General features: G+C 37.4%; 6 protein-coding genes across 22 annotated transcripts; 4 read left to right on the top strand and 2 right to left on the bottom strand.

Moving 5' to 3' along the window:
- Window positions 1–13,397: 13,397 nt before the first annotated feature.
- On the top strand, window positions 13,398–20,149 carry LOC134528316 (uncharacterized). Its single transcript, XM_063361836.1, has 5 exons — window positions 13,398–13,656; window positions 16,445–16,529; window positions 17,616–17,758; window positions 18,081–18,284; window positions 19,298–20,149. The coding sequence occupies exons 2-5, from the start codon at window positions 16,461–16,463 to the stop codon at window positions 19,641–19,643; spliced, it is 762 nt and encodes a 253-aa protein (XP_063217906.1). The 5' UTR covers window positions 13,398–13,656; window positions 16,445–16,460; the 3' UTR covers window positions 19,644–20,149.
- A 5,091-nt stretch (window positions 20,150–25,240) lies between these two features.
- LOC134528317 (GPI transamidase component PIG-S) lies at window positions 25,241–30,087 on the bottom strand. 5 transcript variants are annotated; one of them, XM_063361841.1, is made up of 2 exons: window positions 29,970–30,087; window positions 25,241–27,539 (listed from the first exon to the last, which is right to left on the bottom strand). In XM_063361841.1, the coding sequence occupies exon 2, from the start codon at window positions 27,514–27,516 to the stop codon at window positions 25,825–25,827; it is 1,692 nt and encodes a 563-aa protein (XP_063217911.1). In that variant the 5' UTR covers window positions 27,517–27,539; window positions 29,970–30,087; the 3' UTR covers window positions 25,241–25,824. The 5 variants fall into 5 exon arrangements, with proteins under 5 accessions (XP_063217911.1, XP_063217908.1, XP_063217909.1 ...); XM_063361838.1 differs by lacking the exon at window positions 29,970–30,087 and adding an exon at window positions 29,749–29,838; XM_063361839.1 differs by lacking the exon at window positions 29,970–30,087 and adding an exon at window positions 29,753–29,834.
- Window positions 30,088–30,419: 332 nt separating this feature from the next.
- On the top strand, window positions 30,420–36,268 carry LOC134528315 (proteasome subunit beta type-3). The gene is made up of 5 exons (XM_063361835.1): window positions 30,420–30,533; window positions 32,595–32,711; window positions 33,394–33,569; window positions 34,697–34,969; window positions 35,498–36,268. Exons 1-5 carry the CDS (start codon window positions 30,531–30,533, stop codon window positions 35,544–35,546), a joined length of 618 nt encoding a protein of 205 aa, XP_063217905.1. The 5' UTR covers window positions 30,420–30,530; the 3' UTR covers window positions 35,547–36,268.
- Window positions 36,269–40,620: 4,352 nt separating this feature from the next.
- LOC134528313 (ciliogenesis-associated TTC17-interacting protein-like) lies at window positions 40,621–50,788 on the bottom strand. Of its 10 annotated transcripts, none has more exons than XR_010074382.1 (8): window positions 50,701–50,788; window positions 45,751–45,950; window positions 44,748–45,026; window positions 43,854–44,000; window positions 42,664–42,836; window positions 41,459–41,714; window positions 40,988–41,126; window positions 40,621–40,816 (listed from the first exon to the last, which is right to left on the bottom strand). XR_010074382.1 is itself a non-coding variant. In XM_063361832.1 (7 exons), the coding sequence occupies exons 3-7, from the start codon at window positions 45,916–45,918 to the stop codon at window positions 41,510–41,512; spliced, it is 972 nt and encodes a 323-aa protein (XP_063217902.1). In that variant the 5' UTR covers window positions 45,919–45,950; window positions 49,364–49,482; window positions 50,701–50,776; the 3' UTR covers window positions 41,256–41,509. The 10 variants fall into 10 exon arrangements, 5 of the variants coding, with proteins under 5 accessions (XP_063217902.1, XP_063217901.1, XP_063217899.1 ...); XR_010074378.1 differs by lacking the exon at window positions 40,988–41,126 and adding an exon at window positions 49,364–49,482 and having other exon boundaries at window positions 50,690–50,746; XR_010074381.1 differs by having other exon boundaries at window positions 50,690–50,746.
- Window positions 50,789–50,942: 154 nt separating this feature from the next.
- On the top strand, window positions 50,943–62,322 carry LOC134528312 (ceramide synthase 5-like). 2 transcript variants are annotated; one of them, XM_063361827.1, is made up of 3 exons: window positions 50,943–51,162; window positions 56,119–56,504; window positions 57,274–62,322. In XM_063361827.1, exons 2-3 carry the CDS (start codon window positions 56,130–56,132, stop codon window positions 57,991–57,993), a joined length of 1,095 nt encoding a protein of 364 aa, XP_063217897.1. In that variant the 5' UTR covers window positions 50,943–51,162; window positions 56,119–56,129; the 3' UTR covers window positions 57,994–62,322. The 2 variants fall into 2 exon arrangements, with proteins under 2 accessions (XP_063217897.1, XP_063217898.1); XM_063361828.1 differs by lacking the exon at window positions 50,943–51,162 and adding an exon at window positions 53,159–56,023.
- Window positions 62,323–65,406: 3,084 nt separating this feature from the next.
- Window positions 65,407–113,770, top strand: LOC134528311 (protein germ cell-less). 3 transcript variants are annotated; one of them, XM_063361825.1, is made up of 10 exons: window positions 65,407–65,782; window positions 67,302–67,425; window positions 67,919–68,015; window positions 76,210–76,361; window positions 79,042–79,190; window positions 81,581–81,744; window positions 90,760–90,961; window positions 91,426–91,659; window positions 97,109–97,205; window positions 111,791–113,770. In XM_063361825.1, exons 1-10 carry the CDS (start codon window positions 65,613–65,615, stop codon window positions 111,908–111,910), a joined length of 1,509 nt encoding a protein of 502 aa, XP_063217895.1. In that variant the 5' UTR covers window positions 65,407–65,612; the 3' UTR covers window positions 111,911–113,770. The 3 variants fall into 3 exon arrangements, with proteins under 3 accessions (XP_063217895.1, XP_063217894.1, XP_063217896.1); XM_063361824.1 differs by lacking the exon at window positions 111,791–113,770 and adding an exon at window positions 108,983–111,784; XM_063361826.1 differs by lacking the exons at window positions 67,302–67,425; window positions 111,791–113,770 and adding an exon at window positions 108,983–111,784 and having other exon boundaries at window positions 65,695–65,782.
- Window positions 113,771–117,200: the final 3,430 nt, after the last annotated feature.

Here is a 117,200-nt window from a genome sequence, read left to right as displayed (position 1 = left end):
TTTACAGCTCTCAAGCACACGTGGAGGACAGGCAAATTGCAAAACTGAGCTTTTGAACTGAGCAAAAGAAAGATTCTGAGTAATTGCGTCAGTAAGTAAATGCAAAAATGCGGCTCCACAAAGACTCAGCAGGGCCTTTAACAATTCTGCCTCACTAACTAATTTCAGCCCTTCAAGACGTGATGCCGCACTTAAAAAATCCAAAACAGCTCGTGGCTCGCAGCTATCAAGCCGAGGAAGAAGCTTAAGGTTAGAAAAAAATATTTTTGTATTAAATTTTGAGTTCAAGGCGGGGCCAGAAGGGGGTGGGAACTGCCGAGACGGTACCTCATCAGCTGATTCCCAGGAGTAACGAACATGCTGGACGAGTAGGCTCCTCAAAACAGCAACAGTAGCGCCCTCCTCGAAGGAAACGCCCTCCTCGGAGAGGATTTGAACCAGCTCGTCACGGCGTAGACGATACACCCATCCCGTGACCGGTGACCCCATGGTGCATGCAAGACAAAAGAGAAAAACAAAAACGTTAATAGTCAGCATAACATAGCAGAGTAGCGCAGTTGAAGGCTTCCATGAGCTTCATGGGACAGTGTAAACAGGTGAAGTACATTCACGTGAACCTTCAACTGCGTGTAACACTATCCTAAAAATACTGAATAAATTATGCTGAATAAAAGGTTTTCAAAGAGGTAATCTAACAATTATAGCCAAGGATGGATGCAAAGGTTGAAGTAGCAAATAGTTACATTAACTTAGTTCGTTTAATCATGGGCAAAGGCCTCACGTGGTTATCATACAAATACATCATTCTTTCACATATAATTAATACTTGCTTAATACTGATAGAGCTAGTACACATGCCACGGCAAAATACGTGAACGCATATCTATATTTTCTTTAGGATTAAATGCTTGATAGAATACATAATATTAACTTGATAAATACTTGAAAGATAGAAATATTACAATTAAGTATTAACGCTTACACAATGTCGTGAACACAGACATGCCTCATTAGAGAATACAAAAAAAACGTCAAATGAACATGCAGGCGACCGCGGCCTAACCTACACTAGGCGGTATAAGCTTACTGTAAAGCATGATAAAGCATGATATAAAAGGAAAATTCACAAATTAATACATTACATACATTACGTAAAAACAAGTCCTAACGAAGACTGTAGACCAGACGGGGAGAGACGTCAAACAAACTATGCATGGTACTAATACAAAAAAATGATCAAAGAAAGCAATAAATGCCAAATAGAATTTAGACGGTGACGGCCGAAATGGAATTTATAGTAGAGCTATTACCAAGTACCGTTTACATTACTGTAAGGGTCACCACCTTACAACACTTACGTGCATTCTCCCCGCTGTCACACACTCTCTCTAAAGCAAGTATCAGACTACATGCTTAATTCACGACCAGCACCGACTGACTGCTAACGAACAAGAGCCTTCAAGGCATTACACCTAGTTTTAATTAAGCAAGAGGGCGCCACGCGCATGCGCGGACACCTCACGAGGGGAAGACAAAACACAGCACTGGACGCAGATAGGAGGGGGAAAGTAGGAAGGGAAGGAGCGCCGAAGTCCGCCGCGCGGCGCGAAATTCAAGTGACGCGCACCGACCACTTCAGCACAACCTTAAAAATTTTGAAAAATTGCTGGATTGCATCTAGTGAAATTTACCATGTAAGACGCAATCTCGGCACACTGATGCAGGGGCGGATCAAGAGATTAGGAGGGGGTGGAAAGGGGGGGGGGGGAGTGACAGTCTGCCGTGGTCTCTGGTTAGAGAGGGCACGGAATGGCCGGACAGATTTGTAGATACAAGCATTGTGAAATAGGCAAATTTAAAATTAAATATACAATGTATAATACCATTTTGATTTTACTCATTACTAAAAATTTTACATATAATCACAGATGCAAAATAAATTAATCCTTGTACTTTTATTGCTGTTTGGGGGATGAAGGTGTGCTAATCACAATTTCTGCCCCAGGCGAAGGAAGGCCTGGATCTGTCTCTGTAGGGAAAGAACTCTCCACCCTTACAGAGCGTATAAAGACTTTAATTATCTACATAGTTGTTAGCTGCTTTGCCATGGTTCTTGTAGATTCATGTGCGAAAATATTAGAATACTGAATTTTAGTTCGAGGTCAGCACGTCCTAACCACATGACAACCTCAGTTGTTTGCCTCCAGTAGCAGATGAGATGCTGGTACGATAAAATGCCTATTATTCAGGCTCAATGGATTTTTACTCTGGCAAGTCGTCCCCCCTGCCCTCCTGAATCTTGGCCGTATGAGCAAGGACTGATGAAGTTCTTGCTGAGTCTTAAGGCTAGATTTCGCACGCCAAGATTATTTCATTATCTTGTCATTACAATTAAGGGATTTTACTGTCATTTTATCACAATTTTTCTCTTGCAATTAATGTTTTATTTAAAATTTTGCCAACCAATGTTTATTAAATATTATTTAATAATATGTAAAAAGTCACACATGGTTATGATTATGTTCCTTTGCATTATCTTTTACAGCTCATAAATTACATTTATTAAATATCTGGTGAAAACATTCCGATACAACTTAAAATGCAAAAGAGCTATTGTTAGAGCCAAGATTTAATATTTTTACCAAAATGCAAAATTCGTCATTAAAAATAGTGGATTTTGTTTTTATCAATCATATGTACATATCAAGCACGATAACAGTGATTAACTACTATAAAAATTTGTGGTAAGATGCTTAAAATGTGTACATAAAACAATGCTACATATATTGATAACATTAATTCTAACAAAATGCTGCAATCCATATTATTCTAAAATGGTTTTTTTAGTTCACAAGAAATATTTTTATATTTAAATTTTACTTTTTTCTCTGTCTTATTAATTCAATACTGTTAATATGAATTTTAAAAAATGTTAAAAACTCAAAATCACATGTTTATATGCAGGCCTTTAGCCATGTCTGTATCAGCTATAGACTGCATTCATAAAAAGGTCAAAACTTGAAGTATCGTGAAGGGGAAGGGGAAATCCACCTCACTTTACCTCAATGACGTTAACAATAAGAAACATAAAAAAAAAACTATGGCCCTTGTAAAGGGACAGGCAGAGTGCCAGACGTGTTGTGTAACCCCTAAAGAAATAAGCGTAAATATCAGATATACAAAAATACACAATTTTATTATCCTTTAAATCAAGCCCCATATGAATATAGAGGGGCAACATATAACAAGAATTACGAAAGAAAGAATTACGTAAACAGGTACTGATGAGCAATACAAATAGCCAATATACAAATGTTAAGTGCTAACGTTATTTAAATCATGGTAATAGCAAGTAGAATGCTGTCTGTCCGGACGTGAGAGGTGCGGCGGAGAAAAACGACAAACGCCCCGATGGAAAATGGGTCGAAAGCAAGAAACAAATTCAAAGAAATGCACAAGGTGAAACACACTGGCAATGCAAACCAGGAATTACGAAACAAATTCGGTGTCCAGCAAACATTACTTTATGAGGCCAAAAAGGAGGCAAGCCAAACATGACGCAGAAGGCAAATTACATAATTATCAAAACGTAAGACACCGACCAGAAAACACCTCGTAGCCATGCGTAACACGGCGTGACGCCGAAGCACCCCTCACGGCGATCGCTCCCGGAACAGAACAGAACGAGCAAAATAATTACACCCCTATATATAAAAAATCCAGATGGCGCTAGTGTCGCATTCAGTAGGCCTGGAAGGAGGCGCCTACGTCACGCGGACGTCACAAGGGAGTGCGGGAGGGGGTTATAAGGGGAACGAGGGAAGGGGAGGAGCCGGCGGGCCTCTGAATGCCGAAGCGCACGTTGCAAATTCCCACCCCCTGGCGAAGCCTTCCGCAGGACGATGAAGCAGATGAATGCGACAATACGAGGAGCGACGAGTAGAGTATCTTGTATGTGGTTTCTTCGAAGTAGAGTGAAAACTCAGCGACGTCACTAGGCAGCTGGAGTACAGATGGCTCACACGCACCAAGTCCAGTCCGCAGACGGGGGAAGTTTCGAGCAGGACTGCAGCGCCCGGAGCACCCCAGCAGCGCGGGACGGCGATAAGCAGGAAGAAGTATCTAAAGCACAATCCATGAAGAAGCCGCCACACGACACACAGCGCAAGCGCCCGCCCCCAAAACACCACAAGGGCTGGTGGCAGGCGAACTAGAAGAGGGGGCGGCGGTAACGGAGAATAAGAGCAGGTACATATCACAGCTTCCGATCCAGCCCGAAACTGCAAGTCTCACAGGGCATCACCGCCTGGCGCAGCAGTGCACGGAGGGGAGGCGGCTCGCAGCGGTGCTCGAAGAGGGGCGCCAGCGTGCTGCCACATCACAAACACTCCGACGAAGCGCGCCACAGCAGGAATCACTGCTCGACGAATCTCTGGGCTAGGCAGGGGCTGCGTAAACAGTACACGGAAGTCTCTAACACTACGAGAGGGCCCACCTCGTAGGAGACAACCAGCAGGAGCGGCGGGCACACCGACGAGAAGAGATGGCGCAGTCACTGTCGAGGCTTACGTCCATAACAGGTAGGAAGCAGGAGCCGCCCGAAGAGCGTGACGCAGGCAGTGAAGAGTGGACGTCTCCTCTCTTTGCTGGGTGATGACTGAAGAAAGGCGGCGAAGACGGCTCGCCAGCAGCAGGATAATGGAGTGGCGGAGAGGAAATTACAAAGAAAAACATACAACACACTGCGCCACCCACAAATACTAAAAATATAGCTTCCCAATCACACAACTTACTTTCCAGTGCACTGGAAAGATTCACATAGTTTAGTAGGGAATAAATATACAATAAAACATAAAATACATTGTAAAAAAAAAAAATAGCACCCCACTCAGCCAACAACCCTTTTATAGAGCTGGGTTGCCATACTAGTTGCGTACTGTAAACACTTATTCAAAGATTATTAGGACATAAATAATAAATCATAATATGGCTATAACTGTTAAAATACAAGTCTTAAACTATCCCTAGAAAATAATTCCAAACTTCCATGGGAAAATTTTAACAATAAGGCTAGGCCAGAGCAAACAGCTCCAGATGAATATTCATAAATGACATGCAGGTAAAATCAATAAAAATACAACGGGAGAGAAAACCTGCTAATACTTACTAACAAAACAACTTACACGTTAAGACACATAACCTTTCAGCTGGCTTACATGGCACTTTTTATACCTGGATGTTTTCTTACAATCCTGGAGAAGTACAGTATTACTGCCCAAAAAACGCACGATAGTGAACGGGCCCTCATAAGGGGGAAGCAACTTAACATTGATCTGTGCCGCTAAAGAAGGGAGAACATATGAATGCACCAGTACAATATAGCCAACCTTAAAACCATGGGGCTGCCTAGTTTTGTTGTACTGCGTCTCGACAATGTGGCGGGCCTTCTGGAGATTACAAGGAACAAGATCAAGAATTTTCTCGAGGTCAGCCTCAGTTAGGGCGGAGCTTAGAGACGGCAGTCCCCAGAGATTCAGGAGAGGGTGAGTGAGCTCGCGGCCCAGAAAAGGAATGGAAGGAGGAAAACCGGTGGCGGAGTGCACAGCAGAGTTAAGACCCATGTTAATGTAGTCCAGATCGGAATCCCAAAGTGTCTGATCTGAACGATAAAAGGAAGTGAGAACCCCCTTGAGCACCTTGTTGACACGCTCTGATTGGTTGCCCTGAGGGAAATATGCCGAACTATAGATAGGTTTAATTGCCCATTCAAAGCACATATCCTTGTAGATGTTAGACTGGAAGTATCTGGCATTATCAGACACGAGCATGGCAGGGGCTCCAAAGAGCTTCCACACTTGTTCCCGAAGGGCTTTGACAATCGAAACTGCTTTCATGTTTTTTAGAGGTAGAAGTATGACAAATTTAGTGAAAATATCGACCAAGACAAGCAAGCATATATTACCCTTACGCGAGCGCGTCAATGGTCCAAAGATATCTAGATGGACAACATGCCAGGGTGCCACTGGTGGGTCTGCACAGTACAGGCCCACCCTAGTGTTTTGGGGTGGCTTCGAAATCTGGCAATCATGACAGGATCTGACAAAGGCACGAACGTCGTTGCGAAGATCCGGCCAGTATAAATGCGCAGAAATGCGACGGAAGGTTTTATCCATACCAAGATGGCCTCCGATCAGGGACGAATGGTAGTATTTAAGTACCATAGGCCTTAATATTAATGGCACAACTGCCTTACGAGCTCGACCCGAGCTGCCAGTAAAATAAATCAGACCCTGTTCCTCCACAAATGGGACCACTTTCTTGTCTCGCAAGTCCTTACGGATTTTCTGACAAACGACGTCGTCAAGCTGACACACGAACATTAAGGTAGGACTGCGGGAAAACCTTGCACACACACAGGAGTTCATCGGGACTAGGTGACTCGTTCTCTTCAACTAAAAACTCCTCGGGACAAAACATCCGCGAAAGCGTGTCGGCCACTACATTGTCGGCTCCTCGAACATGATGGATAACAAAGTTAAAACGAGAAAGACGAAGTATCCAACGTCCCAGCTTTCCCAGTTGTTGAGGATGGTTACAGAGCCAGCTCAAAGCCTGATTATCTGTAAAAAGATCGAATTCCCTACAGTCGAGATAACATTCGAACTTTTCCAAGCCGAACAGGCAGGCAAGAGCCTCCTTCTCGTAAGTACCTAACTTTCGTTCAGACTCCAGTAACGAGCGGCTGGCGAAGGCTATTGGCCGGAGTTTGCCCTCTTCCAGGTGGCCGAGAACAGCTCCTAGAGCAATGGACGAGGCATCAACAAACAGGGCAAAACGCTTGCTGAAATCAGGCAGGACCAGAACGGGAGGAGAGCCCAATCGAGACTTCAGGGTAGCGAACGCCTTTTCCTGTTCCGGGCCCCAAACAAAGGGAACGTCCTTTTTACGAAGGGCATTTAAGGGGGCACAAAGGGCAGCAAAATTCTTGATGAAGCGGGAATAATACCCAAGCATGCCCAAAAAACGTTGCACACCCTTGATATTCTTAGGTCTGGGGAAGGCGACAATGGGGGCAACCTTATCCGGGTCCATGAGCAAGGAGCCCTCGGAAATAACATAGCCCAGAAACTTCACGAACTTTCGGCCAAGGGAAATTTTCTTAGGATTGACCGTAAGTTTGGCAGCACGAAGGCGAAGGAAGACCTCCCTTAGGTGGTCAAGGTGCTCCTCAAAAGAATTGCTATACACAATAATGTCGTCGATGTAGTTGAAAACAAAACGAAATTTGAAATCACTTAACACGTGATCAAGCACGCGGCTCAAGGCCTGGCTGCCAAAACTGACGCCCATAGGAATTCTGTTAAACTGGTAATGACCGAAAGGGGTTGAAAAGGCAGTATATTTACGGCAACTTGGGTCCAACAGACATTGGTGGAAACTATGATTAAGGTCGATAACAGAAAATATACGAGCCTTGCCCAAGTGCTGTAGAGCACTCTCCACTGTAGGTAATGGCCATCTGTCATCAATAATCTTCTGATTCAATTCCTGGAAATTGTGAACTAATCGCCATTCCGTACTGTCCTTCTTGGGTACCAAGAAGGTTGGGGTACTGAAATCGGATGTAGATGGGGTAATAACATCGGCAGCCAACAATTTTTGAATAATTTCTCTCATGAACTGAAGTTTCGGGGGTGACACTTTTATATATCTGCTGCGAACGGGTACCTCATCCCTCACATAGAAGCGATAAGGCAGTACATCACACCTGCCAATCTTGCGGGTTATCACATCCGGAAACTCGCTTACTAAGTCAGCGATAGCCTGGTCAGATTCGTGACTCGTCAGTTCCTTACAGGACATGACAATGGGCACGCGTTTTTCGTGCCGCAGCTGAATTTTTATAGATGGCGAAAAACCAAAAGACAACTCGTGTCTATGCAAATCCAACACGCAACGCGTGTTACTAAGGAAATTGAGACCCAAAACAAAATTAGACGCAAGTCCAGAAACCACAATAAACTCCCAACTCCAAGAAAATCTGTGAACCTTAAAGTGTAAAATCACCGAGCGACGGGCGCGCACGATGTCGCCATTGGCCACGGAAATGATTACATCAGGCTCATTGACAACGAAACGCTTCAAATGACGATGCTGGCTAAGGAAACTGTCAAAACATGCTTCACTGATGCACGAACAAGTGGCTCCTGTATCGACGAGGGCGGGGTAAAAATTACCCAGTACAAGAAAGGGAAGAAAATGTAAAAATGCTTGAGGAAAGGATTTGCGCATAACACGACGACTACGACCCTTCCTGCGTGTCATCAATGCCGGTTTCCCGGACATTGTACTCGGTAATGGCCCGCCTGACCGCAGCGGAAACACCGCCTATCGCCAGCATTAACTCGAGAACTAGTGCACTCGGCCGTAACGTGTCCGAAAACACAACAATTAGCACATCGGCCACGGCCGCGAGTATCAATCCTAGCGGGGAGCGCGGCTGCGTTATTCACGGCCAAGTTCAAGATCGCGGCAAGGGGCGGCTCGCTTACACGAGCAAGCGCCGCGCCGCTCGACACACCGCGGGGGCTAGCAAGCGCGCCAGGCGGCTCGCTTACACAAGCCTGGATACCGCCGGTTGGGCGGCCACGCGGACGGGCCGGCCCGCCGGGAGACTCGTTCACATGAGCGCGCACCCCGGCGCGCGTGGCGACATGCGGGAACAACTCTTCGAACGAATGACGTAACACGTCACTCACTGGGGCGCGTCTCTCGAAAACAGGCGCGGCGTCGCCGTAACATGCACTTCCGTCAGGTGGTCGCGCATAAGTAGCAGGCCGACAGTCAGTCATGCCGACATGCCTGGGGGGAAAATATTCTCTACTGAAAGGTGGCGACTTAGAGTCAGCGCCGCGCGTAGACACGGGAAATTCAGAGCGGTATTTGCTTGCCGCAGCGATACGGCTTTCTACCTCACCGCCCCAATCACGTAAGGCATTCAGGGTAGATGGAGGTGTCAACATAGCGCAGTTCTGAAGCACCACCGGCGCAAGATTACCTAGGATCAACTGCACAAATTCCCCTTCAGGAATTCCCAAACTCAAAGCATCGGCATAATCACTAACAGAATTTACAAACTGAGTGACAGATTCATCGGGCTTTTGAAAGCGAAAAACCAGCTCTCGTTTACACACGTCGAGAACACGGGGCGGACAAACAGTGTGAACCAACTGTTTTTTAAACGCCGCGAAATCGTCTCCATGTGAAATAGCCTGCGTAAGAAGTTGCACATAAGTGCCAGTTCACTTACTCAGTAGGGCTTTCATGAAAGCCTCAGCAGGAACCAAATTCAATTTAAACAATCGCTCCGCGGCGATCACAAAATCCAAAGCGGCACGCGGCTCGCTTCCGCCCAACACGGGGAGCGGCTTTAAGGCTACAAAGAAGAGCTTCTGATTAAAGGAAGCGCCCGTGGGCGGACTCACGTCAAGAGGGGACTGCCGTGTCCGGGGCTCAGGAATGGCTGCACACGAGTCACGCACGAACTGAGCGAGGCGCGCGCGAAGCACCGCCACGGTGTCCGTCGCCGAAGCCTCTAATTGATTTTCATCGCAATGTTGGATGAGTTCCTCCTTGTGCAGCTTATATAACCAGGCAACCCCCGGCGAAGACATGGCTCTGAAACAGTAAACACAACAGCAAAAACACTCCGCAAGCAGAGTTGCGCAGAATTTGGAGTATGGAGAAGGGGAAGGGGAAATCCACCTCACTTTACCTCAATGACGTTAACAATAAGAAACACAAAAAAAAAAAAAACTATGGCCCTTGTAAAGGGACAGGCAGAGTGCCAGACGTGTTGTGTAACCCCTAAAGAAATAAGCGTAAATATCAGATATACAAAAATACACAATTTTATTATCCTTTAAATCAAGCCCCATATGAATATAGAGGGGCAACATATAACAAGAATTACGAAAGAAAGAATTACGTAAACAGGTACTGATGAGCAATACAAATAGCCAATATACAAATGTTAAGTGCTAACGTTATTTAAATCATGGTAATAGCAGGTAGAATGCTGTCTGTCCGGACGTGAGAGGTGCGGCGGAGAAAAACGACAAACGCCCCGACGGAAAATGGGTCGAAAGCAAGAAACAAATTCAAAGAAATGCACAAGGTGAAACACACTGGCAATGCAAACCAGGAATTACGAAACAAATTCGGTGTCCAGCAAACATTACTTTATGAGGCCAAAAAGGAGGCAAGCCAAACATGACGCAGAAGGCAAATTACATAATTATCAAAATGTAAGACACCGACCAGAAAACACCTCGTAGCCATGCGTAACATGGCGCGACGCCGAAGCACCCCTCACGGCGATCGCTCCTGGAACAGAACAGAACGAGCAAAATAATTACACCCCTATATATAAAAAATCCAGATGGCGCTAGTGTCACATTCAGTAGGCCTGGAAGGAGGCGCCTACGTCACGCGGACGTCACAAGGGAGTGCGGGAGGGGGTTATAAGGGGAACGAGGGAAGGGGAGGAGCCGTCGGGCCTCTGAATGCCGAAGCGCACGTTGCAAACTAATGATTTATGAAATCAATTCTAAATTTTAACAGTCATAGTGAGGTAATTGACATGAATTTTGCTGCATTTTGTGTTCAGCTTTGCATTTTGGTGTTACGCATGTATTTGCTTCCATTTTGGTGTTTAGCTGTGTAGAAACTTCAATTTGGCTATTATTTCAGTTTTATCGCTCTAGCAGGAAAATTCTTTAATTAAGAGTAATGACAAAATTATTAAAAATAAAACACAGTGTGTAAGACAGAGCATTAATTCTAGAGTCAATTATGTATTTCAATAAACCCTGATAAGGAGTTTTTCCATGTGACTTTTTACGCTTACCAAGCACGAAATATTTGTAAGGGTCAGCTTCACTAGAATCTTCAGATTTTCAGAATTTTATGATTCCAATTTTTTTATGACAAAATATTTTGAAAATGTTAGTACAGAAGTAAATTTGCACAAAATACTCAGCTGTGGAAAAACAGAAAATTAACTTCTACTGTGTGAACATGATGCTACTAGTCAAACAAAAATTATTGGTTATGAATACTTGTCTTTTATCAATTAACAAATAACTCATAAAGTCATAACATTAAACTGGCCACAATAGGCAAAATGCCTGTAGAGTAGCGATTTTCTCAGATCCATATTTTTAATTCAAATCACAAAGAGTACATCGAATCTGCCCCTACATCGAATCATTGTCTCAAGGGCCAAAAATGAAATAATGTACAATATATAAAATACCTACATTAACAATGATGTTCACAGGATTTAACATGATGTCCACATTCTAGAAAGTCAGGGAAAATCATGGAAGAGTTAGGGAAGTTGGAATTGGTCATGGAATTTACTTCGAATCCAGGAAAAGGAACGTAAAATTCCTAGAGATAGTAATTTGAGGGGGAAAATCAATGTCCAGACCACCATCATCCAGACTGTTGAAAACATATTTTTCTTTCAGACAGTGTTATATATAGTGCATGGTCATACACACTATTAAATGGTGCATGCAAGGTTCTGTTTGAACTAGGCCAGCTATGGGGATGGTGGAGGGTGAATTTTATTTATTTATTTCAGGAAATTGTGAAATAGATGAATTAATAAAACAAAAAAAAATAGTGAGGAAAATTTGAATTTTTTGTCATGGAAAGTCAGGGAAAATTCAGAGAAAAATTATTACAGAGTTGGACTCTGTGTTTAACCCTTCAAATGTTAATAACCCTTAACTAAGTTTTCAGAATCAATTACACATAATTTTAAACAAAATTAATTACCTCAATTAAAAAAATATATATGTATTGAAGAATGATAATATGACTTAGAAGTTGTCAGTTTTGAATTTACATAATAAGTAGAACCTCGTTAATTCGTGATGGTCGGGACCGAGATAATCACGGATTACTGAACTTCACGGACTAGCGATTAAAAGCCCGGAAGGTCTTGTCAAGCTTCTCAGACACCGGCGTGCAGCTGGGTTAAGGCCAAGGTTATGTGATGTAACATCTCCCGAGGCTTACTGCACCTTGGCAGCAGATGGATAAAAAATAGTAAACTCCCCATTATTTGTGTTAATTGGGACCCGCCGATGCCCGGATAATTTAAATCCTGTAAAAAAATAAAAATAAACCCCGATAATCCGTTCACGGTAACGGCCGTCTTAGAATTAGTGTCTCGACTTAAAAAAAACGGCACTGCCTAGCCATTAGTTCACGGTCATTTACAACAGCCGAAGAGAGAAAGATAAGATCGTGCTGACCTTGCACATAGAGTAAATAAAGTACCTTGCACACAAATAATTTTTGGTAGCCCCCCCCCCCCCTCCCCGGCCACCTACGTCCAGCCGAATGCCAGCCAGATACGGCGAAAGTAACTCAGCAGCACGTGAAACAACATTCAAACAAACGGGAGACGGGAAGCAATAGTCAGGACATCCCCCTCAAGTTTAAAGAGTGACAAATGTGACAGCTGGAAGGGGGACCACCGGCCCGCGTGACGTTAATTTTAAATGCTGACAATTTTTACTTCTCTTTTTTTTCTGCACTTTTAAATCGTCCCGGATTATCCAATTCCCGAATTAGCGTGTCACGGATTAACGAAGTTCTACTGTACATTTACTCAAATATTTTTTCCTTGAGTATAACATTTTTTTTATTATCTGAGTTTTGATGGTTTTGGAGGATTTGATATAGCCCATCCACACTTAAAAAAGTGGAACATTTATAAAAATTTCTTAGATAAAAATAATGGCATTAAAATGTAGTAACCTGGCATTGTGACTGAGGGCATCAGTTTCAAGAAACACAGCTTGGGCACTCTTCAGTCTTAACGATAAACAAGAACCCGTTGAGGAAATGGAGTCTGTCAGTGTTGGTGAGTTAGTTTGTTAGGTAAAATACATTTTTGCTGTTCTAGATGTTTTGTCATAAATTAAGTTAATTTGAGCTGGCAATGGATACACGAACATCCAAATTTCAGGACATACCTATGGTTCCCAGAACCTTAATAAGTTTATCTGGGACCTAAAGTTACAGATTTAAAAAAAAATTGGTTGTTAACACATTTTTGTTGTGTAAGATATTGGGTAAAAAATTCAAAGTGAATTTACCATTCATATCAATTGTGTGGGTTGTTTTTGTACAAAACTCTGAGTGGCTTACAATAAACAGAAAGTGATGTGTGTTAAACTTTTATTTGTCTACTAATATAAGTTTTATGTAACATTTATCATATTAATTGCCAATGCACATTTTGAGAAAAAGCAAAAATACTGCAGAAGTTTAGAATGAGTAATTCAAGTATTGGTAGTCATTGTCATGGCAACAAAATATTTTAGCAATTTATTTATGCAACAATAGTTAAAATTTCAAGGCCTGACAGTAAGCAATGACTCGGTATAGCATTATTGCAAACAGTCCTTAGGGTGTTTCTAAGCAATTTATGTTGACAAAAATTTTGGATTCTAACTTTGCCAGTATTTTTTTAAATACAGTTTCATTTGAGGTACGAGAATAATTGGAAATATTTTTGACTGGCAGTTACAAATGTCGAGAAAAGAGAGTCGTAGTTCCCAGCTATTATGAGAGGTATGAATTTCATTTTTATTTTATTGACATTTAAGAGCCTTGCCTATCCGGGCACACATACTACGTCCAGAACTTGAAGAAGAAGAAAAAAAATCAATTTAAAAACTGCTTAAGATAACTTGAGTGGGATCTGCTCGAAAAGCATTTAAGAATATGCTGAGGGTGGATGATTGTATTTTTAAAAGCGTGAAAATGGCTAATACATGTGTTTTCAGAATAGTTTTTAGACATGAAACATCCGGTAGAGATTCTTGAAAGCACTCGAGGGACTTGCATTACATTTTTATAATTTCTCCGCCATACAATGTTATGGTTACCGCTCAGATCTCATAGTTGCTCCATGCACGACGAGACAACTGCGCGCCAGTGCAGAGGAGACACCGCGCTAGAAGCACCAGCTAGCGTCGCCTCACCAACACAGATACACCACACTACTGATCAGGCGGGCCTCTAAATTTATCGCCGACATGGTCAGTTGAGACAGTAACACAGAGCCATGTGGAACGGGGTCATTGTCTGTAGTTAAGTAATCATGGGGGTTAAAACCCGTGTCCTCTGGCATGTGTCTAGTGTCTTGCCACTGCACCTCATGGCACATATAGATGTACGTATCTGTTGTCGGTAAGTACTCAATGGATAAAGCAATTATTTAGAATTTTTTTTTTAACTTATTTAAACATTGATAAGTTTATCAAAGAAAATATTTATGAATTCTGAGCATATACAGAAAATGTTCCATATCAAACGACACTGTTGGAAGAATACACAATTATGTAATGTATAGCATAAAAATAACTTGAATTCTTATCATTATCCTCACTGCATCATTAATTGTATTTCATCAGAAAAAGTTTGTACCTGAACTGGTAAATATTACACTAATTTCAGTGAAAAGTTTTTTCTCTTAAATGGAATTTAAATCCAAATTCCTAAAAATGTTCTTAAAATAATTTTGAACCATTAACTTAGTTGCTGTAATAAACGCTTGAAATACATCTGCTTTTAAGTTTTGTGTTAATTTACCAGCAACACAATTTATTAATAGGTATATACTGAATAACTTCAGTGTGTAATTTACTGGTCAGTCCTATTTACTGTTTATGATTTGGCAGTCTACTCATGTGTTTGATTCTAGAAGTATCTATAAATACTTTTTTTTTTGCTTCAGCAACACAAAATGGTGTTAAATCTTCCAATGAGCACAGAATTTTTTTTTATCTTGATGTGTTTCTGGAAGTACAAAGAATTGGATGGCATGTCTAGATGGAAGTAGAATAGCAGCTATTCAGGAATAAAATACTTACTGGTTTTGAATCTAATAATGTATAAGACTTCAATTTGAGACTGTACTATAATATCTAAAATATTTAATCACTCATTGTTAGTGGGTCTCCTTCAGCTAAAAGGCAAAAGACTTATTCACATAAAAAATTGTGTGTGGCTCCAAAGCAAATTCCATTCTCATTAGGGAAATAATTACGTGAAACAATTTTGCTACCATTAGCATTGCATGTTCAGGCATAATACTTGCACTACTTTATTTGTTTCTTAGTGGAAACTTGCCGAAGAGAGCTGTCATGATTATGAATTCCCACGTCAAGGTTTCTCAAGCTACAGTTGTGATGCTTTGTTGAATTACCACTCGAGGCAAACATTCTTGAAACACTGATTCCACTAAACCAATTAGTTACTGCTTCATTTATTGTTTAACGTGTTAGTGGTCTTTCAGATTGCATTTGCACGCAGCTCAATTTTTTGAGTATTAAATTGTTGTAGTTCAACTTGTTGCAGCTCTGAATGAAATTTGTTTTTTACAGCTCCTTGATGTTTGAGATGCTCTTTCTAACAGAATCGGGTATGCGAGGTAGTGGAACCAGGTCTATTTTTCTGTGAGCCGAAGTATCTTGCTTGTGTGAAAAGGGACTTACCAATTATTTCCACTCAATCCTGGACACCCCAGTGGCACATATTCTAGGAGGTCCAAGTGTTACGCTCCCTCCTGTAATCTCAATAATTTGCCATAAAATAAAAACCAATACACCTTGATCCTAGGCCTGTGCAAAGCATCGACTAAGCGAATCAATCAAATCTCCTTTTAGAATTTGATTTGAATTCGCCAGGAAATTTGCTATTTGTTTCGTTTGAAGCTTTGATTGTGAAGCAAAGCTTTGCGTGTGATGTGAAGCTTTGCATTTGTTGCAGAGGTTTAAAAAATTTTAAGCCTAAAATTCACCCTTGAAAATATTGTTTTTTATTTGCATTGTATGTTTTGGTTGAATATAGTTGGTTACTTCGAACAAAATCAAAAAGTGGCACTTTATTTGCTTTAATATTATGCATGGTTATTTTATAAATTTTATTGAATCATGTTATACATAGGGCTCAAATGATAAATAAATTAATTAGTTCAAACATTACAAATGTTTAACAAATTTTTTTAAATTTTACTCCTGTATTTTATATGACAAATTAATACAGCTTCGCCAAGAACAATATTCACAATTTAACTCGACTTTTAAAATTTGATTTGAAATTTTCCATGCATAACAAGACTTAAAATCCTTTTCAGAGGAGAGAACAGCATGCAGGAAATTAATACCAAAAATAACTATGTCCTGAAATCATTTTTAAATACAAGCCATTATTTTTTTTATTCAAAGCCATACAGAAGAAGTATTAAAAAAAATCCAGCTGGTAACAGACAAAATTAACATTAATGGTAACTACTTTTCAGGATAACAATTTGCGTATACTTAAAAATAATTTGATTTCTAAATTTTTTTTACAGTGTGGACCGACCATTTATGTTAATTTTGAGAAGTATGGATACATTCACGTCGAAAAGCTGCACTTACTGTAAGGACAATAAACAGGTAAGTATTTTCTAATATTTAGACTACAGTATGTTTAATAGCATTCCCTATTTTGCACTTTATTTCTTGATAAAAATTATGGAAAAAAAAAAAAAAACTTTTTCACAGCAAGTTGTAGATTTTTATTTATTTAAACCACCATGTGGAATTTAACTTTATTAAATGTGGTTTTGCTATGCCAACATGTAAACATTTTCTTTTTGGAGATGGGAAAGTGCAAAAGTTGCACAAATATTCTTAACACACAGAAATTTATGCATTATAATTTTAGTGTGGTATAACATGAGAGTTTGTGACATCCGCCAGTCAATACAGATTTTAGATTTTGCATAATTGTTTTTGATACTCTTGGTTTTACTCACAGTTTTTCGAAACAAAAATATAAATATGAGTGAATATATTTTAGAACTCACCAGAGATGTGTAACATGTGACCTTGGTAATGAGCAATTGAATGTGTTCGCGTGTTGCAACTACGCTTATAATATGAAAATCTGACCCAAATTTTGACGAATTCTGTAAAATAATGGCGAGCATGATACATAAATATGAAAATTGGTTTTTCAACTACATTTCTTGATGCAAATCACGCGTAGTTTTTGCACCCACTGCAAGAATTTGTTGCCAGAGCAGGTAAGTCAACTAGTGAATCATTTGTTTTGCAGAGCAAAATTTTAAACTATATATTGTAATGGCTCCAATTAAAAAAAAAAAAGACTTGGGAAAGTACTGAACCCCGGCTTTAGACGTGTTTATTGACAATTAATTTTGTTAAAATACTGCCCATCATACTAAAATTTGTTATACACTTAATACTATAACATTTCCTTCTGGATTTGTGAACTTTGGTTCGCGTAATCCGCCACAGATGGCAGCACTGTAGTTACACATTTCCGTTCCATTCACTAAATTACTCCTATTAAATGCCGTATACCGACAGCTAAGCTGTTACACATCAAAAATAAATTATACTATTTCATATTTTATGCATGTACAAACTCCAGGAAGATGTTAAGGAAACTGATATTCTGCGACCATTAGCCGGAAGGGGAGGAAACTGGGTGTATTGGGTGAAGTTTTGTTCTAGAAACGCGCAGATGTGTGCAGAAGTCCCTCGGCACCTGCGCAGAGAGTGGACGCGAGCACGTTGACCGGCGACGACAGACCGATAAACACCAAAAACCAAAGGCTATTAGCGGGAAACAAAACGGAAGAAGAAATATCCAAAAGGTGAGCACTGGCATGTGTAGAGTTATTTGTGTTTGTTTGCTTTAAAAAAAAAATCATTTGAAACACGATCCACTGAACTTTGCGTCAAACTCTAATGACCTCGTTGTCGACATGTTAAACCTCGCTACCTTCCCAGAAGTGGCGGGATGTAAAACCAAATAAAATGTTCCCACACTTCAAAGATGTGGGTTATTGTCTTTCGTTCCTGCCATTTGAGTTTGTTATTGGAGGTGCACTATGTTAAGACAGTCCAAATGTTAAAAAGGCTTGCCTTGGAAAAACATGAGTCTTTACTGGAACAATTTTTTTTTTCCATTTCCAGGCCAGTGAAATGCTTGTTCCATAAGTGTTCGAAGTACGTCGCCATAACCGACATCATGTCGCACTTCTGGTGCGACCATGACGATGTCTCCATGATCGTGGGAGACGGGGACAACTTCCACATATGGGTGGCTCCGGATGACATACCCGCCGACTCCAGCACGTGCATCGCGCTGATCCTACTGGTCGACAGCCAAAACAACAGGTGCGTGCACAAAGAGCGAGGATCGCGTCGACGTCAGGTTTGTTGTTGGAGACGATGCGGGGCGATTAGGCGAGGATGAGCTTCGACGAATCGAACGGCTGGGGCACCCTGAGAAATCTCACCGGCTCACTGCAGAATTCGCCACGTAGTGAAAAATCCAGGTTCGAACCAATCATGAATCAAACCCGGATCGGATTTTCTCGGTGGGAGCCAAGCTATCTGTCCACTCAACCACAGTGGCCCCTAATCAATTCATTGGATTCAACATATCCACCATTTCATGGTTCGTAACCTCGCGAGCAATCAAAAATTAAGGAATTTTAAGGACCCCTTTACTTTGCCTTCACCACTATGAGGTAGAAAAACATTTTTAGTATCACATCATCCTGCAAGTAAATAGTTAATGCAAAAAATTATGAATTCCTTGGGTGGCATAAAATACACCAATTTTAATGTGCATGCACCAATTTTTTTTCCTGCTAAGTTATAAATAAAAGCACATCAAGTTTCCAGCATTTATCCATTACTTGCAAGCTGTCAGTCTTTATTAAGATGTTTTTAAGTATTCTTGGTAAAATTTGAGGACTTTTAAGAGTCCTTATTCAATTAAATATAAATTAATTACTTATTAAGGATATTATACAGTAGAGTCCCAATAACTTGGACCCTGCTCATCCAGACATCTGGTTACTCTAGGTGGAATTTAAAAAAAAAAAAAAAAAAAAGCAGGATTTACTAATTTTTGTAGGTTAAAAACTTAGGTCTACATTAAAACTAAAATTAAGTAGTAGGAAAACTTGTATTTACTAAAACAAACATCAATTTTTATAACTTTACCCATCTAAATCTTGTATATATGCTGCATATTGCATTTATTGGTTATTCAACAGAACAAAACAAAATTAAAAAAAATTTCTGTAGACATTTAAATTACTCTGGCCCCCAGATTAGTTTGAAGAATGATATCTGGCTCTGTATAAGAGTGAAGTTGCACTGTACTACCTCCTCGGCAGCCAGGACAAGACGCGCAAGAGCGACGTGACGCCCGAGCACCTGCGCGAGAGCCGGCCGGCGCTGGTGATGGCGGGCCGGACGCGGCTGGGCACGGCCGAGCCCGCCGTGCTGTTCTGGGTGTCGGAGGCCGAGGCGCGCCTCAGCTGCAGCGTCCGCGTGACCCAGTTCTCGGAGCCGGGCACGAGCGTGGCCTACAGCGGGCCCACCAACAACCTGCGGCTGGACCGAGACCTGCGCGGCGTGCTGGAGCGCGGCCACTGCGCGGTCGTGCTGCCCGGCCTGGCCCGGTCCCTCGCGCGCCTCACCCGGGGGTTCGACGTCTCCGTGCGCGTCAAGGCCGCGTAGCGGCCGCCGACGCCGCCTCTTCACCAGACCACGTGCACTTCTGTTCCGAATATGACAGTGTCTCGCTAACATCGTGGAATACCTACTTTCTTCCTGAACACTTGCGGGGTTGTCGACAAAAAGTCCTTTTTTTTTTATGTAAAAGCTTCAAATACAGATTATAACACACATCTACTGATGCAATGAGCAAATACAGAAGGTTTTTCAATCTTGTTGCTTTGTCTGTAAGCTACATATTTACAAATTTTTAAAGTTTTACAAAGTTCATAGATTTGCTTCACGATTTTTTTGATGTGCGAACAAACATCTCAGCTCTCGGTACGCTGCCACTTGGCAGGAGTAATTAAGAGCATGGAATGGAAATGTGTTAATACGGTGCTGCGATCTGTGAAAGTCTTAGAAATCTTGAAAAGATGGCGTGCGATTCATCTGTCCGTATTATTGTTTGCAATCATCGGGGGATGTACTAAGCGAATTGGTGTACCAAAATAAACTTTATAATAGTATAACTGCTTTTACTTTATGTTATAATTTATAGTTATAAAAAGAAATAATGAAAACTTAAAAAAATATGTTAAAATTACAATTTTGACAACTGAAATGTGGAGATAGCACACTGTTCATCATACTGCAGACACACGTCAAATTGTTAGCCTAAATATATTTGACGCCATGAGGAATTTTTACTGTTAAATCTTAAATGTAGAATCAGCAAAAATAAGGTTAGGGATCGTCCATTAATCACGTGAGGCTCGAAAGGGTGGGGGGGGGGGGGGGGGGTCGGGAAAAATCACGAAATATCACAAGGGGGAGGGGGGGGTGTAGAGAGATATCACGTGTATTTATTTTTTCGCGCGATTTCTACTAAACCGAAAAGCGACGCGTGACTTTGACTCGCCGTAGCCAGGCAACAATATCCCCGCCTGCCGCAACATGAACCACCCGGCTCGGCTTGCCAGTCACCAGTAAGACTGTGATTTTGGCGCTGAATACATGCGTAAATCACATATAAGCCTTTCCTTTATTATTTTTATGCCAGTGAGAATAAACCTGCAACCTTAATGTGTATCAACATTTTTATCACTGTGCTTAATTTTCCAGAATTGAATTAGATTATACCTATATTTAAAGATAATATTCTGAAATTTTTAAAAATATTTTGTACCAAAAAAATACACGTGATTTATTGGGTAGGGGGGGGGGGGGGGGGGGGTAGTCTGAAACCTCACCACAAATCACTAGGGGGGAGGGGGGGTTAAAAATTTGCTAAAAAAACATCACGTGATTAATGGACAACCCCTTAAGGTTATATATGTAGTGTTATAATGGGTGTTTTAAAATGTTTCAGGTTAATTTTGTTTTGATGTAGGCCTACCGTATCTATTGGACTGCGACTTTTAGTTTCAAAAGTACTTAGAAGATGGAGTAACGTTCCGAATGATTTAGAAAATCAACAGAATGTTAAACATCTTTGACACCATGTTTGTTCCAACACAATTTTCCTGGGCAATAAATTATAGGTATTTTTCAAGTTGCGGTATTACCTTGTATGACTATTCCAGTTTACAAAATGCATTCCAGGATAGTTTCACTACCATAAAATTTACTTTAGCACACCTATAAGCTTAGTACATTTCCCGATGTTCTCAAAATTTAATATACAGGAGTGCAGGTTTTCACACGTGAGTCAGCCATATTGACAACTTTGACTAATGGCTATAGCAATTTCTGCATGTGCATTGGACTTACAACCTTTAAAATTTCAGTTGTGTAATGTGCACTTATTTCAATGCATTTGTGGTGCTTACCAAATTTCACTCTCAGTGTACCTAAAGAAATATAACCTCAAAAATGCAGGCAATGATAATTTTGATTTAGGAGGAAATGTAGGTAACAGGTTCAGTATTGAGGCATTTACATGCAACACGTTTGGTATTATTGTTATTTGGATAGCCCTAACGTATCAATAGTACCTACAATTTTTCTAACAGAATTATAGTTCAATTTTAAAATGAAGAAAAATTTTTTTACAGTTTTTTTTTTTCTAAACTGAAATTTTCACATATTTTTCATACTTAGCATTATTTTAAAGAATTCTAGGTTAAATTCTGGTCCAAGTTTTGTATTATAAGTTTATTTGCAATATGACAACACATGAATTACCTCGTTACCAAGTTTAGATGATTATGCATAACTGGCGAGTACTGAAAGCTACACACATTTTTTTTATCAACAAATATCATTTAAATATTATTTAATGTTTGACCAGATGAGTACCTAACTAATTATATTTTCATTTTGTTAAAAATCCAAGGCATCCTTATTTCTCTACTTTAATCACACTCACAGGCAATTTTTTTTTCCTGATTTGGTTGTTGAGCAAACTTGAGAGCAAGCACTTATAAGACAAAGAAAATAACCGGCTTCGTAGTGAGCTCTTAAATCGTAGTTACTACATATATCTGTGCTTTTAATAAACGACACACAATTTGTGCCAGAAGCCAGGCAGGTTAAGAAATAGAATTTTTACATCAACTAAAGGAAAAAACTTTAGAAAACTATACATCAATTTTTTATGTGAATGTACATATTGTTTAATAAACAGAACTGGGAACTACGGATAAATACAGACACACATAATACGCTAATAAATGAATATACTATATTCAGGGTGTCTACCAGATCTAGTAAATTAAATTCCCTGATTTTTCCAGGTTTTCCAGGTCTAAAACTGAATTTTTCCAGGTTTTCTTTAACACAATTACGACATTGCAAGAAACTGAAAAACTGCATAATATTACATTGACGGGATTCAAAGTACCTATTTCAACTTACTTAAATTAGTAAAAAAAATAACCTTCTTCAAGACGTGGCCAAAGTGACTCAATTGATGGAAAATAAAACATGCTGCTACAAATATTTTACACACTTCCTTTTGCAAAAAACATTAGCCTTACATAGGTGTGCCCAGACATTTCCATGGGGGGGGGGGGGGGGGGGGCTGCTAAATTTTTAAATCAGAAGCCGAATTTAGAATGTTAAATAGCCTAAATGCATTCACTCATTATTCACTCATTCACTTGTTTATATTTTTGTGCAGTATCAACGAGATATGTTTACTAGTTAATATTTATATCCGTATAATTTTAACAATCTTGAAAATATGTTTTTTTTTCCATAGACAATGTTTGAAGTGTACTTACACATTTCCCCCCCTCGAATTTCCAATAGCTTGGTCCAGATCTACCTTGAAATGAACTTCTTTTTAGTGAATGCAAACACAGCAATTCAGACAACAGAACTTTAACAAACCTCTTTTTTTTTTCTTTGCCATTTTAAGGGACCTCATGTTTTAAATAAACTAAGGCGGCTGTATTTCCAGACCGATAAAATGTTTAAAAATATTGTTAATTAGCATGCTGCAACACTGAAACACAGTTTGGGTGTCACAGTACCAGGAATATACGAATATTAACGAACGCATTAGAGAAAATGCTGATCTGAGTGATTACATGGGGGGGGGGGGGGGGGCATGGCCCACCTGGTCCCCCCTGTAGGCACGCCTATGGTAAAAGGAAGCTTCCATCAATTTCGCAATGACTCAACTTTTGCGTCTATTGCACTTACTTCAGAACGAGCCAAATCCAACATTCGAGCCTTCTTCAACTGCAATGCCTTGATCTCCTCTTCAACTCTTCTTTTTTCTGCCTTCTTCTTGTCTGTAGCTTCCTTTTCTTTTTGTTTTGTTTGTAGGGCTTCCTTACGCCTACAACTAGCATTTATTACATACTGTAACATGGGCTTGGTGATATCAACATGCTCTACACCTCCAGAACGTTAACAAAGTCATACATCTGTCTTTGTGCGATCAGTATTTCTTCCTGGAAGTTTTCAGTCAGCAGATTAGAATTCACTGAAAATCCTCTTTCCAATGATGCATTTCCATGGGAAAGTACCAACACCATCCTCACAAACTTTAGAAAGCCTGTTTTGTCAGCTACTGTATGTGCCTTAAGAATGAGCATCCACAAGTGATCAAGGCGCCCGTCTTCTCAAGAAAAAGACGAGAACAGTGCTGCAGAATCTTGCGAGGAACATACCAACTGATATGATCACTCAATGTTATCAGCTTCTTGTCCTGATAGCCACCTGTTTTGAAGACAACATTCTAAACTGTACTTCACACGCTGTTTCCTCACACCCGAATTTAAAGCCACATACGGACATAAGCAGGAAATTCCCTTGGTAAGATTGTACTTCAGGGGACTTTTGTTTTGAAGTTTTTTTACCATAACCTTTAGACAAGTCCTATCATTTTTCTGTAACAGGACAGACTTTTCTGGTACTTTCTCTTTCTTGATGGCATGGCGTACTGCATAACCCAACTTGATATTGTTAGCAGTCAATAGATTTTCCTGGTTATCTACATCCAATCAAGATACATTGCGTTTCTCCCTAAAGCTCTTCAGTACCTCTGGTTTCAAAAACTTTCCTGCTAAAGCTAATAAAATGTCTACCAGTAAATCATAGAGAAAAGGTGCCATGGGTGCTTCACTTTGGAACATTGTGAGAAACAATTCCAGCTCTGATGCCAAAAAGTGGAAGAATGTCAATTTTACTTCTAGAAAATTATCTTCAAGAGCACTTTTCACTACACTGAAAGAGAAAGATGAAATAGAAAGTTCACTAACAAATTTCATTAGGTGGGGTAACGTTTTCATGGCACGCTCAACAACTGCAGTATTCCATCTGATTGCACAACATTTCTTGGGAAAAAGCTCTGATCCAGTTATTCTAATGTAATCTGCCCTCCTTGCAGGTACGTGTTTAAACAAATAGTAACTGTGCCTCAAAAAACTAACAACGTCCCATTGTGTAGCAGAAATTCCAGTTTTGAAAGCACCATGGACCGTATGAAGCCCACAGCTACCAATTTCTAGCAACGATGGCGAATCTTCACCAAAGTGTCTGTGATATGTATTTTCAAAGCTAACAAAAATGTCCAGTTTACGTTGAAGGCATCCATAGATACTTAAAATTAAATGCACCTGTCGGTATAACCTGAACGTGGGAAGCACATGCTGCAGCACGTCACGTCAGCAGAATAATAGACCAGCTTGAACCAGTTTGAATCAAGTGATTTGTTGCCACTTCCGAAACATGATAAATAAAAGAAAATTGACGTGGGAACTGTTCATTATTTGCCGTTCAATAATAAAAATGGGAGGGGATACACATGATGCTACGTCAATGCAAGCTGATCAATAAACAAAAAACGTATTGCCAACTACAACCTACGAAACAAAAATTCCCTGATTTTTCCCTGACTACAATATTCCCTGATATTTCCAGGTTGTCCAGGGTCGGTAGACACCCAGTATATTTGTCACTCTATAAATGGTAGAATTTAATAATGGTTTAGTACTTCATAATTACACATTGTGTAATTTGTTAATAGAAAAAGACTGGAGTGACCATCTTCAATGTCAGTCTTTACATGTCTTCTCGATATTGTCATGCAAAATTTGGCTTTAAGATTTTATTAGGTATTTAAATCACTGCATATTTTAAACCATTTATTATTGGAACAGATGGTATTTTTTTTAAAAATCTCAAAACATTTATTCAATTATTTTTCATCCTAATAGTGCAGTATTCAAAACATAATAATTTAAAATATAAAAGACTAAATGTTAACATTGACATGTTAGCCGTAACACATTTTGTATCTGCCGTGTAACCTAAATATGTTGGCGTGGCATCCAGATATTGCTTTCGACATGTTGGCATGGAAATGTCAAACAAAATTCCAAAATAATGTAAGACCCATCCATAACATACATGCCTTAAATGTCAGTGTCCACTTTGACATGTGACACAGTCCTAACTGGAACCCACAAACACCAAGAGCATCAAAAGGTGTCAAGGAATGAGGCCTTTCATAATAGCAGTGATGGAATGCTTTGGAGGGGTACAATAGAGAACCTCAAATAACTCCAAATGTCACCGTCAGCCATGTTAATCTGTTGCCAAAATCCAAGGGATGAACCAATGAGTGTTATACAATAATCACTCTTAGAGGCTGGCATACTAACCATCAAGGCCTCTAGAGTGTCTTTATATTTGTAGTAGCCATCTAAAATTCAGCAAACACTGTCCAACATACTATTTCTTATTGTGTTCAGTCATCTTTCACTTTTACAGTCTTACTGTTTTTGAAGAATCTGTAAATATTCTTGAGAGACATAAACACTGGAATCATCACTGGTAAGAAAAGTGGAATGTACACGGCATACTTCTGGTCATCGGGGAAGTACAACAATGCCAGCAATGAAGGATCCGTAAATGCGGACTCTGAGGAAAGGAAAGCTTTCTTAGAGGCGTTGAACGCATCTTCTAAATAGCCAAGTTGTAATAACTCTGCAACATTCTCCACTTGATCAACTGCGTCGTAAATAGATTCACCAACATCATCATTTATTACGATGTTGCTGATCTCGCCTAGTAGCTGGGATAACGATAGCAAAGTGATCTTGGCAGACGTAAACTGTTCCAGCGTCCTGACCCGAAGCAGGAAGTCCAACTCCCATTCCGACAGGTGATGGCTTGTACCGGCCACGACGTTAACAGACCGGATCTTCTCCCGTTTAGGAACACCCAATAAGAGTCTGAGCTGCTCCAATATAATGCTCATGATGGCAGGAGAGTCTGGCGACACCACTACCGGCTCTACAACATCACTCTCCTGACAAATGTTGTTTGGTGGGTTGTGAATCATGATTCCACCCCATCTTGGCGAGAGGAATGCATCCAATGTCGTCGCAGCACGCGTTCCTTGTTTCCTGTAGATGTGCAGAGGGGCAGCGCTGCACGGTGGAATGTAGACCACAAAGTTGAGACATCGATTCTGAGAAACGTGCGATGCTAGCTTTTTCTCCAAGGGAGTTATTATGTGCGGCAACAACTCTTCAGCCAGGGCATAATGCTGGCCCATTGTTGCAGTCTGTGTCACGAGCTTTGGGTGGACTTCCAGCGACACGTAGTACAACCACTGAGATTTAACTTTAAATGTTGCTAGTGAAGACAACTTAGACAAAAATGGTTCCAAGTAATCTTGGACAGTTTTCGCCAGATTCCATTTGAGATGGAGCTTCTCCGGGTCATTATTTATGGCTGTTATTAAAATGTCATATTCTTTAGCTGCCGGGACCCTCCGTCGACCAGCGGCATCTTGGTCAACTTCTGTCGGTGTTATCATGGCATTCATCATCCTGGTGAGAGACGCTTCTCTAAGCCACCATCGCTGAAGAACTTCGTACAGCTCCGATGCTTCAGTGTTAGGAGAAAAATACACTGTCCGCTTCGTCCCCACCAATATTTTGTTGTGTGTTAATTTGGGAGAATTTTTTACCTCCAACAAGCAAATTTCTCCTACACCAGTATGTTTCACGGTTACACTGTCAAAATCTTCTGAAATAGCCACATTATCTACACCACGCACATTAGTTTCCACAGATATATTAGCTCTAAATAGAAGAGAGTCATTAAACAACTTGTGTAAGTCATCTGCTAACTTAGTACCCCTGACTTCATCTGACCCCACTACAAATATTCTCAGCTCGATACGAACGTCTAAAGTTTTCAGGGCCTCTATCCTGGAGTACGGCAACCACACCCGATACACTTCCGTGGTCTTCCACCACAGCGGGAGACCAACCACAATCATGATGGCCACAAAGGCAATTGCTGCTGCAATGCGGTGCTTCTCAGTTTCTTCAGGATCATAGCGCTCTGGCCTCTGTTTGCAGGAAGGTGGTTGGGAGTAACTGCCCTCCACCACTTCAGTGCCAACATCTGGTGTACTTTTTGCCATTTTACTCACATATATGAAGTGTTCTGGAACAAAGCAAACACACCAAAACTTGTTTTCATGATAACTTAAGCATCGCAAACTGATCATCATCATCATCATCATCATCATCATCACCATGTCACCGCAACCCGCTAGGCTGATATATGTTAGGGGCCTATATAGAAATCTACCAGTTATACTTAAGAACTAAATTCACACTTGCAGAATGGGAAATTATTTAGGTTGGATAAATGTTTAAATTATATGGGTTTACAATAGTGTTGTAAAAAATATATATAAAATTTTTTATTTATAAATGTAATATTGCATCTAGTTTAGTCTCAATTGAATTAAGTGTTTTCAGGTTATTGCTTGGCTGGTAGTAATCAATTTACGAGAAAGGCTAAACTTATTCAACCTATTTAACTATGAAAATTTGTTAGTTTTCTAATCCAAACTTGCCCCATCACCTGACAACACCAACTCCTCTGCAGAGCACAAAATTAAGTTCTAACACGGCAGAAGAAATACGAAAAGAATTTATTTTTGGTGGCATCACCAAATTTAATTTATCCACTTTCTAAACTCTATACAAATTCTAACAAAATACATACGTTAAGTGAGAAATTACTCTATACGCCACCACGGCACAAAGCGAGGTAGGGTGGGTGCAAGCCCAACCAGAACAGGGTATCATCAAAGAAAATCAAGCTGAACTCACAATGATCTGCTCGTCTGCCTGTCAATCACATAACCTGCAGCCAATCAGATGGCCCAGAAAATTTCATCCGTCTGTTCTCAAAACCTTACCAAGCTTTAACTTCGGATGGACAAAAAGATAAAAAAAACATCCAAAATGTTAGCAAGATACCTATTGCCAGCAAACTTTACTAAATTAAATAAAATTTTTAAGTTTATTTATTTGTTTAGCTGCTTCCATTAAATGGTTTTAACTTATATTTGAACACATCTTTAGGTTTGATGTTTCGTACAAAAATTTCCTGATTTGTAAAAGTGTAATAAATTACGTATGTAAATCTGACAATACATTAGTAATATCTGAGCAAAAAAAATTTAAAATTTATAAGTGCTTAACTTTAATGATCGTCAACTTAAATACACAATTTTTTTTGGCCAAAAAATAACTGGAAAGTGGACTCACAATGATTCGTCCGTCGACAAGACGAGCGATTCACAATAATCCGCACGTCTATCAAATACTGTGGGAGGTCCATATCCTTATCCTAATGTGAATGACATTACACTGTCACACGGAAAACTGCCCTGTCTACAATTGTGATAGGCGATCCGATGTTCAAATCCACTGATTGAGTGATTGGAAGGTAGTCACCAGAGTGCAGAAAATATATAGCACCAAAATAAATTTTTTGGATTGTTTTTAGTATTTTGATACATTGTAAATTAGTATACAGCTAAGTTTTAAATATTCATTTAGCTAGCAAAGTTGTGGGAATTCAATAATATTTATTTAGCCTGTAAGGGCAAAGTAAATACTAATAATGAATTTTAAAAATGCCACTAATATGAATTTGTATTTAGGCCTTTAACAAGCACCGACTGCAAACGAGTAAGCTCTGAACAATATTTTGTTTTGGTCTTGTTGGCTTCCTACCACACCGTCCGTAATTTTATGTTTACCTCCTTGAAACCTGGAAATGAAAACAGCAAATTTTTTTTTTTTTTTTTTTAGTTGATAGTGGCCTACAGCCTAAAGCCCACGGCCATAGGGTAATGTGTCCTTATTCGAAACTTGTATCATATCTTAGCAATCAAATCTCTGTATGTAAATTAATACCCATGCCTTACCCGGGACTCGAACCCAGAACCCCTGGCACCGCAAGCCGGTGCGCATCCGACTGCGCTACGGAGGTCGGCTAGCAATTATCACGAGAATTGTTCTATGGAACCAAAGGGCACAGATTGGGTTAAAAAGTTCAAGTTGACCAATGTATTCGGACCATCACTCACACCACCCATGACGTCGGAGGGGTCACATGGACCAATCAGCCAAACAGCAATCAGTGTCCGTCGGACACAATGTGTCACTGGAATTTTAGATGGGCCTTAACTGTCTTAACAACTTTCTGACAGATGCTTATGCTAGACTACCTTGCATGTGATCCACTGGTAACCACAAATAATAAATATTTTTTAACCTTAGAATTTGACTTACGTCCAGGAGCAAGAATCCTTAACTAAAGACTAAAATATATTAGAATTAATTAAGTTTACCTACAAATTATATTTGAATAATAATTTAGAACACTACTGCAAAGTATTAGGTTAGGAACCGTTGCCAACTTTCCTTGATAAACAAGAAACAACCTTTTTTTTTTTTTTTTTTTGGATGAGGTAGTAGCCTACGGCGCAAAGCCCACGACAGAAGATTAATTTTTGTCGCATGCGATCTCTATATTATTTATTTAGCAATCAAATACCACATAAACACATACCTTACCCGGGACTAGAACCCAGGACCCCTCGTACCATAAGACAGTGCGCATCCAACTGTTCTACGAAAGTTGGCTCATTAAACAACTTAAATAACAATACCTCTGAAAAAAATTAGATTCGTAACATTTAGGGTTCTTTCCTTAGTTACTTTATGGCGTTCACGCCTTAAAAAATAAAAATATATACATAATACGTTACATTATTACATATTAATAAACTAGTAATGAAAAATAAAAAATTATAAATCACGTAGCAAAACAAAAAAATATATAATCATTAGGTTAACATTTTTTTAAAACTTCAAATGGCAATGGCAAAATTTAGGACCTCAATTTTGTGACAGCGGGGCTTTCAAATTTGTTATTATTTTGAAATAAAATCCTTCAATAACCATCAGATATTGCTAATTTTTAAATTTTTCAATGTTACTGGTTTAAGTTTTAACTTTGGGCTGTTGGCTGCGATGTCGTTTATGAATGGTGAAATGTAAATGACAATGCACATGTTTGCTGTTTCATCGTGGAAGTAAACAGCAATTTTCAAGGAACATTTCCAGGAAGATGGTAACGTTTACTAAACATTTAGTTATTATAAGGAATTTTACTTTATTCTGGTTCTTAGTTTTTATGCTAATTTACACAGAAAAGGGAATATTACCTATATATTAAATGCTTAAAACTTTCCAATAAATAACCTTAAATTCGATTTATTATATCTTTTTAAGTATGTCTTACGTTCAATAAGAATTGAAAGCAGCCAATTTTTTTTGGTGATACTTGTGGAAATCACATTTTAAGGGTTTTAAGTAATCTGCTGTTAATATATAGGTATGTCAAAAGTGGATGCCGGTCGTGATATATCTCCCTACCCCCAAATTCGTAAAAAAAAAAAAAAAAAAAAAAAAAGGAGTGGGAAACAGTTTTGACCCCGGTTGTTACGTACTTACATAATAAATCCCTGTCTTTCAGAAATGTCTGGGCTATGCTGTATTCGTAAGGATCTCTGGAAAACCACAGGATTATGTTGCAGCAAGTGTCATGTAAACAATAGGTCGGTGATAATATTTACAGATAATATTTACAATAATTTTACACCATCCTTTATCTCGAAAATTGTTTTTTTTTGCACGTGGCTGGACTCAACCATGGCAACGGTTGCGATACCACCCAGGTAAACGTAAAATGGTTAATTACATGTAAATTTCTTAAAAATATCTGAATGTGCTCCAGTATTTTTTTAGAAATAAAATAAGTAACTGATAAATCCTATTTTGGTTTTTTTTTTTTTAGATTGGTACCCCTTCAGAAAATAATTACCTCTTTGGCTTGTGATAAACGATAGAATTATATTTGGGCCTAAAATTGAATTGTTTGTATATTGTTTTTATGGAAAATTTACTTGGATTTTACCAGTTTCCATAACATGATTTGGGTAATACCAATGGCATGCAATAGGTGTCAAAGTACTATCACTATTAATTATTTACTTAATTATCTTGGAGTATAGTTATAGCATTGCATTAACTAATTTTTAGAAATAATTTGTGGTTTTATTTATATCACCTCAGTGACAAGTTTCATTGGAGTTATGCCTGGATGGTGTGAGTTTGTAACTTGTTTTCGATTAGGTAAATTGTTATATCTATATTTAGAGAATTTTAATTTTATGTTCATAGACTTATTACAGTAATTTAATCTAATATTATTAACAACTACTTATGTCTACTGCTGAGCCCTGCCAAACTACTGTAGGTCAACAGTTATGTGACAGGCAGTCTAGCCAATCAGATGCCAGGGTGTTTACCTTGTGAAACTGATCACAGAGCTTTTGATTTTTAATTCACTCAATTTTTTGACCCACTTGATGCAATCTGTGATGAGGTTATGCATATGGGGGCTAAATATAAATACAAATGTGTGGGTAAATCACACAAGATTGATTTTTTATCAAATTTTGAAATTGCATTATTTCCTTGGTTTTCTTTCAAATCATTTGAACATTCTGTTTATACTATCAGCTATAGTACCTATCATGTGCAATCCCTTGAGTGCCATCTTTTGGAACCTTAGTTTGTGCACGTTGCAATTGCTTCGAGGTAATTCCATTTAACCAACACCACTATATTTTGAAAAATGATACCAACGATCACATTTCTCGCAGTGCCTGTAATATATTAACACTTCAGTTGGCCTAATGATTATCTTACACTAGACACAATACATTTATTTATATGCCTGTGCCTTGCTTCTTAACACATTTATATTTTATCATTTCAGACTTGACTGTAGTTCAGAAACAATATTAGAATTGGTCCATATAATTACATGTAATTAAAATATTAGCCTGTAGCGATTATGTATAGTCGCAAGTCACATTTATTTAAGTTTACTTATTGTGCTTAAATGAAAGCCACTTAAAAAAAAAAAAAAAAAAAAGCCCACTTTTGTTACAAGGTGGTACTATTTATTGCAGATATTCAGGAATTTTACCATGGGTTTCATTGTAAATGGAACACAAGGTACCAAGTGGAAAACTACATGCAAGGGTATTTCGGTCTTGTGGTTTGCAGTTCTGATTGGCGTAGTCAGGTCTGTAGACCTGACACTAGGTTTTTGTTTGTTTAGTCGATCCTGTCATACAATGGAGGAGCCATGGTGGCCATGAAGGGCAAGGAATGTGTCGCCATTGCAGCGGACAAGAGATTCGGTATTCAGGCCCAGACATTATCTACTGATTTTGAGGTAAAGTTAGAAATTCACTAGTACTAGTACTATAAAACTAATTATTAATTTTTTCTAAGCTTGGTGTTATGTTGCTTGGGTAGTTGGAGTGGTTTGTTGTTGTTGTTGTTGTTGTTGTTGTTGTTGTTGTTGGTTTATTTATTTATTTTTTTTTTTTTAAATGTACAAGAGTTGATTGAAAATTAATGCCTCAATTGCCATAACATATTTATTTACCAGATTTTCACAATTTTTTTTTTACAGACTACAGACACCTTGGAGGAAAAGAAATTAGAGCATTGCTTAAAGGACACATTAGGTTTTCAGAATCAAGAATTTGAAAAAGTATTCGGTTGGTGAGGGGGAGAGCTTTGGTCATGGAGGCTTTATTTTTCAATCGAGCTTCATATAAACTAACTGAGAAAATTTATTTTTTTCTTTTAAGCGCTGTGTTTATACTTGTAATGAAGTTATGGTTTTGTAGCATAAATTCTGTATTTGTTTATCAACAGTAGTGACCCTGTACCACCATGCTTCAATCGCAATGTTTCATTTTCGTGCATGTACAAAAAACATATTTTTGATATATCCACCATTACTACCACCCTTTGGTAATAATCATTATTCATTTCACCTGTCTGTCATTTAGTTCCAGATATTGTGAGACCACTGTGATTGAGGTATTATTTTTTTTAATCTCTAGAAAATGTTTCCAATGGGACCGCGCATGTACCTCGGTCTCCCGGGACTGGCCACGGACACGCAGACCTGCCACAGCAAGCTGCGATTCCGCTTGAACTTGTACGAGCTCAAAGAAAACCGACACATACATCCCAAAACTTTCGCAGCAATGGTGTCCAACTTCCTCTACGAAAGACGGTAAGCAAAGTTGTAGCATTACTCTGTCATAATAGAAAATTTACTTAGAAGGTTTTCTGTTTGTGCTCATTGAGTTCTATATCTTTTGTGATGTTATCTAAGTAATGCAGTTAGTGTAATTTCAAGATGTTTACTATTCATTCTATAATTTATTAATTGTAAATAATTCTTCTTTAAGGTAACTCCCTGTCAAATAGAGTACCTAATATGTGTATAGGGAATAGAATTGTACTTATTGAATTCTCCAATCCTAGAATACCTAGAATAGAATAATCATCACTCAAAAGAATTGGTGTTTGAGAGGAGAGGAAAATTTAGAAATTCAAACACTAACATTTCTGTGGTTTACTTTTTCTGTATTATTTTGCTGCACAGAAAACTATCTAAAAATGTTTTGTTTTTTGCAACTAGCTTCATAAAAATAAAAATGGAATGATTTGGCTCCTGAATTGTTTTTGCTGAAAAAGATTTTATATATATAAAGAGGTTTAAAATTTTTTCTCAAAACAGGTTTTTAAGTTTAACTCATTTATAATTTTATTTATTTATTTATTTATTTATTTAATATTGTAACATGCCCACCAACAGCCGAGGGCTTTAGCGGTGGGCACAACACATATATACAAGGACAACATATAAACAATACAAACAAAATACAAACAAACAAGTAAAGTTAAAATAAGTATAACTATTAAAAATAAGCATCAAAATATAAAATGCATAAAAAGAAATACAAAACATAGACATTACAGTATTAACTAGCCACACTTTCACAGATTAAGATGATCAATTTTATTGAAATTAGAAATGAGTCGAAAAATTATATCATTCTTTTTATGGTATGTACATAAGGTAGAAGTTAAACTGCTGTTAAATTGGGGAATTCTAATGCCAGTATTATCAAGAATGGACTTACAATTTAATTTTGAACAGTAACAGTTTTTAATAAATACATAATCCAGATAGATGCGGCGGCTTGATAATTTAAAATTAAGATTTGTATTTGAGGCACTCTTCAAGAATCTAATTTCAGATTCTGAATCGACAGAAATGGGAATAGACCTATCACTTTATACTTGTAGAGAGTTACCATTTAGAAACTGGATGCTGGACGTGTTTACTGCAAGGTTTGGACCGTACTTCGTGGAGCCGGTGATAGCGGGGCTGGACCCGGTGGACTTCACGCCCTACGTGTGCAACATGGACCTGATTGGCTGCATCAACGAGCCGGAGGACTTTGTGGTGGGGGGAACGTGCTCGGAGCAGCTGTACGGGATGTGCGAGGTGCTGTGGGAGCCAGACCTCAGCCCCGACGACCTGTTCGAGAAGATCTCGCAGGCGCTGGTCAATGCATGCGACCGCGACGCCATCTCGGGCTGGGGTGCCGTCGTGCACATCATGTGAGTCCTCTCAACGTCCCTGCATCAACCTGTCTTAAAACATACTCCCAGTAGCCTACATCCATTGACAAACTCAGCATCGCCTTGTGCTTAGTGACTTATGTGTAGAGACACCTGTATTTCGCGAATACATTTCGTGTGAAGGTATTTCACAAAATACTGTAGCTTTCTCCTGTGGTTATTGGCTGAGGTCGGTGAGAGGTGTCGTCCCGCTCTTGACGGGGCCAATGAGAATGTGGTTACCGTACTACTGCACCCTCACAATTTGCCATGAGCCATGACTCTTAGGAAAAGCTACAGTGTTTTGTGAAATACCTTGACATGAAATGAAATCGCGAAATACAGGTGTCCCTACTTACATGCATGCACCAATCAAGTGGAAACGTCGCATTCCCACTTTCTTCATTCTCCCTCATGCTAACAGCTCATTTCCACCAACATTGTTTATTGGTATTGTCCTTAAAGCACATTTTATAAATGAACCATACATCATTACTAATTTATTGTGAAAATATGTGTTTGTTACAGAGAAAAAGACAAGATTACAACCAGGCATCTGAAGACAAGGATGGACTAACAGCATTGAAAAGAGTATTAGGTGGTGCTAACCAAGTGTTTCATTTTTTATTCACAAAAAATTGAGAATTGTCCTCGTAAGTTTTGATTGCCACTACACATTTTTTTTTTTTTCAAATGTGAAAATTAATGTTCAAATGCCTGTTGGGTAAAACATCATTTTTATTGCAGACATGTCAAAATAAATATCAACAAAATTGCTTCAGCTAAATAGTGCTGCATGTTATATTGCATTACTTATTGCTTGCCACAAGTATAAACAAATAATTGCACCATACTTTTCTTTACAGTTTTTTTAATTGAAACCCTCAACACATACGTAAGTATAATATAGTTCTTGGAACATATTGGATTCACCTTACCAAAGCTATTTATCAATATATTAAGTAAAACAAAATAATAAAACCATTTTAGGATGGACACTTCATCTGCCTAATAGTGATTGGTGGAATCAGTTTTTAAAAATTAATGCATTGATTCATAATATGAAATTGATGCAATGTTTTTTGAAAGATAGAAAAAATATATCTACCTTAACCATGTTTTGCAAATGTATAATGTTGACGTAACTAAAAACGTAACTGCTTGGCTGAATGTTCAACCACTGTATCAAGGTTAAATTGTGCAGGCATTTTGAAGGTGAATGTATTGTCTATATTTCAAATGACACAAAGGTGCATGCCGCATATTGAGTTGACACATAAAACTGAAGTCAAAGATGAATTTTCAGTATTTTTATTTCCCCTTTTTTTAATAAATCAATTTCTTTTTAGGCAACAGAAAGTGATTTATTTTAAGCATAAAGTCATGTTTTATACAAGAAAAAAAAATAGTTTATAATGTTTCATGTGGAGCAAGTGAGTACAGTAGAATCCAGATATTGATATTTATCACTGGTTTTAAAAATTGTTGCTCAAAATTTATTTCTTCACACTTAGAAATAAACAATTCTGTCTTGTAGACTTTCAGTAAATTGATTCATCTTATTTTCACAATTTGCAGTTTGTCTGGGACACACGCACATTTATAATTAAATTATTTTTAATGAATGTTTGTCACTTAAACCTCCGTTAGTTGCAGCCCTAAAACGTGTCGGATTGGTCATAGCGATCTAACAAATCACATTCATGAAAACTTGCATTTTTGTTGAAATATGACGTTTACTTACTAACACTAAGTATTTAGAGGATTTTAGAAATAGAAAATCCACCAAAATAACATTCACAATTATTTAAACAAAAATTCAAGTGCAAGATTTATATAAACTGTATCTTTGCTTTCTTCTTGGATATATATATATTTTTATTTAATACAGTAAAACCTTTTTGTTGCGACCCCATTTATTGCGACCACCTCTCTATTACAACCCGATTTCGAGGAACCGTGAAAAAATTGCCGAAAATCCGAAGATAAACAGACAGAAAATAAGTTTCTTGTGGTGAGTAACGTGTTGCTGCGTTTCTCTTGCCGAGTGCTTCCTGTCGACCGCTGTCAGCGCTTAACAACCCCCATTCCACGTCCCTTTGTCGGCAGGGTGCAGATAAAGGTTTTTGTGGCAACGTGTTTACGTTTAGCTTATTGCGAGTGTCTAGTGTGGTACGCAATTAAGGCAAAGCTACCTGCTGGATTTCTCTTGATTTTGATTACTATCGGTTGACAATACACAGCGACCGACTGGATGCACGCCCGCCTCGACTTGTTTTAACTGCCGCAGCGATGTTTATTTTGACAGCTCAAGCAATTAATTTTTCCCGTGGGTTGATAGAAAAAGGTCGCTTCACCCAGCATAAAAAAAAAGGCTACGCCACTTATTCCCCGCGCAGGAAACACACTGGCTGCCGTCTGTCTACCCCGCATTTATCTTTCTTCTAACATTCCACGTTCTCCTCTCGCGCGAGCAATAACTAGGGCCACGATTATATGGTGAATCGCGAAATCGCGAAATTTTCCGCGGATTTATATGGAAAATGCGAAAAAAGCGATTTTTAAGAAAAACCGCTAAATAACACCGAAATTACACAATACAAGTCTCTTATATTTTAATGTGAAAAGCTTAATAGTCAAGACTTGCCCGGGTCCTGGTTGATAAGCTGGAAAAATTTCCTGCCTTGCATTTCTACATGCTTCCTCTAATCAGCTTTAGGGCGCCGTCTGGTCAGCGTGTGTGTTAGTGAAGCGGGATGATAAGATCGACGCTCAATGGTAGTTCTAGCGCGGTAAAACCTCTAAGTGCAAGGCTTCTGAACTGGCGCGCAGTCATCTCGTTCCCGTCAGATAACAGTGAAATTTGAGCGGTGACCATAACATTATATGGCGGAAAAATAAAGATAAAGGTGTAATGCATTTCCCTATGATACTTTCAAGAAATTTGTAACGGGTTTTTTACACCTAAAACTTCGAAAACATGTCTTTTAGCCATTTTATCTCAAAAGAACCATTAACAAATTCTTAAATGCTTTTCGTAAACAGACTCCAGTCGGATATATAGTATAGTTTGGAAATTGCATAGGTTTTTCGTGGCTGTGCGCGGCACACGACTGTAGTTGCCATGCGTCACGCGCCGAGAATGTTGTCCGGCAGGAAGGGCGAGTATAGTTCATTTGCGGCAAAAATGAATACTTTTACGGCCCTGCTAAATTTTTCCATTAAATAAATTTTGAAGTTTCAGTGATTTTCCTTCAGAAATAATGTTGTGTAACTAACAAACAATTTGTATCAAAACAATTAACGGTAAATGGCTGTCGCGGGGGCCCTTAAAAATTTTTCATTTTACCAGAACTGGACTATACAAACCTGGCTTTAGTCGCACACAGTTTGGTGAAGGTGAGGAAGGATGTTGACAGTTTCACATGCCAAAGGACGTTGAAGTAGGAGGGGGAGAGAGACACGATGGTTTGTATGCCTGGGAGGGATGAACCTTGAAGTCTAGACAAGGGAAGGAGAGGTAAGCCGTATGACGTCATGCATCCGCCGCCTGTGCTGCCGCCAGCCTGTCTAGACGATATTCCCGCGCTCCCACTTACGTTGCACAAGCTACTGCTGCCGTATTTTTAAAGGAAATGTCCCATTATTTTTTTGTTATTCTCACATGAACATTATTGGAAATATTAAAGCCGACACAAAAAATACGCTGTGTGTTAAAGTTAACAGATTTTAATAATCTTTCATTTTGTTTTGTTTTAAATTTTTTTTCTTCTGATTTTCACATTTTGGTCAAAATGTCCAATTTTTTGACGGTTCTCGAGAATGTATTCGTAAAATCACTGCTTCGTTAAATCCGGGGTTCGTGACATCGGGGTTCTAGTGTATTTAACTACGGCAAGCAAGAAATCGTACATGTAATCTAACCAGTAAAAATAAACTGTCTATTGACATATTTTCTTTAGAGGTGGCCTGTAGGGCGACGGACTTGTCATGAAGGTTTAAAGCACAGCCGTCTAGCATTGTGAGTGACAGCATCCTGCCATTGTATGGCTGGTTTCTTAGCGAGTAGCGGTTTGGGAAAAGGGGTTGGGGGGGGGGGGGGGTTGAAATCAACTGAAAATTTCGGAAAACATCTATTACGACCCCCCCTCTATTCCGACCCTATTCCTGGGAACCGTGAGGGGTCGTTTCAGAGAGGTTTGACTGTAGTAACCTTCATAATGGAGGTTCATCAAAACATAATAAAAAGAACATAAACATTTTAGTACATTTCAGAAAGTGGGTAAATATACATATTTTGCAGGGGGAAAAAAATTTGGCAGTAACAAATTCAAAATTCAAAAATGAGCAAAATAAAATCAAGCAATAAATCAGCTATAAAAATTCTAATAATAAAGTGTACTTTGGTATTTTATCAGTCTCTTTACATTCAGACTGGCATCTCATCCTTGCATGTTGGAGGCAAAGTGCGGCTTCACAGATGTGGCAGTTGTTTGTATTTGGTAAGATGCCTTCTCTTTTCAAATTGGCATTTGGAACATGGTCTTAGCAGATTCTCTAATTTTGGATGTACTCGCAATGTTCTGAGTGAAGTCTTTTCAAACCAAATGACATACTAATCAATGGAGTCCAGTATTGGTCACCCTTCTCTCCAGTTCCTGAATTAGTGATACTGCAAGTTGTCATTGAAAAGCCCTCCTGCACCTCACTTCTTTTTGTTGCCAGTAAATAAAATTTGACTATTTATTCCTCCTGTGTTCAACGTCAAAAAAAAAAAAAAAAAAAAAAGATGACCATAGGCCAGCGTTTAGTACTTCAGCAACATCATACATATCGCACATTCTGTCCACTGTATCGACCCCAACCTTCGTTTCATTATAGAAGGTTATGATTTCAGGTTTTTTTTTTCTTCAGTTTCCTCGTCAATTTTAGTATCAGAGTGCAAGCTAGATGTGAGAAAGATGCTGTTGTTGGTGTTGGGGGCATGTGAAAAAGTTTTGCTTCTTTCTTTGATTTGAAAGCTAATGGAATTTGGGGTTTATTCTTTCTGTGCATCCCAACCATAGACAACCTCATAGCTGTAAAATCATTAAGAAGACAGTAGCTGCTAAACCAATTGTCAGTGGTTATATTTCTTCCAGAACCACATATAGGACGAACTTAACATTTCACTACATCAGCTGATGGGTTATTCTCAACAAAAGGGTCTTCAAGCTGAGTTCCTACATAAAATTCCAAATTGACGGTGTATCAGATCCTGTCATCAGCTAGATTGAAAATTTTAATTCCATAATGAGCAGGTTTCTTTGGATTATACTGGCAGTAAATGCCCTTACCCCTAAAAGCAACCAGCATTTCATCTAGCGTGAGATTTTTCCCGGGTAGTTTTCAACATAGCATTCAAAACACGCTCTAATTGTTGCAAGGCGGTCGACTGATTTTCTTCATTGTCTTGTTTCCCAGTTGTCAAAATTAAGAAAACGCATGATGAAATGAAAAGCCTGAAAAGCTCAACCCCTTCATCAGCACTCGAGAGCTCTTCTAAATTTAGGTGGCTTGCTCTGTAAACTACGGCGAGATACAAAAACCCTATAAAAGCTTTCAGTTCAGCCATATCTATGACCTTCACATCCCTTTGTCTAGAAAATCTGTTTTGAATTTTGAAAATATATTTATTGGTACATTACAGAATCGCAATATCTTCCAAATGGACATCTTCATCTGTATCTATCTCTTCATCAAATGAGTCTCCATTATCGTCATTATCATGATCTTGAAGCATACAAAGTATTTATTCAACATTTTTCACATTATCAAGGAAATGCCTCTTCTGATGGTCCATGTTGTCTGAAAAAAAGAAAATGCTTACGTTAGTCGCAGTGATCTGAGAGATCCTAGACGTTTATTCCACCAGTACCGTCACGTATACACAAAAAGTATGCAATGAAATCGCTACAGCTATTGTAATAATATAAATTTAAAAAAAGCTAAGGTTTATATAAAGTAGGTAAAACTTACGATCTTGGTCGCGGCGATCTGTCAGAATGAATGCATCATTTTGTACATTTCGAGAGGTAGCATGGAGGTTGTAGAGGCACTAAACTCTCCTGTGTCAAATGTCTGATAGATACTGGGATCATGGTAGCAGAGTCACCAACTGTGAGGGAGGAGGAACAAAAAATATCCCTATACGATCTGTCAGATCGCCTGCGACTAACGGAGGGTTAAAGAGGTTGATTCAAGTATGGTTGAATTACCAATTTAAGTTCAATTACTTCCAAAATAATTTAGGTGGTTACGTATTTAATTTACAACATTGTTGTTACAAGAAAGGATATTGATGATGATTTCAACCAAAAGAAAAATTCAAATAAAAAATAGTCATATCAGTTGTGTTCTTTAAAAACAAATACACAGCCATAAATTTAAACAATTTTGTTTTTGGTTACGTTACTGTGATGTGTGTAAAAAATTACATTTAAAACTTACAATTTTTTAAGACAAAATTGATGTAGGTTACTGAATGACTCAACAACACTGTTATTGTTCAACATCTTGGTTTTTGTCTTGTTCGTCCAATTGGTTGCCTGGAGTCACATCTGTAATCACAGCTGGTTGCTTCCTTCCCAGCGCACACAGTTGTTCTCTCATGAATGTTGCAACGTCAGGCGGTTGTAGCATTACTGCTTTGGTCATGATATCTGCTAGGATGGCTCGAATTTCTGGATTGCGAGTCAGATATGATCTGCACATGACACAGACACAAAACTACCAATATATAGGTACTACTTAGCATTTGGTAGACAACTTTACATCATAGAGCACAATGTCAGCACCCACATATTTAGAGTCAACAATAATCTTTTATGTTAATGCAGTTGGCTGTAAAACTCTTCCTTTACATTTTTTATTCACACCTTGTTTTTTTAGCTAGACTTCAAGTTTCACTTTTTTTTAATTTATGTATAGAAATTATTTATTTAATTATTCAGGAAGGAGCTAATCAAATCTTCAAATCCTGAAAATACCGTAAAATCCTTAGTATTCAAAGGATTTGATATAAAGGAAAAATATTAGAGGAAATAAAGTAAATTAAAAATTTTAACTCTGATAACCTCTGATATTTACTAGATCAATTTTTTCTTCATATATATACTATTTCCATTTTCCAAGATAGTTTACTTTTTTTAACATGCAAATATATAAATAAAATTGCAATGTGTATTATTTTTAGAAACATTTTTTGATACAAACATTTAATGGGTTCAATGTTTCAGTACCATAGTTAATATTTTTCATTTCTTGAACATTATTATATTTTTGAACCCTGAGACTTAGATTCAGATTCGAGGGGTACATTAAAGATACTCTTTGGGATTTGACACATCATTAATTATTTATTCACAAATCCTTGAAGTACTTGTTAGGTCCTTTTCGACTGACCCCATCCTTCCTAAAACCCACCGACTGCTGGATATAAAAGTTTGATAGTTTCTGTACCTAAGACCAGTTATAAGGTTATAACATGACTATGGCCGACTTCATAGTTGGCTTGCTTTGGGGTTGTTGCTTGTTCTACGGAACACGATGTTTGCTTTAAATCCCAGAGTAAGATCAATTTATTCTTGCTTTCATTCCTTTCACAAGTTCACATTATGAGAGAATACATACTTGAAAAATTGCAGCAAGCATACCTGATATCGAATCGTTTTCGATTTAGGTGGTCCAGGTACAGCGACATCATTTGTTCATCTTCTTGCCAAGCATCAACAGTTTTTGATTTAGGACTTGGCTTGATTTTATAGGGTGTAGAAACCCACTTGTGTTCCATTAATCTGCCTTTCATATTCAGTGTTGTTACTGTCACCTAAAATACAAAATGTCTAATTATTAAGCAAATTATATCCGTTTTTATGTTTATTGGTTTAGTTTTAGTATATGACAGTTACAGTGTTAGCTCATGGGCTAACATACCGTACAAGCCCGCAAGTGCATGGAAAATCTAGGCAGTAGTGCGGGACGACCTTTGGTGGTACCGGAAGTCTCCACTGAGGTTCCCTCTACCACGCTCTGGCGAGGAAACACACTGGCAGCTGGTGGCTTTGATTGGATAAACCACGTCCAGAGTAGTCTCCACTTTGCTCGTGGGCGGACGCAGTGAGGAGCGAAACAGCTCCGGTGCTGGCCTAGCAAGAAGGTACTAGTAGAAGCTGGATTTTCATCGGCCAGGCTCTCTGGGTTTTCAGAGGAGTCCCAAAAATGTTAAAGACTTGGATACCTAAATACCTTGTGATAATTCTTAGGATGGAGATTCCTTTGAGTCAGCCAATAGTTAGCAGAAAAGGGTAATGTGGAATGGGTAGCAATCAGTGGTGGGGATACTGAATTATCCCCCCCCCCCCCCACACACACACACAAAAAAAAAGTTATGTAATTAATGAAGGCTTTGGGCAGTCAGTTACTTTATCATTCTCATCTGTCATCAATGCATTTGTGGTTTGTGATTTAACGCCATGTGTAACAGCTTACGCCCTTCACCGAGATCTCGTACAGTTTTCGTAACTTAAGGGTGGGGTAGATTTCCCCCCACCTCCTCTTCATCAACTACTGGTAACAATGCTGGGATGAGTTGCCTCATTCTCTCATTGTAGCTCTTCTCCAAAAACCTCTGAGTCGCAATGAAATGACGTATCCGTTTCCCTATGGCTACTAGGGGGCCATATTGGCGGTGTTTCAGCCCTAACAGCAGTAGCTCACCATTAAATCTGGCACATTCTTAAGTATGTGCACAGTTGTTTGCTGAACAACTTGTGTTGGTGACTGTAACCATCACTTAATAGTGCAGTTGTGAACAGGTTTATTACTTTTTTATGTCCGTTATTACCTGTTCTTTCTCATCGATGACAGCCTTACAGACAACCACAGCAACAGGAATGTTCTTCCCATTAATGAGTACATCTTGTTCTTTAGCAGTGTACTGACAAGAAACCTTTTGTCCATTCAATGTAATCATTGAAGTTTTAATATCTCCCTGTAAAATGTACAGAAGTATTTTACTGAATTAATCACACATCACTGATTTTAACCTGTGTGTTTCCTAACACACAAGAAGTAAATAACACAAATTGCCCTCTTTATTTCTTCCATATAGGTATTTGTGGTTCTTCAAAAAATACTTAGCAAAATGTTTTGTTTCATTTGTTGTATTAGGAGAAACATAAAACAAATTAATAAATAAATGAGCAACATAAAAATTGTCATGGTTACAAAATCGGTTAAAATTAATTTTTTTCTTGTGGTCGGAATAGATAAGTTTCATATTGTGGTACAGGAAGAGACTGTATTTCATAGATAAATATACATAGCCATACTTCTCATCTGAAATACCATACACCATTTAAGTGCTACTAGTAATGGAATTTTAAATATATAACTGTGTAGTAGCAACACTCGGTGTTATTTTTTATTACAAACTGAGGCTATGAAATGTGTTCAACTTTCTTTATTTTCTCAATCTCTCTAAAAGTGTCATGAAAGGAGTTCTCAGTTACCACTGTCAGGCCCATTTACACAATTAGGGTGAATAATACAAATTGACAATATCAGCAAAATAGGACAGCAGGAAATTGTGGTTTCAATGAATTATTTTATGTGAGGGCTTTGGCTCAGAGAGTATCTGTAGTTGTGTCCTAAAGGAAAGGTTATATTTTAAATATATTATACTAAATGGATTTAAAATGTTAAATTATTGATTCATCACAGCAGTGTATTGCCTTACTTGGAAACCTTCTAGCACAATGAACCGCAGCATCACAATGTAAGCACCGTCTCCCAACAAGTCCGGGACATCTGCCACGGGATAGCTGGTGGCTTGTCGCACATCGTCGACAGTAGCCGCACAGTGCAGCGTCTCCCCGCAGCGTCCCAAATACAGGCTCTGGTTCCTGACCAGCTTCCGGCACCTCACTCTGCTCACTCGCTTCTCGTCCCACGTGGCCAGGTTGAAGTCCACGATGCTTGTGCTCGACGTCTTGCTTTCCGTTTCCTTAGTTCTCATCTGGCAACAACCCATTTGCATCGTAAAGTTTTCCCTTTCACAGTGCATTCTAATGTTCTTGCATGGACCAAACCATTAATTTACTTGTACCTAAATACATCCAATCTAACGTAACGTACCTAAATACATCCAAACTAACATAACGTACATCTGCATTGTTCTCAGTCAATTTCCTAGTATATATAAATAAAAAGAACAACATGCATTTGGTTGGATAATTCATTGAACTGCACTTGAAATGACGTAATTCAACTTTTTTTTTTTTAATAGAATTCAACCAGAATTATTTGGCATGGCAAAGAGTTTTCAAAAAGTCGCGAAAATGTTTCTAATAATGAATAACGGCATTTTTTTGGTTTAACAAATTGACCACATATGTCTTTTCCTCCCATTTCATTCCCCAGTGCTCTAGAAATTAGAATACTTTATGTTATTTATACATTAGGGCATGTGTGATTGCATGGAAATTTTATTCTGAAACACTTCTCCATATTTTAATTAATTGGTTTTTTGGTTCCAAGTTGAGGAATTCACACAACCTGCAAGTCATCTTGGATTTCTTTTCTGCGATTCTGAGACTGTCTTGCCACATAAGAATTTGGCTTATACAGTGTGCACCTGTAAAACTTTTGGAAGTTTTTTTTTAGATACTCTTGGCCATTTTAGAGCATGCTATCGACCAGTAGCTGTGTTTTTTCGAGTATGAAGATTTGTTACTACTGACCTCGGAAGATATATGAACCAGCAGCCTGTCGGGTACATCCATTTCCTCCACACTGAGACGGAATGATCCCACGACAAGCAACTCTTCTTCCTCCGATACTATTTGCAATTCTTCGTTGAAGCATAGCTGCTGTGCATCAGTCTTACTCACTAGGGTTTCACATTCCATCTGGTATCGTTTTTAATATGCAAGAAGAGTCACTGTAAATAAATAATACCTACTTACTTTATTTGCACTTTTTAAATTATGGAACAAGCAGTAGAAAGGAATGACCTACAGATTTCCCCATTCCTCGGCTGGCATGTGTTTGACATGGGAGCCATGATACAATTGTTATTGATCAATATTATAGGTTTCAGTACCTTAAAAATCTTGTTTAAAAACTTGTGTGTGTTGGTATTGAAGCCATCGAGGGCCCCATCCCTATTACTTAATACACAATCATCAAAACCCTCACTATTAAAAAAAATATATAACCTTATCGGCACTGCTGGAACATTTTAAAAACCTAATGTACATAACATTCTTTATGTTCGACATTATTCAAAAAAAGATTGAACATTTTCTCATCCAGGCAGTGAAAATAATTTGAATGTCATAATGAATTTCATATTATGCCTACTAAGTTAGTTATCTATGGAATTATTTTTGACCTTCAAACACTATTTTTAACCCCTGATGCAGAGGGGTGTTATAAGTTGTATCTGTGTATCTGTGTGGCATTGTAGCTCCCAAATGAACGAACTGATTTTGATTTAGTTAATTTTTGTTTGAAGGTGACTTGATCGAGAGTGTTCTTAGCTAATATTCAAGAAAATATGTTCAGTTTGAAGATCATCAGCTCTTTTCTAGTTGATGAAGGGATGTGAGCAACTTCCACAGGTCTGATCAATTAAAAATCTGGTATCCTGTTATTTCAGTGATATTGCAAGAACATGGTAACCTTGACTTGATGCAGTAAGGTATGGATGGTGTAGTACGGTACAGACTACAAAAACCAAACAATGGTAAAATATGATGATAGTGTTTAATGCATTTTAATTAGTCTGTTCAAGTGAGAACTCAAAGTCAAGGGTATTTTTAATTTTTTCCATCAATCCCACTAATGTTTGTCATAAAAAAAAAAATTTTGGACAAAGGTTTAAGGTAATATTAAGATGGTTATAAGTAAATTACGTAAAATGTAATACTTCGGAAGTTATCATTTTTTTTATTTCAGCCAAAACGTTTCAAAGTTTTACAATAAATTATAATGGATTTGATAGGATATCTAGTTAAAAAAGTAATGACTTTATCTAGCTTTGTTATTTCCACCCCTTTTGCAGTAGTGATTTGTTAAATAAAATTTAATTTAGACAACAATTTAAAAAATATTTAAAATGTTAAATACAAATAAAAAATAATTTGTTAGAGTACATTGCAGGAAAGTATTATTTTTTTATTTCAACCCCAGTTACTGCCAATGGCTGGGGAGGACAAGCTCAAACCTTCCCACGCATTACAGACGACACGCCATCCCCCAACCGTCAACGGTGCATAGACGGAAAAAATTGGCCAAGGCACGCCTAACCTGCACCACCGGACTAACCAACAATGCCTGGTGCCATTGGCCAGGCAGGACAGTCTCAAACCTTCCTGCAAGATACAGATGACACACCCTCCCCTCCCTCTCTGGTCAAAGCCATATAAGTCTTGAGGGTCTCTCCAGGGTGCCAAGAGCGTTCCTTCCCGAAACATCCCACCCCCCTGGGGACGACTGATGAAACAACAACGCAACCTAATATACGACATACGACATACGACACAAACCACACAGCCCGGTGACCAAAGTTGACCACAAACCCACCTTTGCAGACAACCACATAACGGAATGACCCTTCCCCTTCTCCGTTGATAAAACCTCCCTGAACCGCCTGTGTTGAGCGGGACTGTGTCCTGGGTTGGCCTTCCACCTCATCACATGTCTCTCACCTCAAAAGCCACAAACATACACTTCACCCCCTTTCCCCAACTCAATGGCCATGTGGTTTCCCAATACCCCCATCATCACCCCTAGACACGTTTTCTCTACCTCGCCAAACACGAAAGTTAAACCCAATAATAGAGGTTGCTGTCATCCGGGTACCAATTAATTTTACTATGAACCCATTAACTCTCCACTTTGAAACTTTGTAGACAATTTAATATTTGTACAAAAAAATTTATAGAATTTTTTGAAAAAAATTAAAAATGCCTTTTTTTCCAAAATTTTAAATTTAATTTTTAAAAATTATTTTGAAAATTATTTTTTTTTCTAGACATTACTGTGTTACATTCACACACGAAAGGCCATACCAAATGCTGCAAAATAACACCTGTCTCACCTTTCAAACTTAATTTGGAGAAGAGTTATGGTAATTTTAAAGTATGCCTGTCGTGCGATTTTGAGTGTTTTTTTTCTAAAATTTACAAAGCAATATTTTCAGAACGGATGGATATATTATTCTAAAATTTTATATTTTTGTTAGTCTGTATGGAGGTAACATCTGTGCGAAATTTCATCAAAACCTAAGATGGTGAGGTAAAATGGGTGGGTTGATTTTACATGGAATGACCCTATGTAATTAAATATCTAAATGTCTAGCAAGTCCTAAACAACTATTTACACAGGTTGACAATTAAAGAGTAAAGTTTACGACATTAGTTAACTATGTATAATAAAAGTTTTAAAAGGCTTGTGAGTCTTTGTCCATTTACATTAATGGAATGAGTAACTACATAGCTAAGTTGAATCATAAAGTTAACAGTGCTAAAAAAAAAAAAGTGAATGTAAGTTAATGAGAAGGCAATTGCTTTGAGTTTCTAGAGTAACTTGACGGACAACTCTTAAAGACAATGTTGAAGTAAGTTGCCGTCGTCCGGGTTCTCATGTTCGAGATCCGGCGTGGTTCCTTGCGGAAAGGCTGGTTTTTTGGTGAATTGTGTGCCGGAGGGCGCCAGGCTAGTTCTGTGGCTAACCAAGAGTTGGGTCTTTGGGTGCGTATGCCCCTGCGTGGTCCGCTAGAACCGTCGGCGGTGGTCGTGGTTGGAGGGGGCCCTTGATATTGATACGTTACTGTCCCTACACAGCATAGCACGCTGATCCCTAGCTGGGTTCGGGGAGTTCACAAAAAAATATACACTGGTTCGGTTTTGCACTGTCGTAACACACGTCGCGCACGGAGTGTGCGGAGTGGACGTTTAATTGAAATCAACAGTTACACTTGTAGTTACAGTTACACGATGCACATTGATTTTCCCTACACAAATTACACTAAGTTGACACTGGGCGCTCTGAGGCGCCGTCACTATTATTAAAATCCTCACGCCAGTCGTGGTTGAGGGGGGAAGTTCGATTGGAGGCGGCCAGTCCCGAAAATTGCAAACGGCGACGCCCGGGCCCACCTTTGTGGACCGCGGCTCGCTATGAAATTCGTTAAAAGTCTTTAAGTCGTTGCTGGTGCCTGTGCACTCGGCGATTATCCAAAAGTCTTTAGTTGCGGGAGTCGGCCCATGCTGTATGCTGCACTGTCCCACGTAATGCCTTGTGCGGGGAGTTAATTACGAAAAAGGTTTAGAGAGTGACTATAATTACCAGTAGTGAATTCAGTGAAGACGAAAGTTGAGGACTCCCCGTGGGACGCACATCCACCCCGGTCCACGAGTCGCTCGGTACTAGCGTTTTCCCTCGGCGCGAGGGGAGGCCTCAGCGTCCTGTCGCGCAAAAGTTTTTAAAGTTTCGTTATTCGGAAATTATTAAATTAATAAGAGATTGAAAGTGGCTCTAAATTCACACATTAAATAATAAAAATTAACCTAATACACAGATACTTTTTAGGAATTGGATTTCACAAGTTTACATTAATTAAATTTGAATAATGTGAGTCACACTGTAGACTGTTCGTCACTTGTTGACTGCTCCAGTGGCGAGTGATACACAAAAATTGGGGAGGTCATAATTACGTCACACACTACTTTATTTAATTTAGGCTGAAGGCCGCAAGGGGAGCACTCACAAATGTATTAATAAAAATTCACACGTGAGTGACCTGGGCACTCCTACGTCGCAATTCCCTTGTGCGGGGTTTTTAATTAAAAGTGATGTTATAATTAAATTATGCTTAATTTATAATGTACAGGGATCACGGTGGCTGGTTTATTAGGGCATGGTCTTTAATTCTACCTTTTGTTCCGGTGCGTGCCTGACTTGGATGGGCCATGGCTAGGGGTGCGTTCCATTAGCGGGGTTGGATACTGGCGGTTGCAGGTCGGGCTTTAGGGTGGCCTTCGGTCGGACGACGTCAGAGTTGTTAATCTGCATTGCACTTCGTAGTTGATGAATAACCTAACAGTGGTCTCCACACAAATTAATTTCAAAATGAAAAGTTTCCATTTGAATCCATGCACGAACACATACCAGAGCTTATACAAAGTCCAAACATATTTTTCCAATGCTGAAAATAGTAGGCGTAATGTTATAAGTGTTGCACTTATTAGTAGGAAACATCAGCTTGACATAAATGATAAGGGTGTAGGCCTACATATTCTACTCCACATTTGTAGAGGAAGATAAAGAAAGTGAAATCTAGAAATTTGGGTTTTGGTGGTAGCTGGCATCACAGCATTGTTTAAACATGTTTGGATTTTATTTGGAGAGCCTTTTCGATATTCGGGTGCAGTATGGATGTAATGGGATTCGAATATTATTCACAGAAAAAACAAATTGATTTAGAAATAATCATGTCTAATAAATTGCACAAAAAAAGTAATGCTAGTGGTCGTATAATTAAACTTAAATGTAGAAATTATAATAATTTTTAATATTAATTTTTTTGATTAACATTTAATGTTGAAGTTTTTTGAAAACATTAATTATTTGCAAGACAATAAATCATTTTGAATGACTGGAAACAATACTTACTAAAAACTTACTTCTTATAAATTATGTGACAAACTTTGTAAAAACAAATACATAATTATTTTTTTGGCCTTTTGTTTTTGCAAATACAAAGATAAAATCTTGTTAATGTGTAATAAAATGTGGAAATATATATGTTGGTCCCGATTGAGTTATGTTTCGTATATTTACAAAAATTGCTTAATACGCTAATTTGATAACTTAGCATTAATCAAGGAGTGTGCATTAATCTTCATAGTAGTATCTTTGAGCTTTGCTCGAATATTTACAATTCAAAAATTTAACATTCAAATTTTTGTTGTTTGGTTTCTGCTATTATTGTGAATGTTTTAATGGTTAATTAAAATTGTCAACGCAAGAGAATGACTGACAAAGGCTGTTATTGTGTATAGCTGCACAGTTACTTTCTTTCGTAACTTTTAACATTCATCATAAGTAGTTAGAGAGTGCCCATTTGCTCAGAGACCAGCGTTCAGGTAAATGTTTTTATGTAATAAAATTACAAAGAAAATAATAAACGCGTATTGTTATAAAATATATCTTCAAACATTGTACAGCAGCGAGTGCAGAGTGCTTAATATATTTGAGGTTCGTGTAGTTATTTTTTGGTGTTTAGTTGTTTAAGTTTAGTTCTAAAGGAAAGCGTTTTCCGAAAAAAAAATCAGAATACTTAATTAAAATATATTTCCTGACATTTATTTGGAATCATGATTAAAAGAGAAAAAAATGTACTATTTACAATTACAAGTTTGTAATTAAGAAGATTTATTATGATTCAAATATTCACTTAGAGAATATAAATTATGACCAATTAGGAAGTCTTTAACTTTTTTCTTTAAAGAATTTAGTTACAGAAGGGATGACTGAAGTTACTGCAGATAAACCCCATTAAAAAAATGAACCAATATTATCAACTTCTCTAGATTTTTTTTGGCTATGTTTATTTATTAAAGCCCATCCATTTTTATTAGGTTTATGTTAGTTTTATATAATGTGAAGAAACAATGAGTTGATAGTGTGCCGTGCTGACCAGGTGTCAATGTTCATGTGGATAAATTTGTAATGTCGCTGGTATTCCGCAAATAATATATATTTTTTTAAACGCTACAAGTTTTCTATTATTTACTCTTTAAAGAGTGTTTCAAAATTCGTACTAGTTTCTGAGAAATTACAGTTATGAGATTCTTTAGGTAGCCTGTGCAACAACTTAGCTGTTGCCATATTGTACTTTATTTGTTATTAGCTTAGATGAAACTGTTTTCCATGAGAGATTGGCCTGATTGCTTGTGCTTTCCACAGTGATATAAATTTATTTTGTCCTTTAATAGTGCAGCCGTGATTGTTTCAACAAAAGCTGTACCTGATCTTGTTTTCGCCACCCTACTGATTACTTTATACTAGCGGAAACTTGATCCTGTGTTTCTCCTAAGATCCTTGGGTGGAAAACCATTTAGGGTGAAAAACAATCTTGACCCCGGTCATAACGTACTGACATTAAACATTTTTATCTTCTAGAAAACAGTTTCAACTCTGCTGTATTCTTAAGGATCTCTGGAGAAACACATGATCAAGTTGCAATGAGTATCAAGTAAACATTAGGGCGGCGACAACAATCAGTCCAATCTCTCGTGGAAAACAGTCTTGGTTACGCTTTAAAAGCACATAATAAAGGCATGTCACTATAGAAAGCACAGGTGATCAGGCCAATATCTTGTTGAAAACAGTCTCAAGTATGCTAATAACAATTAAAGCACTACATAGTGATGGCCGCAGTATTGTACATGCAACCTGATGTAACCTATAAACGGCAGTTTCTTAGAAACAAGTAGGAATTTTTAAATACTTTTTTAAGGATAAATTGAGGAATGTGGAGTGTTCAAAAAAATAAACATTCAAAATTTTATATATTTTTATGGAAAAGTATCTATGTTAGAAATTACCTTTATTTGTGCATCTGATTGGCCAAGCTGCCTGTCATGTTTCCAATTTATCTGCAGAAGATCAGCAATGTCGTTGTAATGGAATTTGTGAAATTTTATTGGTGCTGGAATGTGATTGGCTCTGTGCTTGCATCCGGCCATTACGAATGTGACAAATTAGTCGAAGGTGGGGGCAGATGTGCGCAGTATCAATTGGAAAGCAGACATTATTTTGTAATTAAATAAAGGTTTTGATAGTTCTAATACAATAAAATAACCAGATACCTCCACGAGTGACATAAAATATAAAGTTCTGTACAATATTCAACAATGACTAATAATGCTCATAATAAGGGAATTACACCTGTTGTATGCCAATTGTACGTAGCTTGTCGCAGGGCATCAGCTGTTTTCATCGTGGCATGGAAAGCAGTGCGTGTCAGCATTTTGCTCCCAGACGCATTGGCTAATTGTGTCAGGGGTTTAAAATTTTATTTTGTGTTTCTTTTGGCAGCTAAAGAATTATAATTGTAAGATTTTTATAAATGTTCTAAAACTTTCATTAATAGATTAATTTATTTGTTATGACACAGTTTGAATGTAAAACTTATTTTTAGTTGAGTTACAATTTATTGTTGATTCAAAGAGAAGAAAGGATATTTGAAACTCAAGTCAACAGCACCAATCGAGCAATTAAATATTTCAATTGTGTACATACATGCAAAACAAGATGCCAACCCCCGTAGTCAGGGGATTATCTGTGTTAGTGAGGCGGGATGATAAGTGTGATACTCGCTGGTGCTTCTAGTGTGGTGTCGCCTCTAAGCGCAAGACTCTGAACTGGTGCGCATTGAAGATAAAAGTGTAATGTGTAATGTAAGGCCTTTGAGTGCTTTCAAGAATCTGTACAGGTTTTTTATGCCTAAAAATTATTCTGAAAAAAAACATGCTTTACCCATTTAGAGTCTTTTAAAAAGAAAGTTTGAAAACAAAATACAGAAACAAGTACTTAATTTGTCCCCAGCTTATTCATATCTGCTTTTTGTAAACAGACAGCAAGCATTCTGATATATTTAGCATTTTCAAATTGCGTGGTTTTTTTCTGAAACACTGCACACTGTATGTCTGCCCAGGTTTGTGAGGTCCATAATAGGTTATAAGACACAGTGTTACCCATGAACCAATTCACAAGGCAGTCAGATTTTACCACCAGAAATGGTGTTAGCAAGATTTTGGTTGCATTCATTATTTCTTACTACATGGTACAAGAACTTAAGATTTAGCTGTGTAATGACCTAGAAAATCATTAGCCCACAAAAAAAACAACGAAAAAATAGAAAATAACATTATTAAATATTCCCTTGTGTCTGTAGGGATGTGTATCAAGTGGATAAGGATTGCTTTGTTCAGAACTAACCAAAAAAAAAATTTTAAGCCTCCATAACTTAATTTTTTTTTTTCTAATTTTTTGCCAGTGGTAACTTTGAATTGGGGGAGTACTATAAACATTGAGTTGGATATAGATTTTAAAAATTCTAATTTGTGCTTTGCATTTTGTCCAATTAGCATATTGTTAGAAACTAGCCAGAATAGGTCTGAAGTGATTTCAGGAAATTATTGAAAAGCGAACTGGGATTTGAACCTGGGTCTTCGGGACTGAAAGTCCAGCAGGGGGTCAACATTCTGGAAGTTCAGGGAAAACACAGGGAAGTTGGAATTGGTCAGGGAAAATTAGGGATTTTTACTTTAAATCCTGAAAAAATTATGGAAATTCCCCAGTGATAGTAATTTCTGAGGAAACAAATGTCATGTTCCAGTCTGACATCACCCAAACTGTGAAATCATTTTTTCTTCAGATGGTTTTTTTAGTGCATAGTCATACACATTGTAAAATGGTGTCTCTGAGGTTCTGTTTGAAATTAAGAAGTAGAGAGAGAACTGGGTCCAGTGGTGGACACAGGGAGTGTGAAGTTATGAAGAAATTTGCAAAATATCAGTGAAGACAGTATGATACTGTGTGAGAAGCCAAAATCGCCTACAGCTATTACTATAGGCCAACATTTATGTGTGTTAGTGTCAATAGTAATGTAAGTTTTTTGAATACACATTTTCAAATGTTATTTTTTTTTCTATTTTTTTTATTATCTCACCCCTTTTAACCCACCTCCCCCAAAGGAATAAAATTCCTGTATCTGCAGTGGGGATGATGGAGGCAGGACTTTCTGTATTTCTTTGAGAAAATTGAAACACACAAAATTTTTTAAACATTAGTTGGGGAAATTTGAAATTTTGGCCAGGAGAAAGTCATTGGTATTTTATATGATTATTGTGGCCACCCTGATCAGTGTCTCACCACCTTGCTTCAAGTTGCGTGGGTAAACAATAAATGGCGGCGGCAGTGGCATTGCAGATATTGAAATGTGAGCTCAGAACTCGGATTTATCATAAACTAGCAGGAGTTTATTAACACTGTTTTCAGGGTAAATACAGGAACGTCTCTAGTGTTGGAAAATGGTATTTTCATAATTTTATTTTTACTTTGCGGAAAAGCCGTGACCTAAGACATTAACGAAATACCCTTTCTGTGGTTGTTCCAGTTAGATGTGCAGATAAGCAGGACTTCAGTTCATTGATGTTACAACTTTTCTGGTTCAAAATGAGTGGCCGAAAGCGGGATGTTGTATGGCTTTCATTTGAACATGCTTAGAACCTATATAATTAATGTAATAACTTTTTTTTTTCCAACGCTGGTTTTGGAAGGTGTTTGTAGATGTAGACACCCTGACTACAGCTGGTCAGTGATCCAGCTCGTCCATCCGCCATCCGACTGTCCGTCAACATGCCGAGCAATTCACTATGTTCTGCATGTCCGTCATGATATTTTTCTACATGGATGCTGCCCACTGACAAGAAGACTTAAATTTTTGAGAAAATTTCTTTTTCTAAGGTTTATTAGTTGGACGACCACGTATGCTAAGGAGTCGGGTTCGAATCCCTGTCCTTTCATCCTAATCTTGGTTTTCCGAAACCACTCCAGGCAAATGATTGAATAGATCCTCACGGCTATTTTCCTACCCAATCTCAAGTGTTTGTCTCTATTGACAAGATGTTAAATTAAGTAAAAAAAAATGTTTCCCCCCCCCCCCCCTCCCCTTCTATGTTTTGAGCAGAGAGAGCACCATACACCTTGCACACGCTGAATGTTCATTCTAAAACTAAGTAAATTAAAAATCTATTTTATAATGAGTGTCAAAAATTATGAAACCTTCATGTTTATTACTGTAGATGCCCAACAACAGTTGAGGTACTTTAGAGATGGGCACACCATAAAGATAACAAACAAGTGCATATACATATAGACAGCACAAGTACACTACAAGCAGGTGGACACTGCAAACAGGGAACGCACCGCTTGCAGGTAGGCATCACGTACAGGCAAGCACACTGTCGGGCTCAAGTAATTTTTTAACCGAGTAATTTTCTTTAGATTATCGTGTGTTGATAAATTTTCAGGCGTGGACAGGATGATGGGAGTGCAGTCTTTCTTGGACAAATTCTGGAGCCCCGCGGTGTGGCTCCCTCCGAACGTCACCTGGGAGGACCTGGAGCCCACCGCGGACCGGCCCTACGCCGACTACAGGCACCTCGTGTTTCCTCTGCCGATGGCAGTCGCGATGTGGCTGCTGAGGTGTCTGCTGGAGAAACACGTCTTCTCCCACATCGGGACACGCCTGGGGATAAGGCGCCAGAACAGCAGAGTGCCAGAGCCAAACGCTGCCTTGGAGAAAGTGTACTCCGTGACGAAAAGGCCCAGCAGCAAGGAAATGAACGGACTGTGCAAACAGCTCGATATGACGGAAAGAAAGATAGATAGGTGGTTCCGTCTACGTAACGCACAGGTAGGGTAGAAAGAATTTTTTGTAGACTACATATATAAATTCCTTATTAAAACCTTTTTGTTTTATGTTGTTTCTCTGACGTAATATGGTACACTTAACACTCATGATGCAGGGTAATTTGCTCTAAATTTTAATAAAATTACCTACAATGATTTTCTTAAAATGTTTTTTTCAAATCTAGATTTGTTGGCAGAACCTTTTAATGATTTAGTTTGCAGCAAATTTAATATGAGAGCAAGTCTTTTTAAAGGTATAGTGAAAATTATATTGGTTTAACATAGCTTACTATTCTAATTTAAATATTAAGCTGGTTGATGAACCTGAATATAATATAATTACAGTCAATGGTTAAATCCCAGTTCACATTAAGCTTGTACTCTAGTTTTTGAAGTCATAGAAGTCCATGTTGCGATAGTCTTAGTTTTGATTCCGAGTTCTAAAATCACTTGGTATGAGCAAAAAGGTTGCAACTTAGTTGTGGCAATGTGCCATAAATTTTTCTTCTTCTAAAATTATTGCTTTGGACCCGAAATCGTAAAAAAAAAAATTGTTTTTTCCCACTAACAAATGGAAATAATTTGAAAGCAAACAGTAGGCAAAGTGTTTCTAGAAACAGCAACCTACACCCCTTCTAAAATGAAACAAAATGAAATTCTTCTTACGCGCCTGGCAAAGGTGTCTCACTGCATAATGTATATATTGTGAAGCAGTTCAAAAGTAATTTTGTCGCTGTGATTATAAATTGTTTGCTTGTAACTGTTACTTCCAGGATCGACCGTCCACCCTGGTGAAGTTCTGTGAGAGTGCGTGGCGCTGCCTCTACTACTCCTCGTCGTTCCTGTTCGGACTGTGCTGTCTGTGGGACAAGCCTTGGCTGGCGGACATCGACGACTGCTGGCGGGACTACCCCTTCCAGCCGGTGACCGGGGACTGCTGGTGGTACTACATGGTCTCCCTGGCGTTCTACTGGTCGCTCACCATATCGCAGTTCACCGACGTGCACCGCAAGGACTTCTGGCAGATGTTCGTGCACCACCTCACCACCATCAGCCTGCTGTCCCTGTCGTGGGTGTGCAACGCGCACCGCATCGGCACGCTGGTCCTGCTCGTGCACGACTGCGCAGACATCCTGCTTGAGCTGACCAAGATGGCCAAGTACGCCGGCCGCCAGCTGGCCTGCAACCTCCTGTTCGTGCTGTTCGCGCTGCTGTGGGTCGCCACCCGCGTCGGCGTCTACCCCTTCTGGATCCTGCACAGCACCACCATCGGCGCGGAGGAGTTCGTGCACATGTTCCCCGCCTACTACATCTTCAACTCCCTGCTGTTCGTGCTGCTCTTCCTGCACGTCATATGGACGTGCATCATCCTGAAGCTGGCGTGCAAGTTCGCGTTTGCGGGTCAGGTGGAGCGGGACCTGCGCAGCTCCAGCGAGGGCACGGGGGAGGAGGAGGATTTCAACTCCGAAAACTGCACCAAAAATAGTTCCTAGGCATTTCGCACACACTTAGCATTTTATCTTAAAAGCTACAGAATCGCTTATTTAAGGCTTGTTTGTGAGAGTGAATGATGGTTTTTATTTCCAGACATTGTTGCTGCATTTGTATATTTGAATGGTGATTAATGGTTCTGGAATTTCACTAGTGTCTCAACTTTGAAATAATTTTTTTTCTTTAGTTTGACTATTTTTTCTTTTCATTTTTTTAAAATGCATTGACTCCAATATGTTCATAAATAACTCCTCAACTATTTACATTATATTTTGTACAAAATTTTGACCATTCTGCTCTTAAATAGTTATTTTAAATATCTTACTTCATCATTTTTTTTGGTATTTTGGCAAATCTGCTCCCAGTCCCCAGTAAATTTCAGCTTTTAAAGATGCTTTTTGTGCAATTGGTCTTGTCATGGTTGATTTCAGAATCAATAATCACATTTTAAAGTTTACTTAAGTCCTGAAAGACTGATTACGTGTATGTTTCTTTCTCAGGTAAAAGTGCTTGTAGTTTCTTAAGTCTGATTGTAGTCATGTCGGTCTATTTGCATGAATTTTGAATATTGTGCGTTAGGCAGTTTAGTAGCGTTGTTATTAGTTTCAGTGTTCTGTACCCCAATGGCCCACGAGCCGGCTGTCACTAGCCTCCTGCTGCGCCTGGGGATGTTTCTTATCGGAAGGGAATTCTCACGCGGGTGTAGAGGCGACCACTGCCGTGGTGTGGAGGGTTTCTCCTCGGGGCTTTCCCGTGCCCTCCCACTTTCCCTCAGCCACTGCCCCGCTCGCCCGTTCGCGCAGGCTGGCTATAGCCTCGTCTGGCAAACTGTGTTTCATTCCATCACACCAAATTTTGACACTTCAAGGAGCAAAGTAAAGCATCCACTGTGCGACATTCGACCAACAACCTTTTGGTGGTAGCGCCATTGCGTGCCCGGGTGTTTGCCTCCTCCAGAATCATTTCGGCATGAGAATAAACAAATAACCCTCCCCGGGGGTGCTTGATATATTTTACTTTGCTTGTAAAATGATTTTAACCAAAAGATTGTGCTTGTGGCCTGCTGTGGTTTCAGATAGTTAAAAATTTTGATGCTTATCTTCCATTGAATACTGAAATGTTGATTTGATCCACATTATAAAACTACTAAGAAATATGGATAACATCGTGTTGTTGGTTAAATAATGTGTCAAAATCATATTGTGTTTATTTTCTGAAGTATTGCATAATTTATTAATTAAAACTGTAAGACTTCATTCCATTCCTTTTTTAATAAGTACCTGCTGTTTTGGAATAATTTCGACCAGTAGCTGCTAGTCTGTTGTCAGATGAATGGAACAGCCCTTTGGTTGAGTGCTTGTGCTCCTGCAACCTGGGAATATACTTTCAAAGTGAAAAGTATTTTTTTTTTTTTTAAATTGTGGAGTATGAATGATTTTTTTTGATAACAACTACAAAATACTTAAAACAAGAAGTATTTGCAAAACAAAATATAAAAATGTGTGGAAAATATGTATTTCATATTGTTGCATTTTCAGTACTGCCTATCTCTGCTAATTGCCAACCTAACTAACAACATTCATCCGGCAACGACTCATTATCAGAAAGAATATTTTTTTTTAAAAGAATGTTCACAAATTTTTCATTGGTCACAATGCCTGTCAAAATTTGGTTATCTTAGATGAAATTTAGCTATTTTCTCTTAAGCCCTCCTTCATGTTGAAACTAAATTTAGCTATTTTCTCTTAAGCCCTCCTTCATATTTAAACTGCCCGAGGCAGAGATAACAGGCAGGTCTTATGTTATTCAGTATAGATCTTAGAAATGTAAGTATTTCTGTATTTTATGTAGAAATTTCTAGTTTTTAAAGAATGGTTGGCAGATCTTAGAATGGAATCAAAGGAAAGGTTTAAGCTGGTTTTCATGTACATGTGCTAAAATGTGAAATGCAGCTTGAACTGAGGACTTTAGTTTCAGACAGATGGCCAAAAGAATGATCCAAATTCTTTTGGGATCTAGAAATCGCACCAACGCTTGTTTGCGAGCAACTGCTGTATTGACCCTTGCATTACAGTAACGTATATACACACACGTATGGGTCGCCTATTTTAGGCAGATTTTTAGTGTAAAAAGATGTACTGCGACCCATATGTGAATTTTGGGTTACAAAAAAATATTTAACTGTGTGGTGTAATATGTGCATACATAACAGACCTATGTTGGTTTTTAATAAATATAACTTCATGAGTAAGTGTAAATTGTTTAATCAAAATATCTCAGCGTGAAGTTCTGTGAACAGTGCAGTTATTGTACGTGTGGCGTGTCTGCCGTCCTACCAGTCGCAGCGTCTGCTGAGCTATAAGGGCGTGGAAAGGGGAGGAAAATCTAAAAATAAACCAGCAAGAGAGAGAGAGCAAGAGTCTGTGCATATGGCAGGGTTGATGGCTTTCCCTCCCTTTCTTTGTAAATGTCCGTGAACTGGCACCCACGTGTCTATCTTGACGGATGTTCATGATGCAACTCAGTCCAATCATTATTGTTTTTGAATGAGATTTCCCACCTTAACAAAACTGGCAGCCATCGCTGGTGTTTATAAGAGCACCTTTTATATTCCTCCAGCCTCGCGTGCTACTGACAAAGAGTAGCTTGATGCCTCTTCTCTCTGTGGCAAAGGAATGGGTTGAAAAAATAATAAAATAAAATAGGGGAAAAGGAAACAAGGGTATAATAAATAGCAGTCTTCTCCTTTGTCTTGTTAGGAAGTGCGGGAATTGGTGGGATCATAAATATATTCCATAGTAAACAAAGAAGAGCGGAGGGTCAATGCCAGTGTTGTATTTCTTACGCACCAGTAAACTGAGAAAAAAGAACAATTACTTCACTTGTATCTATGGAACTATAGTGAAGACAGATGCATGGGCGACCCTTACAATGAAAATGTTAGATTTTTTTGCCCAAAGTTAAGGGTGCGACCCATACAAACCCATGACCCTTCTGCGGGTAAATACGGAAGGTGCTTGCATCCACGTTGTTACGATGGAGTGTGTATTTAAAATGATTGTACTGCAGATGTTATTGTGAACCACAAATGCAGTCTGAATAAAACAGGTGCTCTGGCAAATTATGACTTCACGTTAATGTTGGTAATACGTCTTAGGTTGTACAGTTATACAGCTTGTATGCATTTATATTATTTCTATAAACTATAGTAAAATTAAGAGTTGTATTTGTGGCTTGACTTTTTGTACTCATTTTAGATAGTGAGTTTATCAATAATTCTTCCTGCGAAAGCTTTAGTAGCATGCTTTTATGAATTTGCTGGCTGCTTGAATAAGTAATTAACTTTCATTATTCTATATCATCTATTTAATACTCTTAATCTATTTTCATCTCTCAAACTACGTAGTCTTTTTAGGTACATTTTAATATTTAATACTATTGATACAAGTTGATCAGCAAGAAAATATATACCTAAATTTTTGCACTTGGTTTGCTTCAAAATTTTTGCAGGTAATAAATAACACTAGCTTGAATAAAGTGTCATTAAAAACACATTCAGCACGTAACTGAATGAATGTGATAACATGTTAAAAATGACCAGTCCAAAAATTACGATATTGAGTACATGTAGTTTAATAAAAAAATTAAATAAGTATATTGATATATATTTTTTTTTAATTTTTGAAGTTATTTTTGGTTTTGTGTGTTCAACATTGGAAGAAAATATATTCAGTAATACGTGATACTGAATTTAACCAAATATATCTTATCTACTGCTGTTCTGGTAGTGGTTCACTATGTTCAAAGCTTCAGTTGGAATTTCATATTATTGGGTAAAATTAGAAAGATGTTTACTTGTCTAACATATTGATTTCATTTGGGACATTGATCACATTTAGTATATATTTAAACAGGCCTGAAATACTTTTTATTGGTTCCTGGTATTTATCTTCTAGTGAGTTAAACTAAATACATTGATTCAAAGTGCTTTAAGACTATTCAGGGAAGTTGATAATTTTGCAAGACTTGTTTAAAAGTAAACAAGTTTTCTAATGTAACTATTGTACACTGTGATCAGCTAAGAAAAAGTTACTTGTAAATTTGGAACTTACTGTGTAGTATTTAATTTATTTTACTATAAATATGTAAAAAAATTGTGTCTGTGCAGTATAGTTATGCAAAAGTATTAAGGATTTGTTACCATGTGAAGTACTGTATGTGCTTTGTAGTAGGTATGTTATTTTGTTAATGTCGTAAATCCAGTACCTGTGATGGGTATGGGCTTGTGAACATCAAGGTGTTTATAAAAATTATTTTCTCCAAAAGCAGAACTTGTGTTTCATTACTTAAACAAAATTCTTTATTGCATTGAGGTAGTGTTTGTTAACACTTTTATGTCTGTTACCAACAGAATTTCTGCTCGAGCCTGTATTTTGGCAGCAATGGAGGTTTCTATGAGAACCTAGCATATGATAGTTCACACACAGCTGCTACAATATTATTTAATTTGCATTGCCAGCCTGTTTACCTATTCTTTTAATCATATAAAAATTTATTTATGATAATATTGGTTTGAGGACACAAATCATATAACAGTTTTCAATATTAGAAAATTTACTGATTAATAACATCTGACATTCTCAGCTGCTAAAATTTTTGTAATATCAGAAAATCTTCCCCATAAAATTGTACACATACAGAAAACTTTAACCTTCCAATAGTAAGTAAAAAATTAAAATTTGTCAGCAGAACATTCTGTACCAGGAGTCATGAAAGTTAGCATTATGTCCTTAATATGTGAATTTTGCTGCTTAATATTGAGCCATTGGTCTAATTCAAAGTTCTAGTTCATAATGGCCAACTTATTGCTGCTTGCTGGTGCAGATGCTCTCTCTCAGAGATCCCCAGCAATCATTTTGTAGCAAAAGATCTAGTGCCATAACTACTTAATTCTTTTCTTTCAACCTTATTTACGTCTGGGGCTGTGCACGTATCTCGCTAGATGTTTGTTTTAGCAGTATCAGCTGCGCACCATTGTGACACGAGCAGCACTACATCTTATGGGACTGGCTCTGTCTGAAGTTTTCTATTTAATTTTCTGGGCAGGAGCACATGCCGTAAAATCTCTGTCTGACTGAAACAAGTGTTACGGCAATCTTTTAAATTCACGCTAAACAAATAGAGAGAGAGAGAGGTGAATTGCGGTTCTTGTTTATACATGTGGGCGCTGCAATAAATCTTAATCTACGAAGACCTAATAGTTAAAACTTTTCAATAATGGAAAATTTCCTTCCTGACTGATAGAGTTGTGTTGTCCTTTATTCTGTGAAAGGTAAAGGTAAACCATTGCAGGATCAACCTTCCATCAGAACATCGTGTGGTCTGTGGCTTCCTCACCACGCCACTACATGGCGTCACCATGTATGAAACTGAGCTGTAAGGGTTGATCATCAAGGTGACGACAGGTTTGCTCAGTAGATGTATTTCATAATATTGAAAATATTTTATATTAAAATAGTATTTTATATTTAAAACTTGCCCAATTGCTTTCCAAAATTGTAAACGTAGATCTACCGGATGTATCATTAAACAATAAATATATATAATTTTTTTTAAAAAGCAAATGAATTCTTTATTAAGTAGGAGATAACTTGATTTTTGAAGAGAGAGAGAGAGAAAAAAAACTTTAAAGGTACCTGAACCACCAAGGCACCAATTGAGTTTCCACAATTTGAGTTATGCTGGGGTTATTATAAAACCTGTTATTGCCCAATTACTGTGAAGTATTAGTGGGCACTACCACTAAGGATCCCTTTTGGAGCATAGAAATGAATTAATAAACGGTACATCCAGTGATGGATCCAATATTTTGGTTTGGGAGTGGCTTTACCAACTGAGGGCCTTTTTATAGAAATTAAAAATTTTAAAACATGCTATAACTACTTAAAATTGATTAAGTATGTATAATTTATAATACTTGTACTGTTGGTAGTTTAGTACTAAGGAAGGATAATATTAAATATAATTTTGTCAGGGAATGACCCAGTTGCTTGGGAGAGAGGGGCCCCTTGAGCCAACCCAACCCCCTGGATCCACCACTGGGTACCTACATCACCATCACTTAAAAAAGTATGAGGGACCATTCAGTGTGATTGCTGACAATAGACTATTGCATTAAGTAATCATCTAGCTTGAAAATTTTTGATTAGAGAGTCATTTTAGAAGCAGGGCTCTATTTATTACTAGCAACAAACTAAGATGCTAAACCTATTAAGAGTAATTTGTTTTCAAAGTGGTGTATTATTTAACTCAGTAATTTTTGCTTAAAAATATGGACTTATCTGATATGATATACCATAGATGTGCAAATGAAGAGTTTTTTGTATCCAGTAGGCCTACATGCTAACATATCAATGCAGGTATTTTTAATATTTTTAATTTTTGCATATCTTTAGACTATTGCAAGTAGTGAAACAAATTAGTGTGGGTAATTCACATTTTTAACCTAAAAGTTGCAGCATAATTGTAATTATTCTAAGATAATGCTTAAAACTAAACAAGTAAACATCGACATATCTATTACAGCTATGTGGCTATATTAAAGGCTATGTTCGTTAAGAAATACGTTGCAAACATCAATAATGATGATTGTTAGGCCTATAACTTAACTAACGGCAAAGAGACTATTGTTTATAAAATAGTTAGCAATAAAACCGAAATACATCTAAAAGCTTTATCTTTAAAATAAATTTATTGTGTTTATTTGTTAAGTATATACAAACTATTTCTCAACTATTAACATGTGATGACGTTTACCATTGTTCAAATATTATTTTATCTTTACGTTTACATGCATGTACTCAAATTTGAGCTAGATCCTCATTTTTGGGGAAACTATAAAACTTTATTTCGTTCCCTTTTGATCTTCTATTGTGATTCGGGCAACTATATACAGTGCAATTTGGCATTTTTACTTTTAAATATTCAAATTTCCTGAGATACTATGATAATCCAGCGCCAATTCGTCTGCAGTATATCCAACGCGACATGTGTGCAGAACGAGTAAAAAATGTCCGCGGATCTGGCAGATATAAAGTATTTTTAATGCAACTAACTCACAGACCGTTCTCACGATATCACAAATTTATAATATTTACGATAAACCAGGAAATGTCAAACTACTTTCATTTTTGAATTTTTAATTTCAGAAATAATATTTTCTTTACTTCAGAATCATTAATGTTTTAACCAATCAGCATAAAGTTTCTAACCAAATACACAATAAACGAATTAAAAATTTAAATCCTAAACGTGATAATATAACACACAGATAAAAAAAAAATGTAGATAAGAAAAACCGAACATGCATGAACCATGGAGGTAATAGTCTATTACCTCCATGGCATGAACATGGTATTGGAAAGAACTTCTGTGTATCTTCGGTTTCCCATAGTGGACTTGTTTATATTTATACTTTTTATTCTATGTATTTATGTTTGGAGGGTGTTGGTAAGGAATTAGAATGAATGTTTATTCTTCGATAAAAATGCGATTGCCTGACTATATTAGTAGTTTTATATAATAAAGTGTGTTATTTTATGTACGCTACATTATTTCCGTCATGGGCAATCCTTTTAGTAAATTTGTTCATTTATACCATCCAATTGTAAATAACATTCATTCGGGTATTAAAACGTTCAATTTGGCTATCGGTAGAAAAAGAAAACGCCGAGAAGATAGTGATAGTGATTTGTCCGACAGCGAAGTGATAGAAATACCCTCAACAAAAAAGTGAGTTTTCATGTGTGTATTCACTAATTTTGAAAATGCTTTTTGTGTGATTACGGTTCAATAATTTTTTAATACATTGTTACGCGTGCGCTAATCTATCTTTTACTTTAACTTCTGTATAGTTAGAAAATATCTTTGTTTTCGGTTTCTGAAGTTGATCTATCTCACCTCCCTCGTTGGCTTCAGTTCGATATGTTATCCCATCTAGCATGCCACTGAAGTTGTGATAGAGAGTGTGAGTTTAGATGTGTAGTGTATCCCTGCATAAAGTTCCTGTCAGATCTATATGGTCCAATTAATATTCATTAAAATAGAATTGATTAACAAATACTAAGTTTATTAATTGGCAGTGTCTGTATAATTCTAGAGCGAATAATGTAAATATAATTTCACTTAGGTATTTCAATTAGACCTTAAAACACAGGAGAACAAAACAATTAAAATGAGATTTTAATTTCATTTTGTTATAAAACTGAATTGTTGTAACTTGGAAATATGATAGGGCAAGAGGGTACACAATAAAATTTTCGGAACTACCTATATGGAGTCGGGAGCAATCTTTTTGTATCTCTCAGACCTCCAGGTAGTACTCAGCTACACTGGAAATTATACGGTTTTTCAGAAAATAAACTACGGCGATGACGATACCATCAGGAACTGGATCGAAGATCGGCGTCCCTCTAGGTCCTGAAAAGTTTATAGTCAAATTGGATCTCCCCAAACGTCAGAAATGTTCGTGGTAAAGAGCTGCAAACGTCATCTTGAAGCACAATATGACCAAAAGCAACAGATGCGGAAGTGGTTCACCAATGTGTCGTAACTCCCTATCTTCTTACGTACAAAGTGAGAAAATGCTAGCTCGAAACTTTCAGAAGATGGACCTCTAATTCAATAATGGGTGACGCGCATCTTCTGCTACTCGAGCGGGCAACCAGCCCGAGCTACGTCTTCACCAAGCAATCCCGAAGGCTTCTCTCTTAATTCTTCCTTGCAGAAATATTCTGTTGGTTTGGTTGCTCACAGCAACCAAAGTGCTGTAAGATTTTACCAGTCATTCCTCAATGGCAAGGCAGTTGGGAGGTAAAAAGAATAATAATAATAAAATATCAATGTATGTGTAAATCTATGGCAAAATGAATAACACTCCAAGGAATAATAATTCAGAAGACCCTGAAACTAAATAGGTATGATAAAATGTATTGTTATATGACTGTCAAATGGTTGTCGTCCTAACATACAAAAATTATTATATTAATTATAATTCATCACAAAATGATGCAAAATAGTTTAAAACAATATTGAAGATTATAAAACAAAAACTGTAAACAGTCTGACTGATTACATTATAAACGTGTTTATTTTCTCTTCCTACATTTTAAACCAAGAATGCCACTTGAAGCATAATGGGAAGTACTACTAAAAAGCAGGCATAACTATTTTAGAATGAAAGTTAAGTAATTTAAATTGTTATTTTACTTGTTAAGTTAATGCTTTCTGTGGTATGTGGCACTTGTTTCAGATTCAAGCTGGATGGTACTCTTAATTACGTGTACAAAACACTATACCTTGAAGGAAAGGATAGTGACATATTAGTTATTGCTTTGGATAAGCTTTGGAAGCTGCATAAGGTTTACCTATGTCAGGTGAGATTGTATTCTCTTCATAAACACTCGTGTATATATATATATATATATATATAATATATATAATATATATATATATATATATATATATATATATATATATATATATATATATAACATAAATAATGCAAAGTTACAAACCAAAAAGGTACATTTTATGCAGTTTTGCTGAATGATTAAGAATTTACTCTCTAATAATTGGTATCTTATTGAAAGAACATGTTGTGAAAATTCTTTTGTGATCTCTTTACAAAGTAACCATAAAAGGCTTTTCTTTCTAATCAAAATATTGCTATTTCTAACTTTAAAACTATACAGTGTATAGTTACATTTTACTGCATGTACTGGTGGCTTAGTAGTATGAAAATTTAGGGGGTGAGTATTTTTTTTTATAGAAAATTGTATAGTTGACATAGTAAATCTTCTGTATTCTTGTTGGTTTTAGCCAGAAGTTTATTTCTGCATTATAATGAGCAATGGAAATAATTTTCAGAGCCCGTACTTCGAGAGCATGTTTAGTGGGTCATGGAGGGAGTCTAACGACAGGGTCGTGCGGATAGAGATATGTGATCCAAATATAACTCAGAACTGTGAGTAAAATTATGTTCTATTCATACCATGTAGTCATAAGCATGTCAAAACTTTTTATAGCATTTATTTTTGCCCATACAGATTAATAAATTTGTAGAGCTATAATGTACATAAACATTTTGTGCTTGTGTGTGAGTATTAACCCTTCAGAATTCGCACTGTATGAAATGACACCATAGGTCGCACTGGGTCTGACAGACCCCAACTTAAGTTATTGGGCCTTGTAATAATTCAAATAAGTCTGATGTGTCTTTATATATATTTTTTACTAACTACAATACAAATAAAAGGGAAAAAAATGTAGTTTACACAATTTAAAATTATGTTTTAAATGATTTCTTTATAAATAAGTCAAATATGATAGGTGTCATTCATTTGTTAATTGTATATTTTTAAAAAATATAAATAAAAGTTGACTATACAAATTTTTCAGCTCTACCTAGAAAAATAATTTTCTTTGCATGCACATACACATAAAATAAAGTCCACAAAACAATCTTTTTTTTTTTTTTTTTTTGTAATTTTCAGTTCCTAGCACACAGTGTAATGGGTAAAAATTATGTGATATCTGTCTATTTTGTTACAAGGATTTGCCACTATCTGCATTTAAAGTGAAAAAAAAATATGAAAAAAAACCTTTACATATTGGTTTTCACAGATATAAGTATCTCAGAAGAACATTTGCCACACATGTTAAGTGTATGTTGTAAGTATACATAGTCATTACAACGTGCACAAGTAAATATTGTTTTTCTGTCTTTTCCGGGTCATCGTACACAGCATCCTCTTTTATTTCCTCGTGGTTGAGTGACTTCCTCTTGTGTTCCTTTATTGTTCTTCTGCATACTTATTTTCTGAACTCTTTCCTTCAGAAGTTTCGGCATGTTGGAGATATTTTCCCGAGAATGAAGGTGTTCATCTACAAGCCCAAACACTAGCTCTCTCAAGAACAACCTTCTCTTCTGTTCACAGTTGTTGTTTGCAATGCGAATTATGTTGGCGTTTATTCCCGCACTATTCAACAAACTGTAGAATACTGTCATGGGCCATCTTCTAGAGTTTCTGATGGTATTGTATGTTGCGCACAACTTGTCTACCACATCTACACCTCCTTTTGTGGAGTTATAATATGTGACGATCTCCGGTTTGTTAGAATTTTCTGTATGGTCATCAATTGCTGCATCATGATGCATAGTTGATATCAGCAGCAAATTTTTATTTTTTGTGGGAGCATAGGATACAAGGGTGCAATTCTCTTGGAATCCAAAAAAACTAGAGCATTCTGACCTTTGTTTTGTTTTGAGGAACTCTGTTGATATCTCTCGCTTATTCTTTCTTACCGTTCCAACTGAAGGGTACTTGTTGCAGATCAGCAAATAACCTCCAACCCACGCATGGATAAACTATAAAAAAGTACCCTCACAAAATATGTACCTGAAAACAAATAACAATGTCCTAAGCTGGATTAGGAATGGCTACTAGAGGTGTGTTATTGTAGGTATAAGCAAAGTTAAATTTTATCTTGACGTCATCTTTACTATCCTTTCAACTGCAAATAGGTACATTATAAACAGGTACAAAATAGTTTCTTTCACAAAATACATAGTTAAATAATTCTGATATAATACTGATAATACTGTATAATACTGATCCCTGTTACTGTAACAACCATAACTTGCACAAATTTATAAGCATAACATTAAACTATAATAGTTTACAGTATAAAGTCCCGCAATCGGACTCTCGCAAATCAAAGCTAGCTAGCAGTGAATGTCAAAAAGAGAAAGAGTCAAATAGATACAGCACATTATGCCACAAACGGCCTAACTTGTTAACGTAGACCAGACTAATATAGAACTGGCACAGCATGATACAGTTACTACAAAAAAAAAAGAGAAAAGAATTGAAAAATTATTTAACTACAAAACCGTATGTACCACGAGACTACTCGACATGGTTACCCTACTGCAGAATGCCAAACGTAATTTCCAAGTGGCAAGCCGAAACAAATAATTTAGAAGAAATATGATTAAGCTACATTACGATCACCTTACGTTAAGAACAGGGCCACAACCTGTTGGTGCCCAAGCACACAAACCCAAGTTCTGTGAAGAAGCTTACCATGTCGAGAGCTCGCCAGCACCGTACCCCTAACTGACTTAAAAAGTTACAAAAGGAACTACATGCTGCTCAAATGCAAAGTGACCCGACACTGTCGGTGGCTACAGCTGAAAAGGCCACGAGACCTAGCACCTAAAATCCTCGAAAGCAGCATCCCAGAAGGGGAACCGCGCAAGCGCAGTAAACCAGAAGGGTGGGGGATCAATTACCAATTGGCCGGAGAAGGAATCGTGACGTATTTAAAGGGGAAAGGAGGGGGAATGGGTAGGAGGGGTGACAACTACGCCGCGCCGAAGTCGAAGTACATGACGTTGTCATTACACAACCATCGTTGTCATTACACAACCATGGTGATATTTTTAGCCAGCGAGTGTTTGGCTAGGTCACAACTTGTGAACCAGTTGTCCATGGTGATGTTACGACCAGTTCCAAAAATTTTTTCACTTAGTCGTTCAACAATGGCATTTGGACTGTTGCTGCAAGCATAGGGCCCCTCTGGCTGTTTCCCTACATAAACTTCTAAATTCCATGTATAGAACATTCGGGCATCTACCAAAGCAAATATCTTTATACCATACTTGTTGGGGATGTATTGCCTAAAGCTACATCGTCCCCGGAATGATTCGAGCTTCTCGTCAGTTGTTACATACTCTGACATTGAATATGCTTTCTGGCAGTTATCAACAAATTTCTCAAATATTTCTTGTATTGGTGCCAACTTATCTACTTGCTTTCTTTGTTCTCGGGTTTCTTTGTCATCAAACCGTATATGATGGAGAAGAAATCGAAACCTGCCTTGTGACATAACTAATTGAAAAATATCAACTCCCATGCCGGTTGCTGTTGACCACAACTCGTCCGTATTTACCCTATTACAATGGTAAATCCCGGCTACATAAAGCAACCCAAATAATGCTCTCAATTCTGGAACCGACGTAGCTTTTGCATTCCTTTCTCTCAAGTAACAGTCTTTTACAGAATCAATATATTTGTTGTTATCTTTAAAAGATTTGTGCAAGGGAGTGCATGACTTGATGTAAGTTTTTGGACATACGCCATTGCTAAGAACTTTTTCTGTTGAAGAAAAACTAAAATAAAGAAATAAATAAATAAAAATACCCAAAAAAAAGAAGACAAAAAAAACACAAAATTAAGCAAACAATTGCTGTTGTCAACAAGAATATGAACACCACAAAATATTCCGTAACAGGAATATGGTCAACAAACAAAGAAAACAAAGAAAAATGTACTAAGAGAACGAAAAAAAAACCACAAATGATAACACAAAAATATTGAACCCAAAATAATTCAGCACAACAGTTGAAACGAGACAAAAACACGACAAAACGAAAAGACCTACGAACACAATAGTTTTACCAAAACAGAAACAAGCGACGTTTCAGGAACTGCTATCTGCTCCCGTCCTCAGGCAGAGACGCACATGGTATGGAAACACAGGTGCAACTGAGAAGGGGCTGGAAAATGAGGGTATTTATCAGAGAAAGGGCTACATCTTGCTCAGCCAATGGCAGACGAGCTGTCTCCCCATTGGCTGTGCACCATGGAGTTAAAGGGGATTGGTTATGGTAGGTTGAGTATTGGCTATTGTTTTGTGCTGCAGGGATGTTTCTCTCTTTATCAAAGGGATCCACATATTTTTTAATTCAATGCTCTGCTGGCTGAAAATATATATTTTTTTATTGCTAATAATGAAGGCTGATTCTTTGATTTTCCTTTTTATTTTATCGGATTCCTGTATGAGTGGTGTGGAGTCTTCCCAGAGAATTTTGTGGCTATTTTCCCATGTATGTTCAGCAAGTCTGGATTTTAGGGTTTCACCCTTCTTGCAGTTGTTTTTGTGTTCTTTGATTTGGGTGGATAGAGCTCTGCCAGTTTCACCTATGTACATGTGGCCACATTCACAGGGGATCTGATACACACAGTTGTGATTTTGTAATTTTTCTGTGGCTGGTTTCACCTTCGTAACAATACTTTTAATAGTAGATTTAGAACGGAATGCTGTTTGAAGTCCATATTTGTTTCCCAGGCGTCTTATTTTTTTCTGAAAGCCCTTGAACATACGGAATGACTAGGGTTCCTGCACGTTTCTCAGTTTCTGTGGATTTGAGTGTTTTGTTGGATTTCATATGCTGTTTGATGGTGTTGACAGGGTAACCATTGGCTATGAGTTCTTTTTTTATATGATTGTGTTCAACTGCAATAGATTTCTCATCAGAACAAATAATCTCAGCTCGGTTGGTTAGTGTGTGAATTATGCCAGTTTTTGTTGTTTTTGGATGGTTGGATGCAAAATTAAGGTATTGGCCTGTGTGCGTAGGTTTCCTGTATACTTTAGTTTCCAGGCTGTTGTTTTTTTCAGCCCCTTCTCAGTCGCACCTGTGTTTCCATACCATGTGCGTCTCTGCCTGAGGACGGGAGCAGATAGCAGTTCCTGAAACGTCGCTTGTTTCTGTTTTGGTAAAACTATTGTGTTCGTAGGTCTTTTCGTTTTGTCGTGTTTTTGTCTCGTTTCAACTGTTGTGCTGAATTATTTTGGGTTCAATATTTTTGTGTTGTCATCATTTGTGGGGGTTTTTTCGTTCTCTTAGTACATTTTTCTTTGTTTTCTTTGTTTGTTGACCATATTCCTGTTACGGAATATTTTGTGGTGTTAATATTCTTGTTGACAACAGCAATTGTTTGCTTAATTTTGTGTTTTTTTTTGTCTTTTTTTTTGGGTATTTTTATTTATTTATTTCTTTATTTTAGTTTTTAGTTTTTCTTCAACAGAAAAAGTTCTTAGCAATGGCGTATGTCCAAAAACTTACATCAAGTCAATATATTTGTTGGTGCTGTCAACAATATCACCCAAAATATTTTCATCAAAAAATAACTGCCAGCACTGTAATGGTGTTTTGGCTTCTTTAGCACTGCCTATAACTCCAGGAAGACGTGTCACTATCTTATGAGATCTAGTACGAATACTTTTTGGAGGACATGTTTTTTTCCATTTAGTAACCTTATCTTTTCCAACAAAAAAATTAATGTTATTACTCACATTTTCTTCGTACATTGAAGTAATGTCTTCTTCTGTGTCAGTAACAGCTTCTTGTTCATCGATCTTGTCTGACACATCATCATCCTCGGAATGATCACATTCGTAGTCTTCATCAGACAAAGGTTCTGCTTACAGTTTATATGTGCGAATATACAAAAGTTGGGTAACTTTTCGGGATATTTTGTTTATAATAGTTTTTTTAATCTAATTCCTTAAAATTCACCTTATAAGATAGCTTATCTAATTAATATATTGCTCATGATAGGGCCAGTCACTTTTTAAAGTAGATGCGGAGATATTTAGATTTTTCCAAATTTGACTTCCAGGGTATGACGAGGGTGACATAGTACTGATAAAACGCACAACTTCATAAGATATGTAAGAAATTTATTAAGATTTAAAAGAAATTTCTTAGAAACTAATAATGGCACATCTTTTGAGTCTCATTTTTAATCTTAATTCACTTAAGTGACAATTGAAACAAAAATTATTTACGTAATACTGTGAGGAACAACTTCCTCCACCTTTAAAGCAGCTTCTTATTAATTTTATTTTACTTAACTTAACTACTTTGAGGTAGTAGTTTAATTTAACAATATACATTTTCTAAGCAATCAACAAACAATTGAAACAAAAATATAACTCTCTCTGCCTTAAAAATACCAATTAACGTAATAACAGTTACCAAGTAATACTATCTCAGTCTTCAAAACAGCCTTCTGATATGTCTAATATCGTTATATTGCTTACAAATATAAATCTATGCCTTGTAGGTCAGTCTGGTTTTCGGAGTTTTTTCCACAGATTGTACAACTTTCTTCAACTGCTTTTTAACTCTTCTATATTTTTGACGCTGATTGTTCAGTTTAGTTTTTAGTTTTGAAACCATTGCTTTCATCTATTTTAATTGCTTATTTCTAAACTTTCTCTGTCTTTCACTTCTACTTTTTGCTTCATTTGCTCTTCGATCTTCGTTCACAATGGACCGTGTTAGTTCACCAACTATTGGTTGTGCTTCATCGTCAGTAGTTGAAGGAGTATTTTGGCGTACAAAATTATCAGTATTATTTTTCAAAAGTTGTTTTTGTTGTCTGTACTTTGATGAATATTTTTTCCATTCTTTTCTAGTGAATCGTTGCTCTCGTGGCGTCATGTCTTTAATATTTTTTCTTAGTCCCTTTTCTTTCTTTTTTAAGTATTGCAACCTTTGTTTCTCTTTGTATTCAGCTAATTTAATGGGGTCGTTTTTTATTCTAGCTAAGCGAGCCTTTTCGACTTCTCTTTTCTTTTTCTATATATCTTCTCTATCCTTAGACATGTTTTGTTTTTCTTTCGGAGCCCTGATGTTTTAAACTGAAATAAGTAAAAAAAAATGCTTAGACACGCTCAAAACGTCAGTACCCTGGAAACACGTCAGTCCTTTGGCGCAATATGAGACAACGGACTGACGAAACAAACATGAATTTGAGGTTATCTTTAGGACTAACATTTATTTTGATGTTTTCGAATATCAAGAAGCTACATTTTAACAAATCAAAGTTAACTATGTATAAATTAAAATATAACACAGATTTACAAGGAAATAGCAACTCACCATAAGACTGATATTTTGTCTGGATCGACACGTCTTCACGAGACAAACACAACTCTAGCTCTGGCACAGTAATGGCGGCCGAACAATGGCGCGGTCTGCAGCTAACTTTAGTACCAACCTTGACCTTTAACACGGTTTGAATTTGAGTCGCCGGTATTTAGCGGGAAATTCAAAATCGAAGAACACACAACGGACTGACGAATAAAACTGAACACAAAGTTTCTTATTATTTTTACAACAACGGTGAGAATAAAAATTATGAAAGTTCTGATTATATAATATTAAATATATTACAGATTATAGTGAAATATTAAGTTTTATTGTATTAAAGGTAATATTTAATACACAGCTATTTGATTGCGTGCTTTTCAGGTTGTGACATGCCAAAGTACTGACTTTTCGAGAATATATTGTGAAGTTTTACAAATTTGTATTAAAAATAAATAGCTGAAATTGGGTGACCAAATAAAAGGCTTTTAATTCTTTTAAAATTAATCATAAAATATAAACAACATATAATTATACATCGTTTTATTGACTGATGACATTGAGTTACCCATTTTTTGTGGAAACACCCATATACCTTTTCAAGATCACGTGGGTTTCTCAAGTCATATCTCTTTTCTCTCAAAGCCATCTTCGTTCCTGTAGCAACAAAGAAAAAAATGGACATAGACTTTTGTAGTTTCTGTTATGTGTGCAAAAATATATAACAAGAAATAAATCTCTCCAAAATAATTTCCAAGTAAAAATGTACAATGGCAGATATGCGAAAAACCAGGTTTCGACATAAAACTATCAAATTAATTATTTATACATTGTTTTGAAAATTGATATCTGCACCCGAATAATATATAACAGTGTTTTGTAAAACTTAATTTTCTTTTATACAATAACAATTAAAATGTAGGTGAATAAAATACAAACTTACCAGTACAACAATATTCAAGCAATGTGATGGATCAATAGTCGCATAGATCTTTACAGAACCATAAAAATGTTACGTGAATGGTCGCAGTGGGTCTCACAGACCCTAATGTAAAATATTTCCCTTGAACGACAAGTTTCAACTAAATGTAATGGCGTCAACATGTAGCTTATATAAGTGGAAGAAGGTACTGGAATGGTTGTTGACACATCTATGAGCAAAAGCGCGAACTAACATGATGTGTGGTTTGCCAGACCCGTGCGACTTTTAAAGGGTTAATGGTTGTTGGAATAAATTATTTTGTTACATAAATATTTAATTTAAGTAACTTATGTTTTAAGAATGCATAGTGCAGTTTTTAGAAGACAAAAGAGAGTCAAGCGGTAAGTATTAAGTGGAAAGGGCTGCAGTAAGGCTCGGCTGTAATAGACTGGAATTGTAACCTGTGAGGCATGCCGCGCCTCAGCCGAGTGTGCCGCGGGTGGTTTTCAGCGCTCCACGTGGTGTTCGGCTGCCTGTATCTGCACGAGATGACCTTCGAGGCCGTGTCACCCATTGAGGTGTTGGCGACGGCCTCTCACTTCCAGTTGGAGTACCTGATCGATCAGTGTGCCAGTTACATGATTGAAACAATATCCATCAAGGTGGGAGGCTTATTAAATGTGAAATATTGTGTATTCCAGACGAATGATTTGCTGGCATAGAAAAAAAACTTAAGATCTGTAATATTATTACATGCGACCTATGTGACAAGTTTCCAAGTTTTTCGACAAGGTCCCATTGGTTTTCTTCTTTGCTTGTTGAAAGTTTTTTTTTTTTTATTTTTTTTTGTACAAACACCATTGCTATTTACACTGTATGCCATAGAGAAACCTCAGTAACAGACAAAAAAAGGTAAATACGCAAAAACACAGGAAACAAGCCCAAATCAGCTAATGTGAAAATGAATGCATGAATGCACAGAGAATGCCATGAAAATAATTAGTCAGACTGAGTTGTATTTCAGGTGACAAAATTTACAAGGATGAAATATTAGCTTCACACCTCGAATAATCTATTTTCCATTTCTTGTTTTTGTAGTATATTTGCATTGATTTGAATTTGAAATCAACCTTTAAAAAAATTACCTGTCATCTCCATGTGATATAAAGTGTCTTATCTTTTTTTATCAAGTTGGCAATGAATCAGAAAAATAATTTAACTAGACACTAATAGTGCTAAGTGGTAGCATAATATTTTGGGTTAGTTACACTGTCTCACTCTTACATTGCAGTACAGATTTGCCAAGTTGATACCAACCGGCATAACATAAAAATTTTTTTTGCATATCATTGTTAATAACATAATTTTTTTTTGCATATCATTGTTAATTCTAAAAAGTTACAATATATATATATTTTTTTTCTAAGACAATTAATTAGTGTTTATTGATAGTATTATTGCAGTGAAATCTCATTATAAAGTACCACACTATAAATGATTTCTCACGTTAAGAGTATTTATTTGCAGGTCCCAATAAGATGATTTACATTTATTAACGGTTCATTATAAAGTACTTTCATTAGTAAATGCCAAAAAGGTAAGTTTTTTCAGGTACGTTGTAATGATATTTCACTGTATCGTCGTCATTTTAAAAGAAAAAGAAATTATAATTTCACAGAAGAAAATGTTTGTAGCAGACATTCTATTAAATAATGTTGTGTGCCCAAAAGGAGCTAAAATTATATAAAATATATTTTTAATAGTATATATTTTTAATATATATTTAATATATATTTTTAATATCATATAAAAAAATTTTTTTTGACAAACTGTTGAAACCAAGGAGTATTGTACGTCTCTTTAGAAGGAAAAATTCATTATTATCAAGCGATTTTCTTAATCAAATACAATAAAATGTATTTCCGAAATTCCCGTTTGAAATTTTTCTTTAAAAATACAATGTTTCAGATCCATTAAAAAAAATTTCATTAGATTATAAAGGTTTGTCGGAAACTGTTATGCTCTATGGTTTATATCTAGCTAACAAACAAGAAACAACGAAACAAGGACAGCTTAAACATAGCATAATTGGTGCCCCCTGCTACTATAACACTTTAACTGAATGTTTTATGTTGAGGTTTTCTTAATGTTTCATAATTATTTTATACTCATGTTTCTTCCATTATGCATATACATTTAAGTTATATTGTTTGTGCTTTAATATGAACTATTATTAATTTGGGTTAGGTTTTACATAAATCTGAATGTAGTTTAATTTTTTTTTTCCACTGTAGTTTGTTTGGTCAGTTAAAGTTAGTGTGTCTATTAAAGAATGTTTTTTACAATTCTAAAGCATAATTTGTTTTGTGAGGCTATTCCATTCTAGATGTTTTAAAAAAGAAAGGAAGACACAGGCGAGATACGGGCACCACACACTGTCGTCAGCAAGTTATTTTTCCCGCCTCTAAGTTAGTGCGTTGTTGGTAAAACCCAACACGTAGGCGCACGACTGCGCAGAAATGCACCAGAAATTTAGCTTGGTGCTATCTCGCCAGCCAATCAGAATGAACCTTGAGGTGGTGTGATTTGTCTTCCCAGACTTTCAGAGAACAATAATTTTAGCAGCATCTTATTCCCTGTATGGTCATGTTTCAGGTTCTGCTTTGTGATTGGTCAGTTGAAATGGGGATGCATCCCCTTCCTTTGATTTCACCTTTGTAAGGGAATACAACTTTGTTGTTAAACTAGTTAGTCACGTGATTGTTGCCGCGTACGGTCATGTCGTCTGCCACTCGCCGAAGTATAAGTGAAGAGTGACGGGACAATTTCACGCATGCTGGTTGGGGCCGGGCCGAAGAGTAACTTTTTTATATATGTTTTTGGACATTCATAATTGGAAATTCAACCCCAGTAAGTAAGGGACTTAATTTTTTTTTATCGAGCGACAAGCTAGACCTATAGTGAATATGTGAAAGATTGTGTGTTAGTTGTGATCTGCTGTTGTTTTTTTGATAAGTAGTAATGAAAAAAATACTGCTTGTAAAAACTCTTTCATTGTAAATACCAATTTTTATCTTAAGGGAATAATTCATCCTCAATGTTGGCAACAAGATAAACTTTAAAACGCAGCAAAAAAATCTTTGTATAAAAACAGCATAAACTTTCCAGTGATTAAAGTGTCTTGTTACTATTCTGGGTTGCTTAGCCGTGCCGACCTGGAATGTAACGAGCTCTAATGGGAAAAGTCGTGCATTTGGAAGGGAGGGTAAATGTTCATTGAAATGCGCACTGCAATCTAAGGATGAGGCACACTGTAGCGTGCGGTTGTTCCCATCCTTCCAGACGGTCGTGGATTACTACGAGGCGTCGCTGAAGTACGGCGTGGCGGTCGTGAGAGACAAGTGCTTCAACTGGATGCTGAACAACCTGACTCGTTTCTGCAGCAAGAGCACCCATGCTGTCCCCGCCCTGCACGCACTGCGATCAATAAGGTAGTTTTCAGTGGTCGGCCAATGTCGTGTTGTGGTTCCTTCTCAGTGCCGCCACCGTCTGTAGTGCGCAGTGAATCGTCACCGATTGAGGACGCAGACACGAAATCCCATACTCCATAATGCCTTGCCGTCCAAAACATTCCAGGTTTTTTTTTAATGTGGATACTTTTACATGCCGTAAGCGTAATACAGTGTTTACTGTGATCAACTAATATGCATCAACTTTATTTGCACCTCACGTCAAGGTGATGATCTAGTCTTAAAATTATGTAGTGTATAGTTGATAAATATAGTACATGCTGCCTCAATCTGAGCAGATAACTGAATAAGTTACTCACGAAGCCATATTTAAAGCATACAGTTTTTTGGACAGATAGGGGAATGATGTCTCTAGGGTTTAATCTCTGGCAATGTAGAAATATGATAAAGAAAACTAGCAATAATCAGCTAGAAAACTACTCGCTTAAAAATTACCTCATATTAAATGTTCTCTTGTGTGTTTGTTGTAGAAGCGTTATTTAAAAAAAGGTGGACCAAACAAGGCTAGTAAATCTAATGATAATTGAATTTTCACTATTCCTGGATGAAAAGCAGGATTCAACAATGATACGTTGCATCTGTCCGTCACCCTTCCATCTGTCAATCATGTGACCTGCAGCTTATCAGATGGCCCATGAAACTCCACGTCTGTCCACCAAAATCTTGCCAAGCGTTAACTTTTGGCGGGCTGATGAAATTATAACCTAAAAAATATGTGAAAAACATTGCATTTTTAAAAAAAAATTATTTTAGTTTTTTAGTTTGCTTTCATATTATGATTTAAACTTGTGTTTGAACATGTTTTGAATTTTGATATTTCAAACAAAAATTGACCAAGATATAGATGTGTAATTAATAATGTACAGTACTTGAAAATATATTTAAATAAATGTCAAGAGCAAAAAAAAATATTTTAATTATTTATAAGTGCTTAGTTCACATGATGATCAAACTAATAAACCTTTTCATGAGAAATTTTCTTAAAAATGTAAGGTTTTCTAGTCGATTGGTAGCATCCAAGTGAAATAATAGTTTGATGAATTTAAGAATATTTGTGAATCGTCCAGCTTGTTGATGGACAGACAGATGATAGACAGACAAGATGGATCATGTGAAATTTTGTGTGTGATCGTGAAAACTGCTGTGCATTGCTTCTGAGAGAAAATAATATTTATGTCTGTTCAGTTCCATTAATATTAGGGATGTACAATAATACTCTCAGATACTATTACAATAAATGAGACTTAGTGTATTTTTTTGTCCATCTTGCAATTACGATATCATAAATTGGTATTCTCTAATTGTGGCATAGTTTTGCAGTGTTCTATTTGTTCTAATTCATATTGTTTCATTAAATATATTAAACAAATGTTTCTTAAGTTTTGAACATAATTGAGTAAATTTGAATAATTTATGCCAATTTTTAGTAAAAATAATATGAATATTTTTTTGAATGTTTGCTACAATAGAGATTTCACCCAAAATAGTAGAAATTTGTTTGTTAGATTTGTTTGAAAATGCCTTTTGCTAGATAAAGTTTTGATTGGCACTTACCGAACAGTTTGTTATAGGAAGGGTTCACAATGTACACATTTTTCTTTACTTCATATTGATCTAAACACTTTTGGCATTAGCCTTTACCTAATAATCTTTGTCCTTATGTCCATATTTGAGATGCAACATGCACGCAAAGGCCTATCAAAAAATAATAATGTGAGGCAAGAAATTTTTAATGATATAATATTCAACAATAACATTTTCTGTCACACTAAATGCAATAATCGTCATAGGAATTCTGCAGACCAGTACACTCCTCCCAGCTGGCTTTTTTTTTATAGATATTTTGTTGATGATTGATCTTTACTAGCTATGATGAAAGTGTTACAATAGTTACGGACCATGAACACTTTAGGGTTTTAATAGGAAAGCGTGAAAGTATGAAAAGTAAAAGGTCTTTAATTCGGTTCTTTCGGGACCATGCCGGAATACCTATTTTGCCAGATTATCGAATGACAATATGCTATGGATTGAATGGGAATGCCAATTGTGAAATTGCAAAAAGGAACCTGCTAGAAAACAGAAAACACTGTACTGAAATGAAAACATCAGTAATGATCAACTCTGGTAGAGCAGCAAAGGCCACCTGGCATCCAAGGGCAACATCCGGAATCCACCCGGAAAAAAAATCTGATCATGAGTGGCTCGATTGGTGGCGGATTACAATATGCCGAACCGTAGGATGCCGGAGTATAGACCTTTCACTGCAGTAAAACTAGTGCTCTTGTTAATGTATGTATATTCTTTCTCCGAAAATGGCATGAATACCTAGTGCTATTAAAATTTTGTTTCAGTGTAGACCTGATGGAGCAGCTGGTCGACAATTCGAAGTTTTTGTTCACCGGGACGGAATCCATGATCGTCCAATTGCTGGTGACGTGGGTGGCCGTGCAGCTGAATCCGGACTGGACCGGGAGTCTGCAAACAGTAGACCAGAAGATGATTCCTCGAGACGAAAGTAAGCCAGCAGCTGTGTTGCAGTGGATAGAGTAAGTTTTAAGGGGGAGGTAGGGATAGCTGAAAGATGCTGTCTCAGTTTCAATTTTTTTTTTTAGGCCATAACAGTTTTGTTTTGTTAAAGTCTCAGAATTGTGCTTTGTTAAAATCTAGTATATTATTTAGTAAAATGCCTGGAGTTAATATTGTCTGGCTTTTACTATTTTTTCTTCTTGTGAAGTCATTGTTGTTTATTATTGAATTCAATTAATTTTTGTTGGGAATGGCTACCACTACTGTAATAATACTGTCAATGGACATGTAATTCTCTTCGAAAAATCTCTTAATGCATGACATCTGGCTTAACAAAGGCAAAATTAAAATATCAAACATTAAAAATATTGTTTTGGGATTAAAACTGTTGAAACCAATATTGCATCGTTTGACCCTTTCTCTCTGCCTTAAATTGGGATGCACGTATACATACACATATTGTCCAGCACCAGGTAAACAGATGAATTGTGCATTGTCAGGGAGTTTTGAAATTCTTGGAAAAATGAGGTAATAGTCAGGAAAATATGCACTAGTCAGGGAATTCAAGTGAAAAAGGATGAGAAAAATGCTAATCTTGTACCACAAATGTAGGCCTCTGCTGAGCTTCGAATAAGCAAATCTATCGAAGGAGTTTTTAATATTCAGTTTGACTTCAACAGGAAATTTGCTTGTTTTATTTGAAGTGTCAGTTGTGATGCAAAGTTTTGCATCTGATGTGAAGCGTAGCATTTGTTGCAAATCCTTAAAACATTGGAAGCCTAATATTCTGTCATGAAAATATTTTTTTTTTTTGTGTTGTGTATGCTTTGCTTGATTAAAGTTGGTTCCTTAAAACAAATCAAATGGTGGCACACTCCGTTTGCTTAGTGCTTAATATTAATATTATGCAGGGTTATTTTATTTTTTATTGATTGATGGAATATGTTCATGGGTCCCAAGTAGTCAATCAATCAGTTCAAACATTACAAACTTTAAACAATTCTTGTTTACTTTAATCTTGTATTTTATAAAATAAGTGCAATACAGCTTTGTCGAGAACAATATTCACAATTTGATTCGACTTCACAACTATTTTAAACATTCGACTTGATATTCGCCTAGCAGCAAAAGACTAGTTTTCACACATGCCTACGCAAATGTGACAATGCCATGTGTATTGTGTATTGTATTTTGGGTTCAGTCCTTTTTTCTGTGCTAGTGGGGTCTAGTATTTTTTTGGCTCACGAGGCTGAATTCTTTTTGTGATGGTGTCTCAGAGTGGGATGTAAGGAACACGACTCGGTGCATAGTCTCCAGGATTTAAGTTACTTTGTAAAAGTCTTTGTCATGACGATGTTGAATCCGTTATGTACACATGTTGTAACTATGGCAGTGTTATGAATTAGATCAAAAATTTATACAGTTTTATTTTCTATGAAAATATTACATGTTTTAATCAGTGAAATTTATAAAATACCTAGAGAAGTTATTAATTGAAAAAGAAGAGTTTTTTTATATAGTTAATACCTTTTTTACTCGCATATAGGTCGCCATCGCAGATAGGTCGCACCCATAATATGAGGTCTTGAATTTGGTATTTAAGATTCCCCCCATATAGGTCGCACCGGTAATTCATTACCGCGCCGTGCGCGGAGAAAGGTTATTGTACTTGATCAGCTGCTGTTTTGGCGCGGCGTGGCCGCCAGCTGGCTCTCTTTGTTCACTGAGCTGTGCGTGCGCAGTATAACTCACTCAACGCTCCGCCCAGACTCATGACCTTGCATCAGCAGCCAGCCAATAGATGCGAACTTAGCGGAAAAAAATTATAAGCTCCACCTCCCGTGTACCAGTTTTGACCAGTTCTAATACCAGTTTATTGATATACGCACCAGTTTTCTCGCTGCCGTGACACGTTCAAGTTTACGTCCATCTTGATGTCTTGATACCAATAATTAATTAATTACGATCCCCAGAAATAAATTGTTAGTTTAAAAAATATGTGTCAACTGTACAATACTTCCGAAATTATAAAATACGTATAAAACAGTTACCAAGACTCCGCTCATTTTATCTTGTGAAGTTTGTCTCGTACCAGTATTTCGGCTAAGTTGTGACATAAATACAGTATCAGAAATTAACAATCAGCCACGTTCATACATTCGTGAGTTTACTTTTTTCCCTCGTGCGTTTTAGATTGTCTCCTGCTATAATTACTCGGATTTTACACGCCTAGGCTTAAATTATTACATGTTTAGAAATAAAAGCAACTTTTCATGTTATAAAATATGTATATTTTGCGATTTAAAATGTTCATTGCCGACTATAAACGTTAATGTTTTTCACTATGGGTTTTAGTGTTTTTAGGCCTACTAGCTAATCTTATTTACTCTTAAAGTACCCACGGTATTTTCTGGTTGTTTATGGTTGTTACGTGACGTAAATAGCAGGATGGATTCGATTTTTGAGTCGTAATTTGCGTGAAAGTTTTGTATTGGACTAAATGGGAACGAAACGGGACCTGAAGAATATAGTGCAAATAACGGGAAAACGTAAATAACGGTAACGTAAATTAGGGGTTTCGCTGTATGTGTACATTGTAAATAAATTTGTCTATACCTATATAAACTTCTTTTTCGCATTTTAAAGCAAAATATTGCAAAAAAATTCCTCAAAAATTTAAAAAAAAATTTTCTTCACATATAGGTCGCACTTCATTTTTTCCCCACCAAATCTGGTAAAATTGCTGCGACCTATATGCGAGTAAATACAGTATATATACAGTTAAAGAAAAAATGAAATTTTCTATGGAACAAAAAATAATTACATTTGAGAATGTATGTTTGAACTGCATTCTCATTGGACCATAGATAGTTTTGATATGTCCCAGACAAGAAACTAATAAGAACATTACAAAATTCAAATCACCCAAATCATGTCCATTCTGGCCTTAAGGTAAAATTTGGCAGCAGCGAATGGACAAGAGATGGTGGCTTATTTGTGTACAAGTGTTTGGTGTTCATCCTGGTCCCAGGGGATGAAAGGAATTCTTCAGGTCCGTTGTCATTTATACATTGCATGAAATATAAAATTTAATTTGATGTTAAGATCAATTTGTTTTAGTTGGATTAATCGTTCCCTCTGAGGTCCAGTTGTCGTATACCTCCTGCGAGAAGCGATGAACTAAGACATTGGAACTTTTCTGTAATTTATGCTAGAGAAAAACAAAGAAAAAATCCCGAGCATAGGTCTGACCACGGAGTTGTCTGGGTTGGCATGGGACCACCCATCAAGTCTGACTGGGACACTTATATCATCTGCGGTTTACAAATCCCACACAGTTAATATTGAGGGCTGATCGCGCATTGCCGGTGATTTCGAGATGTTAACTATGGGCGCCACCACGTGGAAGGGCACGTGGACCCGGCGGAGTCTCTCACTCAGGGCGTGACGTAGCCCAAGTGGGGACGAGTTACCAGCCCTTTCTATCCTAGCTACCCAGACCTGGCCCGCTCTAGGCGTCGGGCACGCCACACTCCTAGACTCACTCACCACGTGATTAAATAAGTACTCACTTTATATTTATTCTCCAGATTTAATTTCACTAACACGTCTCTCTACACGCCCGTTACACGTTACACATTACACGGTTAAAAAGCCTGAGGCACGAATCGGTTTAGGTGAAGGCATGGTCCACACACGTGGCCATGCTGCAAAGTATACTTATTACACGGTGATGAAAAAACTCGACTGAGACAATTAATTAATTAAACAGCCCGCTGGCCGAGAGCTGCCCCGAGGATGACGAGCGAAAGAGATTCAGAAATACTTAACGAGACAGAATTACTTGGTCAGTGCAGAACAAAGGTTGAAGTCCCCGGGGTGCTGGCGCGTCTGCTCTCGGTCAGTGATGAAGATCGACTGGGGTGAGCTCATCGCTCGCAGGTGGCAACATGGCGCCCTTCGCGCCAACACAATTACCGTTACTATATTCTACGACTCCGTGCCCCGGCGAAAGTTGAGTAAATTACAGATAAACATTAAAAATATATAAAAATTACTGACAATGGAAAGTTTGTTACTATTTACTTATTTAATGATAATTCATATAAAAGCATTCCTATCCTCGTCCAAGTCCGTGCCTGTTCGGGTCCGCCCGGGCAACGTCTATAGTTATTTAAGGTAACTTATTTAAATTAAAGAAACACAAGTAAACTACACAGCACTGGGGCGAAGATGGATGAAAACAAAAAGGGTTTACAAATAATATTAAAACGTAGCAAATTAGGGGTGCGGCGCACTGCAGCTAAGCGCCCTCTTGCCGGGCTAGACACACACGCACGCACGAGCGGGAGGTTTGAATATAGATGGTGGTTGGGCGGTGTCGTATCGGGCTCAAAGGGGCCGCAGGCCCGGACGACGTCAATTGCCCCCTCCGAAAGTAGGCCGATATGACAGCGCCGTTTGACAGATGGTTGGGGGGCGTTGCCTGTGGTGTTTACGTCGCGCACTCCCACGTGGCAATGTTGATGTTTATGTTTGTGTGGGCAGGTGGCAATGTTGACATGACGGACGGACAAGCAATGTTTACACGATGGAAGGGCGAGCAATGTTTACATGATGGCGGCGAGCAATGTTTACAAAATGACAGTTGAGCAATATTTACACTATGGAGGACGATACACACGGACAGAATGGGCGCTGGCTGACTAACCTTGTGGGTGGTGACCCACCAGTTGTCCCGAGCCCCAAATCTGCGTCAGCTGCGGCTGCGGCGGCTGCTGCGTGTGATAGCGTGGCGGTGGCCAGGGCGCCGGCCGGCAGGGGCGGCGGCGGCCAAGGTCAGGCGGCTCGTGGCAGGCGGGCAGCAAGCGCGGGCGGCGCTCGGCACGACCCGGCTCAGCCTCGCCGACAGGCGGGCGCTTCGCGGCCCGTCGTGACAGACGGGTGACAGGTGTCGAAGTCCGGGTGACGGTCACGTTCGGCGGTGGGACGGTCGGGCGTCCCGGCGTCGTGGCGTCGACCTGCATCGCGACAGGCGGATGTAGGGAGCTCAGGCGACTCTTCACGGTGCGGCGTCCCAATGTTGCCAACTTGCGACATTTGGGTGGCGTCTCGTGCGGCAGGGCACTTGACCGGTGTTCCGGTACTGCGGCGATCGGCGTCGGAATCGGGCGTCGTGGCGCCTCGGTCGATTCTGGCGTCGTGTCAGGTGGGCATGTAGGCGGCGTCAGCGTCGGCGTCGCGCGCGTCCGTCTCTTTCGGTCCGGTTCATCCGTCTGTGCCTCGAAGCCAGGCGGGCACAGAGGAGCAAATCCAGGCGGCGGGGCGGCGCTCAGGCGTCTCGGCGTCATGGCCCTGGACATCGTGTCGCAAAGCGTCCTGTTTGCGACTGCGCACTCTGGTAGCGGTGACGACGGCCGGATGACGTCGAAGCCAGGTGGTGGCGACAAGGTGACACGAAGCGTCGGCGTCGAGTCTGGTGGCGTCCGTGGCGAGTCGTGTGGCGGAGACGATGCGGGTTTCGCCGGAAATGACCTTGGTGGCGTCGGGACGGCGGTTCGGTGCGGTGGCGAGGTCATTCCGGCGTCGGGAGGTGTCTCCGACACGAGGCGGGTGCTGGACGGCGTGGCAGACTGCGGTGGGACGGTCGTTGTCGGGCGTCGCTCGGTTGGCTTCGGCGAGTCAAGCGTCATCATAGTCGGGATGAGTGGCGTCAGGTCGGCGAAACGAGGTCTTGCTGGCGATGATGCGTTTGGACCAGCGTCGGGAGACGTCAGGTCGACGAGAGGTGCCGAGGTTGGCGGCTCCAGGACAGGAGGTGGCGGAAGCGGAATTGTCGGCGTCGGGACGGCGAGCGTCGGCGTCGGGATAAGTGGCGTCGGGTCGACGAAACGCAGTGTGGCAGGCGGCGGCGGGATCGGACTTGTGTCGGGAGACGTCAAGTCGATGAGCGTCGGCACGGCGGGCGTCGGCGTCGGGACGACTGGCGTCTTTGTCAGGGCGGTAGGCGTCGGTAGCGTAACACGTGACGGTGCGGGTGGCGTCAGGACGTACCTTCGTGGTGCTGGTGTCGGCGTCGTGCGTGAGGAGTCGGCTTGGTGCTGCGGTGACGTTCCGGCAACGGGCGGCGTCCCTGGCACGTGCTGTGTCGGCGTTTTCGGCGTGGTTGGCTTCGGCGTGAGAGGCGTCGTCGGCGTCGGAGTGAGCGGCGTCTTTTTCGGCGTGGTTGGCGTCGGCGTGAGTGGCGTCTTTTCCGGCGTGGTTGGCGTCGGCGTGAGTGGCGTCTTTTTCGGCGTGGTTGGCGTCGGCGTGAGCGGCGTCTTTTTCGGTGTGGTTGGCGTCGTCGGCGTGAGCGGCGTTGGCGTCGACGTGAGCGGCGTCTTTTTCGGCGTCTCTGCCTCGTACTGCGCCTGGGTGGCTAGGTCGGCAGTGCATCGTGCGCACGTGAAGGTAAAAAACTTGCGCAGTATGGTCCATTCACGCTCGCCGATACAGCCACGATGCCACAGGCCGGCACATTCCTGGCAGCGGTAGCCCTCGCTACTACCTCCGGGACACGACCTCGCTCCACACTTCGTCACGCCGTGTATGCGGTACTCCGTACAGTAGCCACACTCATATCCGGCGGCGGTCCTGCCATACAAGTCCCAACTCGGGCAGGGAAAGTAACACCCGATACACTCGTCCGGATACGGATACATGTCTACGCACGTGGTACTCTACACGCGAACAGTCCTCACGAACACATCAGCACTGTGTTACTTACTGCGCTCGGAGTCCGTTGTTTGTGCGCGGATTCCTGGAAGCGTGCGCTTGGCTGATCACGTGGCTGGCGCGCCAGAGTCCCGCTATGCGCTCCGCGCGAACAATAGTTCCAGCGCGAACTTTAGTTCCGCGCGCTCCGCGTAACAACCGCCTATCTCACACGCTCGTACAGGTCTGGTTTTCGCGGAAGATGTAACTCGCCCCACGCTCTTGGGCGCCATTTGAGGGCTGATCGCGCATTGCCGGTGATTTCGAGATGTTAACTATGGGCGCCACCACGTGGAAGGGCACGTGGACCCGGCGGAGTCTCTCACTCAGGGCGTGACGTAGCCCAAGTGGGGACGAGTTACCAGCCCTTTCTATCCTAGCTACCCAGACCTGGCCCGCTCTAGGCGTCGGGCACGCCACACTCCTAGACTCACTCACCACGTGATTAAATAAGTACTCACTTTATATTTATTCTCCAGATTTAATTTCACTAACACGTCTCTCTACACGCCCGTTACACGTTACACATTACACGGTTAAAAAGCCTGAGGCACGAATCGGTTTAGGTGAAGGCATGGTCCACACACGTGGCCATGCTGCAAAGTATACTTATTACACGGTGATGAAAAAACTCGACTGAGACAATTAATTAATTAAACAGCCCGCTGGCCGAGAGCTGCCCCGAGGATGACGAGCGAAAGAGATTCAGAAATACTTAACGAGACAGAATTACTTGGTCAGTGCAGAACAAAGGTTGAAGTCCCCGGGGTGCTGGCGCGTCTGCTCTCGGTCAGTGATGAAGATCGACTGGGGTGAGCTCATCGCTCGCAGGTGGCAACATGGCGCCCTTCGCGCCAACACAATTACCGTTACTATATTCTACGACTCCGTGCCCCGGCGAAAGTTGAGTAAATTACAGATAAACATTAAAAATATATAAAAATTACTGACAATGGAAAGTTTGTTACTATTTACTTATTTAATGATAATTCATATAAAAGCATTCCTATCCTCGTCCAAGTCCGTGCCTGTTCGGGTCCGCCCGGGCAACGTCTATAGTTATTTAAGGTAACTTATTTAAATTAAAGAAACACAAGTAAACTACACAGCACTGGGGCGAAGATGGATGAAAACAAAAAGGGTTTACAAATAATATTAAAACGTAGCAAATTAGGGGTGCGGCGCACTGCAGCTAAGCGCCCTCTTGCCGGGCTAGACACACACGCACGCACGAGCGGGAGGTTTGAATATAGATGGTGGTTGGGCGGTGTCGTATCGGGCTCAAAGGGGCCGCAGGCCCGGACGACGTCAATATAATGGGCGAGGCTTCACATTACAGTACGCCTACTGTGCCTACAACCACTTGGCACAGCTGTTGACTAATATGTATCAAGGATCTGTGCAGAAAAAGAAAACCATGTTATTTTTCCATTTAATAAATCAAGAGGTTGGCTTAATAGCAGTAGTAGATTCAATAGTAGTAGTTGTAGCAGCAGCTGCAGTTTAATTTCCTAAATGGTCTACAATATGGGTTCGGAACCTGCTAGGAAAAACAGCTATTCTGCGGGGGTAATAATGCTGGTAATTTTTTGGTATGTAGATAATAGATATGTAATAGAATAAAAGATCAGCACCACGTGGGTTGAGCCCTGTTGCGCTGCATGTACGCTGATAAAAGTGTGGGTAGGTAGCCTCTCACTGCGTTCTATCTCTTTCTAACAGCTTCCCCTGCCATGCCTACTTTCTCGCAGAAACCGTCCCATGTGGAACATGACGTGAAACTGAACCCAACATTAAAAAAAAAAAACCTGTGAATACAAAACAATTCCAACCTTCACAATAACTGACATTAATTTATTATGGAACTACATTGAAATTGTAAATATGTAAATTTTTGTGAAATTTTATGATTACTAAAGGCTATTTGTATGCAGGTGTTGTTTTCTTTGATAACATTTTAAAGGGGAGTTTAAAAGGGAGTTTCCCTCATAGGTCATAGGGGTAACAAGACTGAAAAGGTTAGGAACAGGGGAACTACAGTAATCTCCTAGCCACAAAACAACCACAGAGCACATGTTACAGAGAACAAGCACTTGAATACAACCTGAGATGTGACACCATTCATCTGTTTCAGTTACAGACTAACTATGCTGTAGATTGAGTATAATAGCATAATGGGAGTAGGACCATCCATTGCCGTAACTCTAGCCAAGCCTATCCTAAGCAAGCAGCTCCTTGTTCCCTGATCCAGGTGGAGAAGCGTTCCTGCTGACGGACACGGGACAGCAGTACGCCCCGGCTTTCAAGGCACTGAGGCTGAAACACCTGACAAGGTTAAGTTTTTTCTACAAGAATCTCCTGAGTGACAACATCATTCCCACTTCCTGGCTGGAGCCTCACATCATCGAGAACTGGAGTAAACTGCTTAGTGTTTACGGTGGCTACGAGACAGGGCGAGTGTTCCGAAACAGTTTTTTTTTAAATACATGATTTTAATTACTATGTTAGACGGCTTTGATATCAATGCTGCGACTTGTAAATGGCATAATTGCAATATATCCTACACAAATTTATGTTAATTGTTATATGTAAAACAAAAAAAAACTTTAATAAAGTTACTTATATTTTTTCAGTAAGTTTGTAATTGAATGATGAATCAGTATTGAATGTTGAGCTCTAACCCATTTTATTTTCCTGTTAGGTAATTTTTATTCCCATGTTAATAATGTGGGTTTTATTGATAAGTATGTAAAGAATTTGCAACTTTTAATAATTTAAAAATAACGATCTAAAACCTACCACATAATTTTAAAGATTTGAAGTGAACCTGATGCATTTTATCTACTTTAAATGTTTGTTTTAACATGTTATTTTTGTCTATTGTAAGAAAATAATATATTTTTTTCTTTCTTTTCAGGCCTTCCCCAAACTCTGTACCTGAGGAAGTATTTGAGAGAGAAAGCATGCGTTTCGGCCGTTCCCTTCCAGATGCCACTAACCAGTACGTTTGGAAGTGGTTTCCTTTTAGCTTCGGTATAGGTGTGTACTGGGACTGGTTGCTGGGCAAACTGACTGTCAGCCGGATGTCTCACAACGCAACCCAAAGCAACAGAATTGTGAACATGGTGGAAAAATGGAAGTTGATGTTAAGGTAAAGGGAAATAATTTGTGAAATTGCAGTGTTGTTTTTTTTACACAGCATGTTGGGAAGCCATTTTTTCAAGCGTACTAAATAATATTGGCTGGAATCCAGAGTTAGGTACTTATCAAAATCAGATGCACACAGAGAATTAAATTTTTTGGGGATGGAATTAAAGATTTAATCGGGGGGTTTATGAAATTAATATTAATCAGTGGATTTGGATGTTATTTTAATATAAATTATATATATATTTGTATTCAATAAACATGGTGTGTGTGTGTGTGTGTGTGTGTGTGTGTGTGTGCATGCGTGCGTGTGTGTGGTGTGTGTGTGTGTGTGTGTGTGTGTGTGTATATATATATATATATATATATATATATATATATATATATATATATATATATATATATATATATATATAAGTAAAGAGATTTACACCTATGTACTGACTTATCATGATATCTCTGGAACCATAAGGCCTATAGACTTGAAATTTGGTAGGAATATTCCTTTCGCCGAGTAGAGGTCAGCTAAGAACGGATTTTACGAAACTCCACCCGCAAGGGGGATTGCGGTGGCGTTAATTTAAAAAATCCACATTTTCAAACTATAGCTCTTATAGGTATAAAACTTCGCCAGAATATTCTTTTTGGCATGTTAAAATTTACCAAGAATGAATTTTATGAAATTCCACCCACAAAGGGCAGGGGGGGGGGGGGGGGGAGGGGGCGTTCAAAATTAAAAAAAATTAAAATTTTAATCTATAGCTCCTACAGATTTTAAATTTGGCAAAATTATAATTTTGTTGTTTTTTGAGTTCAACTGAGAATGAATTTTACGAAATTCCACCCACGAAGGGAAGGGGATTGTGGGGGCATTATAATGAAAGTAAAAAAAAAAAATATTAATTACAGTTCGGGCTATAATGAATAATAAAATTAATATGTAGATTCTATGCGGGTTCAATTTAGATTGCTGATGTTGACAGAAATATTCTTTTGTTATAGAAATTTAATAAGCATTGTAAAAAACATAACCACAATTCTTTGTTTGTCAATAAACTCATTAGCATTTGATTTCACGTAGATGAAGATGACATTTATTTTCTCTCCTTTTCAATTCTCGATTTTTGATTTATTACCTTCTATGAGTATTATTTAACCTCTGAATTTGCAGATCTCCAGTTCGAAAGATTTCAATCAGAAGAAGAATAAATTTTACCAATTCATTAGAATTAATTTAATAAATTGTATTTCATTTTATTTATGGAGGTCATAATGTATGGTCTCCATTTATTATTAATTGCTCTGAATTAAAATTATTTAAATCCATTTTGTTTATATAAAATATTGGCCAAAATTTTTTTAATTAGTTTAGTTTTGGTTATTTTATTTAACATAAAATTTTATTTTTATTAAAATTAGTTAATTTTGTAATTTGTAAATATATTAATTTTTATTTCAGTTATTAAATTGAAATATGTTATTTATTTGCAAATAAATAACCTAAGATTTTATTTTAATTTGTAAATATTACAGTAGTTATTATGTAACTTGATTATGTTTATAGAGTTGAAGTTATCTTAAAAACAAATGACATTCATTTTTATACTTTTTTTTATTGTGTTAAAATAAAAATATAACCAGATAGCTGTCAAAATAAATATTTTCAAAAAAACTGATCAGATTGATTGAATTAATTTATTTAGACCGGATTTAAGTGAGATTAATTATTAATCTATAATTGTTCTTATTATTTTCTTCGTTTTGGTGTTTTTTTATTTGAGTAGAATGTTACTTAATGTGTAGTTGATGATAATTTAGTTAACTGAAACAGGTGAGATATATTTACTAATATATATTAATAATTTTCAGGTTTATTGTAAAGCTAAAACTATGAACAATGATATTTTTAAAATAAATTTACATATGTTGCATTAAAAATTAGTAATCAACATTTTTTTGAAAACTGTAAGAATAATAACAGTATGAAAATAAGAATTATAAGAATTGTGTCAAAATAGGCATTATGCAAAAACATTCATAGTTTTAGATTTTCGGTATAATATCTATTTTCGGTATAATATCTGAGCGATCAGAAGTATTATCAGAAATTATAAACATGTTTTAAAATAAAATAAAAAAATGACGTGAATTTATACGACAGCACTGACTAATGTGCATTCCATGAAGCGAAAGTAGACTACACCACCGAGTTGAATGCCAACAACAGTAGTTAGCATCCACCAGAGACAGCTGCGCTTAAGAAGAAGGGAGAAGTTTGACTTGTTACTTTTCTATCTAAACAATGTTGATTTAGAATTAGTTAATATGAGGCCTTACTTGCAGCGCTCGAATTTAAAGTCAAAGACCGCAGTCGCGTGAAATGTGTAAAGGCAGCGGACACTAGACTTCCTAAGCAGGATAGGACGGCATAAAAAATAATTAAATGCATCACTGCCTGGTTGATGTTTAATTTCTCAGCATTTGCACCATGGCATAGGCTTGGTACAGTTACTACATACAAGTTTACCCTAACTGAAGATCGCGATCTTACATTAAAAAATCCTATAATATAAATAATAATACTGATACATTTTATGCTTAACTTTGCAAACATTTAACAAATATACATTCGCCCTAATAGTTCTGAAAAAGTTATCGTTGAAGTTGTCTTTAACGTGTTTCACACGTCCCCAATTATCGATTTAACTTCGTCAAATTGGTCCCGAATTGTGACGCAATAGTCCGTGCCAACTACCAGCACCACACCATAAAAGAGTTTAAGTCTCACTTCCAGTAAATCCAGTTTGTTCGCTCAGCCCCAAATGAAACGCAAAAAGTTTAGTTCGTGGAGTTAACACACCGTATTTCATCCACAGGTTAAAACTATACTGTTATTTTTTATCTTTCCATAACAATAAATGAGCCTAATAATGTCGCAGTTCATAATCACTTTAGTCGCTCTGTTTTGTTCCACCAAAGGCTCAACCCGATGTCTGGTTGATAATAGAAAGGTGCGTCGAGGCTTACTTTTTTGCACGCAGTGTCGTGAAGGACCGCCCGGGCTGGCCACTCCTCGCGGCGTTGGTGAATGCGGTACGTCTTTCCATGGCTGCAGCCCAAAACACTTGCTCCCGCAAGCCGATGTGCGCGCGACCAGCAGCTCGCTCCGTCTGGCTCGCCAGCCGCAGTCGCGGGCTCGTTCACACCTCTCGTGACGTCAGACCGCTCCGCGCGCCGCGCAGTGTTCACTCGTGGAAACACAAAACAGCAGAGCCGCTAATGTCCGTTGTGTTTAGCCATATTTCAGGGCGTGTTTTAGGCAAGACCAAAATATCTATAACTAAGCATATAAACAAACAATATAAACCAAATCAATTAAAAAGACGTTAAAATTACAAATTAATTTAAACCAGGAACTAACGGAGGCGTAACAACCGCCTCATAGATAAGATATGAGTCAAATTACTGCCATCTTAAGCACGGCAGTCATGAGTATTGATGCCTGGGTTTAGGTTGTTTGTATCCAATCTATATTTTTATACATTTGATATGAGTAATGAATGGCATTGATGCTCATGTCTGTCCATGGTGTAGGCCTACTGGGGATCTCACCATGTAAAATAATGGGAACGCATCGTATTACACAGTACCTCCATGGTGATGTGGAAAGCTGTGTTATTTATTTTTTTAACTCGTGTAAATTTATAAGACTAAGTGGTTATCTGGGTGTGTTAATTTCGGAAAATTCATTCATGATAAATAATTAGGCAGCTATATAACAAAATATTTAATATTTCTCTAGTTTGGCATGTATTATATGCAGGGACCCCAGAAAATGGTAAATAAAACTGGCTCATTTTGGTGTAAAAAAATGACCAAAGCGAGCGGTGCAAAAGATCGGTGTAAAAATAAGCAAACGGTGCAAAAAATTGTGTAAAATTTTGGTGAGATACGTTAAATTAAAATTGGCAAATGAGATTGTTTTAGCTTCAAATTTTTTAAAAATTTTAATACTAAACATAAAATGCACTCAGTTGGCAAGCACTAAAAAGTAAATCAATATTACGCAGTCCACAGAATATTATTTTTAAATACATTTACCCTGGAATGAAAGCACATGCCTACTTTGTAAATATTTATCACATAGGCAAACAATGGCAAAGAAAACTAAGACTGCAGTAACAAATTTACAAATTAAGTGAAAATTACATAAAAATATAGTCAGTTCTTAAAACAATTTTCTACAAAAAAGATATGTCTTTGAACACATGCTCTCAACAGATGAGCTTTCTGCCAAAATACTGAGTCAGGAGGATTTCTATGTTGCTGGGTTTTAAATTCACTCTTAAGTCTGAGAATATGTGTCCATATGCAGAGAATGCCCGTTCACTGTCTGCATTTGATGGAGGTATGGAAAGCACTGAGAGAGAACAGTTAACAAAGTTTTTGTGGCCATCTTGTAAAGCCAATAAAACAGCTCCAACATCTACAGGCTTCATGTCCCTCAAAAGTTCTGAAACATGAGTCTGGAAGGTCAAGTATCCTTCCAAGAATTCTTGCTTCGAAAGTGTTTAGAGGACAGGGATTTTCCTCACAGCAGGATACAAACTGTCATCAACAACATTACTGGTCACATGTCTTGGATTGAATAACATTCCCACATGCAAAACAAACTCTCTAGCTGTGTCTTGCTCCATCAAAGTCTGAAGTTTCTTGTGGCAATTCAAAACTACACGAGTAAGAGTACTACGAAAAGAATGCTGCTTTAACGCTGTAGAAAGCTTGGCTAAATCTGAGTTTGTTCTATCTCCTAGACATCCTTTACTTACAAGTAAATACTTCTCCATCATAATGTTGGTCAGTGTTGTGTGTACTTTGTGTACCAGTGCATAAGTAGAGCCTTCAAATTCTTGTATAGCTTCCACAGTGGAAGTACCGTGTTCAACAAGGAAAGAAGAGGAACACTGAATAACTGCAACATTGTCTGCAGACAGGTTTTTGAAGTAAGCGATGGTGCTACTTCCTTCTTCTTCTTGTTGAAAGAATTCAATTAAATCCTCCACATACTCTGCAACATATTTTGCAGACCCAAACCAAGAATTCCACCTGGTCATGACCGGAATTGGGAACAAGACTGCCTTCTTTTCTTCTTCTGAATACTTTTCTTTTAAAAATGAGAGGTACCTATGTTTACGTGCATTCAGAAAACAATTTTTTGTGTTCTGAATGCACTGATTGAGCTCACCTAACTCAGCACTCCATAAGCTGGTCACAAGATTCAGCTTATGTGCCCAGCACTGAATGTAAGAAGAAATTATAATACAATGTAAAGTGTATTATTTAAGTAGCATATGTTGATAATGATACAAATATTTGGTACTGTGGCTTAATATGATGTATCCTTATTTAGTCCTTATTGTCTTAAGTTGTGAACTGAAGTTTACTGGTTCCAGGGTTTCGGTGTACTGCTCGAATCCCAAGGGAGAGCTGGTGTTTGTTTCGACATCTGGTATACAGTCAGTGGTGCTCAACATTGATGCTAGTGAAGTGGTGAGTTGCGGTTTTTTGTATTTCATCTGTTTATGTCTCTCTACTTGAACGTGAATCGTCAAACAGAAGCAATGTTGCTCATGTTCTTTTTAACTGTAAATTATTTCCGAGAAAGTTTTAGAAAGTTCCTTTTAGAGCTGTGCCGTTCTACAAATTTTACCGATACACCGATCTATTGATATGCCGATATTAATTTTTAATATCGGCCGATCCCGGACCGATACAATATAAAATAATTTTAATATTTATGTATACTTATTTTTACATTTTTGTGCATGTTTCAATAGCTAAAATTTTTATTAATATTAAAATGATATACGTACATACCTCCAACCTTCAATTTTTACTTACACCTGTATCAAAATTTAAAAAAATGTAAAATATAACAGGAGTTGTGTTTTTTTTCTTCTTTTTTTTACAATATGCAAATGTACACATAATGCTTACAACTTAACATGCAGAAAATCAAGCCTATAATATAACACAAAATAGTCTTCAAGCAGAACATATCTTAAACTAAGCTTTCTTCTTTATTGAGTATCATCCAGTTTTTAAATTTGTCATGTGATAATAAGTAATCATTATAACACTAACACTAACACTAGCAGAAAAGAATTTAAGAAACAAATGAAACTGCCCAATTGGTAGGGACATGCAGTTTTGGGGTTTATTTTATAGCAAAATTCGTTGTTATTTACCCTTAAAAGTGGTGTTATCATACATCAAAAGCGGTGTTATTTTTTAAATAGTTTTAGCACTATAAATTAAAAAAATTAAGCTAAGCATACCTTGAAATTTTGGACACATTCTTGCATTGTACAGTTGCACTAGCAGCAGTAATTTTCAATCGAATTTACACATCACTTTTTACATACAGTAATTGAAAATATTTTAGTACCTAAACCAGCAAGAATAAATTAATATGAAGTCTCTAAAATAGTGACATAAACACATGGGACAAAATCCTCAAACTTTAGCTCTCGAAAGCAAAAGTAGCCATGATACACAAATTAGCCTCACTTAAATTTGTCCTGCGGTCTGTTAAGACTGTGTTATATGAGGACAAAAATCGTTCACAGTCAACGTTTGCAGAAGGCATCCAGATGGCTTCAAGGCAGCTGGAAGCAAACAATGGCTGTGACAGCTTTACTACATTCAATGACTTCACTACGTCCACTGAATTGTCTGTTTCCATTTGTTTTGTAACAATGTCCTGAAGCTGACCAAAACCGCTGTTAATTCTTCAGTGCTTATGGAGTAGAGACTATGGACAGTTTTCAGTTTCTGCACCATTTCTGGGTTTAATTTAGCAAGCAACAAACTTTCCTGACTAAAAATTTGAATTGCTTCAAATCTCTTTCTACTTGGGTCAGTTGTCATGAGAGAGTTCAGTTTGGCAAGGGCTTGTGTTGCTGTTCTTGTGATGGACACTTTAGCTTCAGCAGCTTTAGCGGGGGGCATGTTAGACAAAGCTCTACTGGTTGCCTCAAAATAAATGCCACGAGTGATGTTTTCAAATTTTTTTTTTATATCTTGCAAGTCCCCATATAGTGAATGGGCAGTTGGATACAAAGAACCTTCAAGTTTCTGTATTAGCTCTACAAGGCTCTTGGCATGCTCTTTCACAAAGACAGCTTGACAAAGAATGAGAGAAATGTCATTTTCTGTGAGTGAACACAGAAACTCAACCCCTGAATTTTGTGTTGCCTTTAGTTCATCTGTTTTGCAGAAATCAACAATGTCATGTATGTAGTCTGCTACATAAAAAACGCTGTTGAACCAGGAATACCATCTAGTAACAACAGGAAGTGGGAACAATGGACGTTTCTCTCCATGCTTTTCTTCAAGAAAGCTAGCATACAGGTGCCTTCTTTTCCTGGTGTTGTTGAACACATTTTTTATTTTGCTCATAGCATTGTTCAACTCAGGCAACTCTTTCACCCAGACATTGCCAACAAGATTTAACTTATGTGCCCAGCACTGGACATGCGTTAACTGGTCTCCAAGGATTACTTCGAGAGTACTAACAGCCTTGGTCATATAACGAGCAGCATCGGTTACTACTGAGAGCACATCACCATACTGTACATTGTACATTTTGAGTGAATCTAAAATTGCCCTCACACAGTTTGTGGCATTAGCAGCTTCAAGAAAGTGAACTCCTGCAACAAATATTTCTGGTTTATCCTGTTGAAGATTCAGAATTCTAAATAAAACAACAAATACACACCTACCCATTTTATCTGTTGTTTCGTCGCACAGTATGTCAATTTTTTTGTCCTTTAATGCAGTTTTGGCATCTTCAATTCTGCATTTGGCTATGTCCCCTACATATTTCTCACGGACTGTTCTCGCAAGTGGCATGTCTCCAGCACCTTCGATGTATTTGTTCAGCCATGCCCTGATATTAGGATCATCAAGCTTTTCACGGGGTATATTTGCCTTTATAAAGGTCTCTGTTGTTTCCTTTATAAATTCCAACTTTTTGTCTTTTTGGACATTATTTTTTGCTGTCTGAAACGCTGAAGATATTGACGACTGGCGTTCAGACGCACTAGATGAGCCTTGCAATGAAGAGAGACGCTTCTTGTGTTTTTCACTGCCTACATGTTTTTCACATGAGTCTTTCCTATCCCAAGAGACGGTGACATTACAGTGACGACAAAAAAGTGTGGTTGAATCACTAGCATAAAGTCCGTGTTGAGAAAATTCAGAGGCTCGCTGTTTTGCAGTTACCGGCACTTTAGGCATTTTAATAGGCCTAATGTTTTAGCCGACCTTTAAATTGTACACCTTTAATTTATTTCACAGACGTTGAAAACTATCTGTAACAAAATTCTACCCGTTAAACTTTAACTTGCGCACAACAGAATGTTACGAATCGTCACCGTGTTTGCATTTTAAATTTGGTATTTGGTTAATAAAAATGGACGCAATGGACAAACAACGCTAAAGACTATATAAGAGAACAACGCTTCGAGAAACAACCTGCTGTAAACACCGTGATAATCGACTGTCCAGGCGAGCCGAATATCAAAATACAGCAAAACCCCTTATTTGCACTTTTCATGGGGACAAAGTAAAAAAGTGTAAAAAGCGGGAAAGTGTAAATAAAGGGAAAAGTAAGAAATACGTTAAAGTTAATTAAAATACAGTCGCATCCTGCAGCGTTCAGAACAAATACGGGCTACATTACACAGTAAAAATAAATAAAAAAGGGGCGCAAATTGATGAAAATTTACCGTCAATTGCGCGCCTTGCGCGGAGAAAGGTCATTGTACTCGATCATCTGTTGTTACAGTGCGGTGTCTGTTCTCTGCAGTGCTGCCAGATGAAATTTTAAAATATCAGTAGAAAAATTCAGTAGATCTGGAAAAAATTCAGTAGATTTTTCACAACACGCAAAACAACACTAATATTGCGTCAAAAAGTGTTAAGCAATTGTAATTTTAGCATAAAATATTTATATCCGTTATCTACAGCTTTCTATCAGTTTATCCTTGAAAAAACAACATGCTATAATATAATGTGAAAAAATTGTACCATAACAATAACATCTATTTTCTACTCATTTCAAAAAGCAAATACATGAAAAATGCAATAAGACAAAATGATACTAAAATTATAAGATTTCATTTTTCTTCAAAATTACAGCTAATTCAAACTGTCAAGCACAAATCCTAAATTAGTTTTCAGCTTACATTTTCAGTTCATTTTTTTTGTCTCGTACATTGATGCAGTCATTTCATTCAGTAGTTCACCTGTAACTGGAAACTCAAAACAATTTGAATTTGACAGCATCCTTTTTGTATGTAGAAGCCCAATGAGTGTTTCTGTAGAAAGTGAGTTGCGCTGCTTTGTTTTCATAATGTTTACTGTTGAAAAAATTCTTTCAACCGTTGCACTAGAATGGGGCAAGCATAACAAAGCTTCAATAAAAGCAATAAGATTCGGAAACATAGGTGAACCATCCCCAGTTTTCAGATTCTTAACGTAAAGCCAAAATTCCTCGGTTGATATGTTTTCATCAAAAGTGAATTCATGGTTCCGTAGAAGTCGCCACTCCGTGTCCAAGGATTGTATCATATCATCTGCGACAATGTTTGGGAATTTGCAGGCAAGATGAGCAATAGATCTCAATTTCTTTTGTAAAACACACTTTGGATCTAAAATTTCAAATTCCTTTAGTAACACATTTCCAAAGTCAAAACGCTTGTATATCTGACTTGCTGCCTCAATAAAAAACTCCAAACACCGAATTCTAAATCCATGAAGTGCTTCTTTTGTTAACCCAGCCATGCCTTTTGCCAACAATGAATTAACCTTTGCACCTAGGTACATGTTTTCAAGAGGTAAAAAATATTTTGGATTTTTAAACTGCACATCTTCTATTGCAGTTGATTTTAAATGGTCTTCTGAAATGAAACAGTCAAGTAATGTATGCACTACTGATGACACAGATGCATACAATAAATGTATTTGAGGCTTTTCTGCTTGCATTTGTTTGTTAAGTTTATTGAACAGTTCGAGAACAAAATCAAGAAAAGCAAGATAAAGATTCTGAACTGGGTCATTTAACATGTTCAGAATAGTCTCTGCTGCTTGTAAACGATCAGTGATAACAGCATTAGTAAAAAACAGCTTGAGAGCTTCATACTGCTCCAAAAGTCTAACTACTACTGCTTGTAAGGACAGCCACCGGGTCTGGGCTGGATGTAACATCTTATGTGGTTTGATATTAACAAAAACTTGAAACTCAACAAAGCTGCTAATACGTTTTGGACTGGACTGAAAGTAGTTGTACACATCTCGTGCGAGGTCCTCAACTGCCCTAGGGAGTTTCATGCATGCATAGCTTGCACACAGATGAAATGAGTGACATACACATTTCATGACAAATAGATTTGGAATATCTTGAATAAGCCTGGTTGAAAGTGAATTGTGTTTTCCAGTCATCACATTAGCTCCATCACATGCTAACCCTACCATATTATCTTTATATGCTATTCCAGCATCATTCAATGCATTGGTTATGTGCCTATACAGACTCTCAGCAGAGGCGTCCTGCACAGGTATAAGTCCAAAAAATGCATCACTTACAGTACAATCTTTCACTGTTCTTGCCACTATACACAAATGTTTTATGCAACCCTTATCAGTGCTTTCATCAACAATGATTGAAAATTTATTTTCTTGCAGCACTTTGTTTAGATTTTGACTACTGATTTTTCCAGTAACATTTTTAACAATAGCTGTTGCCTTGGTTCGTTTGCAAACCAAATGACTTGCAACAGTTGAATCAGGACAAACCGATTTTATAAGCTGGGGAAGGTGTTCCATGATGTTGAAAGGCAGATTGTGTTCTGCTAGGAAAGCTGCCAATCGTATTTCCCCTTCTTTAACTTGTGTTTCTAGTTTAATCTTCTTATTCATTGAAGGCATATCAAGCAGTGTATGTTGCTTAGAAACAGCAGTAACATTTGTAAGATGTTTCTTACCTTTAGAGTGTTTTTCAATTTCCACTTTGCCTGCAGCACTCACAGATAAATCACATATGCATGCTTTGCAGTATGCATATCCCTCACCCTTTTTACTTATAGAAAGCCACCCAGTAAATGCTGGATTGCTCTCCCAACTAACATTATATTTCTGAAGGTATTTTCGTTTTTTCGCACTCACTGAACTTTCACTGCTGGAACAACTTGGATTTGTATCACTTTCCATGATCTATAAACTATAATGAGTTACTTGGTTTAGGTTACATCAAATATGAGAGAACAGATATCAAAACAAACAATATTCAATTATAGATTGGTAACACCACAGATGAATGGATAACATGGAGACGCAACATTCGGCACAGATATTTTGTTCTTGTAGCTATGGTCACAACTCACAAACGCTGCTGAACATGAGCATGACGACTACTTTAAGGCTGTAGTTTACTTTAAACATGTCAATGTCAATACACATCACGTGTGTGCACTTCTCTATGATTTCCGTTGCGTGAAAACAAAAAAAAAAAGATGTTACTATTTACTTAAAATGAATATACATAGTAAAATTTAAATTAATGGCAAGAAAGTGCAAAATATCAGTAAATTTCGACTTTTTTCAGTAGTTCAGTAGACGATCCCGGAATTCAGTAGATCTACTGAAATTTCAGTAGATCTGGCAGCACTGGACTTCTCTGAGCTGCGCATGCGCAGTATAACTCATTCAATGCTCCGCCCAGACTCGTGACCAGCCAATAGAAGCGAGCTTAGCGGAAAAAAATATAAGCTCCACCTCCCGTGTACCAGTTTTGTCCAGTTGTAATACCAGTTTATTGGTATACGCACCCGCTTACTCGCTGCCGTGACATGTTCAAGTTTACGTTCATCTTGATGTCTTGATACCAATAATTAATTATTTACGATCCCCACAAATAAATGGTTAGTTTAAAAAATATGCGTCAACAGTATAATACTTCCGAAATTATATAATACGTATAAAACAGTTACCAAGATTCCACTCATTTTATCTTGTGAAGTTCATGTCTCGTACCAGTATTTCGGCTAAGTTGTGACATAAATACAGTATCAGCACTTACAATGTTACGATCAGCCACGTAATATTTCCGACATTTCCGTTACGTTTCTATATTCGTGAGTTTACGTTTTTCCCTAGTACATTTTAGATTGTCTCCTGCTGTAATTACTCGGACTTTTACACGCCTAGGCTTAAATTGTTACATGTTTAGAAATAAAAGCAACTTTTAATGTTATAAAATACACTGTGTGGGTAGTTATCTTTGGTTTTTTGTTGTTTCACGTTTGTTACTGTATTTACAAATTGAATTGCCGTGTTCGAATGAGGAAAATGTTCTGACTGTTCACCGAAAATTCAAGGATTTCGCGTTATTATCCAAAATGTGAGAAATTCGCGTTATTCTTAAAAATGTACTCAAATTCGCGTAAAAATTCGTTTTATCGCAATCGCGAAATATGCATGTCTCTACCAATTGGTCAATAAAGTGGATAAACTAATAATACTGTGATGAAACAGCAAAAATTATTAACTTTTTTTAAAGCTTACAATTTTTTTTAAGAAACACTAGCATTCGTAATTGTCAGGCTTCAGAGAGCATTTCCTATTACTTGCAAGTAAGCCACATGTACTAAATAACTGTTCAGAAGCAACAGTAGCTGCTGGAATGCACAAATATTTAACTGCAAGTTTTTTCAAAATAAGAAATGGTACACTTTCACAGTATTGAAATGGTGAACAATCATCAGGGGCCACTGGTTCCTTCAGATATTTATGTACTTCCATTTCTGCTGGCTGCTGTGAAACCATTTCCAAGCTATTTTGATTTTCTGCCAACAATATTGACCACAATGTTTTTAATGAAAGTTTTTCTTTTTTGGATTGGGGGAGGGTGTGAGGTTCCTTGATTTTACCTGACTTTCCATGTTGGGAGACTGGTTAGATTGCTTTTGCCTCCTCCATAAGGCTTGACTCTGCAAGTTCTGCGTTTCTCACAGATGAAAAAATTCTGTTTTTGAACCTGGAAAAAAAAAATAATTTAATGTTATGACTAAAAGTGAAAAAGTTTTCAAAAAAAATCTGTTTATTTATACAAAAATGTTTCCACACTTACCTTGGATCCAGATAGGTTGCAAGCATGTAGAGCTTGTTATTTTCAGTTTCGTTTACAGGGTAATAAACATCAAGTTGCTTAATTATGTCTTTCTTCACGTTCAGTAGTCCCGTGGTGTTGTCACTTTCTATTGCTGTTCTTAAACTGTTTAGAAGATGAAAAACTTCACTAATGCTACATGAACTCCTGGAAACAGTTTTTGTAATTTCTGCAAACAACTTCAGGATTTGGACAACATTTTCCATTGTATTCCAATAAGATGATGATAGTGTTGTTGACAAATTAAGCTCAGATGAACAAAGAGATACTGGGCCCTTCTGTTCCAAGAGTTGCTCAATCATCATGAATGTGGGATCCCACCTTGTAGGTTCATCTTGGATTAGTTTCTTACTTTTCAAACCTAACACATGCTGAGCTTTATTCAAAGCCTTTGAAGCATTCAGGGACTGCTTAAAGCTGGCCACTACACGCCTACATTTGGCCAGTGCGTTGGAAACACTTGGCAAGTTGAAACATCCATGCTGTATAACCAACTGAATTGTGTGTGCTGTGCAAGGAACACCCGGTACATTCAGTTTCTCTACAGCATTTCTGATGTTGGCAGCATTATCACGTACAACTGCAACAATTTTTTTTTTGATACCCCAAGCCTGAAGAACATCTTTAAAGAACACCATTATATTTTCAACAGTGTGGTGATCTGATGTAAAATAGTCATTTTTAGATTTTGAAGACCAAAAGTCAATAGTTGCAGATACATGCATTAAGTATAAATTTCCAAGTTCTTATTTTACCTCTGAAGCAAAACTTGTGTAAAGTTCTGGGATTAATCTATGTGAAAGTTCTTGCTGTGTTGGAATTGAGAACCTTGGTTCAGCAGTAGCCATTAACTGCCTGAACCCTTTGTCCTCGACAAAAGAAAATGGTTGGCCTTCCACAGCTACCATCTCACAGATATGTCTTGTAAGTTGTTGAGCCCGAGGGTGAGTTTTAAGATAAGGTGTCCCGCTTTTCCAAAATGTTTTCAAACTGAACTGTTTTTTTGAGTTTTTATTGGATGATACAGACTGTCGTGAACTGTAAAATTCACTGGAAAAATCAGGGGATGTTTCTGCCACAGTGCTTGATGAACAAATTGTGGCATTATAATTTGTAAAATTTTCAACATTAGTTGAAGTAGAAGGTCTGTCTTGTATACTTAATGGGCTGCTTTCACCGGCTTCTGCAGATTCCTGGGTTATAGGATCGCTTGATTGTTGGGAAGTTACCACTGCCGATGTCTGGGGAAAAAAAACTGATAATAGTCATATAAGCTGTATCCGAATAGTGGCCTAATGCAGGGTTGCAGTTTTTACGGATTTTATCCGTTTTCACTGATATTTTGGAGTTACACCGGATTTGGGATAAGCACTTCGAATCACTGATATTTTAATTGACGAACGCACAAACATAAATATTTACTTACTGCTCCCGCTCCACTTCATGTCATCAAGAGACACTTCACTTTGCTACAACGTTTCAGTTTTTCTAAGATGATAACAATTCATGCTCTACCTTTTATTTCTGGAAGCATTTTTTTATTTCACGGATGAAAGTATACCGTGCATCGTAATATCTATGACAGTTCTATGACACCGCTTTCTGTTTCTCTCTTCTGCGCGATGGTGCGTTCGTGCGTGTAACGGAACACGCCCAGTAATATTTGTGCGAAGTGATATCTATGACGGTGTTTTAACAGTCTGTGTTGTTATACCATGCAATCACGATTTCTATGATGGATTAACAGAGTGTTTACAGTTTGTTGTTAGTTTTAAAGTAATTGTTACGTACAAAAAATTCGGCTTGCATCTTTGTGGAGATTGTAATTGAAAGAAATGGAAATAAACGCAAGGCATCTCCAGATCGAACGCTGTATCAACAACGATACATATAAACATGAGTGGGAAGTAGAATTAAAGTGGCTGAAGGCTGAAACCCGGTAAAACGGTCGCTGTTGTTAAGTAATGCCAATGTTGAATGCATTGTTGCACTGCCACAACAGGACCAAATATTATGGGCTAGAATTCAAACCCACTGATGAGCTGAGAAAAAAAGCTAGGAACCTGAAGAAGTGAAGCAGTTGGAGTGTTCAGGCAATAAATGCCTGCAAATACTTCATAGTCTGTGTGTATATTTTTAAAGTGATTTTTGTGAGAACCTCATACTGGTACTTAACTCTTTACATGTAAACTTATCAGTTTTTTACCTACATTCATTATTATTATTTTAAAGTATGCCTATGCAACTGGAATGGAGGAAAAGCTGATTTTTGAAGAAATATAGTTATAATACTTTGTTTTCTCCTTTGTCTTAGCTGTAAAAAAAATGTTGGCGCGAATGAAAAACCTGTTTACAGAAATTTTCTTCTTACAGGATTTTACAGGATTTTTTATGGTCAAATACAGGATTTTATAACCATTCTTGGTGGCATCCCTGGCCTAATGATCCCTTAGCTAAGGGATCCATAGATAGTGCATCGTAATAGATGCAGCCATCTTTGAGTTGTATCTGAATTCTCACAAGGGATGTCGATGCATCCTCTCATGCGTCCACTAATTCAAGATTTTTAGGGATGCGACTCTCGCATCCACTGATACGTCCATATATCCCTTAGCTTTGTTATTGTGAACATAACCCTTAAAGAGTGAACGTGTGATACGAGATAGTTAATCAAAATGGATTTTGAACTAGAAGCTAAACATGTGAAATGTAACTATGGTATTTATAAATGCTTATACCATAAGTATATGTTTACATAATTCACATAAACAGTAAATTAATTTGATTTGTAGGAACAACAAGTCCCCGATTCAAATTATCTTCCATATTTCAATTCCCAACGATAATTGAAATCATCCGAAATTGTTTACAAATTTGAATGTTCATTTACATTTTACTGGCCCACCTTAGATGTCATGAATATAAAATGCCAATCCACATTGGTACAATGACAAACCAAAAGGTAGTGCTAGCTGTAAAACAATTCGGATATCGTACATCCTTTAGAATGCATCCTTTAAACTGTGGGTGCATTTGTTTAGGGATGTAGGGACGTGAACTTAAAGGACGCATCCCTAGGTATTTGGATACATCCATAGTATTTTAAAAATTTGCCTACCAGAAAAACAAAAATATCATAAAAATGTTTTTCAAAGCAGGACAGTTATACTTCTGATATTTAAGGATTTAATAATGAAATCAAGACTACACCTATTATAGTTGTTTGCTAAAACTGTTCATTGAAACGCAGGTTTGTCTTAAGACTAATCAAGGGGAAAAATATGTAGCTGGCAAACACAACTTATTACATAATTAATTTTAAAAAGGTGGCTTTTTGTTTAAGTTTATTTTATTGGCCCTTTGGCTTAATTCACAACTCCCAATATAAAAAAGTCTAACAATAATGAAAAACATTTTACAAATAATGCATACTAAAGAAAGACTAGCAATGTGTTGTATGCCAACTTTGAATGGTCTAACAATGCACTGCCTCTTACCTTCATTATTAATTTTGCATGTTCCTTTTCTAGGTGTTTTCTTAGATTTGTAGTATTGAAACCATGTGCTTTTGTTCCACCTCTCGATCTTATAACACCACAAATTGTACATTTATCTTTGGAATTATCGTCTTCTAAAACTGTAAAGTATTTCCAAATTTTTTTTTTATTCAGCATTTAAAATGTACTGACTGAACACCACTCATACAGAAAAATAACAAGCACGTGTGTTAATTGCCGACTTTTAGCATAACCAAAATAAACAAAAAAGTCTAGTAAAAAAAATTGAAGGATGCATTAATTACTGCATTTGTCACCAAGGAGTATAGAAGTAGAGAGAGATTTCACTCCCAGGTTGAACCTCTTTCCTTATTTTTTTCTCGGATAACCGCCACTATGTAATGTAATAATACCACCAGCCAGCGTGAAATAAACCATGCAAAAATGTATTTTAAATACGTATTTTATTAATGCATAATGCTAAATTATGGTTTTAAAATAGTTTTCGAACGGTTTTTTATTTATTAAATGTATGTACAAAAAAATTGAATTCAATGTTATTGTTTAAGAAGGTAATTTTGTTTGTCCCAATACCGCAGGATCTAGGGCTAGGCGTGGACAAAAGAGTGTTCAAGACAAAAAATATTCCCATATATGAGGTAAGCGAAATCGAGGAAGCAATTGATGACAGTATCCTGAAAATATGCAAGGAGGAGGAGGACTACGTCAGCAAGGGATCCGGGTGGACCTTGTCTGTCGTGAAGTGACTCCAGCTCCGCTTCAACAAGCTTGTCCCTCTTCGAGTCTCCTCCTACATCGCCCTGCCTGCCGCCATCAAGAACCGTGAAGCGTGCATAAACCCCAAGAACCTGGAAGACAACATGTGCTTCAAGTGGGCTATACTGGCGCGGTACGTGGAGGGTAGAGATCCTCAACGTGTGGACCATCGCTACCACGACCTGGAGGGAAAGTTTAATTTTTCAGGACTTGAGTTCCCCACCCCCCTCCATCAAATCAAAGTATTTGAACGGAATAACATAGAAGTGTCCGTCAACGTCTAGCAATCAACGAGGACAACAAGATCGCGCCAGTGCGTGTGGGGAAGGAGGAAAAACGTCATCATTTCGACCTCCTCATGCAGTCAACCGAGATTTCCAGATTAATGGAAATATTTTTAATTCCGCCACCCCACCCCCCACAATTTTTTAAAATTAGAATCGTTCGGAGAATAACTTAGGTTATTATCCATCCATAAAATTAATAACTTATTCTGAAGTCCAACAAATACACATAACCTAACAACCCCATGTTTACTTGTAGATTGTCAAATATTTATTTTCAACTAAAATTGTTCACATTGTTTCTAGGCTTAATATTTTCACAGTGTGGCACCCAACATCTTCTTCCAAAAGTTTTCTTCTTAACTTTTTCCATCTCAAATTTTTAAATAACTCAAAGTAATACCAAATTGCATTCGTTTCAAATTCAAATGATAACAGTTTTAAATTTTTAAACAAACACTGACACCAACACCTACATTCAAAATATGAAAGTAATAATGTATTTATCATGAATTATTTCAAACAAGTAAACTAAAGTAAATTTTGAAAATAAAATCAGATTCCTTCATCAAAGTCAAATTATTCAACATAAAATTATAAAATTAGTTAGTTTAAAATAGCTTTCTCACGTTAGCACATTTTTTTTCCACAGTCTTCAATAAGCCATCGTAGGCCCTATCTAGTGACTATCCCCTGCGCGTCACAGTAAATAATAATTTTGAGCAGTTTCGTTGCCTGTAATAAACAAAACACATATTGTATTCAAGCGGTACACTAAAAGAAAATCGAAATTTGGTCAATCGATTACGCTTTGAGAGCCATCTGCCTAGAAACGTACAAGCTACCTAATGTAGCGACGGGAGAGCTATCTCTCGCTACTTCTCAAACTACTGCTGGCCGACCTGTTGTATTTAACTTAAACAGAAATAAAACTGCGTATTAGTTGGCTTTGGTGATAATTTATTTTTGGGGATAAGTTAGCTAAACAGACATATGTTTTAAGAAAACTGCCAAAGCATTTTGTATTTTGTACACACGTTATCTTAGATGTATATTTACGGTTTTTAATACCGCGCCCGGTCTTTGTGTACGGACTGCGAGACATCACCATTTTATGTCGCACGATAAACATGACAAAAAGGAAACATAATTCGGGGAAACTTATACCGTGTTGCGAAGTTAATTATGAAACCTAATTTTAAATAATTATTACATACCTATTCGTGCAATAATTATGGTAAAGTTTATTACAAATCCTCGAAATAATTAAGTAAAACAATTCAACAATAACAATATCTGGGCAAAAACATACAGTATCAGCAATTTTTTTCTTGTTTTGGTGGATCCTGAATACGATCCGATACAACGAAATATCAGCAATATCGGTACCTGCCGATACGGATCGGCACAGCTCTAGTACCTTTTATACAGACTGAACCATAGGTAGGGACAAGACTACATGGTGAACTTGTGGATTGTGCACACATTTGATAGTAATAGACTTTAAAACTGTGGCACCCTAAGTCCAGTATTACCAAGATTATATATGCAGCTAGAGTTTGGTTGAGAAAAATGTTTTAGATTTATAAGTTTGAATATGTTATTTGTTATTTTGAATTGATGAAATTATGTAACATGAATTTGTACCAGGATGTATGACCAAAATGGATTGGGGAAAAAAAAAAATATATTGTTTGATCTAGCATCTTACATTAGTAACATGTTATTATAACACATAAATATATTAATAATGGCACATATTTCAAACACACAAGAATATGCTGATTAATTTTTATATTTCTGAATAGTTATGTTCTAGACATGCTTATTACTAATGATTTTACTGTGTACGTGCATCAGATGTCAATCAAAATGAGACTATATTGGTGAAATAAGTATTAAGAAATATTTTAGTTTCATATTGGTTGAATAATACACTTTTTTAGTGAATAAAGAATATATATAGGCCTAATAAATATATTTTTTTTAAAAAATGAAACTGTCTTATCAATTAAACAATAAAATCTTGACTCTAACCATAGGGACCTTCAAAAAGGTTTCTCTTCACTAATCACCAGGTTGGGTTTTAAAATTTTTTTTTGCTATTATTTCAAATTTTAGCTATTTAACTAGGTTTTTTTTTTGCATGACAAGACATAATGATATCTTTCTGAGATTTCATATATCTTTACTCTCTGATTTCAACTAACAGGCTCCAGTCAACATATTTACAAATGCTACATCCATTGTCATGTTGAGTTTAAAAATTTAATATGGAAGCTTGTATATAAGCGATGGTAAAATATTTCAGGGTCCAAGATGGTGAAGCGTATTTTTTTATTCCAGAATGTGGAGCTAGGACTGAATAACACGAAGTTGAGTTATCCAGTCTTCCTGTTGGTTCAAGTCTTGGTAGTTTCTCCGAGCGCAAGTGCTGAAGACAGTGGGAACAATTCTGACGTCTGAGAGGCTAGTTCCGGCCATGAGTGATTTTATTAGTTTTGTATCAGTATAAAACATATTTTTTGGAAAGTGTACAGTTTATTACAATGTGTAGTGTTTGAAATAGTATTTTATACAATTTTGTTAACACATAATATATTATTTTACATGTGTAAAATATTTTGATGTTAAAGCAGCTATGAATGAACATACTAACATATACATGTGAATACAATGTGTAGATGATTTTTAATAATTAAAAATAATAATAGTAAAGCAAGGTATTATTTATATACAGTTGAATCTCCATTACCCTTGACTTGATTACCTGATTAATCGAGCATTCTGTTAACTGGATTCTTAGTTAAAAATAAATTTTTAGGGAAGGGACAAGAAAGGAGTAAATTAAATGATTTCATTTATATATATTTTTTAAAATTAATAATGAGTGTCAGTAATACTTCTACATTTGTTTCGTATAAATTACCTACTTTAAAACTTTTGCTGTATTGTATAACCTAAATACAATTGTATTCGATTATCCGTAATTTTCGCTTATCTGTGCTGACCTTCCTCCCCCATTACCCCAGTTAATCAAGGTTCTTCTGTATATAAAAAATTAATTTAGTGTTGTGTAACAATTTTATTACCATGTCACACTGGACTGACGTGTTTGTACTGTGAATGAAAATTTGTCAAAGCTTTTTTATAAGATGCACAACAATTTATGTCAAGCTGGTTTGTTTGGCTGCTTGCTGACATAATGAAATTGTTTAGAATTTGTTATTAAGCAAAACTAGGGCTGCCACGTAAGAAATGTTTGTCGTACATGATAAACGTTCAGTGTTAAGTGTCATGATACATGTCCAAAGTAGTGTTTGCTAGGGCCTAGGTAAGTTACATAATAACTGAAAATAGGTAGTATCACCAATATGTGTATTTACTTAACTGCTTGCAGTTTCAAAGTTTCACCATGCTACTAAAAAACTGTCTGGTATTGATGAAAGTTTGATGTTTTACATTTTATTTGTCAGTCCCACAGGCATGTGAGAGGTTCGTTGATTTTTCTTGAGTACACATTTGCATGGGTCCTCTAGTTCAATTAAGGATTTGGTTTCACGAGCGATCTAGAACTTAAATAACTCTTTAACATCATGCCACCTGTGAGCTTGAAACGAATGATGAAATATGTTCTTCTGGCTGGTGACACCACAATACTCACCCATTTAGATGTTCAAAATTTCTCCACTAAGAGCAATCGTTTCCTGTGACATAGTACGCCTGTCACAACCCCATAAAATTCACAAGATATAATCAATTTCTAGATAAAATCCTTGTTTATTAAAAATTGTACCTTAATTTTTGTAGGAATGCACATTCCTGCTATTAATATTGGGATCGATATATTATTATGTAGAAATTTCCTCCAGGAGCCGGCTGCTCTAGCATTCAATTTAACCTTTGGTAGGAGAGAGTTCAAAGAGGAGCTGTTTGACTTTGTTAGATAGTCACCACAATGACACATCATGTACAGTTATGCTCACAAATGGGACTGTCATATAGACTGAAAGGAGCGAGCATGTTCTGTTGTGTACACTGGTGTAATACTGAAGCTGTGTAATGTGTGATTGAAATGCTTCCCAATCTATGTTTTTGGTTCTAATGTCGAAAAATTGTTAGTAAAATTAAGCATTTGTAAATGCATTCCACTCATGAACCTTTTATTTCCATAGAAATAATTTATTGCTCTGACCAATGGGAACGTATTATTGCAAAGTTTCAAGTTGAATAACAAGTATGTATCTAGGAGGGCAGCTTCCTGTCTCCCCCTTTATCAGAAAGGGAGAAAAAAAAACAAGTGATTAAGAAGCTGTAGTTAGAAAATTTGTAATGAATCTTCACAAACTATTGTCAAATATTTTTTAATAAATGATCTTTCTGTTAGTGTTTTCCAGTATTATATAGCACCGTGGATCCACCTCTCAATGAAAGAGGTTTAATTCAGAAAAAAATGTTCTCTCTTTAATTTATGTTTGGATACGCCCTTGATTTAAAATCTGGTATTAATTAAATTCCATAAAAATGTTTAATACAAAAAAAATTTGTTCCTGTTGAAGTGGTTCTCTTAAAGATGTTAGGAATATAATGATAATACATATTTATTTGGTGATGGCATATAATTTTGATATTCTCATTATTAATGAATGAATCAGCGGTATCAAATATAATAAAAAACTTGACCAATCACTACCATTGAAGAAAATTATATTTAAGTGTATGAATTTATTTTTAAGATAAATCCTTAACATTCACTAAAATATAGTTTTATATTTCACATTTATTGCCATGCAATTACATATTGCTAATTTGTGAGACCACATATTAAAGAAAATGTTTTATGTTTATGATAATTAATTTAATATTTTCTTGTTTTCTATTAAACAAAATTACAGTGGTTCAGGGATTATTTTAGAATAGTTATTCTTAGAAGCCTGAAATCAGAAGAGCAAATGAATACCAAATTTTTGATCTCATGGTCAATGTAGGTTTATATAGTTGTATATTTATATAGTTATATATTTTATAATAAATAACATTTTGAAACATGAAAAAAATGTTTAATAAAACTAATCTTACTTTATTGTGTATGTAGGAGTATAGCTGCTTCAGAGGTGTAATTATTCTCCGATGTTTCAGTCTAAATTGCAGCAGCCATCTTCAAGGTAGGGAGCAGTTGGAAACGCTACCACCCTGAAAATACCGACTGCAATGTAAATGTTTGAGAATAATTCTTCCATTTTGATGCTAAAGCTCACAAACCCAGCAAATCAGTGTATGCACATATGTCTTATCCTAAAATGTGACTCTCAAATATATTTTTATTTGGCAACCTTTAAGATATATTTTTTAGCAAAAAATTCTACATGGTGTTAAATTGAATGAAAAAAAAATAATTTTCAATCTTTTGGTAAAGTTTTATGCAGAGTGTACTCATTTTATATGTAGTATTTGAATTTTTTTTTGTATGAACATTAGTGTTGTATTAGTACAGTTATAATAAAATGTTTCATTTCAGTTTTTTTTTATTGAAGATTCACTGAAGTGATCCATCCTAAGAGATTATCCTATTCCAAAGAGTTGGCATGCAATCACTATAATGTTTTGCAATGCTTAAGTGAAATATTCTATTTCAGGGGGGGGGGGGGGGGGGTGGTAATCGGTTGTCTGGAATACCTGCTTCCCAGTAAAATGAAGGAACAGGACTTAATATATTGATACTAATGTCTATATTAGTTCAATACTTAAGCTATCAATAGTTATACATATGTCTGTGATAAGTAATAAAATTTAAAAAATAGCCCAAAAATGTATTTCAGAAGTCATTTCATCCGTGCATCTTTTTCCATTCTGGGAGGAGCCCTCAGGTTAAACCTTTGTTTCAGTGTACAAAATTATTCTAAAAAAATTTATCTTCCCAAAAGACACTGCCATTCAGAAACATTTAATAGATATGTGTAATAGACATTATTTACAGATATCTGACAGTTTATAATATATACTCTGGTAAATACATCATCAACTCATAAATAAATAAATAAATGCAAAAGCAAAAAAAAAAAAAAGATGAAAATAACTTGTGTCAAATACACTTCTAATCTCGGTAATGAGTGAATAAACTTGTTGCAAATAAACTTATAATTTGAAACTTGGACACAAAATTTAACATAGAATTCTTTAGAATAATGCTGAGTGTGATGAATACATGAAAATAATTCATTTTAGGGAAAAACTGTAAAAACTTTTTCTCTTTGTAAAACCTAACTATAATTCTGTTTAACAAGATGGTACTTTTGATTTCTGAGGGCTAGCCGAGCGACACAAGTACAGAGAGCGTCGCATGTAACTGCCTCATTGCCGAACCAGTGACTTCTTCCCCCTAGACTGGAATTATCATCACTAGTATTTTTAAGATTATACTTCTTTAGGTGTTATGAGGGTGAAATGTTAGTGTGCACCAGAATTGCAATGAAATAAGTGCACATTACACAACAGAAATTTAACAGTTCAATGCGCACTGCCATAGCCACGAGCCGAAGTTGTCAAGGATGGCTGACCTACATATGGCAACATGTACCTGTATAATTATATTAACTTTCGGGGGACGCACTGAGCGTATTGGTGTGCCAAAGTAAATTTTATGGTAGTGAAGCTTTCCTGAAATACATTTTGATAACTTTAATAGTCATAACAAGATATAATCACACCTTTAATAATAGGTACCTATTAAATTTTTAGCCAGGAAAATTGTGTTGGAACAAACATAGCATCGAAGATGTGTAACATTTTGTTCGTTCTCTAATGCATTACAAATGCTGTAGTATCTTTTAAATATTTTTCAAACTAAAAGTTGCAATCCAGTAGATAAATTAAAACTAAATTTACCTGAAACTTTTTAAAACACAAGTTTTTTAATAAGAATATGTATATCAGACTGTAAATACTTCTTACAAACAAACCTTAACATTATTGATTTGATTTAACAATTACGATTAAACAGTAAAATTTTCATCATGAAGTTCTTTTATTCAACATGGTATCAAATATATGTAAGCTAACAATTTGTTGTGTGTCTACAGTATGATAAATGCTGCACTATCTCTACATTTCATTGTTAACTAAGGATTGTAAAAAGTTTTAATGCATATTTTTTAAGTTCTTTTGTTTTATGAATATAAATTATAACCTAAAGTACGGTAGTGATGGATAGTTGTACTATTATAAAGTTTAGTTTGGCACACCAAAACACTTAGTACATTCCCAGATGTTGACGAAATTTAATCTTTAATAATGAATCATGTGGGTCTTCCATCTTTGAGATTTCTGAGATTTTCACAGATGGCACCACTGTGTTTACACATTTCCGTTCCAATTGACTTCTGTCCCATGCATGAAGTTACTCCCACCAAATGCAGTATATAGAGAACTAAGATGTTAACACATCAAAACACGTGCCACAATGTAGTCATAGTTCTTGGTCCGTGGTCTTTGTTGAGGAATCGTCCCAGCATTTTCTTGTCGTAGTTTCAGGAGTCAATGGAAAACTGATGAATGGATGGTAGGACCAAGAATTGAACTGTGATCCATCTGAATGCAACTATACCACAGTACTTCTTTGATTTGTACCACATTTATCAGAAAAAAAAATATTTATACAATTTAATAAATAGATTATGTTTTGTTTATGTTAATATCAATATGTACATACTCAAATAATATTAACTTGAACAAAAATGAGATTATATGTTTCTGGACA

The sequence above is a fragment of the Bacillus rossius genome, chromosome 1, assembly GCF_032445375.1.
Source record: "Bacillus rossius redtenbacheri isolate Brsri chromosome 1, Brsri_v3, whole genome shotgun sequence".
Classification (NCBI taxonomy): Eukaryota; Metazoa; Arthropoda; class Insecta; order Phasmatodea; family Bacillidae; genus Bacillus; species Bacillus rossius.
This window is presented reverse-complemented; position numbering and strand designations above follow the sequence as displayed.

Excerpts from the sequence above, each read along its gene's own strand:
- LOC134528311 (XM_063361824.1), top strand. The coding sequence starts at position 65,613 with ATGGGCAATCCTTTTAGTAAATTTGTTCATTTATACCATCCAATTGTA. Across the intron at positions 67,426-67,918 it reads ATAAGGTTTACCTATGTCAG|AGCCCGTACTTCGAGAGCAT; the intron begins GTGAGATTGTAT and ends AATAATTTTCAG. Across the intron at positions 91,660-97,108 it reads AAATGGAAGTTGATGTTAAG|GGTTTCGGTGTACTGCTCGA; the intron begins GTAAAGGGAAAT and ends TACTGGTTCCAG.
- LOC134528312 (XM_063361827.1), top strand. The coding sequence starts at position 56,130 with ATGATGGGAGTGCAGTCTTTCTTGGACAAATTCTGGAGCCCCGCGGTG. Across the intron at positions 56,505-57,273 it reads TCCGTCTACGTAACGCACAG|GATCGACCGTCCACCCTGGT; the intron begins GTAGGGTAGAAA and ends TGTTACTTCCAG.
- LOC134528315 (XM_063361835.1), top strand. Across the intron at positions 33,570-34,696 it reads AACTTCCTCTACGAAAGACG|GTTTGGACCGTACTTCGTGG; the intron begins GTAAGCAAAGTT and ends GTTTACTGCAAG. Across the intron at positions 34,970-35,497 it reads GGTGCCGTCGTGCACATCAT|AGAAAAAGACAAGATTACAA; the intron begins GTGAGTCCTCTC and ends TGTTTGTTACAG.
- LOC134528316 (XM_063361836.1), top strand. The coding sequence starts at position 16,461 with ATGTTAATTTTGAGAAGTATGGATACATTCACGTCGAAAAGCTGCACT. Across the intron at positions 16,530-17,615 it reads ACTGTAAGGACAATAAACAG|AAACGCGCAGATGTGTGCAG; the intron begins GTAAGTATTTTC and ends GTTTTGTTCTAG. Across the intron at positions 18,285-19,297 it reads GTCGACAGCCAAAACAACAG|CCAGGACAAGACGCGCAAGA; the intron begins GTGCGTGCACAA and ends CCTCCTCGGCAG.
- LOC134528313 (XM_063361829.1), bottom strand. The coding sequence starts at position 45,918 with ATGGAATGTGAAACCCTAGTGAGTAAGACTGATGCACAGCAGCTATGC. Across the intron at positions 45,027-45,750 it reads TGGTTCATATATCTTCCGAG|ATGAGAACTAAGGAAACGGA; the intron begins GTCAGTAGTAAC and ends GGTTGTTGCCAG. Across the intron at positions 44,001-44,747 it reads TTGTGCTAGAAGGTTTCCAA|GGAGATATTAAAACTTCAAT; the intron begins GTAAGGCAATAC and ends TACATTTTACAG.